This window comes from Hyperoodon ampullatus (genome assembly GCF_949752795.1).
Source record: "Hyperoodon ampullatus genome assembly, chromosome: 12".
Lineage (NCBI taxonomy): Eukaryota > Metazoa > Chordata > Mammalia > Artiodactyla > Ziphiidae > Hyperoodon > Hyperoodon ampullatus.
Genome location: NC_136925.1, coordinates 46,186,151 through 46,330,329, shown reverse-complemented (window position 1 = coordinate 46,330,329; position 144,179 = coordinate 46,186,151). Strand labels below are relative to the sequence as shown.

The following is a 144,179-nucleotide window of genomic DNA, read 5'->3' as shown; positions in this document are numbered from 1 at the left end:
GATCAAAATAATGATTGTAGTAAGGAAATATTCTTAAATCAGTGATTGATATCTTTTATTTATATGATGTTTTAACCATTGACATTATATAATTTGAAATAAAGGCAAAGTGGTCTCCCAGGCTTGGTTCAAGAATCACAAATAAAAGCTTGACTCAACCATATAATATAATAGGACTTAAGACAGAAAGTGAATATTTAATGGAAATATATTGAGAGGAAAAAATACTGATTTAGATTCATGTGTTATCCTAAAATAAATTCCATGTGAGTTAAGTTAAATATTTTAAGACTCCAATCAGAAAAATCTAGCCAATAAATAAAATAATTTTCATCAAATCTCTGTGAGGACAATGACTTTATAAACTTCGAAGGAATAGAATATTAGGCTGAACCATTTATTAATTATAAAAGAACACGGTTTGGGGCTTCCCTGGTGGCGCAGTGGTTCAGAGTCCGCCTGCCGATGCGGGGGACACGGGTTCGTGCCCCGGTCTGGGGGGATCCCGCACGCTGCCGAGTGGCTGGGCCTGTGAGCCATGGCCGCTGAGCCTGCGCGTCCGGAGCCTGTGCTCCGCAACGGGAGAGGCCACAGCAGTGAGAGGCCCGCGTACCGAAAAAAAAAAAAAAAAAAGGTAAAAAGGATGGGAGAAAAGCTGTATTAAAATAAAATTAATTCAAATTTTTACCAAAAAAAAGACAAGTTGGTAACTGGACAAAGTATAATAAAGATGTAATTGAGATAAGGAAATACACTAACACATAGAAAATACACACCACTTTCTACATGAAATGAAACAAGAAACACATAAAAGCAACTTGGTGGTACCATTTTACATTGGCTAAATTAGCAAAATCAACAAAACAAGTAAGAGGCAGTGACACTGCCGAGTAACATGCCTTCAGAAAGCAAAATGAGAAAACATATGAAAAACTTAAAAAGAAGTTTGTGCCCAAGCTCAGCAATAATATTCCTGAAATTTTATCCCCAAATATTAACTCAACAGAAGAAAAATATTAATAAATATTATATTTTGTATTATTTGTATATTATTATTTTGTATATTTGTATATTATAAATATTAAAATATATTAATAATATAATTTTAATAAAAATTTTAAAATAAGCATCAGAAAGATGTTTATTTTGGCATATGTAAAGTACATAACGAACTGGAAACAAACTAATGGTCAACTACAAGAGTGTGGCTAAAACCCCACTTAATATGGCTAAAACAGCATGCAACATTCTCTTTTTATAACATTATGTGGCTATTGCAAATCACAGAAAATTATGCAAATCATAGAAATTATGTATTGTTTGGAGAAAATGTAAAATTTCTCCAAAATGTTAAAAGTAGAACACCAAACTATACATGGACTGCAGTTATATCAATGTAAACTAATTCTGCATAAGGACCATGTAAAAAGGATGGTAAATAATAAAAAGAAATTGTTAGGATAATAGAATTAAGGGTAACTGTGAAAAAAAGATATCAAAAATATTATACTGCTTTTACACAAAATATTTTTATAGAATTAGAGGGGGGAAATGCCTATGGTAGATAATTAAGAACTAACTCTCAACAAAGTGGGTATATAGTGAATGTACCTTAACATAATAAAGGCCATATATGACAAGCCCACAGGTAACATCATACTCAACAGTGGAAAAGCTGAAAGCTTTTCCTCGAAGATCAGGAACAAGACAAGATTGTCCATTCTCATCACTTTTATTCAACATAGTAATGGAAGTCCTAGCCAGAGCAATTAGGCAATAAAAAGAAATAAAAGTCATTCAATTCAGAAATGAAGAAGTAAAACTGTCACCATTTGCAGATGGCATATTATATACAGAAAATTGTAGACCCCACCAAAAAACTGTTATAACTAATCAATGAATTCAGTAAAGCCACAAGATATAAAATCAATATACAAAAATCTGTTGCATTTCTATACCCTAATAACAAACTATCAGAAAGAGAAATAAGGAAAACAATCCCATTTACAATTCCATCAAAAAGAATAAAATGCCTTGGAATAAACTTAACCAAGGAGGTTCATGAAAGACCTGTACGATGAAAACTATGATGAAAGAAACTGAAGAAGACACACATAAACAGAAAGACATTCTGTGCTCATGGATTAGAAGAATTAATACTGTTAAAATGTTCATACTATCCAAAGCAATCTACAGATCCAATACAATCTCCATCAAAATTCCAACAGCATTTTTCACAGAAATATAACAATTAATCTTAAATTTGTATAGAACCACAAAAGAACCTAAATAGCCAAAGAAATCTTGAAAAAGAAGAACACAGCTGGAGGCATCATGCTCCCTGATTTACACACTATATTATAAAGCTATAATAACCAAAACAGTGTAGTATTGGCATATAAACAGATCAGTGGAACAGAATAGAGAGCCCAGAAATAAACCCACACATATATAGTCAATTAATTTATGACAAAGGAGCCAAGAATATGCAATGGGGGGAAAGGACAGTCTTTTCAATAAGTGGTGCTGTGAAAATGATAGCTACATGCAAAAGAATGAAACTGGACCACTATCTTACACCATACTCAAAAGCTAACTCCAAATGGATTAAAGACTTGAATGTAACATGTGAAACCATAAAACTCCTAGAAGAAAATATAGGCGATAAGCTCCTCGACATTGGTCTTGGCGATGGTTTTTTGAATTTTGGAGTTGATGCCAAAAGAAAAGACCACAAGAGCAAAGATAAACAAGTGGGACCACATCACACTAAAAAGCTTCTGCACAGCAAAGGAAAACATCAACAATATGAAAAGACAACCTATGAAATGAGAGAAAGTATTTGCAAATCATATACCTGGTAGGGGATTAATATCCAAAATATATAAAGAATTCATACAACTCAATAGCATAAAACCAAACTATCCAATTAAAAAATGGGCAGAAGATCTGAATGGGCATTTTTCCAAAGGAGATACACAGATGGCCAACAGGTACATGAAAAGATGCTCAACATCATTAATCATCAGGGAAATGCAAATCAAAACCACAAGAAGATATCACCTTACACCTGTTAGAATAACTATTATGAAAAAGACAAGATAACAAGTGTTGGCAAGGATGTGGAGAAAGGGAACCCTTGTGCAGTGTTGGTGGGAATGTAAACTGATGCAACCACTATGGAAAACAGTACAGAGGCTCCTCAAAAAATTAAAAATATAAGTGTTGTATAATCCAGCAATTCTACTTCTGGGCATTTATCTGAAGAAAATGAAAACACTAACTCAAAAAATATATGAACCCTCATGTTCACTTCAGCATTATTTGCAATAGCCCAGACATGGGAGCAATCTAAGAATCCATCAAAGAATGAATGGATAAGAAAATGTATATGTATATATATATATATATATATATACATTCATTCCACACACAGTGGAATATTATTCAGCCATAGAAAAAAGAAGGAAATCTTGCCATTTGCAACAACCTGGATGGACCCTGAGGGTGTTACAGTCAGTGAAACAAGTCATAGGATAAAGACAAATACTGTATAATCTCACTTATATGTAGAATCTAAAAAAACAAACAAACAAACAAAAAACAAGCTCACAGGCACAGACAGATTGGCGGTTGCCAGAGGCAGCAGGTGGGGGGTGAATTATATGGGTGAAAGGGGCTGCCAAAAGGCACAAACTTCTAGTTTGTACAAGCTTTGGGGAAGTAATGTACAGCAATGGGGACTATAGTTAATAATACTGTATTGTATGTTTGAAAGCTTCTAAGAGAGTAAATCTGAAGAGTTCTCATTACAAGAAAAAAATTTTTAACTATGTTTCATGACATGAACTAAAATTATTATGCTCATTTTGCAGTATATACAAATATTGAATCACTATGTTATATACATGAAACCAATGTAATATATCACTTGTGTCTCAATAAAAAAGTTGATAGTAATTATAAATTTTTGACTGCTTACCATATGCTTCTTCAATGAGGGCACAGTATGGATTAATGCCTATTCCATTCTGCTTACATTCTTGTTCTCCAAGACGTAAAATATTTTCAAGTCCATTTAAAGCCACTTGCACTATTTTAGAGTCCATAACAGTCAACAGGTCACAAAGTGGTTTAATGCAGCCTAAGGCTACCAAATACCTTCAGAGTAATTAAAAAAAGAAAAGTGCAGAAAAAACATTTTAAAAGATTTAAATAAATATTATTTATAGCAATGACATGAAAATATTCTTCAGCGAAATGCTACATAAACAATTAAGTATTCCTATACAATCTCAAACATCAAAAAAATTTAAATCTTCACTTACATAGGAACCTGAAAATTCTTACTCTCCTAGTTTCATAATTTAACATAATTAGCAATAAATGGTATTACAAATATTACAGAAAAATACATGCAAGCAAACTTGTACTTACACCTGTTTTTGCATAGCATATGCGCACTAAGAATAATGGGCTCAAGGTTTATTTTTGATTTTGATTTTTATGGTTAGTTAGCCCATGAAACACATGGAGTCATATGGGGGTAGGTAGAAATGAAGATGGAGAAGAGACATCTAAATCAAACTTCAGGAAATTTCCCACAAAAACAATTGTAGTTAATGTTCTAAAACATCTGCTATGTTTCAGAAGCATAGAAGGCTTCTAGGAGCAAAACAGGCCATGTTGTGAATAATTTTAATAAATAATGATCACAAAAACTATTCTACTCATTTCCTAATGCTTTTTTCCTTTTCTAGTTGTTATTAGCTCCTTAAAGTAACTGATTTGTTCACTTGGCAAAAAGTCCACATTAAGCATGTCCTGAAGTCCATATTAAATATGCTCTAAAGCCAGGCTGCATGGCTTCAAGTCCTAATTCCACTCCTTATTAGTTGTTTGATTTTTGAGTAACTTCTCTGTGCCTCAGTTTGCACATCTTAAGTGGGAATAATAATAGTACCAAACTCAGAAGGTTGATGTGAGAATACTGCAAGTATTCAGTAACAGTTTCCATCCCCCCACCCCCTGGTTTTTTTAAATGTGCATACCTTCACTGGAGCACTCACTTGCCATATACTATTATTACTGTGACTGATCAAATATAATTGCTGAATGAATAACTATCTCACAGAGTTATAAAGTTAAAGTAAATAAAATACTTGAAAGTATTTGATGCACGGCTGATGCTCAATAATTGAAACGACTTAGCACAACAACTGGCACTCAGTAAATATTAGTGATATGCATGCTGAACCTTATCTGAGATCAAGACTTCTTCCCATATATGTAGAGTTAATGAAATGGTGAAAACTGGCTAGAAAAATAATGATCTCAGTTTGGACACCTGATTCATACTAATACATTTTAAGGAATAATATACAGAACAGACACAAAGACGAAAATAAATTGAAAAAAATACAACTGTTTATAGGTGGACAAACTTTGGGCCCCTAAGCAGATAAAAGTAACACCAGCATTTAAAAAAATACAAGTTAGAACAAATGAAAGACCTTGTTTTATTACTGCTTGTATTCATGACACAAATGAAATGGAAATAATACTAATTAAATCAAAGAAGAGGAATGGAAAATAAAAAGCAGAGACAGATGTTATCAACATGTAGAGATATGAATCTGAGAAAAGAAGATAACAGTACAAATGAAGGCAATAATAGACAATGATCTCCCAATAAGTAGATTTCAAAATCCTCTACGTGATTTGTAAAATGGTATAGCAGCCTGACTTCTTGTTTTTTGTTTTTTTTTTGTTTTTTGTTTTTTGTGGTACGCGGGCCTCTCACTGTTGTGGCCTCTCCCGTTGCGGAGCACAGGCTCCGGACGCGCAGGCTCAGCGGCCATGGCTCACGGGCCCAGTCGCTCCGCGGCATGTGGGATCTTCCCGCACCGGGGCACGAACCCGTGTCCCCTGCATCGGCAGGCGGACTCTCAACCACTGCGCCACCAGGGAAGCCCTGACTTCTTGTTTTATAAATTAAGAAATAAATCAAATATGCATTAGAAAATATTTCCTAAATAGTCACTTCAAGAAACCTAAAAAGTCCCGAGTTTCATGAAGGGATCCTCAGAACAAGAAGATTCTGTAGGAAGTCAGGCTTTTATAGAATTGCAAAGTAGAATTTTGCTATCAAGGAAAAAAGAGTGAAAGCAGAGAATTCCCTGGTGATCCAATGATTAGGATTCTGTGCTTCCACTGCAGAGGGCATGGGTTCCACCCCTGGTTGGGGAACTAAGATCCCGAAAGCTACAAGGTGCAGCCAAAAAAAAAAAGAGTGAACGCAGAAGATGAAAAGAGATTTAGGAATTGATAACAAAAATTATAATAAATTATACTAATGATAATAGCTAATCTTAGTACAGACCTTAATGCTTAGGCACCATGCTAAAGCACTTTAAATGTATGAATTACATTTAATTGTCAACATACTACCACAAGGTACTATCCATTATTGAATCCATTTAAAAAATGAAGAAAACTGGATTAGAGAGACTAAATGACTTTGTAAAGGTCACACATCTTTTACTGAAGGAACAGGATTTGAAAGCAGGCTGACTTCAAAGCCTATATAGCTATTATTTATATTGTTAGTAAAAGAAACAAATAAACAATAAAAGGCTAGAATCAAAAAGCTATCCTAAAAAAAAAAGCATAATTTATGGAAAAATACAAGTGAGATACTATCCATAGGTAAAGCTAACAACCAATTAGGAATGTCTATTTCAATTTTATTTTAAATAAGTGGATATTTAAATTTATTAGCCATTTTATAAAGTTACATGCATGTGATTTTAATGGCCTAAAAAATACTTAATGCCCATGATAGTATATTTTTCAAATTAACACAGGCTTCTTCTTCAGATTTTTTTAACCTCTGATTTTTCATAAGTAGTCTGCCAAGGAGAATGATGTTAATTATACTTTAAATGAAAAAAATAAACCACTGTGAATGAATAACTGATATAACAAATGCTGTCATTTCATATTAGAAATGCTTATGAAACTAACTTAGAAATAATGTTTTAGTTTCATCAACAAATAAAAAATATGTATTATTTGAAATTTTGTCCTATTTACATTTGTAAAACAGTTTAAAAAATCTGTTTCACACCTTATCTGTTCTGGAGTGCCTCCTGATGTCGCATTAGTTATTGCCCAAGCTGCTTCTTTCCTGGTGCGAAACTCTGCTTTCTGAAGAATATCGATTAATATAGGAAAAATATTTGCATCTATAACAGCCTGAGGAGAAAAAAATAATCATAATCAATACAAATACTATTTTAAAAATATTAGGAAGTAGATGAATTTTGAAACTTGTTGGCTTTAAAATGTCAGAATTTTTGGAAACACCTTTGGAAATATTTTTACTTCCAATCTTCCAACAAACTTTCACATACTTTCTTTTTAAGACTGTAGAATATATTAGCAGAATATAAATTTTAAAGATGATAAAGCACCAGCATATGATTGATCAAAATGCATTAGTAATCACTGACTCAAGGAGCTTGATGGGGCACTAATAAATCATTATTTAAAAACTTTGAGAGGAAGATCATTGCCTAACTTATATTTAAGCCTAATGAAATTCAATCCCTTTTTAAAGACTAAATGTTATGTGTCAGGCACTGTACTAGAATGCCTAGTATAAGTAAATGTTATTATTTTAAAGGAGGAAAGTCCAGTTCTTTAAAACACTTTTCAAGAATCTTTTAAAAACCTTTTTTTAGTAACTCACTAAAAAAAATCACCGATAAAATGCTGACTTTCGTCCAAAATGACTCCTGAGATCTTCCTGTTTTTTTCAGATCTGAAAGGTATTTACCTGAATCTGAACTCTATTTCCAGCAGTGATGTTTGAAACAGTCCAGCAGGCTTCTTTTCTGATTGACTCCTTTGAGCTATACAATAAGTGTAAGAGATAGGGTAATGCAAAGCAATTCAAAATTACCTAAAACAAACAACAACAAAAATGGAAATAGAAAGTTTTATTGGAGAAAAACTACACAAAAATATACTAATTATTTGGTACAGATGAACCGGTTTTGCAGGGCAGAAATAGAGACACAGATGTATAGAACAAAGGTATGGACACCAAGGAGGGAAAGCGGGGGTGGTAGTGGTGGTGGGATGAACTGGGAGATTGGGATTGACATAGATACACTAATATGTATATAATAGATAACTAATAAGAAACTGCTGTATAAAAAATAAAATTCAAAACTTCAAAAAAAATACTATTTAGAAACACAAAAATCATTCTGCATTAAAAATCATTAACTGCATTGAGAAAAAAGAAAAAAGCAATTCCTCTCAAAGTAAAACTTAAGCACTTGCTGTCTTCTACCCTCCCAATTTGCCAAAAGTTGTTCAATGTTGGTGTAGTGAAGTGCCCTGTTCTCAATCCACTCATCTGCAAATAAAAGCAGCGTATTCAGAGGTGTGTCCTTCAAGTTTACAAATACATTCAGAGTTCGACTGATACAACTATTTGAAGAGAGATTTAGTGATTGGTCAACAACCATCCTCTAAGTTTTGCCAAATGAAAAAAATGTACAGGGAAAAATATATCTGTCTATCAACATATCTCAAACAGTCTGAAAGTATCTAATTCCATAACTGTTACGAAACCTTAATGTGTATAAGTCTGTTTGTTTCATTAAAATTTTTACTGTTCCATTTTCCATTTTCCTTTTCTAAGTAAGTATAGTCTGCTTTGTCTCTTTACATTCGTTATTCCATGGCAAGGTTAACTATGTTCCATTTTCATAGTACCCACAATGATTTACATTAAGTTTACTTGGTGAAAAACATATGAAGCAGTGCACCAAAATTCTGCTGAAAACAGTGTATGTTTAGAAGTGCATTTTATTTTAAAGAGCTATTTTAAATTAATAACTATCAATTTCTAAAGATCTACTGTTTGATAACTAAAGTACCTAAATAAGTACCTAAATATGACTTTAAAATATTAAAACTGAAAGAATGTAGATTAGAATAAAAAGGTTACTTTATGATGGCAAACAAAGGAGGATTTAATGTTTCAGAGTTTAAGCTTCTGTCTTCAAGAAAGACCACCCCACATCTGAAGTCAATCTGACAACACACCTTTTGTTTTTGACACCTCACCATCCTCCAAGACAGGCAGACAAAGGCAGACAAAGACACACACACACACACACACACACACACACACACACACACACAGAGTGAGTTACTAATCTGGAAATGTTTCCTTGCTATCCTTCCTTCCATTCTCATAATCAGTCTACAATTTACTATAAAAGGCCCTTCCATTTCCAACCCCACTTTTAACCTATTTATAATCAATCACCATCTCACTAGCAGTTTCTTTACCAGTCAAGTTTAACGCTTCTTAAACATAACTCACACGTCTGTCTCTGTACCTACAGTCACATGAATTTCTTCTAGTCTGCTGAAATTCTTCTCCACTTATAAGATTTAGCTTTAGTTCCAACTCCTTTATGGAATCTACAAAGATTTCTCAGCACACTGATCTCTTTTTAAAATTTTTATACTATTTACTGACAAATCAGTTCTCAGCAAACATACTATCTCAGGTAATTTGCTTTGTTTCAATATATATTTTCTCCTCAATTGAACTGTAAACCCCTGAAGAGCCGAACTCCTATCTTGTACTTCTTTACATCGATATAGGTCTAGGATAGTGCTTTCAGATAGAGGTATCTGAGATGGATTGCTTACTATCAAAAATATGCTTACTGTCACACTGTAGATGCCTGCATAATTATGGTAATGGTAACATCTTGATTAATATGTAATCAAGTGGTGTGAAACATGATAAACTTCTTAAAGTTCATTATGTCACCAGTTCATCACATTAAAGTCTGAACTCACCTGTGTTTGTATATCATCACCAGTCACAATATTACCAACTGCTCTTAATGCAGGTGATACAACTTTATAATCATTGTGCCTAAAAGTAATAAAAATATGAACTTACATACTATACTAAAAGTTACAGAAAATTTGCAAAAATTGTACAGAAAATTCTTGCATACTCTCTACCCAGAGATCCCATTCAAGTTTCACTAATTATCTCAGTAATATTCCTATAACAAAGAATCTAACCCAGAATCATGTGTTGCACCCATGTCTCTCTAGTCTCTTTCAACTCAAAACAGTTCCTTAGTTTTCCCTTTGACAATCACAAGCTAGTTATTTGTTTTTTTTGTTGTTGTTCAGTGATTAAGACCAAGTTATATGCTTTTGGCTGAGATGTCACAAATGCTATATAGTCTTTTCATTACATAGTATTGGATGGCATATGGTATCTATTTTGTCCATTATAGTGGCACTGGCCTCTGGTCACTTAAGATGGTGTCTCCCAGATTTCTTCACTTTAACATTACTGTTTTTCCCTTTATAATTGTTTTGTGAAGAAATACTACTTTTAGACCATGTAAAATCCCATTCCTTAATCTGCTTTCACCACGAGTTTTAGCATATCTTGATATTTATTGTCTGAATTATTAATAATTATTAGTATTGTTGCCCATGATGATTTTCTAATACTATCACTTCAACTATGTGTCTTTTCTATCTATTGATCTATCTACTTATTTTAGTGTGGACTCATGGATTCCTATTTTATTCAATAAGTTATGTTACTACAATTTATTTCAATGCTCAAATCATCCCAGGTTTAAGCAATAGGAGTCCCTTCAAGTGGACTTCTGTGTCCTTTTGACATTTCTCTATTCTTTGAGCACTCATTACTTTCTGGGTTCATCTTATTTTTTTCTCAGTCCCAGCCCTGGAATTAGTCATTTCTTCAAGAACCTGTTAACTCTACGTGGTGGACAATAGTGTTTAAAAACCAAGATTTATGCATTTGGTGTGCTCATCTTGTTAGTACAGATGTGTCACTGCTCTCAGGCCCCTAAGAGGACACATAACATACATACACATATATTTACATATACATTTTTTTCTATATCTATCTCTTTATGATGAAAGCCATGAGTTCACATTGATACCTCTACTTCAGATCTAATACCACAAGATTATTCTGGCTTTTCTCCTTTTCATATGTATATCTCCATTTTCTAAGAATAAGAAGCTGGCTTCTGTTACCATAATCTCTCTATATATGACCAGTCTTCTGATCCAGCTAAGCTGCTATCCTATCCCATAGTGTGTTGGCTCCAACCCCTGCTCCAGCCTGCTTATCTGCTCTGCTCTAGTGGGTGCCATCCTTAACCTAGATCCTGATCTGATCACCCTGTTGGATCTGCCTTCCCATCCTCCTCAGATGTTGTCCTCAAGCTAGGGCTACAACCCCTTATCGAACCTCTCTTTTTCTACCATCTACCTTGTTTGGGCCTACCTAATGGTTTTCTGACAAAAGAAGAAAGGATGAAATATAATACATTTTTTTAAAAGAAGAGGATGAGGAAACTACAATATCTTTCTAAAACAAGTTTTCTTACAACTTTTTAACTTCTTTGTAAAGCAAATCTGTTCTTTTTAAAGAAGGTAGCAATAATAGCCCAGCAAAGAGAAACATGATCTTTAATACAGGTGAAATACTAAAGTTTTTCACTGCATGGACTTATACACAAATTAATTACTGTAATGAACAATTAACTAGATTATTGGTCCTGTGAGAGCAGAAACTGTATTCCATACATCATTAATACATTGCACAACAGTAGCAGGTAATAGGCATTCCATAAATACTTGTTGAATTAAGTCCCGCCCATTCCTGAAGAGATTAAAACTAGTAAAAGATTAAAACTAGTAAAATTCATTAACAAACTGATTAGTTCCAAACAGTTTAAGGGTCAAATTCTCAGTATTATAGCTATTCTGTGGAGTGGACTTGGTAGCTTTTCAATCCTTCCTGAAGATAGTGAATCTTGAGATGTTTAGAAGGCCACTACTCTAATTGCTAAACTTAAAACACAATCATACACTTATTAACAATAAATTATAGTTACATCAAAAGTTCCACCAATCTTCGACAGACTCCAGAATCAATGACAGCTTGAATTTTATCATTGGATCCATCTGAGAGATAAGAAAGGGCCCAACACACATCTGCTAATATATCTGGGTCACTGCTAAACAACAATCGTGACAGGACATTTAAGCAAGGTGAAACCTGGAAGGGAAGAAAGAGCCAGTATTTAAAATTTTTCTCTATCTGAAACAAAGTTTCTTTAGGAAAATTGTTTCTACTCTGTTTAAAGTGAAAATTTAATGCTACAAAAATACCAGAGAAATTAAGACATTCTATTATTTTAAATTATGATCATGAAAACTATATATAAATATGAAACTGATTATGATTCCAATTTATCTTATATTGAATAAGATATGTGGTAATTTAAAGTTCTTAAAAATAATTAAGTACGTATTTGGGATGCCCTGTCTATGTCCAAATCATACACACACACCCTCAATGATTTAAAAAACAAAGTCCTACAGAGTTCTAGTTTTAAGAGAGTAAAATAAAAACATTTCTGTTTCTGGCTTCTCAGAAACAAGGAAAAGAAGAAATAGCAATACAAATCTCATCTTTGAGGAGTCCAGTAGACATTTATACCTGACCACAACTGGTGAACTACAGAAACTGAACTTTGGGGTATCAAGCATAGAGGAGGTTGAAATTAAACACTGGATTGGAAACTATAGAGATTAAGTAAAAGTTACATACTGATTGAATTGAAAACTTCCAGCCCTCTTGCAATTCCCAGCTCCCAGATCTCCAGTGGTATTACCTAGTCAACCCAATTTACCCACCTTCCAACAGGAGAGTGGAAAATCTGTCTCTAGAGAAACAAAACAGTCTTAGAAAACATACTGAAATTTTGAGTTCCTCAAAGAAAATATGGTTTTGCTGCCCAATTATTCTACAATGAAGCCCATAAGATAACAAGCCTGTACACCCATCTTCCAATCAGCTTTTTAGTGCCTGCCTCCTGAGTATTTCCAGCGTGTCAAGGATCACCAGATATATGAGGAGAGCCTCCAGTACGAAAGAGATCAAGACAAACAAACCATAAACAAAACAAAAATGTAGAAAGAGAGACATAGAAAAAAGAAAACTTCAAAAATTATAAATCCACAGGTAAGAAAATTTGCTGAAACAATAAAAGAACAAAATTCTACAGAAAGATAAGCAATCAAAGAACAAACAAAATTATTGTTGAGAATATAAAATATGTGGAAATAAAATTTCAAAAAAATTTGAAAGATAAAGGAATCTCAGAAAATCACAAAAAATTTACTTAACAAAAGTCTTAAGCCCTATTACTGTGATATTACACTGTAAGTTTGGAATACATAAGTAAACAAAAAAGACCAAGATTCCTAACTCTAAAGAGTTTACACTTTAGAGGAAGATTTTTTTAAGTTAATATAAATAATAAACACATATTATGTTAAAAGGTGTTAAGAAAAAATGAGAGTAAAATGTGGGGGTCCGTGGCTGGAGGATAGTGATAGATTATACTAAATACAGTAGCTAAGGTAGAGCTCATGGAACAGGTAACTTCTAAGCAAAGACTTAAAGATGAGGGAATTAATCAGGTAGATATTAAGCAATGTCATAGGGCAGTGGCTCTCAAAGTGTGGTCCATGGACCCCCTTGAAAACTTTAGGGGGTCTTTAATGCCAAAACTATTTTCATAATTATACTAACACATAATTGGCCTTTTTCATTTTGTTGACATTTGCATGAAAAGTATAAAAGAAATGGTGGGTGTCATACAGAGTGAAGTAAGTCAGAAAGAGAAAAACAAATACCGTATGCTAACACATATATATGGAATCTAAAAAAAAAAAAAAAATGGTTCTGATGAACCTAGGGGCAGGACAGGAATAAACATGCAGACGTAGAGAATGGACTTGAGGACAAGGGGAGGGGGAAGGGTAAGCTGGGACGAAGTGAAAAAGTAGCACTGACATATATACACTACCAAATGTAAAATAGATAGCTAGTGGGAAGCAGCTGCATAGCACAGGGAGATCAGCTTGGTGCTTTGTGACCACCTAGAGGGGTGGGATAGGGAAGGTGGGAGGGAGGCACAAGAAAGAGGGGATATGGGGATATATGTATACACATAACTGGTTCACTTTGTTATACAGCAGAAACTAACACAACATTGTAAAGCAATTATACTCCAATAAAGACATTAAAAAAAAAAAAAGGTGGGTAAAACTATCAGCACATTTGCACAAATCAAAGCAGTGATACCAAATGTACCACAGATCTTTGTATTCTTCATGTCCACACACTTGTAGTTAAAAGTGGGGAGGAAGAATAACCTTGAAGAAGCAGTAAAAATTACTAATTTTATTAAATCTCAACCCTTGAATACATGTCTTCTGAATATATTGTGAGATAAAATGGGAAATACACATAGTGCACTTCTGCATTATCAAAAAAGTAAGATGGTGATCCCCAGGAAAAACACTCATTTGAATTACAAGCTGAATTAGCAATTTTTTCCCATGGGAATACCATTTTTACTTAAAAGACTGTTAATCATTATTCAGTCTTAGATATTTGGCAGACATTTTTTTTTTGGAAAATAAAGTGAGCCTTTCCATTGTATATCTTTTGATTTTATGTATGTGCAAATATTGTCTAGTCAATAAAAAAAATAATTACTAAAAAAAGAGTAAAGTCCCTTTAATCTCTAAAAATCTATAATAAGGAGACTTAAAAGTTTATGTAGACAGATTCCTTAATTTGTATATTTTACAAATACCTTACTAAAGTTTGGAGGAGGATTTTTGCCTCTACATAAATTTGAGAGGGCCCATACTGCATTTCTGGTTGTTGTAAGTCTGTTTGAATTTGTTAATAACCTGCCAAGAAAAAGAAAAAAGGAATTGTCACTTCACATTCATTTTTCCTCTTTAGCTATTTTCTACTATCATAACATAAAAATTCTTTATATACTTTATAAGGAATTCAAACTGACCTGGTAAAATAGGAAAAGGGATTTTTAAAAATTCAAAAACAAATATATCACAGCTCTGTTTTGAAATTTAAAAAATATGACTTGAATGGATTCTTATAAGACATAAAACATGTTCAAAATAAAGAGTGCCATGGTAAACTGACATTAATTTCTATTTATTTTAAAAAGAATATATTATTAGATTACTTTTTTAACCGTGAAAATAATACACTATACAAATTCATGAAGTAAGGACTACAGAGCCAAACTGAATGAAGATCAGCTGTTGAGAAGAGATAGTTTGTTTTCTTTTGTTTTGTTTTAAACAGATTGCCTATCTTAGTATTTTCATCTGCAATCTGCTATCAACCTGCTAGAAGTACAGAGAACCTAGCTTTAAAAAAAATTCTTGTTCTGGAGTGACTTCAGCAAAAATGGTAGAGAAGGGAACTCTGGGGGCCTATCCTTCCCCGAAACACCAAAAAATTTTTGCAAACTCTGTCAGAATCAACTTTATCAGAACTCTCCAAGAAAGTAAAAGTTCACAATAAGCAAGTAAACTTTTAATCAGGGGCTGAAATGTGGTAGGAGAGCTTTCTGGCAATATAACTTGCCTTTGCCCAATCCCCTCCCCGGCCTGGAAGCAGCCTTGAAGACAAAAGCTGGAGTTCCCACTGTGAGTTCTGGTTCCAAAAGGGGCTATGGAGACTTTGTTTCCAAGGAATTGTGTTGCTCGGTTTTGACCTGTCTGGGTACTCCCTGAAGGACCAATGAAGGGCTTGCCTTTGTTTTGCCTAACTGGGAACTCGCTCATTAAGATCAATATCTGATTTGTCATCAAAAACCATGGAGGACAGAAGGCAATAATATATTTAAAGGGCTGAAAGAAAACTGTCAAAGAAGAATTCTATATCCAGCAAAATTACACTTCAAAAATGAAGGAACAACAAAAGCTGAGGAAATTCCATCACTAGTAGATCCGCTTTATAAGTATAACTATAATAACTAAAATGTCCTGAAATAAAAGGACAATAAATAATGACTCAAGACCATATGAAGAAATAACACCACTAAAAATAACTACACAGGTAAATGTAAAAGGCATTATTATTTTATTTTTGGTTTATAATTTCTCTTTTTTCTATGATTTAAAAGATACATACATAGAGCAATAATTACAAATCTATGTTAACAGGCACACAATGTTTAATAATGTAATTTGTGACAACAGTAACTTATTGTAGGACAGAGATGTAAAGGAACATGCTAAAACCTACAGAATGCAGTGAAAGCTCAGAGGGAAAATTGTAGCTGAAAACACCTACATTAAAAAAGATCTCAAAAAAATATAACATAAACCTTCATCTTAATTAAGAAACTAAAAAAATTAGAGCAAACAAAACCCCAAGCTATCAGAAGGAAGGCAATAATAAACAGCAGAAATAAATGAAATAGAGAAGAGAAAAACGCTAAAGAAAATGAACTAAATCAAAAGTTGATTCTTTGAAAGAAAAATCAACAAAATAAACAAACCTTTACCTAGACTGACAAAGAAAAAAAGACTTAAATTAGGAATGAAAGTGGGGATATTACTACTTATCTTTCAGAAATACAAATAATTATAAGAGAATACTATGAACAATTGTAAGCCAACAAACTGGGTAACCCAGAAGAAATGAACAATTTCTAAGAAACACATAAACTACCAAACTGACTCAAGATGAAACAGAAAATCTAAATAGATATATAACAATAAAAGATACTGAACCAGTAATCAAAAACTTTCCAATAAAGAAAAGTCCAGCACGAGACAGCTTCACTGGTAAATTCTACATTAAAGAAGAATTAAATCCTTCTCAAACTCTTCCAGGAAATAGAAGAGAACATTCCTACCTATCAGCATTACCCTGATATCAAAGCCAAAGACATCACAAGTATGTATGTATATTCCTAGTAGATACGAAAAAACTTTAACACAATTCTAGGAAACTGAATCTAGCAACATATTAGAAGGATTATACACTACGAACTAATGGGATTTATCCCAGGAATGTGAAGATGATTCAGTGAACAATAGCAAACAATATAATACACCACAGTAATAGCATGAAGGAAAAAAACATGTGATCATGTCAGTTGACACAGAAAAAGCATTTAACAGATCCCAACACCTTTTCATGATAAAAACATGCAACAACCTGGGAATATAAGGAAACCACCTCAATATGATAAAGGATATTTATGAAAAACCCACAGCTAACATCATTCTCAATGGTGAAAGAGTGATAAAAGGCAAGACAAAGATACCTGCTTTTGCCGCTTTTATGCAACGCTGTACTGGAAGCTCTAGCCAGAGCAATCAGGCAATAAAAAGAAATAGAAGGCATCCAAATTGGAAAGGAAGAACTATCACTATGCACAGGTGACATGACCTTATATATAGAAATCCAAAAAAATCCACACAAAAAACTAATAGTGCTAATAAATGAATTCAACAATGGTGCAGGATACAAGATCAACACACAAAAATCAACTGTATTTCTATACATTGGGTACTGAACAAGTCAAAAAATCCAAGAAATAACTGCATTTAAAATTGCATCAAAGAGGATAAAATACTTAAAGATGAAATTTAACCAAGACCTGTACAGTAAAAACTATGAAATATTGTTGAAGAAATTAATGAATACTTAATTATATTAAAAGATATCACATGTTCACAGATGGAAGACTTGATTTTGTTAAAACAGAAATACTCCACAAAGTGATAAGTGATATACAGTTTCAATGCAATCGCTATCAAAATGCCAATGGTATTTTTTAGAAATGGAAAAGGGAGGCATCAAATTTGCATGGAATTACAAGGAACCTTGAATAGCTAAAACAACATGGAAAAAAAAATTGAAGGCAAACTGAAGGACTCACACCTCCTGATTTCAAAACTTACCATGAAAGCTACAGTAATCAAAACAGTTACTGGCATAAAGACAGATGTACAGATCAATGGAACAGAATGTAAGAATCCAGAAATAAACTCACACATGGATGGTCAACTCATATTCACCAAGGGTGTCAAGACCATTCAATGAGGAAAGAACAGTCTCTTCAACCAATCATGCTGGAACAAGTGGATGTCCACATATACCTCATGTCATATAAAAAAAAATAGCTCAAGATGGATCAAAAATGCAAATATAAGAGATAAAACTATAAAACTCTTAGAAGAAAACAAAAGGGTTTCATGACCCTAGATTTGGCAATGGTTTCTTACAAATGACACAGAAAACATAAGCAACAAAGGAAAAAAATAGATAAATTGGACTTCATCAAAATCAAAAACTTTGTGAATCAAGGAAATTATCAAGAGTGAAAAGACAACCCAGAGAATGCAAAAAATATTTAAAAATCACATATCTGACAAGAATCTATCCAGAATATATGAAGAATTCTTATAACTCAACAACAAAAAGACAAATAACTGAATTTAAAAATATGCAAAGGACTTAGATATTTCTCCAAAGAAGATACACAAATAGCCAACAAATGTATGAAAAGATGTTCAGTGTCATTAGGAAATGCAAATCAAAGCAAAATGAGATACCACCTCACATCCACTAGGATGGCCTAAATCAGAATAACAGACAAATGTTGGTGACAAAGTGGAGAAACTGGAACCCTCACACACTGCTGGTGGAAATGTAGAATGGTGCAGCTACTGTGGAGAAAGTTTGGTGGTTCCTAAAAAGTTAAAGATAGCGTTACTACATTACCCAGCAATTCCACCGGTAGGTAATACATAAAAAGAATTGAAAACTGGTGTTCAAACAAAAACTTGTACACAAACGTTCATAGGAGTACTATTCACAGTAGTCAAAAGGTGGGAATAATCCAAATGACCATCAACTGACGAATGTACCACAAAATGTGGTACATCCATACAATGGAATATTATTTAGCTATAAGAAGAACAAAGTATTGATACATGCTACCATATGAATGAACCCTGAAAACCATATGGTAAGTGAAAGAAGCCAGACACAAAAGGTCACACACTATAATGATTTCATATATATGAAATATCCAGAATAGGTAAATACATAAAGACAGAAAGCAGATTAGCGGTTTCCAAGGACTGAGGCACTGGAAAAAGGGGATGTGACTGCTTAATGGGTATTGAGGTTTCTGTCTGGAGTGATAAAAAGTTCTAGAACTAGATAGAGATTATGATTGCAAAACACTATGAATGTACTTAATGGCAGTAAATTGTACACTTTAAAATGGCAAATTTTATACTGTGTATATTTTATCACACACACAAAAAAATGTTCTAAATGTTTTCCTATAAACAGTCTTTGAAGCCTCCTAAAACCATAACTCATTTAGAAATAAATTAGTTACACTGATTTTCTATATCAGGGGTTGACAGACATTTTCAGTAAATACTTTTGGCTTCACAGGCCTTTCGCTGTTGCAACTATGAACTCTGCTGACGTAGCATGAAAGCAACCGTAGACATTAAGTAAGCAAATTGATGTGACTGTGTTTAATAAAATTTAATTTTCAAAAACAGGGGACAGGCCAAATTTGGCCTGAAGACTGTAGTTGGCCAAGCTGTGATGTATACTATTTTCTTCACTTGTATTAATGGGATTATTATGAGAAATTGCAAATCTTTTCTTGTCCAGATTTGCTGTATTATAAATTAAAGTTGAATTAAATTAAAACAACAAAGCTGTATCAGTATAGAAAGTCCATAGTAGCAAAAGGCTTATATTTACTGAGAATAAAACAAGTTGAAACTCCCCAAGGCAGAATTGATAAAACCATATTATATTAATAGAAATTTTATGTATACTTAAGCATTAGCTAAATGTGAATTTCAATGTGAACTACAGATTATCCATAATCTTTTTTAAGTTAATACCATTTTTCCTTTTGACCAACTACAGTGAGAACACCTGGCAGCTAACTTGACATAACTTCCTTTTTACGACGTTTCTCAATTTTTTAATGAACCTTTGAAACTTTCTAAACCTACTCTTTTTCTGAAATTTATTATGTTTATAACCAGGACTACATAGCTGGGTACTATTTGTTTGTCATTAGTTTTATTTTTTAGTTTGGTTTCTTTAGTCATAATTAAAAGCTCCTTAGAACATTTAAAGGGATTAGAACTAATAAATACATACTTACTATTTCATAAACCATTACCAACTTGAGATATTAACAAATAATAAAATGAGCTAGAGACAGAGAGCAAAAGTGAAAAGAGAAACAAAGTGCTCACAGTTAATCTACAAACCATATAATCAGGCCAAAAAAGTCTCAAATTGAAAATTTAAGAGATGTTTTTAATAGTATGAACTCCAAAATAACTCCGATATTGAACCCTGAATCAGTGTTTTCCTTCATGGCTTAACTAAATTCTCAAATACCATAAAGCTTAACTCTGGATAAGCCCAAAGTAAATGAAATCACAAGTGGTTCAGTGGCATCCACATAGTAGGTACTCAATGTTAGTTGAGTGAAATGATGCTGAGAAATCCATTTTGTCCATGGAAAGTTATGCTCTCTAAAATAATAAAATATCTTTTGCAAAATCGTATCTAAAAAGTTATTCTTCCTATCCAATTTCTCAGCTTGGAAAGGATGGAGAATGGCCTAGAAATGATAAGAGTAAAATTTTCCCTTTCAATCATCTCCTCAATTAGTTTTTCCTTTTTCACTATTGACCACTGGCATTTAGCCTAAATAAAAATCCTCTTAGTAAATGATAACCAACATAGATAAAGAAACCTATCTTTCAAATAATTTTATGTCATTTCTGTAAAGAACCTTACATTATAGGGTAATTTCTTTTTTAAAAAAAGTATAAGGTATTTGAAAAAGAAACGATAGCTAAGTCATTTTAAGTAAAATTCTAATTCTGAAAGAAAACTCTTTGTTCTCTGAACATTTCAAAATCAAATATGAAAACCTGACATCCTCAATACATCATCTGTTCATGTAGTAAATACTCCCTGCTTTAGCAACTTTTAAATTTTTATTGTATTAAAAACTATTACTTATCCTTGTTTTGTAGAATAATTATTTTAGCACAGTAAGCATCAAGTAAGCAAGGACCACTGTGAAGTGTGGCTTAAGAGAACATAAAAGACAGATATGATACAACTGGAAAAATTTTTTTGTTGTTAGTTTTACATACTTTCAAGCTATTTCAGGCTTGGATAAACATAAGCGAAATTTAAAAGTATCACTGAAGAACTTAATTGTGTATGTAGTAATATAGTGTAGAAAACAGTTTGCTTTTCCCAAAGTAGTATTTAATCATGATAAACTTAAAAGTACTTACTCTAAAAGAGGAGGAAGTATTTCACAATTCAAAACAAAATCTCTGCATTCTGCATTGTCACCAGCAATATTACCAAGTGCCCAAACAGCCTTAGAAAAATAAGAAAAAAAGATTCTTTTATGGCAAGATCTTAAATAAGATGCTCTCCCTTAAGAATGAGATTTTAGTGTAAAAGGAAAAAAGTGATAGTTTTCAAGATGTTAAAACAAACATGCTAGTAGGAAACAAGAAAGGAAAACTTTAAAAGTACCTTTAATAATATTTTTAGTCAAACTGAAGCATAGGGCATTTAAAAACTTTTTCTTACATGCTAGTGAAATGTTTATTCTGTTCAACAAAGAGATAGTTTGTCTACTCTGAATCTACATGGAGAGACAAAATAGAGTTGACCCTTGAACAATGACCAGGTGAGGGGCACTAAGCCCTGCACAGTCGAGAATCCATGTATAACTTTACAGTTGGCCCTCCTTATCCAAGGTTCTGCATTTTCAGATTCAACCAACCTCAGACTGCACAGTACTGTAGTACGTATTTATTACAAAAAATCCATGTGTAAGTGAACCGCGCAGTTCAAACCTGTTGTTGTTCAAGGGTCAACTGTATATCTATATTTAGTGAATCTTCCAATTCCCTATGCTAGAGGTTTGCTCCTATGCCAAGGAATCCACTCACTGGGAAGGGACTGACTTGTAAAAGAAAAAAGGAAGGACAGACAAAGCATAGAAAAGGAAGGCAAAGCTAATGTGAGAATTGGCTTGAATTGATGCTTGAAAATAAGTTTAGAGTTAGTCCAGCTTAAATAAATGATAGTAAAAGATTATTCAAATATTAAATTTCAATTAGATGAGAAATTACACAAATGCAAATGATCATTATATTCTCATTTCAAGCTTTTCATATAAGCATGAAAGTAGACATTAAGTTACTTTTTCAATTGGGAAAATTTTATTTTAACATCTAAAATATGCGTTAATATTTTTAACATCTACTCTAGACCTACACTTATTGTCTATTTTTTTAAGAAAAAAAATTTTTTTTTTTTTTTTTTGCGGTAAGCGGGCCTATCACTGCTGTAGCCTCTCCCGTTGCGGAGCACAGGCTCCGGACGCGCAGGCCCAGCGGCCATGGCTCACAGGCCCAGCCGCTCCGCAGCATGTGGGATCCTCCCAGACCGGGGCACGAACCCGCGTCCTCTGCATCGGCAGGCGGACTCTCAACCACTGTGCCACCAGGGAAGCCCAGAAAATTTTTTTTAAGTGATGACATTTTGCAACCTGTGAAGTATTTTGTTGGTGGGGATATAAATTCGTTAACATTTTTGGAAGTCTACTTTGAAATATATAATAAGAACTTAACAATTTTTTCTTTGACTGAGTAAAGTCATTTTTCCCTAATGAAATAATCGAGGTACATATATATGTCAAGACATATTAATATCAAGACCGATATATAATGATGTTCATCACAATATTATTAACACTAATAAGCTAGAAATAACTCAAATGTACAACTATTGAGGAACAGATAAATTATGGTACCTACCTGAATGGATAATGAGTAATCAGTAAAATTTTCTTGGAAGAATAATTAATGCCATATGCAAAGGCTCTCAATACTAGTGTTAAGTGGGAAAAAAATATACACATAAAAATAAAAATATAGGGCCTCCCTGGTGGCGCAGTGGTTGAGAGTCCGCCTGCCGATGCAGGGGATACGGGTTCGTGCCCCGGTCTGGGAGGATCCCATATGCCGCGGAGCGGCTGGGCCCGTGAGCCATGGCTGCTGAGCCTGTGCATCCGGAGCCTGTGCTCCGCAACGGGAGAGGCCACAACAGTGAGAGGCCCGCGTACCACAAAAAAAAAAATAAAAAAAAAATAAAAAAAAAATAAAAATAAAAATATAAACAAACAGATGGAATGGTAGAGAGATCTACAGATCAATTTGCATGAAAATGATCCAAAACGAAAATATAAAAACATTTGACTTTCTCTGGATGGAACAAATTATATGTGATTAAATTTTCCCTGTTACAACAACTATGAGAAAGTTTAATCTAAAATGGTTCATTCAAAATAATGTGATATATTAAAAAGAAACAATGAAATAATCTACATACATGCAAAGAACAAGGAATCAGACTGGCCCAGGTTTAAAACCTGGTTCAGCCACTCACTGTGACTTTGGGTAAATTACTAACTTTTCTGGGTCTCAGTATGCTCTTTTATAAATGGGAATAGTAATTCCCAATAGCTGAGATGCCATCTTTACAAAACCCAGGATTATGCCTAAGACAGTTCATTCTTCCTTCCTTCTAATTTGACAGTAAATAGAAATTATTGTATTCTAATAAATGTAATGCACAGGCGACTTGGTAAAACTGAATTTCAAACCATAATCGCAAATGGTACTTTCAAGAGAAAGTTAAAATCTAGTAGATATAATAGGTCAAATTAGAAACTTACCTGTTCTTGAACATCTTCATGCTCTGAATTAAGAAGTTTGATAAAAATTGGAACAGCCCCAGTTTCAATCACTACTTTGGTATGTAGAAAAGTTCCAGATGCTATATTAGTTAATGCCCATGCAGCTTCAAACTAAGGAAAAATAAAAGTAGAATAAATGAAAGCACCCAAAAAATGTCAGAAAGGAGAAGAAAGGAAGAAGAGAGGGAGTAAAGACTTAGCTGAACAAGTCGGAGAGAAAGACTGACTTACGATTAATAAGATTTAATGTGAAATCAGATTTGATAGGTAAAAATGCTTTATTTTAAAAAAAGGACTCTTCAATCTGGAAAAATAAGAACTGAGAAGAATATAATAAAAATTTACAAAAAAAAAAAAAAAAAAAAAAAATTTACAAATCATGAGCAATAAATGAACACATCTGAATTTATAATTCATAAAACTCCTAATGTTTACAATTAGGGAGCCAGGTATTCTAAAGCAAGCAGTGTAAAAATAAATGAGACACTACTTAATAGAGTAATAGTATATCTATGGAACTTAGACTCATAAAAGGTATTTTTGTTTCCCTAGGCATCATCTAGTCCTACCCTCCTCACTTAAGAAATAAGAAAATTATAAGTCCAGACATTTAGGTGATTTGTTCAAGGTCAAAGAGTTCATTATTAGCAGATATCTTTTAAAACATGTGCAGGCCAAACAAAATTTGTTTGTGGGTCAATCTGGCATGTAGGCCCCCAGTTTGAGGCCTCTCTATTAGATCAATGTTTCGAACTAGCATATTTCATATGAACTTGGATAATATGGCACAGCATATAGCTGCCCCAAGAGCATACTGCTGAATTTCATTAGGTTTCAAGTATAATGATTAATAAACACTCAAATCCCCAATATTCTTCTTGAATACTGTATGCTCTCTGCACATGTTATTCTCACAACCTGAAATTAATTTTCCTTTTTTCAGCCTGTTAAACTCTCATTCACCCTCAAGACTAGCCATGCGACACTACTAAACCAAAAAAAACCCAGATAAGTTGCCATGTTCTCTGTGCTCCCAAAGCACTCTGTATATTGTTTTGTTAGCACTAACTGTACTATGGTATCACAGGTCTGTTTATGCGTTTGTCTCCCCCAACAGAGTGAAGAATTTCTGCAAAAAGGGACAATATCTTACTCAATTTTTTAACTACAATGCCTTATACAATGTATTGCTTAAACTAACACTCAATTTTATTCATTCATATTCACACACTTCTTCTTTCAATCACTTAGAATTAAAGAGCCAAATAATAAACTAGTTATCAGGAGGCTTAGGTTTTAGTCTGGACTCAGAGCTTATGAATAAGGCAAATGGACTAGATCATGATCTCCAGTCCTTTCAGCACTATCACCTAAAGACTCTGAACACTAATTGACAATAAGACTATACTATGGATAAAAGGGTCTTTTCCTCAGACACCCTTGTTGTAAACATTCTCAACAATTTTTCAGCATAAAGCTCATGATGGTTAATAGTCACAGGTTCAACACATTCCTTTGCTTATACCTAGATGTGAGGACCTTTCCCAAATTACTCAGATAAGTGGAACACAATTCTAAGTTGTAATTTCAACAACTATTACTCAAATACTAGTAAAAGTCCTCCATGACCAACAAGAGCATTGAGAAATTAGATGTAGGTCTTGTGCAATTCCTGATAGATATAATTCCACCCTGTACACTTACTTAAGAATATTTATAGCAATGAAAGTCAGGAAGAACAATCTTAAACAGTAAAATACCTGCAAACTTCGGTAATTTACTATTAGTAGCCAATTATTTGGAAGACATCTTAAAATTTTCACTATAGTATAACTGAGAAGCAATGCTCTTTAGGACAAACTTAACTTTGGTCACATTTTAAGTAGATTATAATGATTCATTCTTTTTTCAAAAAGAGAACTAATCCATCAGATAAAAATGTTTTAAGAGGTACATGAGTTTATACTAAAAAGTTACAACTTTAGTTAGCTAAGAGCCAAAAAAAATTTAACCATTAAATTAACATTTTGGTTTATGGTTTTCTAAAACAAAAGTTATTAAAGGTTGACAACTACAAAATTTTTCTTAACATTAGGAATGATTTTATATATTTTTCCCAAAATTGTTTAATTAAATAACAGTTCCTAGAAAAAATTAGCATTGCAACCTTGACCAAGGCAAGACAGGTAGCACCACCTTTAATTGCCAAGTATTTACTGAATGCTTACAATATACTCAGTACTGTAGAAGCTGCTTTCACTAGACACATTAATCCTATGTCATTTCTGGAAAAAGATTAAGAAAGTAAACTACAGAACTCACTTGTAATGTACAATTTTCATTTCTTTCAAGAAATTTCACAAATCTCTGCACAACTCCTGGTTTCTGTAAAACTTGATCAATTGGTGGATTAGGTTCTGAAAATTAAAAAATAATTAAGTTATTACATAGACACAAAAACACAATGATCTGGCCCCTATGCCAATTAACAGGGCACATAAAATAACTCTTTCCTAGGTTTCACTGATCCAGTTTAAAACCCTTAGCTGGATGTAGCTGAAGAAAATAAACGTTCTCATAATTGCAATGTTTACTGCAAAAAAAAAACAAAAGCAAATTGTTTTTCATTACCATAATGATAAGAAAATTTTAAAATATTTCCTATACAAATATTTATAATTCATAAATTGAATGCTATTTAGGAGGTCACCTTCACAATATGGGAATATTTCAGTCCAATACTCAAAATACCAATAGAAGGATAATGTGTCTTCTAATTCTTCATAACCATACTCCAATTTCCAGGGATGTCTCTTTCACTATTAACCATGAATTGCCTAATGTCTTTCAGCTAGATAGGTTCTATTTTGTCAGGGTATTATTTATTATTTACAAAAATGCTATTGAACTACCTAGAATTCTTTTTTTTTTTTTTTTTGCGGTACGCGGGCCTCTCACTGTTGTGGCCTCTCCCGTTGCAGAGCACAGGCTCCAGACGCGCAGGCTCAGCGGCCATGGCTCACGGGCCCAGCCGCTCTGCGGCATGTGGGATCCTCCCGGACCGGGGCACGAACCCGTGTCCCCTGCATTGGCAGGCGGACTCTCAACCAATGCGCCACCAGAAAAGCCCCTACCTAGAATTCTTGATAAATTCTCATGAAATGCTGAGGACTTTTGAGAATCATAAAATCTCTAAGAAATTTTAAAACAAAGACATGTAAATTGAAAACAAAGATATGTTAATTGAAAACAAAGATATTTCTGGGACTTCCCTGGCAGTCCAGAGGTTAAGACTCTGTGCTTCCAATGCAGGGGGCACATGTTCGATCCCTGGTCGGGGAACTAAGATCCCACATGCCGCGGGGCACAGCCAAAACAAAACAAAGATATTTCAGCTCCCAATAATATAAGTACCAAGAATTCTTTCTCCTCCCTTGGCTTCAGCAACAAGTACACTCTCGTGGTTCTCCAGGAACTTCTTCACTGTTGTTCCTTTGGGTTAGTTTTCTCCGTTATCTATTCTCCTCCTAGAAAATTTATTTTTAGGAAATCCCCTCCTAGAAAATCTATTTCTATTTTATTTCTATTTTGCTAATTCAGTTATCACTTATCATTCACAAATCTAACCCCCGTAAATTCTTCTTTCCTAGATTCTGTCCCACATTTTTAAGTGCTTATGGTTACATTTTCCCCCCACAGCTTCTTTAAAATGTAGCATAAACAAAACCAAACTCATAACATCACTATGCTTATTCCTTCCCCTTGCCCTGTACCCACCACACAAATTTGTCTGAGCTATCTGTCCGCCTGGTTACATGAGAGAAATCTCATTTCCACTTTTGACTCTTCCTTTTCTTAATTCCTGTTTGAGTATGTTACTGATCATAAATAATGTTTAATCAGTAGAATTAATAAATGAATGATAACCATAAAAGATCTACAAATCCTGCTTGTTTGATATAGAAAAACCTTATTATTAAGTTTTAAGTCAGTTTAAATCTTAGAAATCGTGTTCTAGGGCTTCCCTGGTGGCGCAGTGGTTGAGAGTCCACCTGTCGATGCAGGGGACGTGGGTTCGTGCCCCAGTCCGGGAAGATCCCACATGCCATTGAGCGGCTGGGCCCGTGAGCCATGGCCGCTGAGCCTGTGCGTCCGGAGCCTGTGCTCTGCAACGGGAGAGGCCCCAACAGTGAGAGGCCCGCATACCGCCAAAAAAAAAAAAAGAAATCGTGTTCTCAACTGTTAAGAAAGATTTATTTAGGAATGGACTTCTTGGTAATTCCCTGGCGGTCCAGTGGTTAGGACTCCACGCTTCCGCTGCAGTGCACATGGGTTCCATTCCTGGTTCCATTCCATTCCATTTCAGGGAACTAAGATCCCACAAGCTGCATGGTGTGGCAAAAAAAAAAAAAAAAGAATGGACTTTTTTCTTCCTTTTCTTCTTTTTTCTACAAATCTGCTTTCTAACTTGCTCAAAAATTGGGAGATTTCTGCAAAATTAGTAAAGTTAAAACTATAAAGTTTTGTTTGGGTGTTCTAAATGAAAAGTCTGGATGCTTCAAAATGTAAATTCCAGACCATAGCTTAAACTGTTCTTATAGTTATAAAACATCAACAAGATAAAATAATATATATTATTAATGCCTTTATTCCCATCTTAAAAAAAAAAATCAAAACAAAATAATTAGATTGTGGGGGCTTCCCTGGTGGCGCAGTGGTTGAGAGTCCGCCTGCCGATGCAGGGGACACGGGTTCGTGCCCCGGTCTGGGAAGATCTCACGTGCCGTGGAGCGGCTGGGCCCGTGAGCCATGGCCGTTGAGCCTGCGCGTCCGGAGCCTGTGCTCCGCAACGGGGAGAGGCCACAACAGTGAGAGGCCCGCGTACCGCAAAAAAAAAAAAAAAAAAAAAAAAAAAAATAATTAGATTGTGGTTACCATCTTTACCTTCCAGTTTTTTCTCTTTTCCCAAAAGAAAATTCTAAATCTACTTTCCCCTTATTTTTGTACAGGACAAAATTTTGTCTTGCTCTTTTTGAGCAGAGAAGAAAGGGGAGGTTGAGAAACGGAAGTAAGCATAGAAAATTGGTTTTCTAGTTAGAGGGTTGGGAGAAGTGGGTATTGAGACTGTCGGTATTGAGACTACCTGAATATGTAGATAAAGAAATATAGACATAGATACATATATAGATTTAAGAACCCAAATATGACCTCTTCCTGGGGAATTACTTTACAGTTACTTTCATCTAAAAGAAAGCAATTAAAGTATGCTTGGATCATCAAGTAATCTAACAAGTATCATGAACTTTTAACTTTTACATTGATATTATACTGACAGAATAGCCTACCTTATCTTATAAAGGTGACGAACTATTACAGAGAAGACTTAGTCAATATGGCAATGTAAAACATAAGTAAAATAGAGGAATATCTGCTTCAGCACTGAAGACTAATCAAGAGTCATCCACAACAAAAAAGCCTTGGAGAAACAAAACTGGGATTGAACAAAAGAACAATTTGTGATTTACATCTATAAGAGTGGCCATGATAGGGAAGTAAATAACAGGTTCTAGCAAAAGGTCATTATCATGACTTAAACCAGAGGAGTTCTATTTCTATTTCAAGCTCCAGTTCTAGTTCTAGCTCCTTCCCCATATTTCCTACAGTGATGGACCAAGGAAAGTTATAGTAAATCTAATATTCTTCTAGACCTAAAATATTTGGCAGGAACTCACATCAATCAGCAAAAGAAAGTATCTATAATTCCTGACATATGCCCAACCTGGGCAAACATAATCCCACTACAAGAAACAGAAAAATCATTGAATCTATGAAAAAGATACTATATTTTAAAAGATACAGAACACCCTGAGGAATTAGGAATGAAGATAAAATCTTATGACTAAAGAATTCAATAATGGGGAAGTTGTGGTATAAAAACTGGTGGCAAACTCTAATATTCTTAAATACAATTAAATCTAAATTAATTGTTAATTGGTTATAACATAATACATATGCCAAAAAGAAATCTTAAAAGAGAATGTGGTAATGTAAAAATTATTGATGTGTTACTATGAATACATTTAACTTATTTTTTTAAATTAATGTTTTAATTTAAAAATATTAATCTGACTAAAAAAAAAATCCAAATTAAAAAAACAAAAGCTGTGGAATATGGTGAGGAAGAGGAAGCTACTCTTGATTTTATAGGGTCTCCTAACATTGCTAAGCTACTTTTGCTTGGAAGATAAGGGATGGAAAAGGAAAATTAAAGGTACTTATGAAAAAGAACTACAATAAGAAAGCAAAGGTAATAGCCTGTAATCTGTGCTGAACTGAACACAAGATTTCTTTTATTCCTCGTACGTTACTAAATTTTGTCTTTCAGGAAGATACGGCAGCTAGCCAAGGGCAATTTCAAAATCTTATCAGTTCATGTATACAGCTCAATATAATTAGAATTACTAATCCTATAAATTCCATGTATGAAAGACGAGATAGACTAAGGGTTAAATTTTTATTTAATAAGGAATTTTTATAAACTCAATATAAAATTGGATAAATAACATAAATAGGCAAATTATAAAGGTCAATAATAAAAAATATTCAACTTAGGTGCTCAAAAACTGCCACACTATAAGCACTATTATATAACCATCTTTTTCTTTTTAAAAGATAGTTGTGTTGGTAAGAATATAGTGAAATGAATATCTGCACAAACTAAAGATGGGAATGTAAATTAATACACTGTTTATTCCCTTTGACCCACAATTTCACTTTTACAAATTCATATTAAGGAAGCTTTAGGTATACAAGGATTTATGTAGCTTTGCTTATGAAAATCAAAAATTGGTGAATCACTTTGCTATATACCTGAAATTAACACAACATTGTAAATCAACTATACACCAATATAAAATACAAATTAAATTTTTAAAAGTTTGGAAAAAAATCTGATTGATTGATTATTCATTTTACAGTCATGCTCTGATGTTTTGCTGCCATTTTAAAAAGATGTCTGAGGGCTTCCCTGGTGGCACAGTGGTTAAGAATCCACCTGCCAATGCAGGGGACACGGGTTCAAGCCCTGGTCCAGGAAAATTCCACATGCCACGGAGTAACTAAGCCCACGCGCCACAACTACTGAAGCCCACTAACCAACAGCCTGTGCTCCACAATAAGAGAAGCCACCTCAGAGAGAAGCCCACACACCACAACGAAGAGTAGCCCCCTGCTCGCTGCAACCCAACACAGCCGAAAATAAATAAATAAAATTAAAAAAATTTGACCACAGATGTATGGGTTTATTTCTAGACTTTCAATTTAAAAAAATAAATAAAATAAAAAAATTTTAAAGTCTGAAAAATATTTCTACAAGAATTTAAAAATATGTTATTTCTAACTTTCTTTCTTGGCAATGGGACCAATTTGGGACTATATTTGCTTCTTTAGATCCTTTTATATTTGCAGATATTCTACAATCAACATACGTTACTTTGATAATGTTTAAAAAAGAGATGTTATTTAAAAATATATTTTAGAGAAAAATTAAGACCTACTGGCAAAGAAAGTGCCTTAAAATTAAAAAAATATAATAAATAAAACTGTACTACAAATTCTTGTAACATCAAATAAGCATACTGAAAATAATTCTTGCCTTTAGAAAGCAGCTTTCTAAATTTCTGTGTTGCTGTTAGTTGTTGATCAGCATTATTAGAAAAAATCATCTGAACCATATCTGTGGTAATAACTTCTTCCTAAAACACAGAAAATACAATTGTTATTTAAATATTCTGCATTAGCAATGCTGCTGTATCAGCTCTGTAATACTGTTGAAATATAATTTGAAATACGTTTTTGTAATATCTACCTCTGGAATGGGTACAGTGGAACTGATATCCGGATCCTGGATAGGATTTTCTAACATAGATTCATCATTTCTGGGCAAAGAGACATTTCGGCGTTTGAATAACTGTAATAAAGAGAAATAACTTAATATATTGAGCTTTCCATAAAATACTAAATTCCCATAGAATTATATTTTTCCTTTACTGAACAAAACAATAATTTTATTCAAAATTCTGAATATTTTAATATTTCTTAATCATCATACCATAACAAATTTATGAGAAGTTTTGGGGCTAAATTAGCTCTTGTCCTATAGACTGCTGCTTAATCTCAGGTCCAATGTCTAGTAGCATAAGCAGAGTACACATTTATATTTTACAGCACTTGGAAAACCACATATGCCTATACTAAATTATGAGATGTCTAAGAAGAAAATCTTAGTTGAAAAGCAAATCTGTTATATGAGTGAGATAATGTGGTATATTAACAGAGTTGGTATATTAGATTAACAAAGAATAGAGAGCAGCTCTCAGGAAAGAGGACCCTATGCTTATTAACTCAGGAGTGAATATAAAGAAAAAAAACAGAGGAGGAAAGAGACATGGTCAGGTCACTGAGAAAGATTTATAGGTACATCTCATAAATCAAAATTGATGAAAAAAATCTGGTATCACATACTTTTTGATAGCTAAATAAATTCTGCTGTTCCTCAGTCTGTACACAGTTCTCTTTCTATTTATTTATTCAAGAGATTTTTTTTTTTGAGTACCTACTGTAATATAGTAGAGACTATGTTAGCTACTACAAATAGGGGAACGACAAATAGTCATATTTCTATAACAGGCCTTTTTCTACTTTCTTCATTGCTAGTCCCTTTTACACATTAGTTTTAATTCATGTATGTGAGGACCATACCCTCCTAATTATTTATGAATACTTCTAAATTTAGGTATATCCTGGAATGAAAAATGTTGAGATGCATTCTTTTAATTTTTCTATTCCTTATGTCACATATGTAAAGTTCAAACAGAGAAGGCTAAGAGGTCTGCCTGATAGACTATAGGAGGAACAGTATGAATAGCATACGAAAACGATTATAATTAATTTAGGGGCAAGAGCTATGAAAATCATAAAGCAACAAATGAATACAATTAATGTTTTTTTAGGGGGCAAATTTTACAGTGACAAGTAGAAGTGATCTAAATAGGCTCAAGAGTAAAAATTTCTTAGCACTGGAGCAGAAATATTAATGTAAAAGGTTTATCAATGGAACAGAAAAGCCATTCTTGTCGGTGATTAAAAATAGCACAGGATTCTGATTCGTGAATTTGCTAATATTATTACTGGAGCCTAATAAATTAAAAAATATATTTACCCATAATCACTTTCCTAAAACATTTTTTTCATTTAAAATTATCTAAAGATCAGCAGCAATAATACTACTTCTAAACTCTTTATATAATGTTTTTATGTTAACACAATTAAATATTTTAAAACACCTACCTGTTCTTCCCTTTTTTGTTTTCGAAGCTGTATTCCTTCTTCTTCTCTTCGTCTACGCATCTCTTGGGGATTTAGGGCTTTATTCTTATAACTTTTCATTCTATAGTTATCTTTCCCTGGACTAGCCATGGCATCTTAAGATTAGGAGAGAAGAAAACAGATAGTGATAACTCTCAAAACAACACAAGATGTTTACTCTAGGGCAATTAAATTCAGGCTCATGGATTAAATAGACCAACAAAACCCATTCTGAAAATTATGTACAAAGAATACATTTCCTCACTGCCATATCAAAATTGGAGCAAAATGACCAAATATTTTAGAACTTAACTATCAAATAATAGATTTTGGTCTAAACACAAAGTCATTACCCTAATTTCACTGATTCTGAGATGCACTCCCCCATCCCTGGTATTTTAAAGTTTCTGTAAGTGAGATGCATCTTAAAATTACTGTCAGCCAGGAACTAATCATGAAATAGTTGGGTAAAAAACTTCTAAATTACAGCTTATGGAAAGATCAAGAAATAACCAGCAATGAATTGTCTTATTTTCAATAAAATATGGTATCAGGCTTCAGTAAGCACACCTCACATATTTATTGGGGTCTGTCTTCTTTCATTTACTTAAGGCACTGCCTAAAGAACTAAAGCCACACAGGTCATGACCTGAGTTATGACTGCCTTACCAGTTTTCAGTACTAGAGTATAATTAGTTCTTTTAAAATACTGAAATACTTCTATTTTATTTTTAAGTAGTTTTATTATAAATGTTTTTTAAAAATTAACATTTATATAAACATTTTTATAAGTATATTTAAAATATATATTTTATATAAATATAAAACTGTATATTTGAATATATATAATAGTTTTAGAAAAAGAATTATAAACACTTCTTAGTATTACATTAATATTTTGGTATTATTGGAAACAAATACAAAATTACTAATACTATAACCTATCCTGCATTTACACATTTAAAAAAAATCAGTCTAAAGCAGGGTTTCAATTTGAATTTAATATGAGAGATAATTAATGCCTATCTAGAATGTTATTCTGATAAATTCTGATGACATACCCATGTATAGCCAGAGAGAATGCTGTAATCAATTAGCACTTATGAAGTAAACAGTAGAGAAGGAGAGATGAGCATTTATATGCCATCCCTGATATAGAAGAGCTAGATTAATGAAATGGCAAATTACATTTTAAGTAGTAAAGTACACTAAAACATAAGCATTAAATCCTGCGAGAGCACAGAAGACACAGAAACTAACTGTGCCTTAGGGAGTTCTGAAAGATTTCCCAGTTATCCTGTCTTAAAGGATGAGCAAGAATTTGCCAGGGAAGAGGATGAAAGGGGAAAAGGAAGGGAACAAGTATTTCAGACAGAGGGAATATATGTAAACACAGAATTCATGAAGAAGCCTGGCATAAACATGGAACAGTAAGAAATCAAGTGTACCTGAACAAGAGGATGCATGGGAGAAGGGGCAGGAGATAAAGCTGGAAAAGTAGGTAAGAAAACATATGCTTCCTGCAATCGGGTTGAGAAATCTGGACTTGATCCCAAGGAATAGAATTAAAGAGATTAAAGTGAAGGTTGTTTCAAGCTTTGATGATAAAGACCTAAACTAAATTAGTAGCTGCGATGAAAAATATAGAAGACAGATTGATTCCAGAAACATTTCAGAAATTGATTCAATAAGAATTAGAGGCCAAATGAATGTAAGGAATATGCGGTAAGGAAGAAAAAGGAGTTGAGGATGACTCCATGGTTTTTAGTGTGAGCCATTTCAGTATAAGGACAAAATAACCCAAAATATGGAATACCGATAGAGGAACAGAGTGGTAGTTTTGTTTTCTTGCCTCCATGTTTTTGAGATGAAAATAATGAATTCAATTGTTTTACTTTTCATTTACATACAGCAAAAATCACTCTTTCAGAACTATGAATTTGACAAAATGCACAGGCATATAACCAACACAGTAAGATACAGAACAGCTTCATAACTCCCCCCAAAACTTCCTCACGCTGCTCCTATTAGTCCTTCTCCCACTCTTAAAACCTGACAACCACTGATTTGTTTTCTACTTCCATAGATCTGCCTTTTCCTATTTCCACATACATGAAATAATAACAGTATGTAGTCTTAATTGGCTTCTTTCATTTATCATAGTGCATCTATAAGTCATCCATGTTGTTGGCATGTATCAATAGATTATTCCTCCTTATAGTTGAGTAATATTCTATTGTACAGATATACCACAGTTTATCCATTCATTAACTGAAGGACATTTAGGTTGTTTCTAGTTTAGGGCAGTTACGAATAAATCTGTTATAAACATTCATGTACAGGTTTTTGTGTAAAAGTAAGTTTTCATTTCTCTCGGGTAAATACCTAGGAGTAGGATTGATGAATAATACGACAAGCGTATGCTTCCCATTTTATAAGAAACTGCCAAACTACAAAGTAACTATAACATTTTGCATTCCCATTAGCAACATATAAGAGTTCCTGTTACTCTGTATCCTGGCTATACACTTGGTATTGTTAGAATTTTGTTATTGTTAATTGTAGCCATTCTAATGGTATACAGTGACTTTTAATTTTAAATGTGTTAAATTTACAGTACATAGGGCACAAACAGAAGGTTTTTATTTATGGATGGTTAAAAATATGAGTCAAAACTCAGGAAAAGAGTGCTGAATGATAATCCAAGAGCATTAGAGCTATAAAAGAAAGATGCCCAAAGGAGAAATCTTAAGGATATTAACATTTCAGTGGAAAATGGAAAGAGCAAAGGAAACCAAAAATAAATAGGAGGATCAGAAGAAAATAAGAGTAATGAAAAAGAAGGGAATTCAAAAGATAAAGGAGTATTTCAGTTGTAGTAGCACTAAAAACAGGTCACCCAATTTGTTCATTCATTGATTTATCCAGCAAATTTAAGTGCCTACAATAAGCCAAGTACCATAGGAAGGAAGCAGTAGATTTGATAATTAGGTCACTGGTAAAGATATTGAGAGAAATTTCATTAGTGGTGGAGCTAAAGGTTGAATGGAATGGGCTGAGGACTTCACAAGGATTTAAAACTTTGTGCCTCTGAACTTTTATTATTAACTTTCTTAATAATAACAATGTTTAGCATTATTCTCTACTTCATATATAAAAATTCTGTCACAGTAATAAAAGCTTAGGCTCTTGGAAGGGAAAAACAGAGATAAGAGTTCATGACAGAGCAAACTGGGCTTCAACATTAGTTGCTGAATTATGTTCAACAGTATAAAATATCTTAGCAAAATGAAATGTTTGCAGCAATAAACCTCTTTAATATGCTTACCACCTATACATTAGGCATCTTCTAGGCCACTGGCCTCTTAACTTTTTGATCACATATCCTATGTACACAAAATACGTTTGGGAATTCCATGTACACAAAATACATTTGGGAATTCATCCTCAATATGTTTATTTATATACATGTATTACTAGCTTAATAAACTATCCCATTATAAATTCACAGATAGAAAATTTTTTTAAAAAACAGAGTAGTTTTAAAAGGTAAACAGACAGAAGTTCTAATATTTTGTCTCCACATCTGATTGAATCACCTTGTGCCTCCCAACACGCAGCAGACACTACTCCTTAATACCATCAGTCTAGGCAATGACATTAAAACCTTTCAATATAAATGTTAACCAAATAAAATCTAGCCCCAACAACTCATACATCATTTGTTCCTTTTTCTTCTGTAGTACTAACTTCTTTTTTTAATTTTTTATTTATTTATTTTTATTAGTTTCTGCTTTATAACAAAGTGAATCAGTCATACATATACATCTGTTCCCACACTTCTTGTCTCTTATTTAACATCCGCATCCTCACTGCAGTTGCTTCAAAGGGGATGTAAAGTTCAAGGAAAATGATCTTTAAAGGGGCCTCACCCAACGGGATTGTTTCTTTCTCTGGATTATAGCTTAAAAGACTACTGTACTTCAAAGGTTGCTGTCTCATACAAGTTATTTTAAATATAAGAAATGCTATTCAAACACTGTAAACACTGTAAAGTTGCCAGAGGAATTTTTTTTCAGTCATAAGTATATTTTTTCACTCTGCTCTTTGAAAAACTGCTTACGTTGGGCAACAACTGGAATCCGAACTTTTTCTAATATATATTAACGGAATTTCTTGTCTCCATAAAGCCTCCATTTCCAGGGGCTGGGGTGGCTGTTAGTAAGATTACAAGATCAGTACAAATGGGAAAGTGCACCAACCAGAAGATCTAAAGGACAAGAGGGAAAGTCACTTTATTACCAAGAGAGAAAGTCACTTTATTACAAAATAAATCACTGAATGTTGTAATTAAGAGACCTCAAATCAGAAGGCTTTAAAAAAATGTGTTAAAAAAGCCGAAGAGTTAATGCCCATGTCATATTCTTTTGAAGTATCACTATCCCGTTTAACAGCTTTCAACTCCTTTCATCTCTTATGCATTATCGAGGAGACACGATTAAATTTTCATCTTGGAAGTGAGCTGGCCGACTACTAGAGAGAAGCATCTAAGCCACGCTCGCCCGCGTCAGGACTGAGCCCTACCTGGCACCTGCATCCAGGTGGAGGGCAGCTCGTGGAGGTAGAGGGTGCGACCTAACATGTGTAGGCCCCTGGGACCGAACTTGCCTTATTCTGGACACGGTGAAACTTCTAATAAGCTGAGCCGCGGGACAGACTGCTGAGCCCCAGAAGTGACAGGCAACGTTTGACAAGACCATGTACCAAAAAAAGGAACTACCGAGAAACAGTGGAGCAGACTGGCGAGAGGATGAGATCCTCTGCCTGAAGCTCCTTCAGAGGACCAGCCCGGCTCTCGGAGAGGCTCAGTGCTCCCCGCGACTTCGCCTCCTCAAGAGAAAGGTCCGGCTGCCACGCCCCCGCCACCGCTCTCTCCCTCTGGGGAAGCTGAGAAAATCCCGGCTTGGCCTGGTACTGAACCCTTTGTAGGGGAAGGGGTAGATCAAAACAGTGGCCTCAGGAACTAGTAGCTCCCAAAGGGACCAAACCCGAGGCTCACCCAACCTGTCCAGTGTCACTCCTACTTACCTATTAATGTGGCACTATCCGGCGCTCTGACTTTCCAGTCCCCAGCTGCGGCGTCTGCTGCGGTAACAGCGGGGTCACCACTCCGCCCCTAGCGATGAGTCTAGAGACCAGGCTCGCAACTCAAGATGGCGGCTTCCTGCGCCCCTCACCCGAGACCCCAAGGCTCGCCTCCCAGAAGCCCTTGCACGCGGCGGCGGCGGCGGCGGTGGCGGCACTGACCAGCAGAGGGGGCGGAGAGAAACGGACGCCCCAGCGGCACCCACCGGTGGGGGAGCCGGCTTCTGCCCGGGCTCCGGGATTTTAACCCGGCGCGGTTGCTGTTGCAGGAGTGTGTCCTACTGCCCTAGTCCTCCGTGCCAGCTCTCAGTCTTTCATTCACTCATTCGTTGGTTTGCTCACCCATCCATCCATCCACCCATTCATTTGTTCATTTTACAACGTGGTATATTGATGGAGGGCATAATCTGTGCCAGGCATTGTTTGATATTGGAGGTACAACAGTGTACACAACGGATAAAAATCTTAACCTCATGGAGCTTTATTTCCTTCCTTCCTACATTCTCTGCTCATTTGTTTCAAGCGTTTCAGTTAGCTATTTATTTAAATTTTTGGATTCTGTAACATCTGTGGATTTTTTGACAAAAAAGTAGTCAGTGATATATGAAATAAATAACTCCAGATAAAGTACTCTAAATTATTATAACATATATATAGCCTTGTAATCCACAGCAGTATTGAAAACAGACTGTTTTCTACATGTAGTGTTAGGCACAGAATATGCAAGATAAATAACACGATTCCTTCCCCGAAGAAACTCCTGTTTTCCATCTCTTGTTCTTTTTGTTCTCTTTTCTGAGAAATTTTTTGGGTTATCCTACAGCTCTCCATTGATGTCTTTTTTAAAATTCTGCTATTGTATTTTTTAAATCCCAAGAGCTGTTTCATAATTTTAATTCAGGGATCAAGATAGCGTTATCTTGTAACCTTGAGGCAAGAACGTGTCTTTGTCATCCTCCATAGTTCTGAGTTTGGCACGCTGTAGCATTATAAACCCTTTATTGATAACGTAATAGAGTGCTACTCAGTCAGGCCCTGGATAGTGGGTATTGTGGATTCGTGTAATACCCTAGGACCTGCCCTCTCCTCGTAAATTAGGCATTGGAACCTTGTCGGGAAGGTGCAAAAAGACTACGACTCCCAGAATGCACTACAACCCAGATTAGCGTGGGGCGGTGCATGCTGGGAGTCCTTCCCTTCCGGGGAGTAGAAGAAGAGCTTTTTTGAATTCGTTCCTGGAGGCTGAAGCTTTTCGGAGTCCCTGGTTCTCTTCTCGGTTCACCGTGAGTCTCTGGTGAGTCTCTGGCCCTCTAGAAAGAGGGCCTGCCTCAGTCTTTTAGGCCGGGAAAGGTAATCGACGCCGCGCACGCACTCCTCTGCCCGCAAGCCAGACGGCGTTAGCCGCGGGATCTGAAGAGGAAGCCAAGCACAGGGCAGTGTGGCCGGCCTGTGGCCGGCTGTCCAGGCCGGTAGGAAGTGACCGTCCAGCCCTGGTTCTCTGGGCCCAACGCTTTGACCCAGTTAGTATCGGGTCTGGTTTCCTGTCCTGGCCCGGGACGCTGGCATGGACCCTTGCGTAGGCTCCGGCACCTCTCGCCGGCCTCCGTAAGTCTCATCCCCTTGTGATCTAAGTGCTGGGGAGTTGAAGCGCATCCTTCTGCGTCCAGCTGTGTCCCAGCCCGGGGAACGTAGAATTTCTCTGCGTGTGACGTTCTTTCCACTAGGAGTTTGGGTGAATTTTCATCTAAAATCAGAGACTATTTTCACTTATCTGAAGGGAAATGGAAAAAAGAACAAAGTTGGGAGTTCTTAGAAAGCTACATTTATTTAAATGATGGGAATAGTTTCCTTATTTTTCATTTCCTGTTTGTTTTCTGAGTAGTTTTTAGCTGAACGATAGTCTGTAGTAGAAAGGTTGTGACGGTGATTGCTTTTTGAAAATTACTTCTTAGCAAAATCCCCTTTGTGTCAGTAGCCAGTACTTTATTTGTCCGTAAAATCCAGAAATGACTGCTGATTTAGTACAACTCTTTTTGTAGACCGAACCTCAAAGAGGTGAGATGTCTCACCTAAAATTATGAAACCTGAGATTATAATCCAGTTCTCTTTGACTCTGGAAGCAGTGCTGTTTTCTATTATGCTCACTCTGCCTTTATTTGTTTGGGTGGAGAGTACAGCCTCTGGAGCGTGACTGGGTTAGCATTTTGGCTAACCATTTTGTGGCGCTGGTGACATAACGGAGCTAGGGTTTCCTCCATATAGAATGATAATAATGGCGCTTGAATTGGTTTGATACATGTAAAGCTCTTTAACTGTTAACTGCTATTATAAAGATTTGTTTATTTACCCAATTCATTGTTAATAATTTTAAAGTTTTTTATTTAGATATATCCGTTGATAAGGTTTCTTCTCTTTGTTTTCTCTTACTTGACTTATTTTACCTGGGCAAGTTTATAAACGTTATTTTTTCTCTACCTCAGTCCAGAGACACACTTTTTGAAATTTTTGAAAAATTATTTACTTTAATTTGCATTATTATCGCCTTTGTTTTATCGAAACCATAAACTTGAAATACAGTAGTGAAATTTTGGTTGAGATTTATAAATAAATTTGTGTATTTGAGGAACAGTAAGTACATTGAAAATTTCTTCATCTAAATAATCCAGTTATAAATAACAAATATAATTGCTCGAAATCATTTTACAAAATGTATTTTCTTCAACTCCTACTTTCTAACTTAAAATAATATTGTATTCTTTTCTAGTTAGCTGCTGTACCATGCTATCTTGCAATATATGTGGTGAAACAGTAACCTCAGAACCAGACATGAAGGCTCACCTAATTGTTCACATGGAAAATGAAGTTACATGTCCATTTTGCAAGTTGTCATGTGTGAATTACGATGAAATGTGTTTTCATATTGAAACTGCTCATTTTGAGCAAAATGAACTAGAAAAAAACTTTGAGAGGATTAATACAGTACAGTATGGAACTTCCGATAGCAGGAAGGACAGCACCCTACAGTGTAGAATGGAAGTTAATTCAAGTATTCATTCAGCTTGTGCATCTAATCATCCGAAAATTTCAGCTCAAGGCCCGCCTAACAATGGTATTTTAAAACATAAAGGCTTTTATTCAGATAACTTAACTGAATCTAGAAAATTCCTGAAAAGTAAGGAAAAACAGTCTGACCGAACCAAAATTAAAGGATCAATTTATGAAGCAATGTATAGTCCTCCTGAATGTCCATTCTGTGGAAAAATAGAAGGTTGTAGTCAAGATATGGAAACTCATGTGAAAACAGAGCATGCCGATCTTTTAGACACTCCATTAGAAGGTAAAGTATTCGTTTTATATAATAAGTAAGTAGCAGTAGTCTCAGTTTAATATGTGGTGTCCCAAAAGTTGGTTTGTAAATGAGATCACTACAAATGTGTTTTCAATTTGTTTATAACATTGTTCATTTGCCATTATTGCAATATGAAAATACAATAATGGAAAAGAGTTTTGATGCAAATAATAAATGTTTCAGCTACATTGAAAATAGTTTTAGAAACTTACTGAGGAGAAATACACTCAGAGTACAGTTTGCAGAGGCCATTCTTTTTTTTTTTTTTTTTTTTTTTTTTGGTACGTGGGCCTCTCACTGTTGTGGCCTCTCCCCTTGCGCAGCACAGGCTCCGGACGCGCAGGCTCAGCGTCCATGGCTCACGGGCCCAGCCACTCCGCGGCATGTGGGATCTTCCTGGACAGGGGCACAAACCCGTGTCCCCTGCATCAGCAGGCGGACTCTCAACCACTGCGCCACCAGGGAAGCCCTGCAGAGGCCATTCTTTTATTTACCACCAGCCCAGTGGCATCTGAACTGTCTGGGACTCTGATTTTGTTACCAAGTTCTAGTTTGATTCTGTTATGATCAGAGAACAAACTTTATGGTTTAAGTTCTTTTGAATTTCTTGAAACTTGTTTTATGGCCTAAGGTATGGTATATGGTCTATCTCAGCACATGTTCCATAGACACTTGGGGAAAAAATGTGTGTTCTGCGGTTGTTGGGGAGAGTGTTCTATATTTGTCAATTAGGGTGTGTTGTTTGATTGTGTTCAGATCTTCCATGTCCTTGCTGATTTCCTGTCTAGCAGTTCTACCAGTTTTTGAAAGGGAGTTGAAGTCCCTAATTATAATTGTATATTTGTCTGTTTTTCCTTTCAGCTCTATTAGGATTTGTTTCTTGTATTTTGAGGCTCTTTTATTGGTGCATACACATTTAGAATCATGTATTTCTTTGATACCATTGAGTTTTTAAGAGTAATTTATATATTTTGGATGCAAGTCCTTTATCAGATAATGTGTTATACAAATATTTTATCCTGGTCTGAGGCTTGTCTTTTCATTCTCTTAACAGTGTCTTTCACAGCACAGAAGTTTTTACTTTTTTTTTTGGTATGCGGGCCTCTCACCGCTGTGGCCTCTCTCGCTGCGGAGCGCAGGCTCCGGACCCGCAGGCTCAGCGGCCATGGCTCACGGGCCCAGCCGCTCCGCGGCATGTGGGATCCTCCCGGACCGGGGCACGAACCCATGTCCCCTGCATTGGCAGGCGGACTCTCAACCACTGCGCCACCAGGGAAGCCCAGAAATTTTTACTTTTAATGAAGTTCAACTTACTTGATTTCTTCTTTCATGGGTTGTGCTTTTGGTGTTGTATCAAAACTCTTTGCCAGGCCCAAGGTCACCTTTCCCACGTTATCTTCTAGAACTTTTATAGTTTTGAATTTTACATTTAAGTCTGATTCATTTGAGTTAATTTCTATAAAAGGTTAAAGAGAGTACATAGATTCATTTTTTGAAATTTAATAAATGCTATTTTTTTTTATTTCTGAACCAGTGTTCATGTTTATTAATTATTGGGAAATAGCCAAAATTATAGCCAGATAAACACTAGAGTCATTAATATGCAGGACCCAACAACATCTCAGGGGTTGGGACAACACTCTCTTGGGATGTAAAATGGGACTAATGGATTATTCCCTTACAGTATAAGTTATAAAGGTTTGATGATGGCTTGGAAGCAGGATAATCAATAGTAACTAAAAAGTGAGCTGACAAGAATGGGATAGTATATGTGCAACATCTTCTTTATCCACTCCTCTGTGGATGGACATTTAGGATGCTTCCATGTCTTGGCAATTGTAAATAGTGCTGCAAAGCATTGAAAAAATAATGATGAGATTTCAAATTTTTGGATTCTTCATCCACTTCTCCTTTCACAGCTGGCTCTCTTCACCTTGGTTAAGAAGGAAAAAAATCTGCTTACTTTTTGGATTGAAAGTCAGTCTTCTTTGAATGTCGTTCACCAGCTGAGTGGGACGGACTGAATGCTGGCAGAAGACCTTAGACTTCCCAAAAGCCATGTGGCTGACAGGGTCTTGGGGCTCCATCTGGCTGTCAGACCTGAACCTCTCCTAGAGAAATGGAAATAAAAACAAAAATAAACACATGGGACCTAATGAAACTTAAAAGCCTTTGCACAGCAAAGGAAACCATAAACAAGACAAAAAGACAACCCTCAGAATGGGAGAAAATATTTGCTAATGAAGCAACTGACAAAGGATTAATCTCCAAAATATACAAGCAGCTCATGGAGTTCAGTATCAAAGAAACTAACAATCCAATCCAAAAATGGGCAGAAGAATAAATGCTATTTTTTAGGGAAATTTCAGGTTCACAGCAAAATTGAGTAGAAAGTACAGAGATTACCCATATACCCCCTGTCCCCTTATCCTCACAACCTTCTCCATTATTCAACAACCCATACCAAGTGATATGTTTGTTAAAATCAGTGAACCTACCTTGACACATCAATATCACTCAAAGTCCATAGTTTACATTAGGGTTCATTCTTGGTGTTGTATATTCTACAGGTTTTGATGAATGTATAATTACATGAACCCACCATTTAGTATTTAGTATCATACAGAATAGTCACACTGCCCTAAAAACCCTCTGTGCTCCACCTATTCATCCTTCCCTCCCCCTGGCCACTGGCAACCACTCACCTTTTTACTATCCATATTTTTGCCTTTTTCAGAATGTCATATAATTGGAATCATACAGTATGTAGCTTTTTCACATTGGTTTATTTCACTAAGTAATGTACATTTAAGATTCCTCCATGTCTTTTTATGGCCTGATAGCTCATTCTTTTTTTTTTTTAGCATTGAATAATATTCCTTTGGATGTGCCACAGTTTATTTATCTGTTCACCTACTGAAGGACATCTTGGTTGCTTCCAGGTTTTGGCAGTTATGAATAAAGCTGCTATAAATGTCCATGTACCGGTTTTTGTGTGGACAGAAATTTTCAATTCATTTGGGTAAATACAAGGGAATTCATGATTCTGGATCATATGGTAACAATGTGTTTATTTTTATAAGAAACTGTCAAACCCTTCCAAAGTGGTTGTACCATTTTGCATTCCCACCAGCAGTGAATGAGAGTTCCTCTTGCTCACATCCTTGCCAGCATTTTGTGTTGTCAGTGGTCCAGATTTTGGTCATTCTAATATATGTGTAGTGTTATCTTGTTTTAATTTGCAGTTCCCTAATAACATAATAACATTTTCTGTACCCAGTATCAGCCAGGTCTTGGTCTTGTAGAGGTACCATTTCTTCTGTCTTGGGCATGCTCCCAACTAGGGCATTTGATCCCAGTGTCCTGCTTTTATGCTGAATGCTTGAATTCTGCACGTCACCACGCAGTTTGGAGGGTACTGAGAATCCAGCCCCCGAAGTCCATATCTGAACTGGCCTCTACTTACCATTTGATTTTCCTTTTTACTTTTCTTGTTTTGACTACGGAACTAAATGTTTATTATTAATATTTTCTTTTATTGTAAGAGGTTTGTGCTTATGCTCAGGCTTTCATGTTGACCCTAGAAGTAGAAAAATTGCTTTAAATCCAACTACAAAGAGCTTTTACTTATTTAATAAAGTTAGTGGGTAGTAGAGTCTTTGACTTGGGGTGAAAAATTTAAAGGTTTTAAAAATCAAACCAACTAAATTATATCTCTAATACAGATTGTAATCAACCACTCTATGACTGCCCTATGTGTGGGCTCATCTGTACAAATTACCATATTCTCCAAGAACATGTTGACTTGCATTTGGAAGAAAGCAGCTTTGGACAAGGTATGCCTATATGTTTAAAGATAAGAATGTCATGATTTAATTTCTACTTCCTAGGATACTATCTACTTTTTAGATTAGTGTTATAGAGGGAAAAAAAAACCCACACTGGTTAAAAATAAATCTGTCCCTTAAAAAATTCTAATACCGCTTCAACTTTTTTTAAGAAGTTTTTTCACAGAAAAGTTATAAAGGATGAACTACTGTGACCAACAACTGAACTAGGGGTGTGAATCCAGGGTTTTGACCTAGAACATCAGTATTTAGAAGATAGTGAAATATTGTTCAATTTAAAAAATCTTTTTGATTTATAAGTTGAGGCCATTCTTTCAGCAACTGGAAATAGTTGAATTTAGCATCTTGTCAGTAAAAATTGTTTATGAACTAGGAAGCTGCCATATGGCACATATAATTTTAAAAGGAATATGAACTATGAGACTTGAAAGTTTTTCAAGTGCATTTTCAGATACTCTTCTAGCTTCTTTATTAACCACCTGCTAGTTTTATAAGAGATTCTAAAGTTTTCCTCTGTCCCCTATTTTTTTTAATAGTGTCATTGATTAAGTAATCATGAGGGTGCCTTAGAAGTGGAAAGGTCCTATATGATTTTCACAATTCCATTGAAACAAAATGTAATGTAGACCTAAAGAGAAACCAATTGTGTTCTACTGGATTTCAGTTTCTTAAGGCACATAGATATCTCCTGTTCATGCAGGGAGATATCTTTTAGTGTTTGATTCATTATCAGTATCTTTTAGGATCATTGATAATGAACACTATCTTTTTAGTGTTCATTATCAATGATCCTAGTACCACTTAGTGATGTCCAGGGACAGCATTACCTGCTCACTCAGCCTAATACGAAGATGAGAATTACTGGAGTAAAGATGGAACAGTTCTCTACTGTGGTGGTTCTTTACTAATTACTGTGGAAGAATAAATCTCTGAAGTTGAGAGTCTAATAGTTCTTACTTTGTTTATGATAAGCTTTGTATGGGTACATAAATTTTTCTGTAAGCCTGTAGTGGGTAATGAGAGAAAGATATGGTCTGAGTGAATCACTGTTGATAGCTTCAGAAGTATGCTAAGAATCAGTTTTGAATTGCATATTTCTACCAGTGGAAGTAGGGACGAATTAGGAAGATGTAGCAGAGGCTGAGAGATTTGAAAGGAAAGAAAGAATATTCAGATACATAAGTAAACCATCAAATTGGGAGGTCAAGGAGATGCTGGCCAGAAGACACTCACTAATGGATCTGTGGGACACTGGGTAGAGAGGAAAAAGGGCAAGATGTTCCATAGTTGTACTATTTGCTTGGGGGTCAGACTGTAATTAAGTTACAATCTAATATCTGTACTTTGCAAACTTATATTTTTACCCTCTTTATTATTTCCTTTTCCCCCCCCTAGTATTTCTTTTAAAAACCAATCTGCCTTATTTTTGTTAATGAGGGGCACTACTCAAGGGTGCTACTTAATTTCTCTAAGTTCTGGTTTCCTTAGTAGATAATAATACCTAACTTCCTAAGGTTGTTATGAGGATCCAAATGAGATAATTAATGAGAAGTGCCTGTCACAGCCTAAACACTCAGTGAGTATTAGCGATTTAAGTGGAGGTTATACCCTTACAGAAGCAGTTCAAGTTCTGCTAGATTTGTTCTCAGTGCTTCTGTGACAATATAGTCATGAATAAATGGCAAAATAATAGCATTTACTCCTTTTAAAAAATATGTATTAACATATAAGTGAGACTTTATTTTAGTAGTTATTTTATTCTAAACATTAAAAATGTATAATAGGTATGGATGGAGTCCAGTGTTCTAGAGATCTGGAATTGGCCCAACAGCTTCAACAAGAAGAAGACAGAAAGAGGAGATCTGAAGATTCAAGACAAGAAATGGAAGAATTTCAGAACCTGCAGGTACAAAGATTAATAGCAATTATATTATTTTGGTTTGGTTAGAGTTCTTATTTTTCAAACATGCTATCAAGCCTTCAGTCTATTACTTTTGTCTTTATTATACAAAATATTTTTTTACATATATGTTTTATAGTTCATAACAGCCACCATTTATAAGTACTCATTCTGGTCATGTACTAGGGTGAACACTTCGTATAAAGTATCTTAAAATCTTCACTGCTCCATGAAGTTATTTTAGACTTTTTTTTTTAACAGCAGATGAAGAAATGGAGACACAAAGTACTTAAGTAGCTTAACTTGCTCAGGGTTTGGCAGTATTAAATGGTAAAGCCTGAATATAAACCTATGTCGATGGGGAAAATTAGGAAATTGAGACTCAGAATTTTAAGTGTTTGTATAGGTACTTAAAACAGAAACTTAGAATTAATGTCTCCTGAGTCTTAAATTCTTTTAGTGATTGTAATTCAGGCATTTAGAAAGAACCATTTTTAATGGAAAATGCTTTTTGATGATGTTTGAGACTTCATTTTTTTTAGGTGAGTGGTGGTATCTGTTGAACTAAACTGGTAGCATCTATTATATTTTTAATGCATTAAAAATTTTAACAGCTTTTTCTACTTTTTTCAGAGCTAATTTGCTGTAGACTATGATGTCCTCTGTGCTAATAATGCTCATAGAGTTTTTAAGTGTTCTTTTTCTATGTGCTAATAGGGTAATGTATGAGTAAAAAGTGTTTATGATTGAATAGGTTCGAAAGTGTCCAGTTAAACAGGTTTGTGTACTTGGGGTCTTCTCAAAGCCTTTAACATACCAATATGCATTGTACATATCATAATCTTCCTGAACTTATTTGACCTCTGACTTTTTTTTCTCCAGTATCTTAGACATAGCTATTCTTCCTTTGGAATATCTAATTTAGGCTATTTTTCTCATTCATGATTCATTTATTTGCAAAATTATTTTCCCACCAGGATTCAGAGGAGAAAAGAAAGTTGGCTTTTCCTAAGTCTTCTTTGCCTTATATAATTTTGAAACGTTTATCAATACAAAAAGTTTTCAGTGTTTAAGGGAGTTTATTATGTAAGTTTGCAGGTTACTTGTTTAGATCTCAGAAATGTTTTCCATAGGGGCTGTTTTAACATATTATTGTCAGTGTGCAAAAACATAGTTCATGCACTACATAGAATGAATACCTGAACGAATTATGGATTAAGTAGGCCTTTGTAGGCTAGCCTAGGAACCAAATAACAAGTACGGACAGGTTGTCTTGAAAAAATCAGCAGTATGGTCAGAACTCATCTGCCTTTCACAGTACCATTAGTAGGAAGACAGGATTCTATACTTTCCCTACTACAAGGAAAACAAGTCTCTTGCCATGATGGTTGTTTGTAGAGAAAGGCTATTATTAACTTAGGGATGTTTGTGTGTGTGATTTATTTTTCATAAAAATCTTTTAAGTTGACTTGTATAAAAGTCTATAAACCAGAATGTTTCAAAATATATTTCCAGATATAAAAAATAGTGGGAAGTTTCCATCCTCATTAATGTAAAGGGACATAAAAATTAAGTCATTTGTTTTTATGTTCAATAGAGACAATATGGTTTAAATAATTCTGGAGGGTACAAACAACAGCAGCTACGAAATATGGAGATAGAAGTAAATAGGGGAAGAATGCATCCATCTGAATTTCATAGAAGAAAAGCTGATATGATGGAATCACTAGCTATTGGTATTGATGATGGAAAAACAAAAACTTCTGGTGAGTATTTAAACATCCAAATTATGGTTTTAATATTCCATATATCACTGAAGTAATAATCAGAATTATTTGAATTTTGCTTAATTTTCAAAACCCATAGTTTGTATAGTTTTAGGTGAGACTGTGTGTTAAAGTAATTTTTTGTTTGTTGTTTTAAAACTCCTGAACTTTTATTTTTACAGTAAATAATTCACTTAAAAATAATTCACTTTTATATTGTGTCAATTTATTTGACATTTAAAAACAAACCTTTTAGAAAAGTTTTTAAGTGCTTACTATGTTCTAGACAATTGCTGTCTAGTAGAATGTGAGCCACATAAATAATTTTAAATTTCCAGTAGTCACATTAGAAAAAGTAAAAAGGACTAGGTGAAATTAATTTTAATATTTTTCCAGCATGTCCATAATATGTCAACATGTAATAGGTATTAAAAACTATTAATGGGGGCTTCCTTGGTGGCTCAGTGGTTGAGAGTCCACCTGCCGATGCAGGGGACGCGGGTTCGTGCCCCGGTCCGGGAAGATCCCACATGCCGCGGAGCGGCTGGGCCCGTGAGCTATGGCCGCTAAGCCTGCGCGTCCGGAGCCTGTGCTCCAAAATGGGAGAGGCCACAACAGAGAGAGGCCCACGTACCGCAAAAAAAAAAAAAACTATTAATGGGATATTTTGCAATTCTTCAAAATCCAATGTGTATTTTACTTTGCAGGGCATCTCAGTTTGGACAAGCCACACTTCAGGTATTCAAATAGCCACCTGTAAATAGTTTCTACTATATTGTTCAGTACAGTTTTAGATACTTTATATATATCGTATCATGTAACTCTCAAAAGAAAAATCTTGTGTACTGTTAGATTTTTCTGGACGAGGTCATTGTGACTTAGGTTAAATTACTTTCCCAAGGTAAGGTTACACAGCTAGTTATTGGCCCAGCTGGTATTCACAATCAGATCTGCCTTGTTCCAAAGAATGCCATTTTTCCTGATGTTTTTAACATTTTTTTTAACATATCTATTAGTATGGTTTTAAAAAAAAACCAAATTATATGGAAACAGCTTTGTTCCCACCACCCAGTTTTTATGAAATTTAATGTTTTAAAGCTGTAAACCCTTTCATATGTATTTTAATCTCCTTGCGTACCCCTCATTCATTTTGATTTCTGTCCTCCACAAAGGGAATCATTATCCTGAATTTGGTATTTATCAGTCTCATATATGTTTTAATAATTTTATCTTATATGTAGGTTTCCATAATAATACATAATCTTTTATATTTTAAACTACATGTAAATTGGTATACAATATGTATGCTTTAATTGGATTTGCTTAAATATATTGATTCTTACAACTGTACTTCATTCATTTTGATTTCTGTATAGAATTTCCTTGTATTACTTAGGTTGTTTCCAGTGTTTTATTCTTAAAAATTGTGAACAGGTTTCTCCCTCAAGAGTTTCTCTAACATCCAGACTGGAAATACTAGATTAAAGGGTATTTGCATAATTAACTTTGTTAAGGGTATTATGGAGTTGTTTTCTAAAATGGTTGTAATCTACATTAGCATCAGTGTGTTCTGACTTATACTTTGTATCGTGACACTTTTTAATTTTTGCCATTTAATAGGGCATGAGAGGAGGATACATCTCTTAATTGTATTTCTCCGATTACTCCTGAGTTAGTTTCTTCTGTAAATAACCTAGTCCCTTCCTTTTTCCCTTCTCTCTTGGGTTGTTTGTCCTTTTCTTATTGATTTTTGGAAGTCCATTAAGTATTCAGGATACTAATTCTTCATTGATTATATGAGGAGCAAATATCTTCTTCAAATCTATAATTTGCCTTTAAATTTTGTACATGGTGTCTTCAATTAGACAGAATTTTAAATTTGAATATAATCGAATTTCTCAATCTTTCCCTTTATTTGTATTCTAAGTGTCTTGTTTAAGAAACTCCCCCATCTTTGAGATCATAAACATATCCCTTTATATTGTCTTTAAATATTTATACCCTTAAAATGGATAACCAACAAGGACCTACTGTATAGCACCGAGAACTCTGCTCAATATTATGTGACAACCTAAATGGGAAAAGAATTTGAAAAAGAATAGATACATGTATATGTATAACTGAATCACTTTGCTGTACACCTGAAACTAACACAACATTGTTAATCAGCTATACTCCAATATAAAATAAAAAGTTTTTTAAAAAAGTATATATTTTTTAAAAAAGATAGTTCCTTCACATAGATCATGGTATTTTTTTATGCCAACTGGAAGTGATTATAGCACGTAAAAATCAACTCACTGTGATAAACCATAATATGAAAAAGAATATTATATGTATAACTGAGTCACTTTGCTGTACAGTAGAAATTAACACATTGTAAATCAACTGTACTTCAATAAAATAAACTAAAATTTAAAAAAACAGAACAAAAGAAAAATTTATGCCTGCTTTTCATATTCAGGAATTCCCTGGTGGTCCAGTGGTTAGGACTCCGCACTTCCACTGCAGGCACAAGTTTGATCCCTGGTTGGGGAACTAAGATCCCGCAAGCGGCGCTGCCAAAAATATAAAATAAAATAAAGTAGCCATTACTTAAAAAAAAAAATTATACCTTGCTTTTCATATTTTGACTTTTAATCAACTTGGAATTTATTTGTGCATATGTCTGTGTGAGAGAGAGGGAAGGAGGGAAAAAGTTGAGTGAGAGAAAGAGAAGGTATGGATTTAATTTTTCCCCTTATTTATAGTGATACTTACGATACTAAGTTGTTATTGCTTGTTTATCTCAGTACCACTTATCAAATCTGTACTGTCTCCATGTATTTGTAACACATATGTCATATTTTCATATATCCATAGGTCTGTTTCTGAAGGCTGTCTTTATACTTCAAGGGTCTCCCTGCAGAAGGTTTCCATACGGGATAGGACTTCCCAGCAGATGTGTAATATGATGCATTAGGGTATATAGGAAGAAAATATTAGAACTTCTACTTGTCTTTAATTGATGGTATCTTTTAATTTCTGTTTATGCATATGTTTTAGAGTTACTGGAGAATATAGTAGTGTATGTATAATTTAAAATAAATGTATCTGTAAAAGATTGAAGAACACTGCCCTGTAACATACTGTGTCCTTTTTATAAGCTACCTTGAAATTTAGATGTAATCGATTTTGTGCTAAAGATTTTTTTTACTCCCTTCACTCATTTCTCCCATCCCCCCATATCCTGCCTCCGGCAAAGACCAGTCTGTTCCCTGTATCCATGAGCTTGTTTTTGTTGTGGTGGTGGTGGTTGTTTTGTTGTTGTGTTTTTAGATTCCACATGTAAGAGAGATCATGCAGTATCAGTCTTTCCCTGTCTGACTTACTTCACTTAGCATAATGCCCTTAAGGTCCCTCCACTGTTACAAATGGCAAGATTTCATTCTGTTCTGTGGCTAAATAATCCATTGTATGTATGTATGTGTGTGTGTGTGTGTTATCTCTTCTCATTTTGTTTTTTTTGTTACATTAATTTTTTTTTATTGGGGTATAGTTGATTTACAATATTATGTTAGTTTCAGGTATACGACATAGTGATTCAATACTTTTTAGATTATACTCTATTTAAAGTTATTATAAAATATTGGCTATATTCCTTGTGCTGTATAATATATCCTTGTAGCTTATTTATTTTATACGTAGTACTTTGTACTTCTTAACCCCCTACCCCTATCTTGCCCCTTTTTCCTTCTCTCTCCCCACTGGTTAACCACTGATTTGTTCTCTATATATGTGAGTCTGTTTCTGCTTTGTTATATTCATTTGTTTTATTTTTTAGATTCCCCATATAAGTGATAACATACAGTATTTGTCTTTCTCTGTCTGACTTATTTTACTAAGCGTTATTATCCTTCAGGTCCATCCATGTTGTTGCAGATGGTGAAATTTCATTCTCTTTTATGGCTGAGTAACATTTCTTTGCATGTATGTATGTGTACCACAATTTCTTTATCCATTCATCCTTCAGTGGACACTTAGGGTCTATATCTTGCCTATTATAAGCCATTATGCAGTGAACATAGGGGTGCATATATCTTTTCAAGTTATTGTTTTTGTTTTCTTCTGATAACAGATTGGCTTGCTGTGTCATATGGCAGTGAAATTGCTGGATCACATGGTAGTTCTAGTTTTATTTTTTTGAGGAACCTCCATACTGTTTTCAATAGTGGCTGCAACAGCTTTCAAAAGTATGCAAATATATACAGTCCTATTGGACTGCTAGTATAAGGCCTGCTGACCAGGTGATATGGCAGTGTCCCCTGGGTGACAATCGCAAAAATCAGGGTTGCATACAACTGTTTGGGCTCTTTTCTGGAAGTCACTGGTAAGCTGGAGTAAGGCAGAGGGAGAATGCCAAGGTGGCATCCACAGCCTTCGTTCCTTGAGAGCAGCTCCCTAGTCCACTAGATATGTGCCAATCCTGAAGCTTGCCCCCCAGGCTGAAGCTCTAAGAGAAAGAAAGAGGCTGCCTTCAGAGAAGGACTTGGGGATATGCCTCAGTTTTTTGTGCAGTGCCCTGGAGGTGACGGCCTTCTAAGAATCGTCTTCCCGATTGCCATAGTCCTGTGAGACCCAGGAATGCAAGCCCTCCTGGCCACCAGAATCAGGCCGTCAGCGTGGCAGCTGTGAAAGCTGGGGTACCAGGCGTAAAAACCAGGACACCAGCCGTGTGTAAGGCTCCCCTCCAGGAGACACTGGCTTTCTGAAAACTTCCCTAACCTTGGGAAGGAAAAAGAAATCCAGATCCAGGAAATCCAGACTTCCAAATAAAATTGTTATTTTTTGTTAGTTATGCAGATGTTAATAGAAGCTGCTCTCATTTGAAGAGTCTCATTATGTTAACATTCTATATTCTATATAGAATAGAATATAACAGAAGGTAGATTCATCTTGGAAAATATCTAAAGACATTTAGGTGCTAAGAAATAAAAAACTTTAATTATGAGGAAATTTTCCTTTAAATTTATATATTTATTCTTGTCTGTGTTGGGTCTTCATTTCTGTGTGAGGGCTTTCTCTAGTTGTGGCAAGCGGAGGCCACTCTTCATCGCGGTGCGCGGGCCTCTCACTATTGCGGCCTCTCTTGTTGCGGAGCACAGGCTCCAGATGCGCAGGCTCAGTAGTTGTGGCTCACGGGCCCAGTTGCTCCGCGGCATGTGGGATCTTCCCATACCAGGGCTCAAACCTGTGTCCCCTGCATTAGCAGGCAGATTCTCAACCACTGCGCCACCAGGGAAGCCCGGAAATTTTCCTTTAAAAGCAAGTGCTATGATGTGGTTACTAGGACAGTATTACCTATGCAATGAGGCACCATTGAGTTAGTAATAACTATGCCAAAGTATATTAGAATGTACATTACTTTATTTTTCTATTTTTCTATTATTCCACCTCACTCTTAAATGTCTCTCAAATCTTGATCTCTTTATCAAAGTCTGTGATACTGAATCTCACATTAATTTCTCTGAATTCCTAGAGTACCCATTCCATGCTACAACATTTAGTACTCAGTTATATAGCGTTTTAATTGTTCTTTTTCTTGACCGTGTGTCTCATTTTTTTAAGTGCCCTGAAAATGGTTATAATGGTCTATATTTCTGTCCTTCATAGTGTAGGCACAGCTACAACTCTTGGTTCCTTTAATTGTTTTGATTTATTGACTCTGCCTTCTTAAAGACAAAAACCCATTTTCCTATAGGATAATCTTTATTCAAGTAAAGCATTTAGTGATTGCCTTTTTGGTGCCATGTTCTATGTGAGAAAGTATGGGCTATCCAAATAAGATTTTCCTGCCAATAAGCTTCCCAGAGTCTGTAAAGTATACACAAAGAACTGTAGTATTCTGCCATGAAATATGACCAGTACCTAGGAGGCACAACAAGTAAAATGTAGTGATTGTTCAGAAAAAGAGGACCTTTTTGTTTGGGGTTATGGAATCAGGAAAAGTGTTTACGAAGACTGTAGCATTTGCTTCTGAAGGTATCAGTAAGATTTTGAAATATAGGGAGAATTACTAGAAGGAGGAAAGGGATAGAATCAGATGTACCCTGTCCTAACACCTTGTTATTCATGCTGTAGCACTTATTATAATCTGGGTCCAGGAGATTTTAAGGAATATTGTCATAATATATTGTATCCTCAATGCTTAGCATAGTGCTAAGTATATTAAAAGTGCTTAGTAAATATTGTAATTGAATGAAAACTCCATGGTCAAAATCATGTTTAATGTGTTCAGTTAGGCCACAGCCAAAATTGTGGCAAGAAGAGTGGTTTGAAATAAAGGTAAGTTAGAGGATAGCCTGCTGTGGGCTTCATATACCATGGATTAAAACTATTCCATGGGTAATAGGAAGCTATTGAAGTTTTTAAATTGAGAGCAAATTGACTAGGACTGAGGTTCAGAAAGAATGATGTCTAGCAGAATGTATAATAAAATGGGGGGTCAAGAACATTCATTCAGCAGTGTACTTTTATGTGCTGGCCCTGCAGATGCAGAAGTGAAGGAAACAAACAGTTTCAATTCAGCATAATAAGTAATATGCTAGTATTAGGAAACTCGCATAGTAGTGAATAAGCAGGACAATAACCAAGATTATATCAGTAAAAAGATAAAGAAGATGGAATCGACAGGATTTAGATGTGGCTCTTGAGAAAGAGGTTGATATTAGAAATATATGAGACAGCCATAGAAAGATGATATCCCTCTAAACTTTCTAAATCTCTTTTTCACTTTAGGAATTATGGAAGCACTTTATAGGTATTATCAGAATGCTGCCACAGATGTGAGGCATGTGTGGCTTTCTACAGTAGTGGATCACTTTCATTCATCTTTTGGTGACAAAGGTTGGGGTTGTGGTTACAGAAATTTCCAAATGCTGCTTTCATCATTATTGCAAAATGATGCTTATGATGATTGCTTGAAAGGTATGTGAAATAAGATACACTCAACTTATCATCTGATAAAGTACATTTGATGTGGAATGAATTAATATATAGTAGGCACAATTAATAGCTTTAATAAAGATGTATTTTAGTGGATATTTACATTAAAAACCTGAATTCTGGTTGAAGGAAGAGAAAATGATACAGTAGAAGATGTCAGAAATAATTGCTTAAAAACTGTAGGTTCCTGTAGAATGTATGGTGTACTGCTAAATGATATTATTCAGTACTTTAATGTCATATTACATATTTGCTTTGTATAATTTTAGGTATGTCAGTTCCTTGCATTCCAAAAATTCAGTCTATGATTGAAGATGCATGGAAGGAAGGTTTTGATCCCCAGGGTGCCTCTCAACTTAATAACAGGTTACAGGGAACAAAGGCCTGGATTGGAGCATGTGAAGTATATACACTTCTGACCTCCCTAAGGATAAAGTATGTAGCTAAAAAACCAAGTTAATGTTATTGTCATATCTGGGAAATTTTTGTTATTGTGTTTTTTTTAATCAAAGGGATAGTTAAAAAATAAAATTTAAGTAGCATTAAAATGAAAGACTTAAAATGAAAACCAGTAACTCATTCCCCATTTCATGCTCTTCTCTATTCTCAAGTCCTGTCTCTCAGAGGCAGCTGTCACTTCCATTGTTTTTAAATAATATGCTTTCATGGCTTTTTCTTGGTTTGTCACTTTTAGACATGGTCTGTTGCATTCTCCTTATATCTCCCATCTGTTTCCCCTCAATTTTTGTAATATGGTTAAATCTCAGTTTTTATTAAGTTAAAGTCAGAGTTTACATCATGACTGTGTAAATATTATTCATTGCTGATTTTATATCTTTCCTGAAAAGCTTTTTTAAATTTTCTTTGAGTTAAGAATTGCCTTTCCTTTTCCGTTTTACAGTTTGGCTGCATCATGGTCAAATTTTTCCAAAAACTACACTTATCTTGAAATCTGAGGTGCTCCTTATTCCTGGACACCTTTTTCTTGAAGCTGTCTTTCCTCTACTCTAGCCTGGATTATTTGCCGTCTAGATCCCTTCCACAGCTCTAATCATATTGTATTTCTTCACTGTTTTCTTGAATTGGGTCCTGGATTTTTCCTGGATTCCATGTCTTTCTCTTTTTTGGATTACTCTCTTTTGCTTGAACACTTCCTTTATTAGCCTTCTAAGAAAGGGTACCTAGTCTTATTACTAAGTGATAGTTTGTGTGGCTGTATTATTCTTAACTCAAAATCATTTTCAAATCAGATCAAGTTGTTACTCTGTTGACTTCTAGCAATCAGTATTACTAAAGAGAAAGTAAGCTGCCATCTGATTTTTGTTCCTTTGTGTATAACCTATTTATTTTCTCTGGAAGTTTTTTTGCATCTTTTCTTAGCCCTGATACTGTGAAATTTCACCATTGGATATGGGGCTTTGATTCATTGTGTTGGGCATTTGTTTTTCCTTTTGAATCTGGAATCGTAGGCTATAAGATCTCAGTATAGTGGTTAAGAGCTTAGACTTTTTGAAGTAAGATTGCCTACAATTGATTCTAGCTTTCTGCCTACTAGCTCTATGACTTAACTTGTTGTCCTAGTCCCACCATTGATAAAAGAACATGTAAATAGTTACTGCTTCATAGAGTTGTAGTGATAATTAAATGAGATAATAATGTCCTTAGGACTATGACTGGCATGTAGTAAGAGCTTAGAGGTTAACTGTTGTTTGATAATTATGATCCCTCCATTTTCTTTATTTTTCTTTCTGGAACTCCTGTTGGTTGGCCACTGAACTTCTTTGACTTTCTTTGATTTTGTTTTACTATCTAAATTTACTCAACGTTATCTCCCAACTACTCTATTGAAATTTTCATTTTAACAATCATGTTTTTAATTTTAAGGGGTAATTTCATAGCATCATATTCTTTTATGGTTGTAAATTTTTTTCCCAACATTTTCTTTTTTTCTATTCCTTGCATTTTTGTGTATCCTCCATGTTAAATTGTTTTCATGTCTATTTATTTTAGTCTTTTCCATTTGGAAGGCTTTCTTCTAACTTTTAAAAATCCTTAGCTGTCTGTTCCTAAAGTGAAGAATGAGGCAGTAAAAAGCTGATTGGCAGACCTCGGCTTTCAAGAGGCATCGGAGATAGATGCTTATGATCATCTTTAATGGAAAGTTTGCCTTAAGCTTCATGACTCTATTTTTCCTTTTATGTTTGTTTCTAAGTAATTTAACCAGTGTTTTACATCATTTCTATCATGTTAATTGATTCAGAAGTAAAAATATTTCTTAAATTTTAAATAGAAAAATGAATGTATATATAATAACTTTCTTGAATTATTAAATTGAAAGGACTATTTTAATGCCCTCTAAATTTATTTTTTCTTTTCCTTTTTGCCAGTCTGTTCACACCTTCAGATTATATATACTATATCATGTTTTGAGCTTTTAAGTAATTTTTAAGGAAAGGAAAAAAATTTTTTTAAGTACCTGATGTATCCAGCTGTTTTCTTGGCACCTGAAAAAGTTTAGTTTTTTGTAAAGCCTTTTTATTACTATACCCTGAATTTGCTTACTAGTTATTTAAATGTCTTTCTTTTGCTCTCTGTGAATTATAGTCTGTAGGATACTATTCACATTCTAAATCTAAGCCTGCAGTCAACTGCTAACTCAAAAGCACTGTTCTTTTTGATAGTTTTTCCAGAAGTTCATTTCAACATTTAAAGCTCAGTAGTAATCAGTTGAAAGTTACCAACATTAAACTTGGTGTATTTGGAAACTTTATGGCCAAGAGAGACAAGGATAGGATATCTGTGCTCTATTTTAAAGTGAAAATAAAGCTTTTAATTGCTTTTACTTATATTCGACCTTTTTTAAAATAGTTGTTGAGAAGTGTAAATAGTGCTCCTGGTTAAAATAGTTTGGTTTATTCATGGTTGACTTCCTCTTGAGGAAGCAATACCACCATGATCTGTTGCCAAATAAGAGATAGATAGATATATAGATGGGGGTACATACAGGTTTTTTATGATCTTTACAGGTATTCTTTTCTTGTCTATTATTGAAATTTGAGAGAACTGACAGGAAAAAGATTTAGGATATTTTTGATAGCTTCAAATGGCTGTTGAGGAATTATAATTAGAGGTCGGCTTCTAATTGATCATCGGGTTTAGAGACTTTGGAGTAAAAGTCCCTATGTCTCAGGTTATATGTAGACTTTTAAAAATCAAGTATGATCCTCATTTACTACTAATGGAAGTTTTATATGTCAGAAAATTTTTGTAACTTTTATATCTGTCATTAACCTTAGAAGTTATTTAAATAATTTCCTCATAACAGTTTTCAGATAAATAATATAATTTTTATTTCTTCTTAAGAAAATGATGATGAAATTAATTCTAAATTAAGAATTTTTGGTATTTTATAACTCCATTGATGAAAAAAAATTTTTTAATAATTTCTAAATAATCAATTTTGTCAATTTTTTTTATAGGTGTCGTATTGTTGACTTTCACAAGTCAACTGGCCCTTTGGGTACACACCCTCGCTTATTCGAATGGATATTGAGCTACTATTCTTCAGAGAGAGAAGGGAGTCCAAAAGTACTGTGTACATCTAAACCTCCTATCTATCTTCAGCATCAAGGTTAGTATAACTTACAGATACTAAGTATAACTTATAAGACAATTTATTTTTATAAGACAGGTAATTGGCTTTTGCTTTAGGATATGTTAAGATTCTGATAATGGGAGGAGAGGAGTATTGTGACATTACTCTGATTTTTAGAGCTATATTGTCATCATAATACATTCCAGTAATGGATGATATCCTTGGTATCTTCAGGGCCACCTGGTTCACTCTCCCTTTATTGTTCATCCTTTACATTTTCCAAGGCTTTACCTCACTTCAGTGAGGCCTTCCCTGACCATCTTTTTAAAAATTTCATCTTGTTATTCTACCCCCCTCCAACAATGGCATTTCCTATCCCTCTTCCCTGCTTTATTTTTCTTTATCTAACATGATATATATAAACTTTACCTATTTACCTTGTTTATGAAGAATTACTTCCTATTAGAATATAAGCTCTGTGAGGGCAGAAGTGTTTGTTTTGTTTGCTTTTGTATCGCTAACTGCATGGAATAGTGCCTGGCATATGGATATTTCATAAAATTTGTTGAATGGATAATTTGGATTGACAGGAGGAAGGAGAAGTAAATATTAGGAATTTCATTGTTTAGGATACAAGCTAGAAAGTTTAAGCCCTTCCCATTGAAGTTCTAGTATATATAAATTGACTTTTGTTTACCTTTTGGAACCATGAGAGTTTTTGTTCTTCAGTAGGTAAATTTCAAATCCATTCATCTGAGGTAATTTGAATAAGAAGGACTATGGGATTAGGAAAGAAAAACTAAAATATATGGCATAGTGAAAGTAGAATTTTTTGCCATGAAGCCTTTAGAAAACTAAAATTGAACAAAGAAAACTGAAAGTGTCTTAGAACTGAAAGAACTCAGATAACCTATATGTCAGAGGGACTGACTGTATTTATATTCTAAACACACATGTGCACACACTATATATAGAAAGTGTATATAGCGTGTCTTTATATATATGTGCGTGTGTATATATAGTAACTTATATCTGTATATAGCTGTACATATAGGTAGATATCACACATGCACACACACACACACACACATACACATATATATATATATATATATAGCTCTTACTTGATTTTTTGATAGGTCATAGTCAAACAGTTGTTGGAATTGAAGAGAGAAAAAACCGAACATTATGTTTACTAGTATTTGATCCTGGATGTCCTTCTCGAGAAATGCAGAAACTCTTAAAACAAGACATGGAAGCTAGCAGTGTCAAGCAACTTCGGAAATTTGTGGGGAATTTAAAACATAAGCAGTACCAGATAGTGGCAGTAGAGGGTGTTCTTTCTTCAGAGGAGAAAATTGTAAGTATCTAAATATTTATTATGTGAAGCTTGGACAGGTTGAACTTCAGAGTATAAAATTTTTAGCTAACTCCTAACACCTCATTCTGTAACATTAGGTTGGCAAAGATATTTTGAATGTCATTTAATTTCTGGAATGGACATCTTTAAATTTCAAATGGTACCTAACTTTGTCAAATATTTTACTTGGAGCTTCACAAAAATATTTAATTTTATAATACATAATTTAATTTTTAATGTCAGGGGAGTAATGAAAAATGGCAACATATATGGTAAGAAAAAGGTAATTTAATCCGAGGAGTTCTAACTCATATTGGTTTCATAATTACTGTTTATTAAATGTGATTCTAGTGATTCCTGAGGCTCTATGTTAGGCACTTGGATATGTTGGATGAACTATTGGAGATATATATATCACACTATTGAGAGAGTGAAGTACTCTAATAGGGCACATACACTTATTTATTGGATATATACAATTCCAGAAATTAACTTCAGTACAGTTACCTCTTTATCCCTTGCATTTAAGTGATGAGTAGTACATTATAGAAGAATTCCTAGGAATTGGAAACCCTCCACTTGTATAAACTGAAGCTATGTGGTAGCATATCAAGTCTAGAAAATACACAGTTCTCGAATCTTAAAGAAAAAAAAAATGTCCCTATTAGAGTACTTCACATTTGTTTCCCTCTAAAGAGAAGAGATAGAGCTGTAGAAAGGAGTGTTTATGAAGAACAATAGGATCATGAGGGAAATGACTAAAATTGTTTGAAATGAGAGATAGAGCTAGAGTAATCTTTTCAGCATCACAACTTGGGATATAAAGGCAAGGACTGTTGAAGAGGTTCTTCAGTTTAATTATGATACATTAGAGGTTTCTTTGCAATGACTTAAATACCAAAACTACATTCATTTTTTTCACCCTACCATTAATTTGGCTGAATAAAGTTAGAGGTTAATTTTAACTGTTATAAAATACCAAGACGCTTGTTCACCAATATACAGATAACTTTTGACATCATAGTTGGGGTTAAGATGTTATGGAAAAGCCCAAGTGAACTTTTTTGGCTGACCCAATATCATGGAGTAGCTGCACATTTTATTTAGCTGTTAGCTTTCTGGTCTTGGAAAGTGAGACCTTGGTGGTGTTTCTCTGCTTGTAGCCCCATCTCTATCTCTCCTTCTCTCTGTTTTTACCTCTCTCTGACTTTGAGCCAGGATTTTTCATTTTGATTCATTATTCCATTAAAAAGGTGATATTTTCTTTTTAATTCTTTGTGTTTTGTCTTTATCTGGAATTTTCTTTAATTTTTTAATGGCTTGGCTTTAAAAATGTTTTTCCTAATTTCCTAAATTTGAAGTTGTAATATTCCTTAAGGAATTTTCATTATCTTGAAAAAAATTCCAGATTTTTTTAATAAAATTAATACATATTTTAATTAATTGACTTCTCCCTTACTATTAATATTTTTTAAAATTTCTTTTCAAGGCCAGGAGACAAGCTTCTCAAGTCTTTACAGCCGAGAAGATCCCTTGAAGAAGTAAGCATTTCAGTGATTGTGGAATTTTACTTTATTTTCCAAATTCAGATATTAAACTTCTAATACAACATACGAATTATCTAAATACTCCATTTATAATTTAATTTCTAAAATTCTAAATTCTACCTTTAGTACTCCATTGTTTAGTAGTTATTCCAATAAAATATCTTGTTTGCATTGTGGGTTTTATATTTCTTATCCATGTTTCAGAAACTGGTTTTGTATTATAGTCATATGACTATTTATTGGGTTCTTACTTGTGTTAGGTATTCTCAGTATTTTGTGTGTATTAATTAGTTTAATCTCCAAAATAGTTCTGTGAGACAAATACTGTTATTAGCCTGTGAGGAAGCTGAAACTCTGAGAGATTAGTAATTTGCCCAAGAAAGTGGTCATCATCCAGAGTGTGAACCCAGACTGCTCACCGCCAGGCTCTTACCATTATAGCATTCTGCTTTCTTCTATTATTATATATGTAATGAAATTCCCTCCTCACTACTTAGAAGTAACCTTAATATTTAATAGGCATAGCTCTAAAAAGAGGGATTTGCTTTTGTTAAATATTTACATTCGTACTTATACAACTGTGATGTAGAGTGTTGTGTTTATTGTGTCCTGTAGGAAAGAAACTTTCAGATTCATGTTGGATTTGCCATGTAAGGTTGCAAGCTAGAATCCTACTCTGGCCAATTTAAGTAGAAGAGAATTCATTCAAATTATCAGAAGCTCTCAGAATCCATAGGTAACTAGGGAACTCTGCCAGAACAAAGGCAACAGTAGGGGCTAGAATATGGCATAATTTACAGCAGGGTCAATCAGGTTAGGAGCAGAGGTAGAATGTCTGCTCAAATTTCAGATTCCAGAGAGGGCACATCTAATTAGCATGTGACCGTATGCCATGGGACAGAGGCAATTTCTCAAAAGGAAATCCGGGTAGATGAAGAAATGGATATTAAATAACAAAAAAGAAAAGCAGTAAGTGTCTACTGCCCCGTGAAAAAATGAACAAGGGCTTCCCTGGTGGCGCAGTAGTTGAGAGTCCGCTTGCCGATGCATGGGACACAGGTTCGTGCCCTGGTCCGGGAATATCCCACATGCCGCAGAGTGGCTGGGCCCGTGAGCCATGGCCGCTGAGCCTGCGCGTCTGGAGCCTGTGCTTCGCAACGGGAGAGGCCACAACAGTGAGAGGCCCACATATCGCAAAAAAAAAAAAAAGAACAACTTATTTGAAAGAAGTTCTATAAATATTATTTATGGCATCAAATACAGAAAGTTGCACTCCAAGAATGAATAATATGTATAGCTGATTCACTTTGTTATAAAGCAGAAACTAACACACCATTGTAAAGCAATTATACTCCAATAAAGATGTTAAAAAAAAAGTTAGTGTGTATTAACAGCAAGAACTGACAAAACCATAAACTTCATATTCTTAAAAAATAATAATAGTATTGCCAGCTGGAAAATTCTGGAAACCATCGTTTCTAATATTCTGTCATCCAGACTGGTAAACAGGTTTCTACTCTATATCCCCATGCAGTTACGCTCCTTCTTGCCATCATTATCTCTTACCTAGACAATGTAATAACCTCCTAAATGGTCTCCCTGTCTTGATCCTCTGTCAGTCCATCTTCCACACGGAAGCCAAACCATTCTAAAATACAAATGCAATTTTGTGACTTCTAGTTCAGTCCTCTTCATTGCTCATGGTTAAAATCCAAACATCCCACACAATCTGGGCCCTGCATACCTCTCCAGTTTCACCTCTCACCACTCTCAAAGTTTCACTCCTTTCAGCCTAAAGACCTTCGCCGAAACACAGCTGGTGCTGCCTAGGGCCCTTACCCCCTTAGTTCTCCTCTTAGAAGAGCTTCCACTTAGAAATGCTTCCTGAACTGCTCAAGTTTGGGTTAAATGCACCTTCTAAGTGTTTGATAAGCAACGTTTCTCAAAGTATAGATTGCTGAGCTGCAAACCGCCAGTCTGTGACAAGATAATTATAGAAGTTACAATTGCTGACATACTTTTATTCTATTTTACACAGATAATAGCCGTGGATTAGCAGGTTTTTTTTAAAATTGGTTCTTCACCACAGAGTTTGACAGACACTGTCCTATGGTATAATATTTGTATCACAATACCTGCTATTCTAATTATCTACCTTTATATGTTTCCCTCCTTGAATGTAAGTGCTAAGTTTTCAGGAGCAATGTCTAGTTTTTAACAGTAGCCCCACAGTGCATGGCACATCACATATAGAACTTAAAAATACTATTTTGGTGAATGGAAATAACTAATTTTAGAAAAGCAGTGGTAGAAAATATCAGTTTGAAGTCTTTGGATGTCCCAGCTAGCCATCTCTGTGCAAATTGTTTTCCCTGAAATCAGATAAAACCAATTTCTGTAGGATGAAAGAAGAGTTACATTGAGACATTTCTTTAAGAAGCAACAAGTAAAAGAGTTAAAAAATTTGAATGTTCCCACAGCCTTTGAGCAGGTGGTGGAGTTACATACTCTCTCCCCACAGTGGGGGCATATATATATAGATGTATATACATACACACAGTATTTGCATACAATATCACAGATTGCTTAAGAACACATGCTCTAATTTAGTTATTATCAATATTTTTGGTCTCAGTATTCCTTGATGCTCAAAAAATATTTAAGTTCCCAAGGAGCTTTTTTTTTTTTTTTTTTTTTTGCGTTATGTGGGCCTCTCACTGCTGTGGCCTCTCCCGTTGCGGAGCACAGGCTCCGGACGCACAGGCCCAGCGGCCACGGCTCACGGGCCCAGCCGCTCCGCGGCATGTGGGATCCTCCCAGACCGGGGCACGAACCCGCGTCCCCTGCATCGGCAGGCGGACTCTCAACCACTGCGCCACCAGGGAAGCCCCCAAGGAGCTTTTGTGGGTTATGTATTTCCATGTTTGCCATATTAGAAATTCAACCTGAGACTTAAAAAGAAAAAAATATAGAGGCACATATTCCATTAGCTGCAGCCATCAGAACAGTAATGTAAGAAAATGTCATTTAGCCTCTGAAAGATCCATTGAGTATCTTTCTAAAAGTACATATTAATAGTTCTACATACAAAATTCCAAATTTTATATTTTCAAGGAATGATATTTTGCACATCAATAGTTGCCTATATATATATATATATATAGGCAACTATATATATATATATATATATATATATATATATATATATCAGTCCCAAATAAGGAGTATGTGTGTATCAGTCTCATAAGACTGGGCTAATTTTATTTTTATTAGTCATAGTCATCTTCCTCATCTCCATCTTCCTCAGTTTCTTCATTTTCCTCTGTTGAATTTACAGCTGCTTCTTGTGCAGCCCTGAAAGCCTGCTCCTCTTCCACACTAGGGTCATCCATTTCTGTAATTTCTGGTCCACTGGGGTACTCTTGATAAACTGGTGGTGGAACTGGAGGTGTATAGCTGTCTGGACTATATTTATGACCCCAGCCTATGTAGAAATTTTCAAACTTTCTGTAAGTTAAAAAAAAATGTAGATCATTATATAATTTTTCAGTAAGAAAAATTGATCCTTTTCTGTAAGGATAAGGTGCTTAGAGTATCATAGTCCCATAATGTTAAAACAGTACAGTATATTTTAAATGCATTAGAGATGAAATATCCCTAAATGATTCTTTTACCACAGGGAATTACTATGATCCAAACTGCTTAAGCTGGTTAAGAAAACATAGGGCCAGACCCTGTCAAAATGTACCCTACACCTGGACCAGAGCCTTTCATCTTTTAATTATTTTCAGAAAAAACAAAGCAACGAAGTTAAACATTACATACTTTCCTTAAAGTTAGAAAGAATTAAGAAGTTGCCAACCTTGAAAACTCTTGGCTGGGTGAGAAGTCGGACTTGTGGTTAACAACCTATGTGTGATTTTTCAGGTCCATCCTTGAGCAATTACAAAAGCTTTACCTAGTTAGGCCTCACTGGGGGAAAACTGCCCTCTCCACCTCAGACTTGGTGCATAGCAAGTGCACTGCAATCTCTAAGAGAGCGTTGTGGTCAAGGATTCTGGCCCCTCTGGCCTGTCATGCTTTTAACACAATTGTGTTCCTGGCCCAGGTGCCTTCATTCCCAGGCCTCTTCATCTGAGGCCTTCAGCAGAGGTCTTCTTCAGGCCCCTTTGCCAAGGCTTCCTAATGAGGGTTGGGTGAGAGAAGGGGAGACCTTATAGACACACTCCCCTACTCTTGACTCAGTAGCCAGTACTTTTCCCTAGCCCTCCCCACCTTTCTCTGGTCACAGGTCCTTAAAACTGCAGGAGCCTTATGTGGGGACTTCCTTGTCATTGAGATGACCCCACAACTCTGCTGACCCATCTGACCTTCCACCAGTGTGCCATTCCATGGGGGCAAATGGAACGGGGTGGGGGAAGGGGGGGAATCAGTTCTTCAACTTGGTTATATCATCACAGTAAGTGATTTTATAAAGGCTTAACATTTTCATTCCTGGCTTGTTGCTTTAATGGCTACTCTGACATTTGACCGCTCAGATCTCCAGCTCAGCCGAGCTTCTGACACTAGGTTATTAAGTACGAAATGGAAGCATAAGACAAATGAAAGTGTATGCTCTGGGTGAGGAATTAAAGGACGTTTACTATCCTCTTATCCTAATTCTTTTGAAAGTGGTAGCCTAAATCATACATATTTTAAATTATCTTTTATCAAGATATCCAACAAAAATGAAGAGATTTAAACTAAATACTGCTTAGAATTACCTCCATGAAATGAATATCAATTACTCAAATAATCACAGAAGAAAAAACATTTTAGCCCCATTAATTGGATAATTCAGATGAAAAGGCAGAAGTCTGAATTACTCTAATGTTCTAAATTTGATGCTTTGTTGTATAAGATGGATGTTGTTTGAATTAATCTTATGCCATACACACTTGACATTCCAGTGATAACTTATAATTTCCAGAAGTTAAATAATCAAAATAATAGCCTTGTAAGTTGTTACATACTTACTTGCCATTGGAAAAGGCATATGCTCCAGTCCAAAGGTTGGATCTAAGGACTGCAATAGCATATTGAGGAATGAGATTTGAGGATAACCGTGTTGTCCAAGGTGGTATATTCTGGATCTCTGTAAACCAAAGAGAAATTCAAAATAGACTTAACTCCTAAATAGACAAGGATATACTGTGTAACAGAAAAGCTGTATTTATAAATCTTAAAGTACACACGACATAAAGTTAAAACATTAGCAGCTTAATATAAGATCAGGAGGGTATTATATGAACGTTGTGGAAAAATGAAATTTGAAAAGAAAAGTGTGTATACATTTGTATATATATATTTGTGTGTGTTTATATGTGTGTGTACATTTGTAAAGCAGAGAAAATAAGTTTTACAAGAGGAGGCCTATGTGGCGGAGGGAAAAATACGTGATGACCAAATCATTATTATGAAAGAGAGCTGGGGTTATAAGCACGAATGCTCCAAAACTGAATAGGAAGAAAAAAAGAATATGAAAGCAATAGTAGATTAGAAAAAAAACAAAAACAGTACCTCATATTTTAACTGTGTCTCGTGTTTATGATCTGTAGAATGCAAAACAAGAATGATAACAAAGATAACTATCAGCATTTCCACTAAGAGGTAGAGCCACCTTATACTTCCTCTGCAGTGCACTCCCGCAACCTCTGTCCTAGACAGTTCTTGGTGGGGCCAGCTACATTACATTCTTTATTCCCACCATGTACTCTGTGTGTGTGTGTGTGTGTGTGTGTGTGTACAGGTTTCCCCCGCTATCCAAAAGTAGAGCATTCCTGTGAAACCTTTTGTAAGCTGAAATGACATAGAGCGAAGAAGCAATTACTTTAGGACACATCTTGCTAATGGATTGACAAGATTAACTGAGATAAAGCATAGAAGCTCACAAGCACAGTTCAAAGCTATGGCAACTTGATGCTGAGATGCTGAGTGTAGTTCCTGGAGAAGGAGCTTGGAGGTGCCCCTCTGACAGATTGAAGTGTGTGCTGCTTCTATAACTGCTCACTGCAAAACAAGTGCTGAACGCTATTTTTGCCTTTTTTTTTTCTTCGTAAAAGAGAACATCTTCTGGATTTCTATCAGTGAAAATAGGTACTAATGTAGTTGTCTCATAAAAGCAAAGTGGTGTAAGGCTATCTTTTGAAAGCAGGAAATACCTGTGTATATATACATGCGTAGTATCAATATAGAGAGAGTATTTGGTATATATATAAAAATATATGTTACATTGTATACATACATAGTATGGCATACCTTGTTTTGTAGTGCTTAACAGGTATGGAGTTTTTTACAAATGGAAATTTTGTGGCAACCCTGCATCAAGCAAGTCTGTTGACACCATTTTTTCCAACAGCATTTGCTCACCTCGTGTCTCTGTAACATTTTGGTAATTCTCTCAGTATTTCAGACTTTTCATTATTATTGTATTTGTTATGGTGATCTGTGATCTTTAATCTTACTATTGTAATTGTTTTGGGGTACCACTAACCATGCCCATGTAAAACAGAACTTAATTCTATAAATATTGTGTGTGTTCTGACTGCTCCAACAATGGTGAATTGTGTTGTGCACCAGGAACTAATATTGTGCTGTAGGTCAATTATACTTCAAAAACAAACCAAAAAGCTCATAAAAGAAGAGATCAGGTTTGTGATTACCGGAGATGGTGGGTTGTTGGAGGGGGAATTGAAATTGAAGGAAGGTGGTCAAAAGGTACAAACATCCTAATAAATAGGTACTAGGGATGTCATGTACAACATGATTAATATAATTAACACTGATGTGTGTTATATATGAAAGGTGTGAATAGAGTAAATCCTGAGAGTTCTTGTCACATCACAAGGAAAATTTTTTTCTTTTTTCTTTTTTAACTATATGAGATAATGGGTGGTGACTAAACTTATTGTGGTTATCATTTTGTGATGTAATTTAGTCAAATCATTATGTCTTACACCTTAAACTTATACAGTGCTGTATGTCAATTATATCACTACAACTGGAAGGAAAAAATAAATAAATGGGAGAATGTAACAAATAAAATTTTTAAAAACCTGTAAAGGATTCACCTTTCTAGATGCCATTAAGAACATATATGATTCATGGGAAGTGGTCAAAATGTCAACATTAACAGGAGTTTGGAAGACATTGATTCCAACCCTCTTGGATGACTTTGAGGGGATCAAGACTTCAGTTGGAGGAAGTAATTGCAGATGTGGTGGAAATAGCAAGAGAACTGTAATTAGAAGTGGTGCCTGAAGATGTGACTGAATTGCTGCAATCTCATGATAAAACTTGATAAGGAGTTGCTTCTTATGGATGAACAAAGACAGTGGTTTCTTGACGTGGACATGGAATCTACTCCTGGTGAAGATGCTGTGAAGATTGTTGAAACGAATACAAAGGATTTACAATATGATATAAACTTAGTTGATAAAGCAGTGGCAGAGTTTGAGAAGATTGACTTCAATTTTCTACTGTGAGTAAAATGCTATCAAACAGCTTTGCATGCTACTGAGAAATCGTTTGTGAAAGGAAGAGTCAATGTGGTAAACTTCCTTGTCGTCTTATTTTAAGACCCAAACCTTCACCAACCACCACCCTGATTAGTCAACAGCCATCAACATCAAGGCAAGACTCTCCACCAGTAAAAAGATTATGAGTCGCTGAAGGCTCAGATGATGGTTAGCATTTTTTAGCAATACAATATTTTTTTCTTCCAGTTTGATCTCTTTTTCTTTGAGTTTGCATGTATATTTGTTTTTTTGAACTATAATTGACCTACAACACTACGTTAGTTCCTGTTACACAACATAGTGATTTTTTTTTTGTGTGTGTGTGTGCTGTACACGGGCCTCTCAATGTTGTGGCCTCTCCCATTGCAGAGCACAGGCTCTGGACACGCAGGCTCAGCGGCCATGGCTCACGGGCCCAGCCGCTCCACGGCATGTGGGATCCTCCTGGACCGGGGCATGAACCCGTGTTCCCTGCATCGGCAGGCAGACTCTCAACCACTGCACCACCAGGGGAGCCCCAACATAGTGATTTTTTTCTATACATTTCAAAATGATCACCACGACAAGTTTAGCCACTTTATATGTCACCATACAAAGACCTTTTTATTTGGACTATATTCCCCACACTGTACATTTCATACCCTTGACTCATTTATTTTGTAACTGGAAGTTTGTACCTCTTAATCTCCCTCACCTAATTCTCTCATCCCCCCCCACAATACAGTATTTTTTAATTAAGGTATGTACATGTTTGGGGAAATAATGTTATTGCACACTTAATAGACTACAGTAGAGTGTAAACAAAACTTTTATATGCACTGGGAAACCAAAAAATTATTGACTCACTTTATTGCAGTGGTCTGGAATTTATCCCGCAATACCTCCAAAGTTTGCTTGTATGTACATGTGTACATACTTATGTATGCCTATACACACACACACCCACACCCACATATAGTGTGTAAAATTACCTAAATCTTCAGAGATTGGTGTCAAGAGAGGAGGCCCTACTTCCTGTTCTATGTAGTCAGGCTCTTCTCTTTCTTCTTCTTCTTCTTCTTCTTCTGCTTCTGCTTCTGCTTCTTCTTCCTCCTCACTTTTTTGCATGGGGTTGAACCAATTACAGCGACCCTGGGTATAAATATTGGAAGATTTAGTAGTCTAACAAGGACCTTAAAGTATCAAAATATTCTTTTGGATTGAAGTAATTATCTGCATGACATCCCATTATGTGGCATATTGATCATTCATTCAACATATATTTACCAAAAGCTGTTTTGATCAATGTTATTTTAAGCAAAGACTGTACTATTTCAAGAATCTGCCCACTTCTTGAAGTTACAGAACATTTATATATTAAAATCATTAGAACCTTTGTGAAGAAGGTATCATTTTACTGATTTATGTGAAGGTAAGGTACTATTATTATTATTAATAACAAAAATGTGATAATAAGATTAGGTATGGAGTTTGGGGCTTATAATTTCTCATTTAATTAACTCATCTAGAGGTATTTAAGAATATCTCATGTACATCAAAGTATATTGAAGATTTTTTACCTACAGATGAGACAGTTTAACAGATTGATTAAGAGTATGGACTCTGGATCCATTCTGCCCATTCACATCTGACCCTGTTGTTTATTAGCTGTATTCCCCCTGTGACATTTCTTAAACCCTCTGCCTTAATTTCCTCATCTGTAAAATAAGGATATTAGTCTTTCATACAGTTGTGAGTTTTAAATGAGATAATACATATAGAGTGCTATTAAGAACAACTGGCAGAATAGGTTCTATATAACTGTTACAGAACACTGTTTACTTGTTTTTGTTAGAATCTTTTATCATTCTTGGCAAAAAAAGTTCCTTGTATTATAAAAATAGAATAAAAGAACTCCTACCAAAATTAATGTACCATCTATATTTAACATATAAAAAATAATTTCACAACACACCTAAATCTAAATCCTTATGTAACTTGTCAAATACTCCATAGAAATATTTATTTTATTTACATTTGAATCACAGATCTATACTACTTGGCAATTACACAGTACTCTGTGTTTTCACTAGGTTTTTTAATTGTCTCTGTCTGGAGTCTGAAGGCCTTTGTCTTGTATATATTGTATGCATTGTAGACAGAATTTAATAAATATTTGCTGACTAGATGATAGATTGAGAATTGCAAAGCCCCTACCTGAGGGAGTATATGTTGTACATGATGAACCCAATTGGATAGGGATTCCACTAGATCAATCACTTGGATGCCTTCAAAATCGGGGTTTTCTTCAAAGCTATCTCGCCTGCCTTCTGTTTCTTCCTCCTCTTCTCCTTCTTCTTCACCAAAATGATAGAATCCTAGAGGGCTAACCTGAGTCCCTGCTGAAATTCTGGCAATTTGTGCTCGTAAGTAATTACTCTCATTTCCTGGGAAGGGTGGGTAGCTTATGATGGGGGTATCCAATCGCCCGGTGAAAAATTTCTTGATTTTTCTTGCAATAACAATTTGTGCAGGTGTAACTGCTGGTAACTTCACCCATGGTCTTCCTGGTTCATTGCAAACAAAGTAGACATATTTGTTGGCACCTGTTCTGCTTTCTTCCTTTGGAATAGCCTGTGGGGCCTTGTAAAAGGACCTTGGTAATTCATCTTCATCAGCTTCATTGTCTCCATTGTCCCTCTCTTCAGGTACCTCTTCCTCTTCCACCTCTTCATCTTCTCCCTCACGGAATTCCACTTCAGCTACAATATAATTCATTTCCAGACCTAAGATCTTACCCCAGAAACGACATTTTTGGATTGGGTGGGTGTCAGTAAGCTGCTTGAGGGCAAGAAATATGCGATAAGTCTCATCTGTGCCCAAACCAACTCCAGCTTGTTCAAAATAAAAAGCTGACTCCATTACATTTGGAAGAGAGTGTTCTGCCTGGGAATACAATTGCTGTGATTAATATTTTATCCATAAGAGAACTGCTTGCAGTCTACATTAATGTGATCCCTATTTTTAAAAACCATGACATTTTTCACAGAACTAGAACAATTAATTCTAAAATTTATATGGAACTACAGAAGACCCAGAATTGCCAGAGCAATCCTGAGGAAAAAACAAAGCTGGAGGTATAACCCTCCCAGACTTCAGACAATACTACAATGCTATAGTAATCAAATCAACATGGTTTTGGCATGAGAATAGAGAGCCCAGAAATAAACCCACACACCCATGGCCAATTAATCCACGACAAAGGAGATAAGAATATACAATGGAGAAAAGACAGTCTCTTCAGCAAGTGGTATTGGGAAAGCTGGACAGCTACATATAAATCAATGAAATTAGTACACTCCCTCAAACCATATACAAAAATAAACTGAAAATGGCTTAAAGACCTGAATATAAGTCACAACACCATAAAACTCCTAGAAGAGAACATAGGCAAAACATTCTTGGACATAAATCATAGCAATATTTTCTTAGATCAGTCTCCCAAGGCAAAAGAAATAAAAGCAAAAATAAACAAATGGGACCTAATCAAACTTACAAGCTTTTGCATAGCAAAAGAAAATATTAACAAAACATAAAGACAACCTAGGGAATGGGAGAAAGTATTTGCAAATGATGCTGCTGACAAGGGGTCAATATCCAAAACATACAAACAGTTCATACAACTCAATATCAAAAAACAAACAACCCAATCAGAAAATGGACAGAAGACCTAAATAGACATTTCTCCAAAGAAGACATACAGATGGCCAACAGGCACATGAAAAGACGCTTAAAATCTCTAATTATTAGAGACTACAAATCAAAACCACAATAGGTATCACCTCACGCTGGTCAGAATAGCTATCATCAAAAAATTTACAAGGAGAAAAGGAACTCTCCTACACTGTTGATGGGAATGTAGCCACTATGGAAAACAGTATGGAGGTTCCTTTAAAAATTTAAAATAGAGCCACCATATGATCCAGCAGTTCCATGCCTGGGTATGTATCTGAAGAAAACAAAGACACTAACTGCAAAAGATACGTGCACCCTGATGTTTATAGCAGCACTATTTACAATAGCCAAGACATGGAAACAACCCAAGTTCCCATCAACAGACGACTGGTTTAAGAAGATGTGGTATGTGTATACAATGGAATACTGCTCAGCCATAAGAATGAACTATTGCCATTTGCAGCAACATGGATGGACCTAGAGAATATCATACTAAGTGAAGTAAGACAGGAGAAGACAAATATTATATATCACATGTAGAATCTAAAAACTAATGTAAATGAATCTATATACAAAACAGAAACAGACTCACAGACACAGAAAACAAATTTATGGTTACCAAAGGGGAAAGGGAGGGGAGGGATAAATTAAGAGTATGGGATTAACAGATACAAACTATTATGCATAAAATAGACAAGCAACAAGGATTTACTGTATAACACAGGGAACTATATTCAATATCTTGTAATAACCTATCATGGAAAAAAAAAGTCCAACATCCTCTCCTTATAAGAAATATTTAAGTGGCCCCTTTACTATCTTGAAATAATAAAATATAGTATACAGTAATATGTATAAAATAGATAACCAATAAGAACCTGTAGTAAAAAAAATAAAATTCAAAAAACATTTAAAAATAAAAAGCCATATTTGCCAGGTAAATAAATAAATATAGCAAAACCTACCTACAGATATTTAGAAAAAAATTTTTATAAATATATGTTTATGCTTGTTTTTATATATTATCATACATTTACTTAATAAATATTTATAATATGGATATGGTAAGATATAGGGTAAATAAAAATCAATATGGGTGTAATATACAGGATAAATAAAAGGAATGTATGATAAGATAAATGCTCAGGCATGACTACATTTGAAGACATAATTTAGTTATATGCTTGTTTCTACTTATGATAAATAATTTTGGGTTTAAAATGAGAAAAGCAGAAATAATTCCAAAAAAGAAGTACAGGAAAATAAAAACAGAGTCTCAAGTGAACTCTAGAAAAACATTTTTGAGAAAGTAGAAAATAACCTTAACTGAGCTAGGGATAACTTGGCAAGACAACCTTTAGAACCTGAGAAATTAAGAGCACTTTGCTATTCTTACAAATGATCTGCTCTTATTTGTATTATAACTTGAGTTAAAAAATAGAGTGTCAAAATAATCATAATGACTTTTTTCAATCCTAATCTCATCTGGTTGTAAGACTTTCTTTGGGATCTATTGCACCATGCGCTCTGATCCTACTCTTCTATAACTATTTCTTCTTAGTCTTTTTAATTAATTGAGGCCTAAATATCGGTGTCCTCAAAATTTCAGTCATCTCATCACTCAGTACTTTATGCTTAGAAGATTTCTCCCACACCAACCCAAGTGATATGTGGTTTTTAAAATCTACTTCTCTCACTCTGACTTTTCTCCTACATTTCACAACCTTATTCCTAGCCAACTACGAGAACTTTCAATCTGAACATTTTCCAAAGATATCACCATCACTCAGTTTCCAGAACTAGAAAGTTCAGTCATCCTTGCTCCCTCTGACTCCCTTGATTCTCATATTTAGTTAAAGTCCTATTGATTCCACCACCTAAAAAGCTGTTGGCATTATCCCCTCCTCTTTAACATGCTAGTCTCCACCCAGACTACTTGTCCTGTCACGGAAGTCTTCTAATACTGTCTTCCTTGTCCCCATTCAAACCCTTCTTCTTTCATTCTGCTCCACATTACTACCAAAGTTATGTTCCTAAACCATAAGTCAGACCATGCTTTCTCTACTAAAAACCTCTATTAATTTCCCACTGTATGCAAGAGATCAATTTCTTATCAATACACGGTGAGCAGTCTAGCTTTAAAGCACCTTGCTTGCTTCATTTCCTTCACTCAAAATCCCTCAAATCTGAAGTCAGTTTCCCAAATGCTAAATAGTCTTTCCTGACATTTTATTGTGCTTTTGTCCCAGAATTTTATGCCTTATAGTCTTCACCTGGTGAACTTCTACTTATCCTTCATGATCCAAATGAAATATCACTGCCATTACACAGCATTGCCCAGATCCTAATAGCAGAGTTCGTTGCTTATAGCTTTTCAGAACAACACAGTAGTAACTGCTACTATTCATTAAGTTTCTAGGATGTGCCAGATCCTTTATGTATAGGACCTCTACCCCTCAAGTTGTTGCCATGTGATTATCCCTGAGGCTTGGAAATGTTTAGTCATTTAGAGTCACACAGGGAATAAGTGATTGAACTAGGATTCAAATTCAGATCTAATTCAAAAGCCCCTGTTTTTTCCACCATATCTCTATTACTGCAGTAGTCAAATAACTTTAATCTTTTTTACCTCTTTCACTAGACTGTGACCAACGTAAAGTTAGAAAAGTCTTTTCTATGTGTATATCTCAGTACCTAGCATGCAGTAGGTATGTTTGCAAATCAATGGGTGAAGGAATAAATGACTGCTGAAGACTAAGAACAGGAATTCTGGTGTGGTCAAAGACATGAATAGAAATATTAATACTCTAAACATATCAGTCTGGGACAGAGTTCCAAGAGCTACCTGTCTTCCTGTTCCTGAATCTTTCTACTCTCTGAGGTAGAACTTTTTATCTTCATCTGATGATTTGGTTCATCCTTTCTCTAAAACCAATCCTACTCTTTATTAGGAGGAATTGAGGGAGTCTGGTTAAGAGGCTCAGGTTCCAGGATCAAAACAGCTTATCTGTATTCTCATCCCAAAACCCAGTTCAGAACACAGATCCCTGCCTTGTAATACTGTGCCTATAGATAGTGCAGTGCCCTATTCTCATACTGGAGTCTAACCTTCTTTGATAAACTCCTGCATGAGAGTGCCTGCCTTCTGTTGGATCCCCACATGCTGTTTGCTGCCAGACTTGTCAATACTATATGTGGCTACATAATCAAGTGTTTGGAGTAAGATATTTTTAGAAAAGGTCAGCCAATATCAAATCCTTGACACCTATCGCTTGTTCCTTCTGAGTATTCTATATCTCACTGTGTCAATTTGTGTCTCCCTATAACAGCTAAGGCGCTCTAGAGGGTAAAGCTACTGTGCATATCCCTACTCCTCCTCCTTTCTTTGACTGAAATCCATGTCCTTTTCTGAACATATGTTACTCCAAACATCAAATTTGCAAGTATGAGGACAGTTTTAAATAGTCTAGTAGTAACAGAACATAGAAGCTCAGTAGATGTACAGTAAAAATTACTCAGTAGAATAAACTGCAAATATGCAGGCATTTAGGAAACAGTAGTGTATACTGATTTGAAATATTTGGAGGTAAAATTTCAGTAATACAGCTGATTTTATTCTCGAATGATACCTTTTTATCTCTGTCACCAACTTTGTAAATATTTTCAACAATTTATCTATGGGGATTAAAAGAAATATTTTATTTCTCTCCTCTTCTATTATGTCTCATTGACATAATATATATACTGTCAAGACACAATATGAAGAAGTAGCCTTGGAAGAGAATGCAAATGACATTAGAAGTTCTTTTAATTTTTCCAGTAAATTAAAGGAGAAAATATGCAACTTGATTTAAAGCCTAATTTTAAATTATGTGACATTTATTCATTCATTCAGCAAATATTTAATAAGAAACAGCTACACACTCAGATCTGTACCAGGTACTTTGGAGAATTTAAAGGTGAAGAAAACTTTTTTTCTGATATCAAGCAGTTTAACCCTACAAACATATAAAACAGCTAAGCCTCTGAAATACTAAAACACTGTGTGAAAACATAAGAAACTCTAACCAAGGAAATGAGTGGTGTGAAATGAGGCTGCAATACTATTTAGTAAGCTATAAAAGGCAGTGGATATGAATTTAAAGCCACACCCCACTCACCTCAAAACCCTAAGGTTGACCTATTCAAATTTACAGGAGTGACTTACTATTTCATCTTCCATTTCTTGGTCAGCTCCTTCTAAATTTCCCTGGAGAAAAAGAGCTTTTTGCTTCTCTGCTATTTCATAGGTTGGAAGCATCTCATTCTCATTTTGGAGTGTATCCAGTTTTATACTAAAATGTTCCATCTTCACCTCTTGGCTAACATTTTCAATGATGTCCACAGCATTTTCAGGACGCTTATCTAAGACCTTGGTCAGCATTTCAGAAAGATGATCATATCTACCCAAAAAGAGAAAATTCCAGATAATAACCCTGTCAAAAGCATTTGAAAAACATTTCATGCATTCTCGGTGGGTTTTTAGGAAACTTCAAGAACTCGAAGACTTCAGAGATTTTTAGTGGGAAAATCACAGTAACTTCTACCACTGCCAAGAAAAACTTTGAGCATAAGATAAATCAAAGCAAGTTCTCTATTTTTTTTTTTTTTTTTGGCAGTGCTGAATGGCTTATGGGATCTTAGCTTCCTGACCAGAGATTGAACCCGCACACCCTGCATTGGAAGGCGAAGTCTTAACCACTAGACCGCCAGGTTAGTTATTTTATTTTTTCTTTAATATCTGTATCTATCTAACGGATCTTAAGAATGTCAGAGAAAAATATGTAGATTATATGGGCAACCAATGTGAAGGCCAGTTTACAAATATTATATATGAAGAATATCATATTCTTTCTCAAAATATTGCTATTTTTATAAATGAACAGAAATATTATGACTGGCAAAAAAGAAGCAAGCAATTATTTTCTGTAGACTTTTTATTCAACATGTGAAATATTATATTTTAGGCAAATATTGTTTTAATTGCAACAACAACAAAAAAACAGCTTTCATGGCTGTCAAATAAGGTCTGCATATAGGAGATGGAGTTAAAGTTGTCCTTTACTAAAAGCCATTTTTAACTACAGGCTCTAAAGCACTTAGAAGATAATAGTGAATATTATGGAAGGTATTCATTTGTTACCTCAGAGACTTAATATTTGGAAATTAAATTAAATTTAGCTATTTAAGTAATGTCAGTTACAAAATCATTCAGTAAATGAAATTTTCCCGTTTTTTGTTTAGTATTCAGTTTTAAATTGTGAACTTTCAAGTGTTTATAATGAGCTCTTTTGGCATTTTATCAAAGTTTGTAAATTCATGCTTGTTATTTAACCCAGGGAATTGTGACAAGAAGTTTATATCAGTAATTCAAATAGAATCCACTGCTAAGCAGCAAATCACATCCCTGAAATGTAAGTAAATTGTAGTTCAAAACAGTAATTTATAAATAATATTTTAATTTGGGTTTTGTGAAGATTTCTCGCATCAAACATTCATTGGTTTCTTATTCTTCAAACTTTAAAATTATACCTCATATTTTTAAAAGCCAAGTAATAGCTACAAACATTTGCCACATACTGTATATTGAGTGGGCATTCATTTAATGTTTGCTGATTAATCAGGAGGCATCTCAGCAAATTACGTGGTGGATTAACTAGATTCAAAAGGTCCAGGCTGTGTTTCCTGTACTTCCATTCATTAATTCATTCTTTATTCAGTAAATAGCTGATAGCACTGTGCTAGGCATTAAGTATATAGTGGTGTACAAAACTCACATGGTCCCTGCACTCTGAAGGCCTGCACTTTAGTGAGAGAGTCAGACATTAAATATAAGTCTATAAGTCTATGTACAATTATAAATGTCCTTACGTGCTATGAAGGAAAGAACAGGCAGTTATAATAGAGTTCTGTGGAAGCTGACTTCTAAAAGATGAGAAGCCAGCCAGGAAAAGACTTAGAAAGACTTAGGGCAGAAGCCTTTCAGGCAGAGGGAGCAGCATGGGAACTGAAGAGGCCATGTGGCTAAAGCATAGTGAGGGAAAGGTAAGAGTCAGTGAGTGCTGTAAGCCAGAGAAATCTTGAGCAAATTAATTTTTCCATGACTTGGTCCCCTCACTTAAAAAACAAGTGGATTGTATTAGATGTTTTCTCAAGTCCCTTCTAGCCCTAAAATTCTGTTGACTCTATTGTTATGTAACCCTGGCAACAAGAATCTCTAGAAATCTATACTCAACCATAAGATCTGAATTTTAGCTATAATGGGATGGTCAGAACATTCCTGGGCCATTGATCACCACATTTTAAGAGATCTGGATAAAATGGCATGTATTTTTGGGTGGCCTGTGTAGCGACCAATTCTCCTGGTTTGCCTAGGACTGAGAGGTTTCTCAGGATGCAGAACTTTCAGTGCTCAATCAGGACAGTTCCAGGTTAACGCAGGTAATTTATCACCCTAGCACTGGCCTGGGTGGGGACTCAAAACCAAGCCATATAAGCACTTAGAATGCTTAGATTTTGGTAGACAGTCCTTTTTTACAAGCATCTTGGAGAGATGCTTGGACTTCACTGTCTTTATGGCTTCTTTCAAACACCAGACTCCATAATTCCTAGATTTTATTTCTGTGCACCTAGGGTCTTTAAAGAAGCTAGAAGAATCTCCACCAGTGACCTATTTTGAGTCCTATGATACAAAGAATTATTAAGTCACTCTCTCACTCATACAGACTTTTCAGATATATTTCCATTCACCCACAGAAACACATCCCCACACAGAGATACTCATACCCCCTTTCCTTTGCCAAATTTCTCCCCCAGCCCCCTTCCTCCAAGACTTACAGATTTAAGCCCGACTTGCTACTGGACTTTAGTAGGTAAGCCTTAGCATTCTGAATGGCGATCTCAAGCATGCTGGGGGCCACTTCAGAAGCCCCAGACTCAGGCTGATCCAGATCATAGTTACTGTTTGAGTCTTCTTGAAAAATGTCAAATCTCAGCTCTTTCCGTTTAGAGTTGTTGTAGCTCACATCCCTCGGTCCATACAGGTGACATTTGGTTTGCTGAGATTGATGAAAAAAAGTGTTTCCCTCTGATTGGCATGTTTGATGAGGAGTTGATTCTTCTTTATCAGATGATTGTTCCAAATGGTCAAAGTGAGCTGTCCCAGCTTCAGAAATCACACTAGTGGTGTTGTCTGACTGCCATGGTGCCATAAGGTCCTGCGCGGCCAGAGCCAGGGGAGAAGGAGTAGAGGAGGGCTCCTGAGATGGGGAAGGTGGAGATGACACACCTGGTCCTACGAGGTCATCCACAGGCGTGCTGGCTCCAGATTGGGGGATCCCAGGAGGGCTGCTCTTGGACTGAGGTCCAGTTTCCAGCCCCTGCTCCGACTCTGAGGCCTCGGATAACCCAGGTTCAGGATCTTGGGAGGTTGTTTCCATTTCTTCCCACGGCCGCCTTGTTTCCCCAAGTTCTTGGTGTTCTATTTTTTGTTTCAGGGGGGTCGAGTCTTCCATGGAAGGAGTCAAGAGAAAAAAAGTTCTGGATGAAGGGGGCGTGCAGGTATGGAAGGAGGCAACGCAAGGCAGTGGCTTTGCTTAGGTCTGCTAGGCGATTTCTGGGTCCTAGTTGCTCTGCAAGTCGCAGCGTCCTATCTCCATAGCAACACCAGGCAGGGTTCCCCTAAGAGAAATAACACACATCTGTTGCCAGGATTCTAGGGAGGGGACCAAGAAAGATGAAAATCCTAGATGTGTGATTTGGTGGAGCCTCTGCTCCTCTACCTGGCTCAGCCAATCCAATCTGCAGTCCATCAGTCGCGGTTGGAAACCTGAGAACTGGTCGGACGCAGAGAGGAGGAGCCGCGACCCGGCGGGATGATTTTCAGGGTCTGATAGTTTGATTCAAGTTGCACGTTGAGGAGTGAGTCCTGCATTAGTGGAGGGACAATACATTTACAGAGCTTGTATATGTGTGTGTGTGTGTGTGTGTGTGTGTGTGTGTGTGTGTGTGTGTGTGAGAGAGAGAGAGAGAGAGAGAGAGGGAGGGAGGGAGAGAGAAAGGAGGGATGAAGGGACGGAGGGAGGGGGAGACCTTGGTAATGTTGAGGTGCAGGTGACAATGAGACTCTAGTGTGCAGAACATCAGAGTCCAAGATTCACTTAGATGGCAAAGGTGTCTCATCTGTGCCAACCAAACTTGGGCAACTTTTGAACAATAAACAAGGAAGTCCTTATTTTTGCCCTTCTCCCTCATGTGGAATCTGCCAGATGAGTAGGCAGAAAATTACCTTCAAGGAGACGGCAGTGCAGAAGCTTACCCTATATAAATAGACAATTCATGGGTTACCTGTTTCCTAATAGTTGAAATTCAAATTAACCCTAAAGCTATATTAGTATAGTGTAATCTTTATTTGATAATATGAATGTGAATTCATAATTTTGCAATATTTAAGATCATGACTATTCATTCATATTATTCCATCTCCAACATAAAGAAGGTATAGCGGATGGAACCATATCTGGCCTTGACTAAAAACTGTAAATTAAAGTCTTTTTTTTTAAGATTACAATTAAAAAAAATTTTTTTTGGCCACGTGGCTTGTGGGATTTTTAGTTCCCTGACCATGGGCAGTGAGAGTAGAAGAGTCCTAACCACTGGACCACCAGGGAATTCCCTAATTAAAGTCTTTAATGTTAATTTATTCTGTATCTCTCTCTCTTTTAAAATAAACCAATTAATACTTGATATAACTTCCAATTAGCAACATGTTGGTCATAAATTCTAATTTCATGAAAGAGCATCATACTTACCTCCCACCCCCAATTTGGTGGGAGAAGCACAGAACTCTTCAATCATTTGTTCAAAGCTGTGGATATTTACCCTTCCCAAAATACACATGGGTGTGCACACACCAAATGTTGCATGTAATTTCTTCTGGTTCAGGGACTCCTTGAAGTCAGAGTCCCAGATTAGAACTCTTGGAATAAGACTCGGAAAAACAAAATGAAAGGTAAACTGGAATTATAAATTGGAGATTTTTTGTAATTGATACAAGGGTTGAAGGGGGGATAGCATTTTTTCCCCATCATAGTTCTATTTTCTCCACCCTTGAAGCTGACAAGATATGATGGAGGCTTTTTTCTTGGACTGACAAGCCAGAGCAGGGTGGTAGGACCAGAAGAAAGGCATGATAAGGAACAGTTTTTTGCATCTATATTCATGAGAGATCTTAGTCAGTAGTTTTCTTTTCTGCAATGTCTTTGTCTGGTTCTGTTATTAGAGTAATTCTGGCTTCATAGAATGAATTAGGAAGTATTTCCCCTGCTTTTATTTTCTAGAAGAAATTATAGAGAATTGATCAAATTCACCTGTGAACCCATCTGGGCCTGTTTTCAAAGATTATTAATTATTGATTCAATTTCCTCATATATATGCCTATATATGTGTGTGTGTGTTTTGGCAGAGTGTGTTTTTCAAGGAATTGGTCCATTTTATCTAGGTTATCAAATTTACAAGCATAGACTTGTTCATAGTATCTTGTATTATCCTTTTAATGTCCATGGGATCTCTAGTGATGATACATCTTTAATTTTCGATTTAGTAATTGCATCTTCTCTCCTTTTTTTCTTTTTCTTAGCCTGGCTAGAGGCTTATTAATTGACTGACTTTTTCATAGAACCAGTTTTTGGTTTTGGTGATTTTCTGTTTTCAATTTCATTCGTTTCTGCTCTAATTTATACTATTTCCTTCTTTTGCTTACTTTGGATTTAATTTGCTCTTTTTTTTCTAGTGCCCTGAGGTGGAAGCTTAGACAATTGAAGCTTAGGTGATTTAGATCTTTCTTCTTTTCTGATATATGAATTCAATTCTGTAAATTTTCCTATAAGTATTGATTTTGCTGTATCCCACAAATTTTAATGTTACAATTTCATTTTCATTTATTTCAAAATATTTTGAGATTTTTTCAGCTATTTTTCTGTTATTGATTTATAGTGTAATTCCATTGTGGTCTGAGAGCAGGCATTGTATGATTTTAATGTTTATTTTCTTTATCCTTTAAATTTGTTGAAGTGCTTTTATGGCCCAGAATGTGGTCTATCTTGGTGAATGTTCCATATGAGCAGAAAGTGTATTCTGTTATTGTTGGAAGAAGTAGTCTATAGATGTCAATTACAGCCAGTTGATTGATGGTATTGTTGAATTCAACTATGTACTTATTGATTTTCTCCTTGCTGGATCTGTCCATTCTGATAGAGATGTGTTGAAGTCTCCAACTACAATAATGGATTCATTTATTTATCCCTGCAGCTTTATCAGTGTTTGCCTCATGTATTTTGACCCTCTGTTTTTAGGTGTGTAGCCATTAATGATTGTTATGTCTTCTTGGAGAACTGATCCCTTATCATTATGTAATGACCTTCTTTATCTCCGGTAACTTTCCTTGTTCTGAAGTTGCCTTTGTCTGAAATTAATATAGCCACCCCTAGTTTCTTTTAATGAGTGTTAGCATGGTGTATTTTTGCCCATCCATTTACTTTATTCTATATGTGTCTTTATATTTAAAGTGGGTTTCTTGTAGATAACATGCTTCAAGACCCCACAGTTGTATAGGCCCCTTCCCATGCCCTCTACTTAATTTTGAATTCATAAATTTGCAGTCTTTTTCTTAAGAGACCCCTCCAAATTATATAAGCTTTAGGCACCACAAAGCCTGGATCTGCCCTATTCCTGTATAGGAATCAAGAGGAAGCTCATACAAATAAAAAGTAACCCTGTGTCCTGATTTAAATTGATAACTTTACAGATTAACAGTCTAGTTCTCTTGGGTGACCAGCTCTCTTATGTTAGCTTGAGGTGAATAGATGTAATTCATTTATGACTTAGTTAATTTTATGTGCAGTCTTCTATAGAACCCTATTTTACAGTGAGAAATTAACACTTTTGAAAACACATATGTGCTATGTTGTTGATATAGAATATTTCATTTGACCCCTACTGGAACCCCAAACTGTAGGAATTACGGTCCCCAACTCTATCTCAGAGTATTAAAGTAATTTGTCCAAGGTTATACAGCTGGAAAGTTTGCATCTGGGATTTTAAATGAGTTCTGACTGACTCTAGAGCTCGTGGGGCCTCCATACAACACAGCTGTAGTGTTCTTTTTATTTTTCCTAAATTGATATTTGATTTTACCAAGATCATCCATAGAATCAAAGCTAGAGATAAGTGTGAGGGATAAGATACTCAGAAACTTTTCAAATAAATTACTTGGTAATAAGAAATTTAACATAATGCACTGCATTTTTCCATTTTCCACAATATAAAATTATCGATGAGGACTATTTAAAAGAATTGTTCAGCTCTAAATAGGTGGTGGCAACAACATTTTCTTCTGCATAGTAACTTTTCACTTCCTCATACAATTAACATTGCTATTCCTCCTCATACATATCCAAGTGGAAAAATTTGTCATGGGCTTGTGCAAGGGCCAGAAAAATAAAAATAGAGCATGTCCTCTCCTAACTTCCTGTTTGGCTAATTGTAAACTCAGTTAACATTTTGGGGATGGATTTATAAAATCCATGCAAAAATGCATAGTTTGCAACTATGCAAAAATGCATAGTTTTGCCAAGCATTTGCAAAACAGCAGAATTCCTTAATCCTTAGGCATCAATTTCTACAGCATCTTCCAAATGCCTTAAACTCTGCTCACCCCCATCTGTGACTCTTCTGGCTGCGGCGGGGCCCAGTCATCACAGTCCGGAAAAGCACCGTAGGAGTAGCCCTGACAGCCTTGGTATACTCTGTATACGATGATCGGGTGGTAAAATCTGGGGAGAAACAGCAGGATGCCAACAGTCAGAACTGGAAAGGCTCGGTTGGTGCCAACTTTGCTGATGTAGCCTGCCAGCAGGAGGCAACCCATAATAATGGGAAAAACACCAGTCAAAAACTGTAAGGAGGCGCAGGCAGTGGCCTTATAAGGAATGTTAGTAGGGCTTTTCTTGAACTTGGAGATCTCAGGACACCTGGACATTTTTTCGATTGAAGCTCGCTTCGGCAGGTGAAGTTTCCTCTGACAGTTAATGTGTCCATCATCAGTGCTGGAGAGCTTTGAGTATTTCACTTTGCTGCTGGGGATCCCAGCAGACACGTTGGTGAGAGTGGGCACCATAACCAGCAGAGTGGGTGGGGAGCTTGCTCGCTGCCACACAGGGCGGAGGCGTCGAGGCCAGGGCGCCCACCCAACGGCCGCCTGGCCACGCAGTGGGTTGCCTCAGCCTCTCTCCTTCATCTGCCTCCCCCTAACTAACTGTTTCTGGGAGACTGCCCTGTTTTTTATGGAATCTGTCTTTTATCGTACAAGGTTGACATTACTTTGATAATCTGTTGTTATATTGGCTCTATTTGTTTATTTTCTTAAGCCAGTTCTAGTAAACTCCCAAATTCCTTTGTGATCGAAAATCTGCATTTTAACAATCCAAACATTCACACTAAAAATTCAGAATCAAAAAAATAAGTGATAAAGCACTGTCTTGGTTTCCATGAATGTTTTATCTCAACCTCCAGAGAAGGCTTCATGGGATGTTATTTGACTCCCAGTTAAAAGATCCAATTAAGCCCTACTAACCTGCCAGAGTTTCCTCACTCAAGCTGAAATCCAGGCAATTTCTACTAATGAGAACTGAGTTAGAACAGACTGGCTGATAAGCCATCAAGTACCGTTTCAATAGAGGTAGGTGGAGAGTGATTATGACACTAGTACACAAATTTTCCAGGAAAAGCCTTGGAGAAACTAGTCTGTGGAATGTGGTAGGGAAGGATTTATACTGAAGAACATGGACAATGCAAAAGTCATAAGTTGGGAGTATAGTTGAAGAGAAAAGCAAAGATGAAAATGTGAGTCACTATCACATTCCTCCTGACACCCCACAATACCACACACACACACACACACACACACACACACACACAGGCTTTAAAAACCAATTCCAGAAAATCTGGATGCTGAGAAAAGAGAAAAGAGTGTCAGCCAGCCCACACAAACACTCTGAACATCATTCTATTTTTGCTGTTTATTATGTTTAGTCTGTCTTGCACTGTTTCAGGAGAGAGAGAATTATAAGTGTTGGTGTATCGTAGAAACAAGAGAAAAAGAGTGGGATATGGGGTAGATTCATGTGGGATGTGGGTACTGGCAAAATATATATTGTTTGCACCTCCTTGATTAATATGGAGGAAGTGATTGTGTAAAGGACATCTTTTGTATCTCTCTTATTCTTGCACTGAAGTTCAAAAAAGCGAAGGAAAAATATAAAACTGATGAAAAAGTAAATTCATTTGTATGCTAAAGAGGGGGTGAGATTTGAAAGAGCTCTAAGTCTACCCTTTTACTACTCACTGTTACAGGTTCACTGAAGAAGCAAAATCCACTTCTGATATAACTTTAAGGATGATAGGGATCAATTTGTTGTTGAGAAAGAAATATCCCCTGCAGAGTTTGTCTTGGCCAATGAGTATTGTTCTAGGGTGTAAGAAGGTAACTCAGTTTGGATAAATAAATTGGGTAAGATTTTGCTGACATTAGGAAAACGAGATCCAGTTATTCCAGAAACAGCAAGAGTCAAAACTGTTGGGTACACTAAAGAGAACTGCATGTAACCAGTAGTCATACTTACTTAACTTTGGCAACTCTCCAACACACAACAAGATGTATTTGAAAGCTACAGCAGTGACTTCCTTGGGCATGAAATAAGGTTAGTGAGATCTTTTATACCTATCTCACAGGGCTGATATTTATTTTTCATGTCTTTATTTGCACCATCCTATGTAAAAGTGGCTATGGCCCTGGAATGTACCAAGGGTCTTATAAAATCACTGATATTTAAATTATTTGTTCAAAAACACCCAGGGTTGTCGATCCTAAGTGATGCCCTTCCAATTTGTTTATCTTTTTTTTAAAGTAGACATTACAGAAGCTTTATCATCAGGAATGAGACTAGAATGCCCACTCTTGGTACTTTTACTCAACACAGTATTGGAAGTCCTAGCCATACAAATTAGGCAAGTAAAATAAATAAAAGTCATTCAAATTGGAAGGGAAAAAGTAAAACTTTCACTTTTTTCAGAGGATATTATATTATACATAGAAAACTCCAAAGACTCCAAAAATCTATTAGACTAATAAATAAATTCAGTAATGTTGCAGAATACAAAATTAATATACAGAAAGCTGTTGTATTTTATACACTAATAATGAATAATCAAGAAAAGTGAAGAAGAACAATCTCATTTACAATTTCATCAAAAATAATAAAATACCTAGGAATAAATTTAATGAAGAAGGTGAAAAAACTGTACTCTGAAAACTATAAGACATTAAGGGAAGAAATTGAAGACAGATAAAAGGGAGCAATAGACTGTGCTCATGGGTTGGAAGAATCAGTATCTTTAAAATGTCCATACTACCCGAAGCAATCTACAGTTGCAATGCAATCCCTATCAAATTACCAAAGCCATTTTTCACAAAACTAGAACACATAATCTTAAGATTTGCATGAAACAGCAAAAGACCTCAAATAGCCAAAGCAATATTGAGAAATAAAAACATAGTTGGAATTATCACACTCCCAGCCCATTTTTTCTGAATTCAGCAATAACTGAAATTTGTCTCAGATCTGTCCTAACATCTCTTTTGGACATTTCCTCATTCCTCAGTCATCATGCTTACATAAGCTTCTCTTTGATAATGATTTTCAGGTTTCCACTAAACACAGAATTTGATTCCAGGGGAGATCTTTAATCCCTTCAATGTCCAAATCAGCACTGATAAGGAAATAGGGTTTAATCTCAGGGTAATTTATGCTTGGAAATGTTCATCTTATCTCTTGTTTTACCTAATGTTCGTGAATTAAGGCACTAATATATTTTGTGAGAATGGCAACCCTAAAAGTAGAAATCAAAGAGATTAGAACACTTACAAAGGTGAATAGCTCACCCAATAATTTCTGATTTCATAGCAGGAATTTTCATTGAATTGAATGCTTTAGGGGCCTTTAGAGATGCTTGAGATCTCTCTTTAGACAAGTCTGTAATAACATGAGAGTGAAAAAGACAGTGCCACATCTACAATTAAAGGAATTGTCTTTGTTTCCTCATTTCTATACCAAAAAAAAAAAAGATACGGTACATCTGCAACTAAGAATGCTACTAACTTTTTGTTTCCTTGGAACTTTTTTTTTTTTTGCGGTACTCGGGCCTCTCACTGCCATGGCCTCTCCCGTTGCGGAGCGCAGGCTCCGGAAGCGCAGGCTCAGCGGCCATGGCTCACGGGCACAGCCACTCCGCGGCATGTGGGATCTTCCCTGACCAGGGAACGAACCCGTGTCCCCTGCATTGGCAGGCGGACTCTCAACCACTGCGCCACCAGGGAAGCCGCCCTTGGAACTTTTTAATGATCAGTGAAGTTTTAGTTTCCTAAGCTGTTGGAGGGGATGCCCTATTCCAATAATGGTCTGCCCAAAATTTTAACTAAAGGTGAAATGGAGAAACGTTTTAGAAAGACCTGTATAATCGTGATGTCGTAATTTGTTCCTCTTCTTCACTCCAAGTAATCAATTCATTTTTTTCATTTTGGATCTCAAAGAATTTAAGTAATTGGGAGCACATCATAACATCACATGAAATTGTACCATGTTATATTACCTAGGTCTGTCTGCTGAGGGACCTGGAAGCAATAAGAAGTCAGAGCAATGAGCATACCTAAAGCATACCTAAATCAGTCACAATCAATGACTGATTGCAGTGGAGGGGCAAGGAAAGTACAAATGAGCCTAGAACATCTTCCTATATCAGAAAGAACTGAAAGAATACCGGAAACATGTCAAAAGCACACCAGAGCCAACTTGGACTTATTGCAACTGACAAATTCTGGGACATTTTAAATATTAAAATAAATAAAGTTAGTACAGATTGTACTGTTTAAATAAAAAAGAATACATGAACCTAATACGAGGCATAGGCAAACTTTTCGGTAATAGGCCAGTAATTGTTTTAGTTTTGTGGCCCAAATATTATGTGTTTATATAACAAGAAAGAAAAAAGTTTCCACAGTTTTTCTATTATAATTTATTCAAACTAGATTATAATTTATAATAATTCTTTGTAATATATGTCCACTAAAGACAAGGGTAGACTCACAGATGTTGGGAGACAGTTTACAGTCTTAGGTATGTTTATTTTCTATAGACATGTTTCTTTAGATGCTTTACTCAAACTCTAATCAACCCAACATCAATAAATAACTTATTTTGCTTGGCTAACAAATGAATCACTGCATATTTATTTTGATTGCAGCCTCATTTTTTACTTTTATTTTTGTGAAGCGATTTTGTTGAGATGAAATATTCTGTTTAAAATTTCATATTTTTTCTGTCCATTTCTTTCCTCTGAGTTGGGAGTATTGCGATTACTGCTTAGTGTGGTTATATTAATGCATATCCTATTCTTTTAGCTTAGCTATAGTGTCATTGTGTAATAAACATGATGCTTTACCTATTCTTCAATAAAAGTAATCCATTCTCCACTGTGCCTTAAAAGCATGACATTTGAATCTACTTTTCTTTTCTTGTTTCTTCATAATGAGCATGTACTGGTAATAAAAAGTAAACTATTGAAGTATGGCCATACATACTCTAAAAGGCTGTTTATTTATAATGACATCATTGTAATTATGTTTATGACTTATTTCACCAGTTTTATTAATATATGACAAAATACATTGAAAATCACTAATCACATGCACAGTAGCCTGATAAATATTCACAAAGTGACCACACCTATGGAACCAGCACTAAGATGAACAAACAGAGTATTACCAAGACCACAGGAATTCTGTTATTTGCCTTACCAGTTACTATACCACTCCTATAGGTAACTTCTCTTTTTCTAAACCCATAGATTATTTTAACCTATTTTTTTATCTTATGTAATGTTTCATGCAGTAAGCGTCTAGCCTTTTTTCCACTCAATAGTACGTTTCGGAGATTCGTGTATGTTTTCAATGTGGTTGTAATTCATGCATCCTTAGTAATGTACACTGTACATAAACATTGAGTTCTTTCCTTTGTTGATTGCTGTGGATAGTGGTGACTTGAAATGTTGATGATTGTAAGTTTACTAATTTTTTCCTTTAAGTTTCTTCCATTGATTTATGCTTCACAAGTTTTTTCCCATTTGGGAATTATGATCAGATTCACTTATATTTTTCTAGTTATTCAAAATGATTTTATCTTAAATTATTTAACCAGTAAATACATATGGAATTAGTTTAGTGACTGAGATGTTATGGATAAAAGTATTTTTTCAACCAATAGTTAAATGATAGAACCATTAGATGATTATTTCACCTTTGAACCTCTGCTCTTTCATGTAAACATTGTGATCTGGTAAATTATTAAATAGATGCATGTGTTTCATGTGAGTTCTCTATTTTGACATTCACATTGGTTAAAACCAAAGAATAAAGTTCACTTAGAAGATGAAAGGATTTTTACTTTTTAATCCCAAATTTATTTGTAGATAAAGGAAAAGTACACACTACAGAAAACTCTCTCAAGGGATTTACAATTCATGCTGCATGCTTTCTGTTTTTCCCTTTATCTTACAGGCTACTAATGCAGAGAATCTCCCAAATCATTTTAATGTTTGAAATTTCAAAGTGTTTACAAAACTCATGGCAATGAATGTAAGCACTGCTCACTAATTTTGTTTAATAATAAAGTTTTATAATCAACATTAGCATGAGAAGTATGTATTAAAATATGCCCACAAATTTAGTAGATTTTTATGATTCTTTTGCATTGATTCTATGCCTCATTTATGTCCCAGATGAAATTCAAGGGAAAATATTTCATCTTCCTTTGGAATACTCTGTCAAATGTTTCATTTTGCTCCACGTTCAAGTGATGTTTCCAGTCTCCGATGGTACCTAGTAGGACAAGCACACCAACAACAACTGGGTAAGAAATAGCACTATGAGGGCAAAAAGTTCCTCCAACCCACTTTAATCTCTTCTCCAACTTACTTCAGTCTGTTCTCAAGCCAGCTAAATGTCTGTTGGTTCTCCATAGGCTTTGATACTTCACTTTCCTTTTACAGTTATCAGCTAAGAAAAAAATTTAGGATGTAGTAAGACTGAAAATAGGGTTATAGTCCACTACATTATCAGTTAGATTTCCAACAACCACTACCATTAAATTATAACATTTCTTAAGGGAAAAAAACCTTAAAATATATGAAGAGATTTGAAAACTTAAATATGTTTTACTAAATGCCAGGCACCATACTTGGCAAACTACATCTATCATGTAATATTAATTCTTAATACAACCCTTAAAACAAACCAGCAACATATTAAAAGGATTATGCACCATGATCAAGTAGAATTTACTTCCGGGATACAAAGATGGGTCAACATGTATCAATTAATTAATGTCATACCACATTTACAGAACAAAGGGAAGAAAACCTCATGATCATCTCAATAGAGAAAAAGCATTTTATAATATCCAACACCTTTTCATGATTTAAAAAAAACTCAAAAAATAAAGAATAGGGAGAAACTACATACAAAAAGTCATATATGAAATAGCTACTGCTAACATCATAATCAATGTTTGAAGACGGAAAGATTTTCCACTAAGATCATGAATAAAGCAAGGATGCCTATTCATGCCATTTCTATCTAACATAGTACTGGAAGTCCTAGCCAGAAAAATTAAGCTAGAAAAAGAAATAAAAGGCATCAGTTGGAAAGGAATAAGTAAAATTGTCTCTGGTCACAGACAACATGACTTTATACATAGTAAAACCTAAAGATTCCACACAAATATTATTAGAAGCAGTAAACAAATTCACAAAATTGCATGATGCAAAACCAACAAACAAAAATCAGTTGCATTTCTATACACGAGCAAGGAACAATCCAAAGAAAAAAATCCACAGTTCGATTTAACATTGCATTAAAAAGAATAAAATATTTAGGAATAAACTTAGCCAAGGTGGTTAAAGACTTGTATACTGAAAACTACAAAATAGTGCTAAACAAAACTAAAGAACACAAATAACTAGACAATATCCCTTGTACATAAATTGGAAGATATAATAATGTCAAGATGTGAATACTACCCAAAGTGATCCACAGATTCAATGCAATCTTATGCAGTAGTCCACTAATATTTTTTGCACATAGAATAATTTACTATAAAATTCATATAAAAATCTCAAAAGACTCTGAATAGCCAAAACATTCTTGAAAAAGAACAAAGTTGGAGGCGTTAGATCTCTTGATTTCAAAACTTACCACCAAATCAGTTATCAAAATATTGTAGTATTGACATTAAGACAGACAAATAGATCAATGGAACAGAATACAGAGCCCAGAAAGAAACTTTCACAATATCAAGCAAAATGAATTTTGACAAAGGAATCAAGACCATACGATGGGGAAAAGACAGCCTTTTCAATAAATGCTGTTGAGTAAACTGGATATCGACATGGAAAAGTGTATAAAGTTGGGCTCCTACTTACACCATATCGAAAAATTAACTCAAAAAAGGAATATGTTTAAACATAGATATTTTACCAAAGAAAATATGCAGTAAATCAAAAAGCACATGAAAAGATACTCAACGTCACTAATCATTAGGTAAATACATGTCAAAAACCACAATGAGCTACCACTTCACACCCATTAGGATGGCTAGTTACAAAAAAATTAAAATTAAAAATTAAAAAAATAACAAGTGTTGGTAAGAATGTTGAGAAATTGGAACCATCGTGCACTGTTTAGTGGGACTACAAAATGATGCAGTCACTATGGAGAGTAGTTTGAATAGTATGGTGGTTCCTCAAAACATTAAAAATACAGTTACCATGTAATACAATAATTCTGTGTGAGGGTAGGTACTCAAAAGAACAGAAAACAGGGACTCAAACAGATAGTTGCACTCTTATGTTCATAACACCATTATTCACAATTGTCAAAAAGTGGAAGCAATCCATGTGTCCATCCATGGACAAACGGATAAATAAAATGTGGTATATAAATACAATGGAATATTTTTCACCACTCAAAATGTAGGCAATTTCACAACATGGATGAATCGGGATGGTGTTATGCTAACTGAATTAAGCCAGTCAAAAACGTTTAAATACTCACTCACATGAGATCTTAGTATAGTAAAATTTATAGTGACATAAAATAAAATGGTGGTTGCCAGGGGGTAGGAGGATGGGAAAATGGGTAGTTACTGATTTGGAGTACGAGTTTCAGTTTTGCAAGATGAAAAAAAAAATCTGGAGATGGGTGGTGGTAATGGTTGCACAACAATGTGTAGTTAATGGCATGGAACTGTATGCTAAAAATGATTAAAACAGTAAATTTTATGTTGTATTCTGATGCAATCTTTAATAAAACTATCGAGGGGGGAAACTGGAAAGAGAAACACCATGAACAATGGAAGTTCACAGGAAAGAGAGATTTAATTTATCTTGGAAAAGAGAGCAATTTTCAAGGAAAAAAGAACATTTCTTCCACTTCAAGTGGAAAGATAAGAAATGTCCCTGAAAAAGCTGGAAAATTCCTTTGAAAATGTGAAAGTAAGTCCCAAACCACAGAAACTTGAAATATTTTCCATATTCAACAAAAATTAAACTTCACTGTCCTTGGTACTTGATAGACTCACAAGAAATTTGCCTGGAGATGCAGGTTGAAGACAAGATGAATTGTCTTCTATGCCTGATGAGTACCTTAGTATTTATATTTTAAGTAGATTGTATTTCCCTTGTTGTCAGTGGAAAAGGTTGAGTGTGATGGGCTGAGTAAAATAACCCTAAAAAATAAAAAATAAAAGGACCCTCATTATCAAATTACTTCTTCAAATAATGTTTGTATACAGTAACTAACATACAATCAAGACATGCAAGTATTTGAAGATATAAGAAAATTTAGCCAAAAACAGCAGAAACTAAGACAATAGAAATGAATGAAGATATTACACATACTGCAATCATCTGAAATAATTCAATTACTATGCTATGATATTCAAGGTATCAAAGACAAAATTTAAATTAAAATTTGACAGAACTGGAAACTATAAAAAATAATATAGCAGATTTACAAGAGATCCCAATGCATGAATAGAAATGAAGAACTCGGTGAGATTTACATTCTAGCCAAAAATATTGGGTTGAATATTACTATATAAAGTAAATCTTATTATCTGAACAGTAAAAATGTATACAGTTTTAAAACAAAAATCGAAGTGACTGCCTAGATGAACTAAATCAAAATTGCATACCCTGAATGCTATTTTTTTTTCACTTCAACGATGGTTGCATTGATGTTCACTTTGTAGATTCATTATTATGTACACATATGGTCATGAACTTGGATAATTTATTTTACTTGATAATTTAAGCCAAGTTTTTTTTTTTTTTTAAAAAAGAGAGCTAGCATAGGAAACCACAGAAAGACTGGATTATTCACAAATATGAGTTTCAGCAGTAAAATCCTGAGGATTCCTGCTAAATATTGCCAGAGATCTCTGACATGTGCCTGCCGGGCTTTCTGCCTGCATTTTAGGAAAAGTAGAAACTCCATGACCCACTGTAAGGAGTTCTTCAAGCATTGCTTGTGTTCTAGAGAGAATCTGATGGGAAATTACGTTGTTTTAAATAAGGATCCAGATAATTTAACAGTGACCAGAATAATGCTTATAAATTAGCAATAATAAACAAAAGATTCAATTATCTGCTTATTCAAGAGCAGATCATCTGAGGATATGGTGGTAACTGGCCAATTAGCCATGACTGCCACAAGATTTTTCCTCGACTTTTACCAAGAGTTAATAAATAACACTCTCCTTTGTTATTTTTTACAGTGCTATATCTTCTCTCTCAACAACTTTCTCTTCATATCATTAAAAAATTAAAGTGATACTAGTTTATGTTAATATTTACTTCTTTAAGTAAATTAATCATTTGAGAGTGCTTTACAGCTACATAGTATTTGTTGGCCCAAGCAATACATCTTCCCATTGTGGTCTGTCTTATTTGTATTTAAATCCATAACTGTTTTGTTATATGGTCAGTGGCAATTAAGCTTTCTGATGAATTTTTGAAATTAAGCTTTCCGATGAATTTTAAAGGCCAAAATTCTTGTAATGATCTTTTCAGTAAATTAGCATCCATGTAATCCTTAGATTGCAAAAATAAAAACAGGTTTATTCATGGGGATTATCCCAATAAAATTTAAAATCTTGATATCAGTTTAGTAAATAAGGCAGCTCCAATTATACTTTGTGCTTTAAAAGGAAAGTTTCTCAGACTCACAGGCATAAAGAACAGACTTGTGGCTGCCAAGGGGATAGAGTGGGAGGTTGAGGTGAGCAGATGTAGGCTATTATATATAGGATGGATAAACAACAAGGTCCTACTGTATAGCACAAAGACCTATATTCAATATCCTATGATAAACAATAATGGAAAAGAATATTAAAAAAATGTCTATATACATGTATAACCGAATCACTTGTTTTACAGCAGAAATTAACACAACATTGTAAATCAACTCTACTTCAATACAAAATTATAAATAAGGCTGTGATACACGTGAAAAAATTAAGTTTCTGATCTTTCTATTACTATTTTGTGACTAGTTCAAGATGAAAATGGCTATTATACTTCAGAATATAGCTAATTAAAACATGTTTTTTGGTGAAACTGTTATTTATTTGCCATCATTGTATCCAAGTCTTGTTTTTTCCCTCCATTTGAGGCCTAGGAGTGGAAGAAATAATAAAAGGAGAATTTATTAATGAGACAAACAATATGTGATTGAACTGAGGGCTATCATGTTAAAATTTTAGAGTAAATGACAACCTTAGGCTAAATGACAGAAAGCTCTTACTTCCTTATACTACACTTACTTTGGTGTGGAAGGCAAGGGGGAAAGTAATTTACCTCTAAATTTAGAATTTATATAAGGACCACATAAGTGTAAAATGGTTGTTGTATTCTGAATTGTATATCACATGAACTTTCTCTGGGCTCTTTTTTAACAGCTTTATTGGGAGAATATTTAATTTAAAAAAAATTTTTAATTGAAGTATAGTTAATTTACAGTGTGTTAGTTTCTGGTGTACAGCAAAGTGATATATATATTCTTTTTCATATTATTATCAATTATAGGTGATTATAAAATATTGAATATTGTGTTATACAGTAAGGCCCTGTTGTTTATCTCTTTAATATATAGTAGTTTGTATCTCTTTTATATATAGTAGTTCATACCTAACCCCAAACTCCTAATTTATTCCTCCCCTATCCTCTTTCCCCTTTGGTAACCATAAATTTGTTTTCTAAGTCTGTGAGTCTGTTTCTGTTTTGTAAATAAGTTTATTTGTATCATATTTTAGATTCCATATATAAGTGATATCATATTATAGTTGTTTTTCTCTTTCTGGCTTACTTCAGTTAGTATGATAATCTTTACTGTAAATGGCATTATTTCATTCTTTTTTATGGCTGAGCAGTATTCCATTGTGTATAAATGCCACATCTCCTTTATCCATTCATCTGTTGATAGACACTTAGGTTGCTTCCATGTCTTGGCTATTGTAAGTGCTGCTATGAATGTTGAGGTGCATGTATCTTTTCAAATTAGAGTTTTCTCTGGATATATGCCCAGGAGTGGATTGCTGTATCATACGGTAATTCTATTTTTAGTTTTTTAAGGAAATTCCATACTGTTTTCCATAGTGGCTGCACCAATTTACATTCCTTTCAACAGTGAAGGAAGCTTCCCATTTCTTGGGGGAATATTAATATACCATAAAATTCATCCCTTTTATGTGTATGATTCAATGATACTTAGTTATTTACAGAGTTGTGCAACCATCACCACAATTCAATTTTGGTACAATTCCATCAACTCCCCAAAGTCTACATGTCCTGTGATAGTTAATCCCCATTCTCATGCCCCAGACCAGGCACATACTCAACTACTTCTGCACCTATTGATTTGTCTTTTTCTGGACATTGAAGTTCATTCATGCTGTAGCATGTATCAATATTTTGTTCATTTTTATTCCTGAAGTGTATACCAAGGTATGGATATACCACATTTTGTCTATCCGCTAGTTGATAGACATTTGAATTGTTTCCACTTTTTGCTACAGTGAATAATGTTGCTGTGAACATTCATGGGCAAGTCTTTGAGAGGACATATGTTTTCCTTCCTTTTGGGTAGACATCTAGAAGTAGAAATGCCAAACTGTTTTCTAAAGAGACTGTCCATTTACATCCCCACCATATGTGCGGATTCCCATTTCCTTATATCTTTGCTGATGCTTGTTATTATCAGTTTTTTTTGTTGTAGACATTATGGGGGTATGAAATGGAATGTCTTTGTGCTGAAGAAGATTCAAGAATATTGTAAAGGATTATCAAATCAAAATATTAAGTAATAGTGCTGTGCAGAACCACACTGAGGCAAGAAAGAAAGTCAGTACTTATTTAAAATTTGGATATTTGTTTACCATCAATTTTACATTAATTTTTATTTTTTTTAAGTATTGCATTAAAATATTATTTATCTGGATTGCTGAGTTTTTGGTGCCTCTTTAAATCTTCACCTAAGGTAAGTGCCTCAGTCACCTCCCTGTACTCCATGGTAGTTCAAAAAGGCTCTCAGGGTTACCTGGCGTGCATCACCAAGAACATTAGGTAGAAAGGCCTGGAGGTGGAATCACATGGAGCTTTCAGGTAAGGAAACGTTTTCGCATAAATGAAGGTGCTCAATGGACAAGTAAAATGAAGCCATATTATTGACAGCCTCAACCAGATACTTAATATAAATAATTAGAAACCTGAAAATTATTGGAATGTGAGCTGCTACCACATGCCCAAGATGTTAAAAAATAGGTAATTGGCTTTGACCATAGCAGTGTAAACATATTTAATGTGGTATAATCATTAAATGAATATGAAGTATACTCCAAATTTGGTGGTATCTTTTTTTATTTTAAGCATTTTATTTGGTTGTATCTTTAATATATCGATTCTTGTGGAACTCCGACTATTTTGAAAATATGGATCCAGAACATTTACCACCTATAACTTTTGAATATATATTTTTAAAACTTCTTAATATTAATTTGGATGTGTCTTCTGACATTAAAATTTCGTCCTTATAGCATGTGATGAATTCATGCCTATTTATCTAAAGGCCCTTAAGAAATTAGGACCTGTTACCAAATGTATTTGCTTTAAAAGGTAAAGATTAGTGCTAAGGTCTTTAAAACTGTCACAAAAGGAAAGGGTTAGGCACATTCTCAAAGATATGTATTTAATGTCTTGTCTTTTTTTTTTTTTTTTTTTTGCTATTATCAACTAGTTTTATGGGATTCTACTTGAGATAGGAAGTGTCTCTGTGTACACGTAATTTTTTACATTGGGAGGTTGGGATTTCTCTCTTTCTGACATTGGTGCTCAATTCATAATGAATCAACACAATTTGAGGCTGCCAGAGGGAGCTTGAGCAGAAGGGGGGAAATTTGAAGATTTAATATTTAATCCTGAATATTTTAGTCCACCACAAAATTTAACACATTTCTCAGTACGAAAATGTATGAGGTGGCTCTGATGAAACAGAGGTGAAAATTAGAATAATAGGTTCTTCTACTAATGGTGGGAGCTTGAAAAAAATTCACATAACCTCTGATCCTCAGTTTTCTCACCCGGAAGATGAAAGCCCTGTATATGAAAAATATATTTAAAAAGGAAAATTAATAAACAAATTCAAAACTGGTCACTTAACAGTGAACTTCTTCACAGGGCTTTGTCTACAAATCCAGCCCACCTTTCCCACTTGCACCTTATTCCACCTGCCCTACACAGCCAAATTACAGTAAAGAAGTCTACTGCTATGGACTGAACGTTTGTGTCCCCCCCAAATTTATATATTAAATTATAACCCCCATGGTGATGATGTTAGGTGTTAGGGCCTTTGGGAAGTGATGAATGGGATTAGAATCCTTACAAAAGAAGGCCTTGGAATCTCCCTTGCCTCTTCTGTCATGTGAAGTACAGAGAGAAGACAGCCAAAAAAGCAGATTCTCACCAGACATGTATCTGCCCTTGTCATAACCTAATAAAGTTAGTTTTACAACATGCTTATAGGTTCCTGATTGAACTTTTAAAAAATAAACTATGTTAACTGTTTTCACAGAAAGTTTAGGAGACATACACACACACACACACACACACACACACACACACACACACACATCAGATAGCTCTTCTGATCAATACAAAGAAGCCATAGATCAATGTCACAAAGTGTGGCTGAAGACCCCCCCACAAATCTCAGTCTTCGGGACCTCACCCAAAACCTGAGAAATTAGAATCTCTGTGGGGTGGAGCCTTGAAATCTGTCTTTTCACACACTCACCCGGACATTTCTATACACTTAAATTTCAAAAAACTGCTGTTACAGTACACGTGTATTTAGTTTGGAAGAGAACTTTGTCTCACTAACAAAGGGTCATTTGGGGAAGGTAAAGTCTCAGATGATTTGTGTAAAAAATGGTAAGAAATATGTTTTTCATATTGACAGGAGCATCTACATATATATATTGTGAAACAACTAAACCAGTTAATCAACTGGAATATAATAAAATATTGTTCAGGGTTACATATCAGAAATCTTGGTTTTTCCACAGATGAATTTAGGTTCATCAGTTTACCTCTCTTCTTGGAATACATGATAGTTCAATAAAATTACACATAAAAGTGCTTTCTATGTTAACAGGACAACAGGAGAGCACTTAAGGAACATGTTCAGACAAATGATTTTATATGACAAAGTGTGTCACATTTTGGAAATAATTAGGTAAAATACTTGTGCTATTTAGGGTCATGCACTTGGACTAGCTAATTTAATTATATAGGTTGTGACTCACTCTCTCACTTAAGACCCATGATTTCCTGCAAATGTATTTGAGGGTTAAAAATAGCAAGAGTGAACTTCCAACTCCAAAGTGTCAGTTGGCATTTAAGGCTACAGTTGAAAGATAGACAAGCGAACTCTTCAGAGTTGGAGGGTGGTCACCATAATTGGTCAATTACGGCAGCTAAGAGGGTAGCTATGGTAATACACTTTAATACAAATCATCCTTTAAAATTGGGTTAACAACTTTCTTTCCTGAATAAGAAGGATATATTAGGTTATGAGAGGCCAATGCTCCCATGGTGAAAACCAGTAAAAAACAGGTAAAGTACAAAAATTAAATTTAAAAAACCCTTAGATCTCTGGAAACTATAATTACTAGATTAACTAAAGGTCTAGAGAGGAAGAGCCCTTTTGTAGGTGAGGCATCATTAGTTGTCTTTTCAGGGTGCATGTGCCAATTCTGGGCTTTTGGGCCAGAATTTGAAACTTTAGGGCAGCAGGAGATTATGAAGAACTAAAATCTGCACTTCTAAAAAGGAGAACTAAGTACTCCCATTTTTAAGGGCTCACGAAAGATACTTACTGGGCAGTCAGTGGAAGGAGGATAAACCAAATGTAGACTTGAATTATATTAAAATAGCAACTCAGTCCCCAAGCAACTTAATCCTTAAAAGTGAACTAAAAGGCAAGACAAGAATATCAAAGAGTTTTCAGTTCTACAGTCAGACCAGGTTTTGCATCATAATGCTAATGCTTACTAAATATTTGCCCTTGGGAAATTTAGTTCACCTCCCTACACCTCTTGTTTTCTTATTTATGAAGTGGCACTTACCTCATTCATTTTTTGTTAATAATAAAGGAGATAATTCATGTGAAAATCTAACTCCATTCTGGTATGCAGAAGGTGCCAATATTTATTTTTTTATTTTTTTTTTTTTTACATCTTTATTGGGGTATAATTGCTTTACAATGGTGTGTTCGTTTCTGCTTTATAACAAAGTGAGTCAGTTATACATATACATATGTTCCCATATCTCTTCCGTCTTGCGTCTCCCTCCCTCCCACCCTCCCTATCCCACCCCTCTAGGTGGTCACAAATCACCGAGCTGATCTCCCTGTGCTATGCGGCTGCTTCCCAGTGGCTGCTTCCCACTAGCTATCTATTTTACGTTTGGTAGTGTATATATGTCCATGCCACTCTCTCACTCTGAGTCATGTACCAAAATGTTCATTGCAGCTCTATTTACAATAGCCAGGAGATGGAAACAACCTAAGTGTCCATCATCGGATGAATGGATAAAGAAGATGTGGCACATATATACAATGGAATATTACTCAGCCATAAAAAGAAATGAAATTGAGCTATTTGTAATGAGGTGGATGGACCTAGAGTCTGTCATACAGAGTGAAGTAAGTCAGAAAGAGAAAGACAAATACCGTATGCTAACACATACATATGGAATTTAAGAAACAACATTTATTTTTTTAAGCACAAGATTTCATTTCCATTGCTAATCCAAACACTGTTTGAGAAGAAAAAAGGAGAAAGGAGGAGAAAAGGAACGTTTCTCTCCAGACATATAACATTCCTAAGCCAACACTTGTGGAAGTTATGAGCACTTCAATCAAAGGAGTTCAGAAAGACGGGAGGTGGAGAACCAGGGGTGGGACACAAGGGATGAGAAATTCTTTTCTATGCAAGAATCAGAGCGCTTTATATCCTAATTTAAAGCAGCACCTATGAAAATCACTGTTTTTCTTAGGAAAGATAAACAGAGTGATGAGCAATTGAAATGAAAGCAAGTGAAGCAGCCAGCCTTCCTACGTTGGCCATGAATCAGCAGAGTGATACAAGTGAGTGCAGAATCTGATGGTTGGAGCTGGTGGCATCCACTCCACTGCTGGCCTCAGACTAAATGCATTGCTTCTCCTTCAACCAGACTTAATACCAGAAACCCAGATTATAGAGGAGCAGGCAAAAATCCAGGAGCAGAAGTAAGCAGTTAGAAACGTAACTGAAAAAATATCCTATTCACAATAGCTAGAAATACTATCTATACATGCTTCAGAATAAACTTAAGAAATGAGCAAGGCTTTTATAAGAACTAAGTTCTTTATCAAATGATCTGAAAGAAAATACAAATAAATTATGAGCATACAATATTTCTGGTTGGGAAGACTCATTTGTAATGATGTCAGATTTTTAAATTACTTTTTAAGTGTAAAACAGTATTTTAAAAATTCCAACATTATTCCTTATGAGAGTTTAATAATTTATTTTAAATTAAAATGTCAATTCCTTGGAAAGAAAAGTATATCAGCAGAATAATGTGTCATTATACATGAGTCAATTATGTACATATAAATATTTATAAATGATAATGTCTCTTTTTATCAGTAAGTTAATGATGGACCATTCAATAAATGATGTTGGGTCAGTTTGTTATCTATATCAAAAAATTGTTTTCTCACAACATAAGAATAATATCCAGAGTAAATAAACATGTGATTTGTAAATACATGAAAATATTTGAATAGTGATCCTTCTAATTAAATCTCAAAAGCTAAAGGCCATAAAATAAAAGATCGATTCATTTGACTATATGAAAATTAAAATCTTAAATATGAAAAAGATCACAACCAGTGTTTTTTTAATTGACATGAATTCTATTTCAGGATAATGAATTCATCAGATTTTATGATCTCTTTTGCTCAAGAACTCAGGAATTACTAAAAGTAAAGTAAAAGTATTCCATAATTATATGCCAAAACAGTAAGAGGAATACACTTTTAATCTGAAACTGAGGAATCCCTGGAAATGAACAGGCTACAGATGCCAAAGATGTAAATACACTATATTAATATTTATTATTCACTGAGGTTTTTCAGAAATGATCCAAGGACAGTTAAAGATTAAAGTCTGTAATTAAATGTATTTTTTTTCTGAAAGTGCTATATAGGAATTTTTTTGTGCTGAGCTTAGAATTCTATTCTTAATTTATATCCCAGGTGAACTTAAGGGAAATCTTTCATCTTCCTGTGGAAAAGCTTGTGAAATTTGGATTCTGCTCCAGATTCATGTGATCTTAAAGTCTCCAATTGAATATGAGAAGAAAAACAAGGAGATGGCTTCAGTGAAGTTTTGGGGGAACAGGAACATGATAACTTAGTGTTGGATAAAACATTATTTTCCCACTTTTATTTTTATTTCCACTAAGTTCCCAGTTACTCTTCCACATAGCCATGGCTCTGCCAGCTTATGGCAATAAGGCAAACTTATCATTGGAGTTATACTATTGTTAGATTTAATTAGCCTCCCTACTCAGCTGTCAGCCACCTGGGAAAAAGCAAAATTAATAAAACAGGATCACAAATTTTTTCCAGGCTAACATTAGTTATTGTATCTTACAGTCCTTTAAAAATTCCATAGGATCATATATCATTGAGCTAACATTTACTGATGAGGGCAAGCAAGGGACAAGACCAGATATCTTTGAGCTAATATCTACTGATGAGGACATGGGTGGTCAGAGAGGTTATTAAAAGCAGCCCACATTTACAGAGTTTATAATGGCAGACTTGAATTCACTCCATCTTTTCCTTATTTAAGTATGAGACAGACTTAAACTAAACTTACAGAGATACAAAATTGCCATGACAAATAGAAGCTGATAGGAGAGGCCAGAAAAGAAGCACTGATTTTAGAAACACACTGAATTGAGAATAAACAACTAAAATAAACTGAAACACTGAACAAATGGAAAACACAAACAAAAACCTAGTGCAGGAGTGGAAAAGCCATTGCAAATTATGTTCAGCCAGGTAACCCCCAAGAGAGAAGTGTTTGTGTATCTGCAAAGTAAACATGGGTATATGCTTCACTTCCACAAAGATAGTTTGCTCCTACTATCAATATTTTTCTTCTTAGCCATTTCAGTCTCTAATTTTCAGGTTTTGTTAAAGTCATAGAAACACAGAAAGTTTTCTTTTTTCAAAAACCAAAACATGCAAAGCAGTTGACAATCGCCTTAGAATCCTGAACACAGTAGAATGTGCTGGGACAAACAGGAAAGAATATGTGCTCTCATCAGGTAGGCTGCATTGTTACCAGTGCTTCATATTTTCAAGAAGAGGGAAAGAGACAACCTGAGAGGAAAGGAAAGAAATACTAACTTAGAGAGGTCAAAGTCAACATTTATTGCTATTTGACAAAAAGGCATATTACCCTGTAATTGCAATATCAATGTCTATAATTCTATTATTACACATTTTCTATGTACTAAGTTAGAAGATCACAGAATATAATTTAGAATGATTGTATAAAATAATAAAAATATTTTAACATGTTCATATTTATCAGTTTTACAAAGAATTTATTCTAAACACTCAATTACCAAGTAAATGAGCTGTTACTATAAATTTCTATGATACGAGATTCTGGTGTAATGAAAAACATGTAATAGTCCCTTCCACTAAGAAAAGAAGTACAAATTTTGCTGTTAATTCTCCCCAGGCGGAGGTTCAGGACACACCACTGAGGTGGTATAAGAGCAGCCAGTGATGGCCAAAAGATCCTGTGGCCAATGTCAGTGAGGCAACAAGGTAAACAGGAAATGAACAACAGTTTTGCCTCCAGCACCGCTCTAAGCATTGGTAGATTTTCAGGAGCCATGCAGTAGACCAGGTGATTTTAGGTTACTGATCAGATACCTTCAGGAAGCAAATAATGTAGTCTCATGAAGACCACCAGGCAGAAATATTGGAAAATAAACTGTCTAGAGAAGGGAAGGGGACCATGAGGGCTCCACTTTTTGGAAACTGGCAAGAAACCCAGCACTTTGCACTTTGGTTCGTTTGTACCACAGACCAAGACAACCATACACTGCTGAATTTCACCTTTGGGAAGGAAATGGCCTCTTCTTTTTATCCCAAGCTGGCTTTTCAGAATATTTTTGTAATTTGCTCTTTGGGCATGTTCTGAAATGTGGCCTGTCTCACAGCATCATCCATCGTCTCCTCACTCAGTTCTTTTCCCTGAAGTTTGCAGACTTCAACACAGAACTTCTGAGATCCCCAAATAAATCAGAGTATGATAAATTATGAAAATTATAAGAAGAAAGACATACAAATGGCACAGTGAAATGTCATCATCGGAGTAAAAAATGTAGGTGCTGGCTTAAAATACAGAGGTACACAGTTAGAAGTGACTTTCTTATCCTGTCAAGGTATAATTCATTTGTCTACAGTTACAGTGTTCATTTGGGTATATTTTAAAGGTGCTTATATATCACTTTATCTGTGCTCACTGCAGAAACATTTTGGGAGTAGTTGCTATTTGTCAGACACCACCCTGAGTAATGGCGCAAGTGAACTAAGGAATGACAATGACAGAACTGCTGGAAGTTGTGTTCAAGGACCTATGGAGGACCTATGGGGAATTTCAGAGAATTTCCAACATGAAGATAAATGTGTTCTGGGTCTTAAAGGAAAAACAGGGGTTCTCTAGCTAGGCAAAACTGGAGAACATAGTCTAGAGAAATGAAGTAGTATATGCAATCTGTCTTTGCATGGAAAGTGTGAGATGCCTGGTCACAGAAAAGGTAGAAGTTGAGGATCCCTGGAGCTTGATGGGGACAGGAGTGGGATGGGAAACTTGGGAGATGTGGCTGGAGGAACTGGAGGGGGCCATATTGTGAGAGCGTTGCAAAGCCAGCCAGATACTTGAATTTTTTTTTTGGTGAGTGATTTGGACTCAAAAGGAGAGTCTAGGGCAGACTTTAACCAAAGCTAGCTAAAAATATTCAGCAGCAGGGCTACCCTGGTGGCGCAGTGGTTGAGAGTCTGCCTGCCGATGCAGGGGACACGGGTTTGTGCTCCAGTCTGGGAAGATCCCACATGCCGCGGAGCGGCTGGGCCCGTGAGCCATGGCCGCTGAGCCTGCGCGTCCAGAGCCTGTGCTCCGCAACGGGAGAGGCCACAACAGTGAGAGGCCCGCGTACCGCAAAAAAAAAAAAAAAAAAAAAAAAAAAAAAAAAAAAAAATTCAGCAGGTGGAAGCCAACAGTTCTTGTCTTCATTGCCATCTTTCTTTTCTTTCCTACTGAGAGATCTCTGGTGGTGTTCTGGCAATAGTGTCTAGCTCAATAATGGAATAATCCTGATTGATCCAAGAGATCCCCATGCCAATTCCATTCTCCTTTACAACAGAGTGGTCTATGTCAGTCATTTGACTGAATTTTGTAGTTGAATGGAAACTGAAAGTCAAATAGAAGCTTCTGACCAATTTTCCATCACCATTTATTGAATAGACTGCCATTTCCCCATTGTATATTCTTGGCTTCTTTGTCATAAATTAATTGACCATATATGTCTGGGTTTATCTCTGACCTCTGTGTTCTGTTCCACTGATCATTGTGTCAGTTTTTATACCAATACCATAATTTTTTATTATTAGAGGTTTGTAATATAGTTTGAATACAGGAAGTGTGATGCTTCCAGCTTTGCTCTTTTTTCTCAAGATTGCTTTGGCAATTGCGGGCTATTGTGGTTTCATACCAAAAAAGTTTTTTTTAATAAATTTATTTATTTATTTAATAAATTTATTTATTTATTTACTTATTCTTTTGGCTGTGTTGGGTCTTCATTTCTGTGTGAGGGCTTTCTCTAGTTGCGTCGAGCGGGGACCACTCTTCCTCACAGTGCGCGGGCTTCTCACTGCCGCAGCCTCTCTTGCTGCGGAGCACAGGCTCCCGACACGCAGGCTCAGTTGCTGTGGCTCACGGGCCCAGTTGCTACGTGGCATGTGGGACCTTCCCAGAGCAGGGCTCGAACCCGTGTCCCCTGCATTGGCAGGCAGATTCTCAACCACTGCGCCACCAGGGAAGCCCTCATACAAATTTTAGAAATGTTATTCTATTTCTGAAAAAAGTAAGTAAAGTTTTCAATTGTATTGAATTGGTAGATTGTATTGGTAGCATGGACTTTTTGAAACTATTAATTCTTTCAGTCCATTAGCATGCAATATCTTTTTATTGTGTCATTTTTTATTTCTTTTAGCAATGTCTTATAGTTTTCAATGTATAGGTGCTCACCTCCTTGGTTTGATTTATTCTTAGGTATTTTATTCTTTTTTTAAATTCTTTTTGATACAATTGTAAATGAGATTCTTTTTTAACTTCTCTTTCTGTTAATTTGTTTGTTGTGTGAAGAAATGCAACATAATTTTTATATTGATTTTTTATTCAATGCCTCTACTGAATCACCAAAGCAACACTTATCAACACACTCTGTAAAGTGTTTCCACGATTTCAGTTCTATTACAATGTCCCCCATATAAACCAAGCTTAATATCTGCTAAGTCCAGATGGTACCTGTAAAACTAATTTTTTTTCCAAACCCGAACTAATTTTTAATAAATAATTCAGGGCTTCCCTGGTGGCGCAGTGGTTGAGAGTCCGCCTGCCGATGCAGGGGACGCGGGTTCGTGCCCCGGTCCGGGAAGATCCCACATGTCGTGGAGCAGCTGGGCCCATGAGCCATGGCTGCTGAGCCTGTGTGTCCGGAGCCTATGCTCTGCAACGGGAGAGGCCACAGCAGTGAGAGGCCCGCGTACCACAAAAAAATAAATAAATAAATAAATAATTCAATAGTAATGCATTCCATCTCAAAATTCTTTGGAGCTTATTTCTTTTAACCACTCTAAGGATGCCAGTGAACTTCCCCAAGATGTTTGTTTGTTTATATTTTCACCTTAAAACAAGTAAAGATAAAATCAGGGCTCTTAGTTCCTTTGTCACACCGAAGGGCTGTGTTTTTTTCTGATTTCATGATAGTAGTGATTCAAATTAATCCTGCAGCTCCTTTTCTGTTAACTGTAATTCAAGTAAGATTTCATTTTACGATTTTGTGTGACTCCTCTGCTTCTCCTTCCTTAGCCTGCTCTCATAGAGCTTTACCTTTACAAGTATAGACAAATTAAGAGCTCAAGGCCCCTTTCACTTCTTTTTTTTCCCTTATTGTATAGCATAGGTCTTCCTACAGATGTTGAGTAAAAGTAGTGATAGCTGGCATCCTTGTCCTGTTCCTCACTATAAATGTCTATTGCATTTGATATTTGTGGTAGTTTTGGTAGGCTCTGTTATCAGGTTAAAGAAGTTCCCTTGTCTCCCTAGTTTATTAGTAGTTTTTATTATGAATTGCTGCTGAATTTTATTGGATGCTTGTTCTGCAGTAATGGGATGATAATTCAGGCTTTCTCTTATATTCTAGTAATAAGAGTGAACTACACTAGTAAATGTTGAAAACAGTCTTTATGCTTGAAATAAACCCACCTTGGTCATGGTGTATTTTTTAACATTGCTGGATTTGTTTTGCTTATAATTGGTTTAGGATTTTTTCATTAATATGCCATCAACGTTCTGAAAGATGTGTGATGTCAACAATCTTACAAATGTCACTACTCAACTGATTTACATCCATGATAGATTTGATACCGTTTATAGTGAATCCAGGGGAGACTCACTAATCTCCCCTCCAAGATGAGTAAGAACCCAGCAGGCTGGACTGAGAACTGGTATGCAATGTCTCAAACACCTGGGCAGTTTTAAAGGTAAAGAAAAGATTTAAGATTTTATGGTTGCAATGCTTGACCTAAAACTAAGCAAACTGAGATGTCACCAACTTCTAGGCAGAAAAAAAACAACGATAGATGTGCTAAGAAATTTACAGAGTAAAAGACTCCAGGGATAAAGCAATGTGTTACTACTTTGGGGAAAGTAAACAAGGTCATAATTTTCAAACTAGGTGGTAAAAATAGGGGCTGCAACATATTCATGAAAATCAGGAATAATCTTTTTTTTGTGTGTGTGTTGACTTAAACCCCAGTGTACCTTTGAGCAACATTAACCACTCAGTACAACATTGCTTCAATGGCACTAATCAACCCATGTTCTAAAAAGCACAATTTAAAAATAAGGTTTTTTTTTTTTTGCAGTGTAAGATTTGAGGATAATTTATTTTAATTTAAAATTATTTAATTATTATAGAGAAATATAAAGCAATTAGAGTAATTGAAAGACATATTAGGAATTAGTTCTGACTGAGATAATCTGATAATAAAAATCTTGCTGGGTTTTCAAACATATTTTGTTCCATCTCCTACTAAACATTTATGAAATATCAGCTGTTGGCTCAGTATTTAGCTTCTTCATATGTGCCAGCAGAAATGACACCATATGCATTTCAAATGGCCTTATATCATAGAAATTCAAGATATATTTAACTCTTTTCTGACCCTCAAAGTTTCTATAAATGTGGGTAGGCTACTGTCAATGTCTAGAACAGGCACGTCTGTACATGTGTATTACCAAACCAGAGTGAAGACTGAAATAGGTGTCCCACTCTTCAAACTTGCCAGATTTTAGACATGTTATAGTAAAGACATTATCATTTCTAATTTCAAAATCATCTAGATTTGTTAATCCCTTTGAATTTTCTACATAGACTATCATATCATTTGCAAATGATGATTTTCCAATCTATATACCTTTTCTTGCCTTTTCTTGCTTTATGGTCCTAGCTAGGCTTTTCCAGGACTATGCTGAATAGGAGTGTTGAGAATGGACTTAAATATCCAATTACTATTACAGTTTTGCTGACATATGTTTGGATATTTATCTCATGCATCAAAGCTACTGAGCAGTATGCTACCTTACTGACTCCTTTGGTTTTGTTCCAGAACCTGCCCTAATGGCTGTGGTTTAGACTAGCAATTATTTAATTGAGTTGAGGTATTGTATTAGTTTCCCAGGGCTGCTGTAACAAAATACTGATGTACAGATGGCTTAAAGCAAGAGGAATTTATTGCCTCACAATCTGGATCTAGAAGTCCAAAATCAAAATGTCAGTAGGGACATACTCTCTTTAAAACCTGTAGGAGAGAATCCTTCCTTGCCTCTTCTAGGTTCTGGTGTTTGCCGGCCATTTGTTTGCATCCTTTGGCTTATAGATGCATCATGCCAAACTTAGCCTCTGTCATCACATGACTGTCTTTAACCCAGTGTCTTTCCTCTTCTCATGAGCACATCAGTATTATTGGATTAGATGCCCTTCCTACTCCAGTATTTGAAAAAAAACTAATTACATCTACAATGACCTTATTTCGAATAATGTCACATTTGAGGTAAGGGAGTTTAGGACTTACACATACCCTTTGAGGATAATTCAGCCATAATAAGTATAGGAGATTTTTTCCCCTGTCCATCTCATCCTCTCTAGGACATTACAGCTTTCTATATGCTGTGTTTGTACTCCATGGCTATTTTGCTTGGACCATAAGTTGACTGCTTAGGGAAGCCTGGTGACCTACCCTACACCATTCAGTTTCTCTTCCTGAATTTGAATTCAACAACAGCTATCTTTTTTTGTTGTTTGAACTGAGAAAATTTGTGTTGCAGAGTCCAAGCTCATACCGCTCAACATAACAAGCCAATAAATGGAGAGGAGGTGTTGGGACAAGGAATAGCAACTATATTCAGAAAGCCAGAAGACTGAGAAGTTGGCATACTAGTGTCCCAAAGAACCATCTTACCCAAGTTAGAATTCAGGCTCCTTTTATACTAAAAGGGGAGGAAGAGCAGCTGGTTATTGCAGACTTCTTGGTGCTCACCCGACCCCAGAGAGGACGTGATAATCCTTTGCTCTTGCAGCTGTCCATAGATGTCTGGTCACATGTTCCTATAAACCTTTAACAAGACAAATGTTATTTTCTGTTCTGCATCTTTTTATCTCTATATGAATGAAAAGTGTTTTGTGTTTAAATGTCAAGCCTGGGATGCAGAGCCTTGAGAAAGGCTGTTATGTATACTCAGGCTATAGGCAACATTCTTTTAGACAAAGGTGCAGAGCCAGCATGACTAAGCATGGGCAACAGAGCACAAAGTTTAGAGGTAAAAGAATGTCTCCCATGTGGAGTCAAGTTTGTTCTTCTCTGCTACTTTTGGACATAGTATATGACTGCCACCATGCTGAAGCAAAGCCAGTCTTCAGAAAGAGAGGGAGAGAAGAATGTGTCCTTCACATGCAGAACAGAGATGAGAGACCATGAAGTTCTAAGACAAGAGAGAGAGAGAAAAAATGTCAAAAAGATATGAATCCCTGACAGCTTCATACTTCTTGGTTCTAGATCTTCAAGAAGTTCAAGAAAATTCTTATTCTGTGAATCATTTTAATGAACTACCCTATTTTGAATAAGCTGCTTAGAAGTAGCTTGACCGAGATGCAAGGAGAAAGTTTCGAAAATGAGAGAAAATCTCAGATTTAGTGTTCTTCACAAAGATGTAAATAGATGTTTTACCTGTGCAATAAAAATAAGCTAGTTGCATGCACATGGAAAAGTAGTTAGTTGAAAAAAAGAAATGTAGTGAAAGTAAAATTTAAACTGCAGAAAATTGACTTAACAGATAGGAGTTTGGAAGTTTCCTAGAAAAGAAATTACAGGATTATAGAATGTGACCATTCTTAAGACTTTTGATCCTGTTTCAAAATTGCTATAAAGAACACTTGAACTAGTTTTGTCACAATTTATATGAGACAACATTCATTTTGCCTTACTCTAACATTGAGCATTCCTAGGGTTTTAAACTTTTGCCAGTTATGAATCCCAATGTTTTATCTTTTCTCCAAACTGCAAGGGTTTTGTTCATCTGGTAGTCCAGAAAATTTTCATGCCTGTGAATTATTTCACAAATTTTATTAATATATGGAAAAGGGCTTCCCTGGTGGCGCAGTGGTTGAGAGTCCGCCTGCCGATGCAGGGGACACGGGTTCGTGCCCCGGTCTGGGAAGATCCCACATGCCGCGGAGCGGCTAGGCCCGTGAGCCATGGCTGCTGGGCCTGCGCGTCCAGAGCCTGTGCTCCGCAACGGGAGAGGCCACAGCAGTGAGAAGCCCACGTAATGCAAAAAAAAAAAAAAAAAAAAAAAAAAAAAAAAAATAATATATGGAAAAATACAGAAAAATTCACAAATTATACATGCATAGCACGATGTATAGTCACAGTGTCTACACCTATGGAGCCAGCAGTAAGATCAAGAAGCAGAATATTACCAACACCCTAGGAATGCTCTCATTTGCCTAGCCAGTTATACCATCTCCCAAAGAAAGCCAACTCTCCTTCTAAACCCATAAATTAATTTTACCTATTTTTAAATCTTATATAATGAAGTATGAAATCAGTGTCTGGTTTTTTACACTGAGTAGTATGTTTCTGAGATTCATGAATGTTTTCAAGTAGTGTAATTCACTCATCCTTACTGTTTCTACTTTTATGAAATGTCACAATTTACTTATTCATTTTACTGTCACGAACATTGGATTCTTTCCATTTGTTGGCTATTATGGACGATGGTGCCTTCAAGTATCAATGATTGTGAATTTACTAAATTTTTTCTTTTCAGTATCTTCCAATTTTTTTAAAGGTTTAAAGTTTCATTAGAAAAATCATATGCAAAATAAAAAATATATTTATCAAGAACAATAATGGCAATATTTCATTCAGCAAATTCATTTAATACATGGGTTACAGTATAGAAAGAGAAATGACAACATAAAGTCTCACACAACTAACTGATCTGGAAAACCAGTCCCTTAAAAGGCAACGGTAGTTCCATTTTCCAAGCACTCTTTTTTTTTTGTGGTACGCGGGCCTCTCACCGCCGCGGCCTCTCCCGTTGTGGAGCACAGGCTCCGGATGCGCAGGCCCAGCGGCCATGGCTCACGGGCCCAGCCGCTCCACGGCACGCGGGATCCTCCCAGACCGGGGCACGAACCCGCGTCCTCTGCATCGGCAGGCGGACTCTCAACCACTGCGCCACCAGGGAAGCCCTCCAAGCACTCTTCTTAAGTTGAGGATCTGTAATTTGTTTTACATTGTTTTCTCCATAACAAGTTTAAAGATGCATGTCATTTCCTCATCACCAAGTACTTTATTCCCCAAAATGTTTAAACCAAGTACCTGATAACCAGGTGTCTCTGTTGCCTCCAATTCTTTTATTTTGTTAAGGAATATGAAACTGTTTTGAAAGTCAATCCAAGATCAAGTCCGTACGAAAGTTCTAGCACTTGGATATTTGTCCTTGTTCGCTTTTTAGGAAGTATGATTAACAGTCATCAGTAGCTGCACAACTGAGATTATAATGAGTATTTTTTTTCTCTTTGTAAAGTCTGCCTACTAGGTTCTACCTCTTCCCTGCCCACCCCTGGGAGCTCCACCTCCCCAGTTAGATTTAGATTTGGGAGGAGGTGATTTTGTTCCAAGTCTCTCAGTTTCTTCTGTGGTCAAATTATATGAGTTATTTAAGATTTTTCAAAAAGGAAGAAAAAAGCAGTCTCTTTTTATTGTTTCAACAAGAAAATATTAAAAGCCTAAGAGAGGGGCTTCCCTGGTGGCACAGTGGTTGAGAGTCCGCCTGCCCATGCAGGGGACACGGGTTCGTGCCCCAGTCTGGGAAGATCCCACATGCCGTGGAGCGGCTAGGCCCGTGAGCCATGGCCGCTGAGCCTGCGCGTCCGGAGCCTGTGCTCCACAACGGGAGATGACACAGCAATGAAAGGCCCGCGTACCGCAAAAATGTTCAATTATATGAAAAGTTTCTACGGGCTTTTCTATATTGCCAATTTCAGGTTCTTCTGTGATAATCAAGTCAATGTCAACATTAGCATGAATGAAGTCCTGTCTGTACTACGCTTAACAGTTCCTTTGATCCCCATAAGGCAGTGTTCCTTTGTTCTCTGGAAGACGGCCTTTGGATCTAAAGTCTTAGTCTTCCCAGGATTGTTTTTATTGGTTTTAATCCAACAAGTATCTTCACATCTGTATGTTTACTTGCATAAACACACTCTTCCAAGGTCCAATCCCTCCCCAGAACCACACCAGAGAAAAATAAATAATCGAGGTGCTGCAATCTCATCAATTTCTAACGTCATGATATCACCCCAAGTCCAGCATTTTTCATTAGCAGTGATGCCAGTCTCTCTGTAATATTCTTCTAAAGGGGGGTTCAAGAAGAATCACATCAAATTTGGGTGTTAGGTCTCTGATGTCAAAGAGTTCTATATCTGCTTGTAAGTACATAGGAGGAGTGTTAAATTTATCTATTAACTCATCCTTCAGCCTGATGAGCTCCCTCAGTTTAGGGTATTCTTCAAATCTGTCAGCCAAACCTACATCTCTGACGAAATTTTGAGGTCTATGTTCAGTGTCTACAAAATGTTGGCAGTAATCATTATGGGGATTTAAACTCTGTGTTCCCTTAAGAAGAGTACTAGAATCTTTGTAAATCTCTTCTTCATATGGCAAATTCTCTTCCTCCTATTGCTTTTTTTTTTTTTTTTTTTTGCGCTACACGGGCCTCTCACTGTTGTGGCCTCTCCCGTTGCAGAGAACAGGCTCCGGACACGCAGGCTCAGCGGTCATGGCTCACAGGCCTAGCCGCTCCGCGGCGTGTGGGATCTTCCCGGACCAGAGCACGAACCCATGTCCCCTGCATCGGCAGGCGGACTCTCATCCACTGCGCCACCAGGGAAGCCCCTCCTGTTGCATTTCTAATTCATCCTTATATTCTTCCATTTTGTCTTCATCTGTCTCTCCTTCATCCTGATACTTAACATTTTGCATTTGGAGCAGAAGTATCATAGGAAGCCCTGCAAGTTTCTCTTGTTTCAGCAATTTCTCTCTGCTCGTCTTTGCATCAATACTGGCAGCACTTTCAGCTCCCAACTGCTGCACGAGAAGCTGTCGCGGTAACTTCTGCCGCTTCCGGATCTCCTGCATGTCCCAACCCTTGTTTTCCACTACCTCGAAAATGTGACAATTAGCGGATGAATACCCGCCCAATTTTTCTTCGGAGACTGTGGAACACAAAATTCTCCAGGAGCTTCAGGCGACGGGTACCCAGTATTTTTTCAATAGGTGTTTCCTCTTCCAATGTATTTATGCTTCACAGGTTTTTCTCCATTTGGGAATTACAAACTCATTCAGCTATATTTTTCTAGTTCTTCAAAATGATTTTGTCTTAAATATTTAACTATTATATACACTTTGAATTAGTTTATTGAGTGATATGTTATGAATACATCTATTTTTAATCCAAATAGTTAAATCATTGCACCATAACATGAAGTAATCCACCTTTGAAACTTCGATCTTTAGTGCAGATTTCGTGACCTCATAAATTATTAACAGATGCATATGTTTACATGTGTTTTCTTTATTTCAACACTCATACTGATTTTAAACCAAAGAATTAATGTTTAATTAGAAGAAATAAAGGACTTTTAATGTTGATTAATTCTAAATGTAATTATAGATAAAGAAAAAAATACACTCAACAGAAATCTCAATCATTTGAGAAATCTCAATCTCAAATCAAAAGACATGCAGAATTCATTTTGCATGCTATTTTTCCTTTTGTCATATTGGCTACCAATGCCGAATATTACTCAAATCATTTTAATTTAAAATGTTCAAAATGTCCATCAAACTCATGGCAACTAATGTAAGTACAGCTTACTCATTTTGTTTATTAATAAAGTCATATAATTAACATTTATGTGAGCAGCACAAATTAGTATGTATATTTAAAATATGCTTTCTGGCTAGTAGATTTTTTATGTGATTGTTTTACACTGATTCTACTCCTCATTTATATCCCAGATGAACTTCAAGGGAAAATCTTTCATCTTCATTTGGAATATTCTGTCAAATCTTTCATTTTGCTCCACGGTCAAGTGATGTTTCCAGTCTCCGATGGTACCTAGTGGGATAAGCACATGGACAGCACTTGGTGAGGAGATAGCACTATCAGGACAAAAGTTTCCTGCAACCCACTCTAATCTGTTCTCCAAGGCAAGCTAAATGTCTATCTGTTAGTTCCCTATGGGGCTTGATACCTTACTTTTTTCTTATACAGGGATGAGCTAAGAAAAAATCTTAGGATGCAGTAACACAGAAAATAGAGTTATCGTCCACTTCCTTATGTATTAGACTTCCACCAGCCACTGCATTAAATTATAGCCTTTCCTTAGAAGGAAAAATAAAGCTAAAATACATGAAGAGATTAGAATATTTAAAAATATTTCAGTAAGTGCCAGGCACCACACTTGGCAAACTACATCTATAATGAATATAATTCTTAACCAACACTTCAAGGTAAATACTACTTCATTAAAAAAATTGGACCCAAATGTTTTCAAGTAATGAAATCAAAGTCACAGAGGTTGGCCAGAGCTGCCATTGCTGCAGTTTTATATGACAAAAGTTTGAAACCATCATTATTCAGACAATTTTACAATGAAGACTAATAATTTGGCATTTTTAAGGTATCAGATTTTCTTATGTAAAGGTTATTGTTGGAATGTGGAATAGTAAGCAAGCTTTTATGGGCATGAAAAATGCTTTATATGTAATCTGATTGAGCAATGAGAAGTGAAAGCTGATAATACCTGGGACAAAAGAAGAAACAATAACTTTTAAAAATATCAATATCTACATCAATTTCAATAAGATCTTTAGATAATTAAGATCAATCAATGCCCATCACATAATGCTAACTTATGAATATTTTAGGGAATAAAATATGAATAAATTAGAGAAGTACCCATTATGTTTTAGAATGATGTACATTAAAAGATTAAATTTAAAAAATTTTGAGCTTAAGGAGTATCAGAAGGAAAATATTTTCTTTCTTAACAACTCCTGGCATATTATAGGAGCACAATAAAAATGTATCACACATTATTGAATAATTGAATAGCAGATTAGGTTAATGAGGTATCAGTCTACTTTTGACAATGAAGGAAATCTAACACATGAGGAAATTACAATAGTTCAAACCCCATCTCTCAAAACAAAATACATGTTAACTTTACTTCTAGGGTGTTCTAGGAAAAATGAAACAAAGACTTGCAGCTATTCTGGTCACATATATCCTTTGCCTCCAGATAAGACTTGTTAACAAATTTTCAAGAGTAGGGTCACTTGTACTAGAAGGAAAGAACCTAATATTTATAAGTCAGAATGGTTCTGTTTCCAGGGATACTTTTAGAGGCTATTTTCAGTTAGAATCTTTGGTCCTCTCTAGGCCCCAGATGGCAGTGCTCAGAAAGAAATGTTGGAAGCACTCCTTACTTAATCTAGGGGCCAAGGAGTCAAGAAAACATTCAACATTTTGCTCCTCTTAACCACTGAGCATCACCTTTGCGCAGGAAATCTCCTTCATTTGTTCTTGTCAAGTTTACAGATTTTAGAATATCATCGTAATTTGCTTGTGGATCAAGCTTCATGTTCTGAAATGTAGCCTGGTTCACAACAGCATCCAAGTCCTCTTCACTCAGTTCTTTTTCAAGAAAATTGCTGATTTTAAGCACAGAACTTCTGAGATCCTGAAAAAATTGTGTGTATAAGAGGCTATTAAACCTATAAGGAATACATGAGTTACAGACCAACATCTTTATCACATATTGGAAAACTGAAAGTGCTTGGGGTTATTCTAAGTCTAAAGTTTGACAAGAATATATTCCTACCTTATTTGTTCTTTGAAAATGAGTGCTCTGGTTGTCAGCTGTTAGAGCATCCTACTGTTTGATTTTATAAGGAGAACTCACCTCAATTCATTCAAATAACCAACACTATTAGGATACCTAATAAGTTTAAAAAACTGCAAGATACTGGAGAAGGTTAAGAGAATAAAAACATGCTATCTGGGTTCATTAAGAATCCACAGGGCTTCCCTGGTGGCGCAGTGGTTGCGGGTCCGCCTGCCGATGCAGGGGACACGGGTTCGTGCCCCGGTCTGGGAGGATCCCACGTGCCGCGGAGCGGCTGGGCCCGTGAGCCATGGCCGCTGGGCCTGCGCGTCCGGAGCCTGTGCTCCGCAACGGGAGAGGCCACAGCAGTGAGAGGCCCGCGTACCGAAAAAAAAAAAAAAAAAAAAAAAAAAAAAGAATCCACAGTATCATGAGGAGTAGAGTCAAGCAAGTAATTAAATACTATGGGCACAACAAAGAAAAGCCCAGGTCTGGATGGCTTCTTTGGTGACTTCTACAAAGCATTTAAAGAATTAACACCAACACTCATCAAGCTCTTCCAAAAAATTGAAAAAAAGGGAATACTTTCAAACTCATTCAATAAGGAGCACTATCCTGATATCACAGCCAGAAAAACACTATGGGAAAAGAAAATCAAAGACCAGTATCATGAAAGATAAAAATGCAAAAATCCTCAACAAATTAATAGCAAAATAAACCAACAACACATTAAGAGAATTATATACCATGATCAAGTGGGATTTACTCCTGTGATGCAAGCAAGGTTAAACATATGATAATCAATAACGTAATACCACATTTACAGAAAAAAGATAAAGAAACGGCATGATTATCTCAACTGATGAAGAAGAAGCATTTGACAATATCCTTCACCTTTTTGTGACAAAACACTGAATGAAGGAAGAATAGAAGGAAACTACCTCCACCTAAAAGGTCATATATGAATTACCTACTACTAAAATTGTACTCAATGGTGACAGACTGGAAGATACTTTGCAAAGATCAAGAACAATGCATTTTTTTTCAGCATAGTACTGGAAGTCCAAGCCAGAGCAATTAGGTAAGAAAAAGAAATAACCAGCATCCAAACTGGAAAAGAAGTAAAATTATTTCTCTTCACAGACAATATGATTTTATACATAGAAGACCCTAAGATTCTGTAAAACAAACTGTTAGGACTAATATACAAATTTTAAAATGTTGCACAGTATAAAACCAACAGGCAAAAGTCAGTTGCTTTTCTATATAATAATAAAGAAAAATCCAAATGGAAATTTTTTTTAAATTCCATTTACAAGTTCAGCAAAGAGAAAAAAATACTTAGGAATAAACTTAACCAAGAGGTGAAAGATTTGTGTACTCAGAACTGCAAGCCAGTGCAAAAGAAATTAAAGAAGACACAAATAACTGGACCAACATCCAATGTTGATGAATTGGAAGACTTAATAATGTCAAGATATCAATACTACCCAAAGTGATCCGCAGATTCAATGCAGTCCTTATCAATATCCCAGTGACATTTTCTTCTAAAATTTATGTGGAATCTCAAGGGACCCTGAAAGTCTAAAGCAATCATGAAAACAGAGAGGAAAGTTGGAGGCATCAGACTCCTGAGTTCAAAACTTACCACAAAACCACAGTTATCAAAACAGTGTGGTGCTGACATAAAGTCAGACAGATAGGTCAATGGAACAGAATGTACAACCCAGAAAGAAACCCTTACATATAAGATCAAATAATTTTGAGAAGGGTACCAAGATCATTCAATGGAGAAAGGACAGCTTTTTCAATAAATAGTTTTGAGAAAATTGAATGTCTACACGCAAAAGAATAACTATGGTATGCTATTTATACCATTTACAAAAATTAACTCAAAATGAATTAGGCTTAAATATATTTCTCCAAGGATAATATATAAAAAATGCATAAGCACATGAAAAGATACTCAACATTATTAATCACTAAGGAAACATAAAACAAAACCAACAATGAGATACTTCACAAGGACTAGAATGGCTATTATTTAAATAAATAAAATAACAAGTGTTGATGAAGATGTGGAGTAATTAGAAATACCTCGTGTACTACTAGTAGGAATAAAATGGTGCAGTCAGTATGGAAAATAGTATGAATAGTATGGTGGTTCCTCAAAAAAATAAGTATATAATTACGATGTCATCCAACAATTCCACTTGGGGGTATAAACCCACAAGGATTCAAAGGGGTACAACAAAGGGGTACTTCCCTTGCTACATTTCTGATAGTATCTTTTCTGTTACCTGCTTTCTCTCCATACCCAAACTGTTTGTCTTAATGTCTCTCAATTACAGACTCTAGTTCTTTTTTTTCTCTCTCCTCTTTCTCCCTTTCTTTCTTACTCCTCTTTTTCTACCTTTCTCCCTTCCCACTCTCAATTTTATGCACATAGTTTCAGTTATAGTCTATACAGTGATACAAGGATAACTAGGAGAATGCAGTTCATTAACCAAGATAAGAAAGGGTCTCAAAGGAATAATTTTAAAAACAAAACACTCCTCCTACCTTCTTCATCTCCTCATACATCATGAACAAAATATTAAAGTCATGTCTGTGTTCATACCAGCCTCTGATGTGATCAAACCAAAGGCTTCCCATCACTGTGGAAAATTAATACATAAGAAGGTAAAAATATTGAACTAATTGAACAGCAAGCTACAGTTTTTCTTTTCTGGATCATCAAGACAAATCAAGCACCAACCACTGGACTAGATCTATGCTACCTTTTTTAAATGGTGTTTGGGCAAACAAGTACATGGTTTTCACAGAAACCTGCCTTTGCAAGGTATTCTGTGTATGTAAGGAATAGGGAATTCAGAAAAAACAATCTCAAAAAATTCATTTTGAAGATTTCTTTAAGGTAAGCCCCTTCATTTTCCTACTTCCTCCACATGAAAACATAAGTCTTTGTTTCCCCTCTTGTTGCCTATTTTAAGATCCGTTCAGAGCAAGTTTAGCTATCTATTTATATTGGGTTGGTCAAAAAGTTCCTTCAGTTTTTGCCATAAGATGTTACAGAAAAACCCGAAGGAACTTTTTGGCCAACCCAGTATTTATCTAACCTGAATATAATTTTTGAAATGAGTGAGAGCCCTGATTCCACATTCCACAAGCCTCTTGCATCAATTAATCCTCCTCAGTGCTGGAATGAACATTTCACAGCTGCCATATAAGGCCTACCCAAGCACCATGACAGAGAACAAAAACTTCACCCAATCTAAACATTAGCTATATTGAAACACCTGGATCTAACTTTGGATCTAACCAGTTTGAATTGCTAGGCCATTTGTAGATCTCTTTTCATTTGGTCAAAATATATCTTTGCAACCTTGACAATGCCCAGAGTGGTCCTGCTGAGGATAGAAAAGCCTTTGGGTGACAGATTAAGTTGACAGACAATAGTGACCGTTTATGTGCAATTCCCCCTTCTATGATTACCCTTCTCCATCTCCCCAAACTTTTTTCCATAGGTTTGAGAATTGTTGACTAAACAGCAACATTGCCTCATAAACATGTTGCCTGAGAAATGAATTAATAGTTACCTTTTCCATCTAGAAACCTTTTCATGAAATGTTCTATGTTCTCTGAAGGTTCAAATGTAAGTAACCAATTTGAAAAATGAAAATATGAAGTCAAAATATCCTTGGGGTTTCTATAGATGTAAACAATCTGCAGGGGGAAGAGTGAAACAATTTTAACAATTATTGGTCATCTTAATAGATTTTTTAATATCTACATAGTATTACATCATATGAATGCATAATAATTTATTTTATCTGGGAAAATCACAATACTGTTTTAGGGAAAGACAACTAATTTCAATAAAAGCATAAGAAAAAGGAAAAATGTTGTGGAATTATGAAGGTAACAGGGTCAGATATACTTATAATGGACTTTAATTAAATCTTCAAAAAATTCTGTTGATTTACATTTATAACTACTTGATAACCTAGCAAAAATACCAAAAGCTTCTAAACTTATTTACAAGACTAGAATAAAAGCAATACTAAAATAAAGATAGAGCAATCGCAAAAAATTAAAGTATATTTTTAAATGATTACAGATAAAAATTTCTGAGTAAAAGAAAACAAAACTCTTCTTGCAGTATGTTAAAACAAGTACTAAACTATGAACAGGTAGGATTTATTCCAGAAATAGAACATTAGTAAATTATTAATGAATTTCATTTCACTATAAATTGAAGGGAGGTTTGGGGAGGAGGGGAGACGTGGTACCGTCACATTTGTCAAAAAAGGCATTTTATGTGAGTAGACCTTTTCTGAACAGCAAAAAGAAAAAAAAAAGTAAAACTCCAAGTAAACTAAGAACAGAAAAAAATTATTTCTCGGCATTATGTGCCTCAAAAATCAATTGCAAAACAAAGCAAAACAAAAAAAGAAAGCCAAGAAAAGATATTAAAAATGCTACAGGGCTTTCCTGGTGGTGCAGTGGTTGAGAGTCCGCCTGCCGATGCAGGGGACACAGGTTCGTGCCCCTGTGTGGGAAGATCCCACATGCCGTGGAGCGGCTGGGCCCGTGAGCCATGGCCGCTGAGCCTGCGCGCCCGGAGCCTGTGCTCCGCAGCGGGAGAGGCCACAGCAGTGAGAGGTCCACGTACCGCAAAAAAAAAAAAAAGAAAATGCTACAAAGACAAGAGAACAACATTCATCATCACCTCCATTATTCTGTTTTTTTCTGAAGATTTTAACTAAGGAAATAGAAGTGCAAATATTGGAAAATAAAGGAATATAAAATGTATTATTATTTTAAGAAGAAATATATTCCAGAGAATATAGGGAAAATTAATAAAACTAATAAGAGAAATTAAGGAAGCCAAATATAATAGTGTACCAAAATCAGTGCCATTTACTTTATAACTAAACAGAAAAAATAATTGTGAAAAAATTACCTGTTCATAATATCCATAAAATAGGAATAAAAAACTGCAACTTCAGAAAAAAAAATGTGTAAAAAACATGCAGAGAAAAACATAGCACATGAGGTGGGTTTGAAAGTAAACCTGATAAACAGAGCATCAGAATAATGAAGGATGAAATGTTGGAGTACTGCAATGCTAATGATTGTCCTAGAATTAATCTATATAATTGATCAATTCTAATCAATATCTAAATATTATTGAGGGAATAAACATATTAAAAATAAAGTTGATAGCAATTTGCCTTATCAGTTATAATATGAAGAACTATCACATATTAAACAGATCGTACCAATTTTGGTATGAAGAATGCAGGGTCAGAGGGAGGAACTATGGAAACGTAGTATATCAAAGTGCAGACTTCAAATTAGTAGGAAAGACTAAATACTTAACAACTCATAGATGGTCAACTGGCCAACCCCCTAGCAAATATCATGCAATAGTCGTATTTCAAATCACATGTATTGCCAGATATAATTTACAGTGAAATGTAAAAAAATAAATACATAAAGTTAATTAGAAAAAATTTGAAGTGTATTTGCATATATTTCCTTTTTTTGGTGGGGAAGTGTTTTCTTGGCAAGACACAAGATCCAGAAGCTATGAAAGAAAGATTGATAGGTTGATTCTATAATATTAGAATCATTCAACAATTTGTAAAGGTAAATTGTTAATTGGGAAAATATTTCCCCCATATAAAGGCTTCTGCAAAACAGTAAATAAAAGACAAGCTAGAGAAAAATGGGCAAAGAATATAATGGATATTTCAAGATCTCAAAATATACAAAAAGATGCTCAAACTTATTAAAAACAAAAAGGTTGCAGTTACTTAAGAATGAGATTGCTTTTACCTAGCACACAATCTCTGGTGAGTGTGTGAGGAAAAAGTCATTCTTGCTATTTGAGAAGTGTGAATTGATACATTATAGAAGGCAAATAGATAATAAGTACCAACACAAAACTTTTGGACACTTTAACCTGAAAATTCTGCTTTTAGGAAAGCATTTCATCAGAACAAAAAAGTGCAAAGATCTATGAGAATGTTTATTGCTATATGATATGTTCATTGGCTGCCACCTACCTGTCCATCAACACACATTCAATATTGTGTAGTCATACAACAAAATCCTACTAAACCATTAAAAAATAGAACTATACATGCTGACATAAAATTATTTTTACTATATGTTACATAATTATACTGCAAACAATGATGTATGGTGACCCAATTTATATATATTCTTATAATTTTGTATATATTTTTATTATGTAAAACGAGATTATAAAGACTATAGTAATCACATTTGAAAAGATGTGGATGAATGGGGCTGGAAAACAATACCTGAATAAAGTAATTTTTTCTGTGAAAAATGTCTATAAGCTATTTCTGTGACTTACTTTAGCTTTTTGTTTCTTGAGACCTTTCGGTGCTAAATAATATGGGATGTGGGAAGTGAAGAGACGAGGGGATGGTCTGTTGCCATGGTCTATTTTCTCTATACTGTGTTCCAGGAAGGGGACCCTATCACATGTGTTCACCAGTTCACTTCTGTTACGATGTCCTTCAAAATAAATCAAGCTTAATATCTGCTGAGTCCAGATTGTACCTGTGAAAACAGATCATCTTGCTTTCAACAATGAGTTAATTTTTAATTATAAATGTCAACAGTAAGGCTGTCCTCAAAATTATTTGGAACTTTTATTTTTTTTAATCACTCTAAGGATGCCAATAATTTGCCCAATTTTTTGTTTGTCTGCATTTACATTAAAATTAATGAAGATAAAATCAAGGACTCAGTTTCTTTTTCACTCTGAAGAGCTGTGATCGTTCTGACTCCATGATAGCAGTGATTCAGATTAATCTTTCACCTCCTCTCTTTCCTGTACTTCAAGTAAAGTCTGTTTCCACGATTTTCTCTGACTACCTTTGTTTCTCTTTCCTTAGTCTCCTTTCTTAGAGTGTTATATTTTAGAAGACAAGTTAAGAACTCAAGTCCTCTTTTACTTTTTTTGTTTACTTATTGTGTAGCATAAGTCTTCCCACACAATATTGAATAACAGTAGTGACAGCAGGCATTCTTTTCTTGTTCCTGATTTTAAATGTAATATTTATTTGTATCACTGTTGCACATGATATTGTGGAAATTTTGGTAAATTCTCTTTATCAAGTTGAAGAAGTTCCCTTTTCTCCTTAGTTTGCTAATGGCCTTCATTATGAATGACTGCTGAATTTTTTGAATGCTTTATTGAGACGATAATTCAGGCTTTCTCTTATACTTCAGTAATGTGGGTGAACTACATTAATAATTTTTTAAACCAATCTTGACTCTTGAAATAAACCCACTTTTGTCATAGTGTATTTATGTTTTAACATTGCTAAATGTGTTTTGCTTATATTGTGTTTAGGATTTTTGCATTTTTGTCCATGAATATACCATCAATGTTCTAAAAGGATGTGAGATGCTAAAAGTCTCACAATGTCACTACACAACCGATGTACCTACGTGATAGATTTGATGCAATTTATAGTGAATCCTGGGGAGACTCACTAATCTCCCCTCCAAGATGAGCAAGAATCCAGCAAGCTGCACTGGGGACTGGTGTGTTGTGTCCCAAACACTAGACTAGGATTAATGGGAAAGAAAAGACTCTTTTATGGACTGCATTGCTTGACCTAAAACTAAGCAAACTGAGATACCCCTAACATCTAATGCAGGAAAAAAATAGCTCAATCAGATGTGCTCATAAGTTCTGAGAGTGGAAGAATTCAGGGGTAAAGCAATGTGTTACTAATTTGAGGAAAGTAAACAAGGTCATGAGTTTCAAAGTAGGTTAAAAGGGAGGGACTGGAGCATTTTCATGAAAATCAGGAATACTTTTTTTTATTGCCTTAGACTCCAGTATATCTTTGAACCACATTAAATACTCTGTACAACATTGCTTCAATGGCACCAGTCATCTTATCATCCTATGTTCTGAAAAGTTCAATATAAAAAATAAGGTTGGGTTTTTGTCTTCTTTTTTTTTTGGAATGTAAGGTTAAGAGCAATTCACTTTAGTTTAAAATTATTGCATTATTCTAGGGAAATAAAAAGCAATTAGAGTAATTGAAAAGAATACTATGAATTAGTTCTGACTGAGACATGATGGTAACAAAAATCTTCCTAGGTTTTTAAATATATTTTCTTCCATTCTCAGACCAAGCCAACAGGTCAGTATTTACCAAGTACCTCCTCTTAGTTCAATATTTGGTTTCTTCATATATTCCATCAGAAATGACAATATATGCATTTCAAATGCATAGAGATTTGAGATTTATTTAACTTTTTGTGATCCTAAACAGTTCTGTAAATGTAGATGGGTTACCGTCAATGTCTGGAAAAGGGCACATTTGTCCACATGAATTACCAAACCATGGTGAGGACTAAAACAGGTGGCCACTCCTCAAACTTACCAGATTTTGGATATGTAATTAAAAACACATCATCATCTCTAATTTCAAAATCATCTAAATGTTCTATAAGGTCAAGATCAAGTAAAGAACGTTGAAAATAATAGCCTTTAAAGTTCAATAAATATGAGTCTGTGTTGTCCATAATTATTCACCTACAAGTAAAAACAGATACAATTATTTCAAAGTTCTGAGTATTTCATAATAACGACTAACACTTCCTGAGTGTTCAGTATGTGCAAAATGTCCCATGTGTATCAACTCATTTAGCATACAAACCACCTTCTCTATATTAAATCATTTACTCTTCACAGCAATCCAAAGTTGCTAAAGGTATTGTTATTACAACTACTTCAAGGATTAAGAAACTAAGATACTAAAAGGTTAAACATCTTTTCCTAAAACCCCATGAATGAGTTATAATCATGATTCCAAATATACAGATGAGAAAATTAAGGCACAAGAGGTTCTGTAAACTGTTCAAGGTGGCCCAGCTGCAAGAGTGATGCCAGACAATTTAGCCAGAGTCCATGCTTTTAATCACTTTATCATATTTTCTTAATACTTTATATTTTTATTCTTTTTTTTTTTCTTTTGCGGTACGCGGGCCTCTCAATGTTGTGGCCTCTCCCATTGAGGAGCACAGGCTCCGGACACGCAGGCTCAGCGGCCATGGCTCACGGGCCCAGCCACTCCGCGGCATGTGGGATCCTCCCAGACCGGAACACGAACCCGTGTCCCCTGCATCGGCAGGCGGACTCTCAACCACTGCGCCACCAAGGAAGCCCTATATTTTTATTCTTACATTTTTTTCATTGTTCCAGAAATATAAAATTCTTTAATTAATACAATTTATATTTCTTTTTTTTTTCTGGAGCATAAATAATCTGCTGTCTGTGAAAGAAGCTTCTGAGGCTTTGAGATCTGATACACTGTTTGAAATGAATTGTGGGAAATGTTTTGCATGAGAAATACTAATTGCATTTACTTTGTAAATGTTCCCTCATATAGTTGCAAGATGTTTTATGGTAATCGTCATATTTTCCAAAAGGAGTTTTTTATCAGAATTCTGAAATAAATCTAAAAATGAAAGCCAAAAATCAGAAACAAACTGTCTAAAGATACACCTGTTCAAAAATTGGACCAGAGACTTCCCTGGTGGCTCAGTGGTTAAGAATCTGCCTGCCAATGCTGGGGACATGGGTTTAATCCCTGGTTGGGGAAGATCCTACATGTCGCAGAGCAGCTAAGCCTGTGCGCCACAACTACTGAGCCCACGTGCCACAACTACTGAAGACCATGCACCTAGAGCCCATGCTCCACAATAAGAGAAGCCACCGCAATGAGAAGCCCGCGTACCACAATGAAGAGTAGCCCCCCACTCACCACAACTAGAGAAAGCCTCTGCGCAATAACGAAGACCCAACACAGCCTAAATAAATAAGTAAATAAATAATTTTTTTAAGTTTAAATTTGGACCAGGCAAATATTTCTTTATTAGCCATGCCTGAGAAATGTTGAATGTGAAATAGGTGAGGGATCCCAGAAGTTCTAATAACGTTAGATTTAGAGCAAGCATATATTTTCATTATGCACTTTAAAAAATTTCTGTGAACACCAAGAAAATGAATTTGTTGAAAAGCTGTACATATGGTTTTGTCTAAATTGCATGTCAAGAAACAATTAATCCCTTTACAAACAATCAAACTTGAAGTGAAAGCCAAGGATGACAGTGTGAGTCACTGTCACATACCTCCTGATGCCCCACAAAGCCACCCCAAACAGGCCCTAAAAAACACCAATTTCAGAAATTCAGAATGCTGAGAAGAGAGGAAAGAGTGCCAGGCAGCCCACAGAAACATTCTGAACATCACTCTTTTTTGTTATTTGTAAGCTTAATCTCTCTTGCACTGTCTCAGAAGAGAGAAAATTAGAGAGCTTTGTGTCACATAAACAAGAGAAAAAGAGTTTAGATTCATATAGGATCTCAGTATTGGCAAATCATATATTGTTTGTATCTCCTTGATGAATATAGAAGAAAGTGCTTGGATAAAGAGGTAGGACATCTAATGTCTCCCTCTTATTCATTCACTGAAGTCTGAAAGAATAGAAAGAAAAACAGAAAATTGAGGAGAAAAAAATAAATACATTTGTATGCTGAAGAGAGGGTGAGACTTGAAAAGGCTCTAAATCTACCCTTTTTCTACTCACTGTTACAGAAAAACTGAGGAAGCAAAATCCACTTCTGATATAACTTTAAGGATGATAGTGACCCACTTGTGGTTGAGAAAGAAATATTCCCTGCAGAGTTTGTCTTGGCCAATGAGTAGTGTTCCAGGGTGTAAACAGCTAGCTCAATTTGGATAAATAAATTGGGTAAGATTTAGTTGGCATTAAGATTATCTGGTTACTCCAGAAAAAGCAAAGGAGTCAAATACTAGAGAACTTCAGGTACACAGTAGTCCTGTTTACTTAATTTTGGCATTCCGTACAAAACACAAATCAATCTGTGTGATACACCACATCAACAGATTGAAGGATAAAAACTATATGATCATCTCAATAGATGCAGAAAAAGTTTCTGAAAAAATTCAAAAACACCCATTTATGATTAAAAAAACTTTCCAGAAACTAGTTTGCCTAGTTCTCCACATTGGGGGGGAATCAGATATCATGAAGTGGCTCAGAGGTATGCTAATGGGGAAATGCTGTGTGGGCTATACATTTTATCACTTGTACTTAATTGTCACACAAGCATTGTACATGTGCTTTTAGCAATGCACTTAAAACAAGCAGTGATACATGTCATGGATAGTTATACTCTGTGACAACTTCACTAGAGAATTTCTTTTCATCCTGAACATTGGGGTCAAAAGTATTGTTAGAAGTAAAACAATAAATTTCCATTTTGATAGGAAGACAAACACTTGGTAACAGTGCAATTGAATTAGTTGGATGGTTCTTACAGGTCTGGTCCAGATTTTTATGTCAGCTTTCTTCCACTGCTATTGTCTTCTTCTCATCCTGGTGTGAGTGTCATTTGGGGTCAGCAGTCTTTTCTATAGACAGTCCAATGCAGAGACCCTTCTTAAATGGAAATACGAATTCAGGAGTCAATTCCCTTCAGTTCTGTTGTACATGTGCTAGTTAAGAGTACCTGATAACAGTCCTTTTATTTAGTTTGGAGATAGTCCTTTAAATGATGTCTTTTCCAGTATGCATATCCTCTTAGATGTAGGTCACAGGGCATCTGATCTTCAACCAAAGATAGATTACTGTGATCTGCTTTAGAAACAAGCTTAGAATATTCTTTTACTAATTCAATTAAACTTTATAATAATGTAACATAGCAACAAGGAGACATCTTGGACATAGATAATAAATGCAAAGCCTCAGTAAATACAAAACTTCAATATCCACAAACATATACTATTGAAACATAATTTTTCTCTCTGGATTATCCTCATTTTTACTAAATCCAGCTAAATTAGGGCTGATTTGTTCAAAATAAGTCTGGTTTCAATAAACATGGCCTGATTATTCATATAAATGTAATTGCTCATATAGGCTCTTTTCAATTGGCTGCACTGGAACTTTTCATTAGGAATCTCAGATTGGACTTTTAAAAGGCCTTTCAAGGCCAGGAAAGCCATGCCAATGGCTTGCTTTCAGATTCTGCCTGTGATATATATATATATATATTGGGCAAATTTGTCTCTTTTCCAGGTCACCAGAATATCTAGATTTCTGCACATGTCAAGAGACAGTTTTTTCCATTCACCTGATAAGGTTGCTCAGAACCCAAGAGTCTCCAATTTCTGGAGGAACCAGGCAGCAAGAAAAGAAAAATATTTTAATTTTAAACACAAGTGTAAATTACCAAACTGTTGTAAATCATGAGTAGCTTGAGGAAAAGGGCTTTTTTATATCTGAAAAACAAAGATTAGAAGCCAGTAGTATGTCAGACGAGTCATAAAAATTAGTCATATTTAGTAGTTCATTTAATCCCATGTAATTAATCTTTGTTCTGTTTGAGCCCAGTTTTTCCATTAGTTTCATTGACCTTGGCTGATGATTGAGGATGATAGTGACAGTGATAATTTCAAGAAGTTCATGAAGTTTTTGTTAAGGCTTGTATGATTTGTCCAGTGAAGTGGATGTCTTGATCACTGGAGATTGTAGAAGGTACACTCCAAGTGGGAAACACATTTTCTAACCTTTTCCTTTTCATTGTGAGGGCATCAGCCCTGCAGCCAGGGAAAACTTTAACCCACTGAATAGAAAATGAGGTTTGTCAGGGAGCCAGGAAAAGTCAAGTAGCCATCTTGGACTTCCCATAGCCCTGATTTTTAAAAATATACAGCTATTGTTTATTCATTTTAAATTTCCTGATTTAGGAGTAGACCATTTCCATGCTATAAGGTCACCAGAATGGCAGAAGTCTGACAATGAGGAGCTCAGTCTTAATGATGTACAAAATTCTTTTCTCAAAGTGCCTTTTTCACAACCCTTTTATCACTTTCTGGATTCATATTAATTTGACCCTTATTTTTTCCATCCAAAAACAGCCAACTGTAGGACAAAATTATTGGCATCATTATTTTCCTCAACAAAAATATTTCCAGTCTTTATATCTTCTCTCGCTGGCAATGTATCTCCTACTTGCATTACACATTGAAATGTTTCCTATATAATTTTAGTAGTTTTCATTACATATTATAATTTTTAACCCTTAAAAAAAAACCCTTGTTCTCTAGTGAGAACTAAGAAGAAAGCAATTGTGAACTGCTTGTCATATTGGCATTCTCTGATTAGCAAATTTAAGAACATATTCTATAACCTCTAAAAACATGCATTTTCCCAAAGCACAATTTCTTTTCTCAAAGTGGCACAAGACATGTGTCTAATAAACACAAACATCTTTAGTTTCCCTCTTGCAAGAAGATAAAAGTAGGTAAATTTAGATTTGTTTCATTTGTAAGCACTTACCTTTCTTTAAGCCAATTAAATAAAGCTCATTTTCAAATTAACCTCAGCAATATTATCCAAAGACAAAGACACATACTGAGACATACATACATCCAAACGAACAGAGATCTCTTTGTTTCATCTTTTTATATTTCATGAATCAGGCATTGCAATTAAACTTACCAGTTTATGAATAACAGTCAGAATAGTCAAATTTACACATTTGATTTTAAAAGGCTTCTTTTTCTTCCCTTTTTTCCTCCCTTGGCTGAAGTTCTACTAATTAACCCAAGGCTGAAGTCCCAGGCAAAGTGGGCTGTGTTTGTACTTCAAGGACATGATGAGAGTTAACTTCAAGTTTTCTCCTAAGAATATTTTTGTTCTCTCAGGGTCAGTGTTCTGAAAAAAGTATTTTATCAAGCCAGCTTTCTATAACTGCACATGGGTAAAGGACCAGTTTTGGAATTTCAAAAGAGTTTCATCTCAACAAATTTTCTCCAGAGTCTGAAGAATATTGTGACCACACAGTGTTAAATTATTTTTTCCTTATTTATAGGTTTATAATTATAGGTTGACCAGTCTGCCAAAATATTCCCTAGAGGGTTGTCAGTTGGAATTGAAGAAGCACTTCCCATGTTGAGTCAAATTAAACACTGCCATACTCCCTCTGAAGACTGTAGGTGAGAATCCTTCCTTGTAGCTTCTAGATTATGGTATTTGCTGAAAATCTTTGCCATTCCTTGGCTTACATCACTCCAAACTCAGCCTCTGTCATCACATGGCCATTTCACTCCATATCTTTCTTCTTCTTAAAAGGACACCAGTTTTATTAGATTAAGGCCACACGCCACTCCAGTGTCTGAATATAATTAATTATATGTACAATGACCCTATTTCCAAAAAAATGTTACATTTTGAAGTAATGGGGGTTAAGACATTAACATGCCTTTTAGGGATAATTCAAGCTATAGCAAGTTTAATAGATTTTTTTTTTCATATCTATCTCATCCTTTCAAGGATGCTACAAGGTTTTATGTGCTGTGCTTATACTCCATGACCATTTTCCCTTGACCGTAAGTTGACTGCTCACAGAAGCTAAATGACCTAACCTATACCATTCAGTTTCTCTCCCTGGAGTTTTCATGTGAATTCAACAACACCAGCCTATCTCTGTTTGTTAATTGAACTAATTTCATTTGGACTTAGTGTCTGACTACAATCATGCTGAAGCACAGCTAGTCTTCAGAGACACAAAAAAGAATGTCTTCTTCACATAAAGAACACAGAAATGAGAGACCACGAAACTCCAAGATGAGAGAGAGAAAAAAATTGAAAAAATATATGAATCCCTAATGGCTTCATACCCTTTGGTTCTAGTTCTTCAGGAAGGTAAGACAATTTCTTCTGATTCCTTGAGTCATATCAATCATAATCATATTATGCATAACTGGTCAGAAATAGATTATTCTTATTTGCAACAATGTGCTTGACCAAATGCCAGGGAAATCATTTTTAAAATGAGAGAAAACCTCAGATTCATATTCCCACAGATATGTAAATAGATGTTTTATCTGTGTAAAAAAATAATCCAATTGTATGGACATGGAAAAAAAAATGTTAGTTTAAAAAAACTGGAGTGAAGGTAAAATTTAAATTACAGAAAACTGAGTTAATTGAAAGGAGGTGAGAGGCTTCCTAGAAATGAAATTACAGGATAATAGGACATAATGATTTTTAAGACTATTGATCCTGTATCAATATTACTATAAAGAAGATTGGAAATGATTTCCATTTCCACAAAACTATATGAGAATGTTTTTTTCATCCTAGTCTTTCTAACATTGAGCATTCTGCATTTTTAAACTTTTGCTAATTATGACTAAATGTTTTGCATTTTCTATAAATGGCAAGCTTTTAGTTGTCTGGTCTCACAAAATGTTTGCATGTTCAGGAATTATTTCACAATTTTTATTAATTATGACATAAATAAAGAAAAATTCACAAATTGTACATGCACGTCCCAATGAAAATTTTCAGTAACAACACCTAGGGAACCAGCACTAAGACTCAAGAAAAGAATATTACCAACACCCTGGGAATTCCTTCATTTACCTGTCCAGATACTACACCATTCCCCAAAGCTAACAACTATGCTTCTAACCCATAGAGTAACTTTGCTGTTTTTTAAATCTTACATAGCAAATCATTCAACAAGTGCCCGGTTTTTCTCACTGAATATTATGTTTCTGAGGTTCATGTATGTTTTCCATGTAGTCGTAATGCATGCATCCTTACTGTGTTTCCTTATTTGAAATGCCATAATTGACTTGTTTTTTTAACTGTACGTGGACATTGAGTTGTTTCCATTTGTTGACTATTAAGGACAGTGGCACTTGAACTGTTTATGACTGTAAATTTCCTAAATTTTTTCTTTTAAGTTTCTTCCACTGCTTTTATGCTTCACGAGTTTTTCTCTATTTGGGAATTATAAACAGATTCACCTATATTTTTCTAGTTACCAAAATAATTTATCTTAAATATTCAAATATGAAATGTGAAAATTAAATTCCATGTGGTGGAATTAGTTTAGTGAGTAATATGCTTTGGGTACAGTTATAGGTACAGCTGAAATGGAGCAGCACCCTATGGTCCTTGCCCGTGTCCTCCATCTGCCTTTTGTCTGTGGAAAAACTTTAAGTTTTTACTTCTCTGATAAGTTTAATCAGAGAAGTGAGAAAATGCAAAAACAAAGGAAAACAGTCAAATGAGACCACATAATAATGTAGTCATTAAGCAAAGTCAAGGCCCCTTAGCTCCCCCTCAAGGGCTGTAGATAATATTCTGAGCCATGTCCTCTGAGCTGTCTTATAGATACTGAAACCCTACCAGGTGGAAGAAGTTAACTACATGATAACCAGGCTGTAGCCATGACACAAGCTGCCACAGTTCCGAGAATTGGCCTCAAAGAAATGGAAACAAACCAACCTTGGAACTGAAGGTTAACTGTACTTAAAACAATCAAGATGACACTGGTCAGACCACCAATGACCGATTTCAAGATGACATCAGAGCTGACTGTGCTGTTTCTGCATGTAGCCACCTCGCGCCGTCTCTAAAAGAAAGGTCTTGCCCCCTGATTGTCAGTGGGGGGCAGTTGGCCTTGCACAAACATTCCCCCTGCCCCGGTTGCAGGCCTCGGAAATAAAGCAAACTTTCCTTTCCACCAACCTTACCTCTTTATTGGCTTTTGAGCGGCGAGCAGCCAGACCCCACTTTTGGTTACACAACTACTATTTTCAAACAAATAGTTAAATAATTGAACCATTAAATAATTAATCCATTTTTGAACCTTTGATCGCCTTTCAAACTTTGTGATCTGGTAAATTATTAATAGATGCATTGTGTTTACATGAGATTTCTCTATTTTGACATTCACAATGATTTCAAACCAAAGACTTAAGGTTTAAATAAAAGAATAAAAGGATTTTTAATGTTTGATTGATCCTAAATTTAATCGCATATAAAGAAAATATACACACTACAGAAAACTCTCTCCATACATTTACAATTCATGTTGCATGCTTTTTGTCTATCCCTTTATCATATAGGTTACAAATGCAAACTATCTCTCAAATCATTTTAATTTTCAAAATTTCAAAGTATTCATCAAACTCATGACAACTAATCTAAGCACAGTCTATTCACTTTGTTTTGTAATAAAATTGTATAATTAACATTTGTATGAGCAGCACAAATTAATATGTGTATTAAAATATGCTCCCTGGTTAGCAGATTTTTTTATATGATTCTTTCACATTGATTCTACTCCTCGTTTATATCCTAGATGAACTTCAAGGGAAAATCTTTCATCTTCCTTTGGAAAATTCTGTCAAATCTTTCATTTTGCTCCATGGTCAAGTGATGTTTCCAGTGTCCAATGGTACCTAGTGGGATAAGCACATGGACAGCACCTGGGTGAGGAGGTAGCACTCTCAGGACAAAACTTCCTACAACCCACTTTAATCTCTTCTCCAACCCAAGCCAAATATCTGTTAGTTCTCTGTGGGGTTTGGTACTTCAGTTTTTCTTACAGGGTGATGAGCTAAGAAACAAACATTGGATGCAGTAACACAGACAGTAGAGTTATAGTCCAGTTTCTTATCTGTTAGACTCCACCAACCACTACACACTATCTGGTTTGGAACGTAACTCAAGCTCTTCCTAACACACTTCCCCTCACTCCTGTCCCGTAGCCACTGCTCCAGGCAAAGCCACATTGTATTTCTCACTTAGAACAACCCTTAGTAGCTTTGGAGTTCATAGTTTCATCTTTTCTATTGTCACCTTTCATTAAATAAAAACTTGATCCAAGGAAGGCTTCAATCCCTCTTTACCGAAGAAATCATTACTGCTAAGAAAATAAGAGTTTGATGTGACAGACACTTGACCTTATAATTATTCCGACTGCCTTTTTCCACAACGATTTCTAAATGTTAAAAAATAAGCCATTTCTAGAAGACGAAGTATGTTAATAGAAGAGAATAATTATGAGAGTCCAACTAAAGTGAATAAATTAAGGCAAGTAAACTGAATCTTATGGTTGGTGAACTTTCTAATTCATTTCCAGTCTTATAAGGGTGAAAAGGTAAAAAACTTACTAGCTTAAATTATTTAAGCACAAACTCTGACTTATTATTGACTGACCACTAAGCTATGCTGCTATGCAGGCCCATATGTAAATATAAAACTACAACTTTTAATTTTTTTTAATGAGTGGAGACATCAAAGTTTGCAGCCTGCTGGGGAAACAGCTTCCATAGAGTTAATTTTATTCTTGAGTTCATTAAATTGCCTTTCTGAGTTATCTTGTACCTCATTGAGTTTCTTCAAAACAGCCATCTGAATTCTTTTTCAGTTAGATTGCAACATTCTGTGTCTTTCGATTGCTTTGCTGAAGAATTGTTTTCTTCTTGTGATGCTGTATTACTGGGCAATTTCATAGTGTGTGATAATGTTACAATGCACCTTTGCCATCTCATTTGAAATGGCAAACACCTTTCTTATTTAGGGAAGGCTTTGTTTACCTTGATTCAACAGTTCAACAGATTGACAATTAGAAATCTTTCTTTTGTTTTCCAGAAGCTGGTTCTTAGCACAAATTTTTGGTTTCTTTTAGTGGAGCTGACTTGAAACTAAAGTTGGGAGTGACCCTAAAAAATATGGCATAAAAAGAAGCTGGTGGCAGCGTGGGAGAGATATATGCATAGCACCTGGGGCTTTGGCTGTGTCTAGAGCCCAGTAGGGAGTCCTAGGGGACTGTGGGTTGTCCTCTTACTGAAATCATGGGGTGGACAGCAGGAAATGTGATCATTTATTCTCTTTGTCTGCCTTCTTCCCTTTCCTTTTCCTCCTCAGGGTCACAGAGGTTTCTTCACAGATCCAGGCGCTGCTGGAGAGCAACAGGTCTCTCCAGCTGCACCCAGGGAAGCCAGACAGATTTTCACTAAACATCTTTCCACCTCCTTGGCTAGAGAGGCCACCACTGCCACCTTTGCCTCTATAGCAGCCGAGACACCCTCAGCTCCACAGTCTCCTTCGAGGTCCAACCCACCCACTTTCAGAGGCACAAAATGGATGTACCTCAGGTGTCCTGGTGTGCTGTGCAGAGTCACTTTTGTTTGGTTATGGATGTCCAATTAGTTATAAATCAAAGGAGAAGAGAAAGGGAATATCTTATGCCACCAAGATGCTGATGTCATTCTCTACTTCTCTTATGTCAATGGGTGTGATTGAGACTTGGAAAAAAGAAATCTCTTCTCTCTGAATTTTTTCTAAGTGGGCATTGATTTAAGGTTTAAATGCAGTACAATTGTTTCCTGGGAAAAACAGGGATGCAGGAAATTTTAGGCAGGGAACCTAAGACAGGCCACATTCCAAGGAACAACGACAGGTGCCTATTTTTCTGTATAAAAATCTTACTCATACTAGAAGAGAGAGAGAATCTTGTCTGGGAGTCAGAATTTTCTCTGAGATCAATCTAATCTAGAGGAGTTTAAAGCCCAACATGGTCATCCAAAGCTCCATAAGATTCTAGAATCAAAACCCTATCACTCGGGGCTTCCCTGGTGGCGCAGTGGTTGAGAGTCCGCCTGCCGATGCAGGGGACACGGGTTCGTGCCCCAGTCCGGGAAGGTCCCACATGCCGCGGAGTGGCTGGGCCCGTGAGTCATGGCCGCTGAGCCTGCGCATCCGGAGCCTGTGCTCTGCAGTGGGAGAGGCCACAGCAGTGAGAGGCCCGCGTACCTCAAAAGAAAAAGGAAAAAAAAAACAAACCCTATCACTCAAGTTCTTGTTCCGGGATGGTGGCATAACTCCTTTCAGCCCATCTTTCAAATATCTATAAACTCTCTGGACAAGTGACCTAATGAAGATATAGATGAAGATACCAAAGAGTAAACGACTAGATGAAGATACCAAAGAGTAAACGAAGGCAGACATTGTGTGGAGGGGATGCAAAACTTGAATAATTGGTCACGACGGGGATGGTCTCCTATTTTTTGTTTGTTCAGTTTTGGTTTTTGCCCTCTTTGTCCCTGGAGCCAGCCACTGCTATCCAAAAATACTAGCGGTTAAAAACGCAATAGATTCCTTAACCACTAGATGACACTTGCGAACCCAGCATTTTCAAGATGATTTACTCATTTTGGTTGATAGATGGCGATACAGTCCTCTTCAAGATCAAAAGAGATATTTAACATCATTTACAGAGTGAACAGGCAGTCTCAGGAATACACTCTGTGCTTAACAAAAAGAACTCTACTATGAACAAAGAGTTTCTTCTGAAATGGTAATAATGTATTGTATCAGGTGTAATACAGAATAAAACTGACTTCCCCATTCACAACCATGCTTGGGCATGTGCTTATCTTTGCTTATTTTTTCATCATAAAAATTATGAATAATTAAAGAAACTCATCTCACTTGCTACAATACAAGCAGTACTGTCTTTCTGATATAGCTAGAACCTAACATTCTTGAAGCATAACTGCAGGACCTGCATGATTTTCATACCCACAGGGATTTTCAATAGATTATACTCTGTGCTTATTTATTAACTAAGCTATTTGCTACCTTGAAGCTGCCTCCTGGCACTGAGTCAAATTCAAGACAAGGCTCTAATTATATTATCTCAATTTAATTCTCCTATAACAAACTTAATGATTTATACTCCATGACTAAGCACTGTGTGAAAAAGTATACATTTTCTATTTTCTATACCAATTCATCTTATCCACAAATCCTCCTTCCCACTAACAAAATAAATAAATAATAAAACGATAGATTAAGATTATATGTCTCCTCCAGTGTTGAACATGGACTTGAGGTAAATTTAATTAAGACACTTTAAACTCCCTGTCAGGCTGTTTCACTCCTCCTAACTTATCTTTCCTCCTACTTCTCCTTCTCAAAAGGGTCTGCATACTGGTGGGGGGATTCTCGTCTAGACTGGCCTATGTTCTGTCTTCTCAAGCTTTGCAGACCTCCAGGGAGATGTCTCTCCTTCCACCGGGGCCTCTGGCACAGGTGTGTGTTGCATGAAACTGGCAGCTACTGCTGGTGACCGTGGACCTGCTTTGCCTGAGGTCTCAAGTTCCTCCTACTCAGGAGCCTCTTATCCCCCCTCTCAGGTTTCTTCTTGTCCGATTCTATTATTACTTCTTCATCCTTTATAGAGCTTGGTGGAACTTATGTCCTAGAAAAATAGTTCTCAGCCCTATCACATCCCCACATCTTTGGGGGGGTTTCCTTCTTTTTTTTATAACACTCTTTGTTTAAATTGAGGTTTGATTTACATCCTATAAAATTCATGAATGTTAAGTGCGTGGTTGATGAATTTTGTAAAATATATACATTTCCCTCAACCCAGGAAGTTCTCATGTGACCTTTTCCAGTTAATCTCCCATAACTCAGAGGAAACCATTGTTTTGATTTTCTTAATCAACATTGATTGGATTTCCCTGTCCTAAAACTTTACATAAAACGCATCAATTACCTTTTGCTAAACAGAATATTGTTGATAGTCATCCATGTTTGAATGTGTACCAGTAGTTTGTTCCTTTTTATTGCTGAGTAGAATTATATTGCATAAATATAACACAATTTGTTCATTTACCTATCAAGAGATATTTAGGTTGTTTCCATTTTAGGACAATTATGAATAAAGCTGCTATGTATATTCTTGTACAACACTTTTTGGACATACATTTTACATCTCTTGTACAAATACCTAATGAGAAAATTACTGGGTTGTAGAATAGATGTACTGTTTACTTTGTAAGAAACATCCAGTTTTCCAAAGCGCTCGTGCCATTTTCACCCCAACATCAGTGTGAACAAATTGCAGCTGCTGCGCATCTGCACCAACATTCAGATTGTTCTTTTTTTTTAAATTTTAGACGTTCTAGTGAGTGAAGGTATATTATTGTGATTTTTTCATTGTAATTCCTTTACTTTCCTAAGATAAAATCCATAGATAACATGATCTAACTACATATGCAATTTGAAAAATAAATCAATATAATACCCTGATTATAAAGAAATACAAAGAAAGTTACAAATAAAAAATAACGTGTATTTACATATGAAATACTCAAGTATTCCTGCAGTATAAGATGTCATAAAGTAGACCAGTCATTTCACCTACAAGCAGAATCACCATAGAGGCAACAACTCTAATGAATGCAATATATACATCGCCTTGGTAATTCATGTTGAATATGAGGAGTTGTTACCTGCAATGTTATTTTTTTGATGTTGAAAATTTTTTTAATATATTTCTGGAAACAAAATACAATCTTTTCTTAATTTGCATGGTAACAACATTCTGAAGTTCTTACAATTATGCAAAATAAACTTTGAGTTCACACACAACTGGAATTAGTTCAACGCTAAGGTAGTTAGACAGGTTTTTCACAGCCATGAATGTCCAGAGGAAGGTGAGAAATCTGTGCAAGATTCAGAACAGTTTTTCTTGTTGTGAGAACGTCCTCCCACCAGAAAATGTCTATTATCTCTGGCTTCTAGCCACCCTGATATATTGTGACAGCCAAAAACGCTCCCACACTTTAACCCTGACCCAGAATCACTCCCGAGCACCACTTAGGGTCTGTGGGCAGCCAAGGGCACTGACTCAAGGTCCATCCCACCAAACTCCGCCCTCATATGTTCTGATCTATCATTGTTCTGCCATTGGGTCACCGTGCTGCTTTAATTTAAATTATTATTATAAGACATTTATTGTAAAAATTATTGTAAGACATTTTAGGTTGGGTTCCCCCAGGAAACAGAGACGTGCCTGCAGACTGGGAAGAGCTCTCAGGAACAACACCTGTGAGGAATGAAGGAAGCAAGACTGGGCACAGGGAGAAGTTGAACTGCAATGCGGCTTAACAGTATCCACAGCAGGTCACAAACACGGGGCTAAGGAGCTGGGACACCCTTCAGAGCTGTTCTCACTTGAGGCACTTTTGCTGCTACAGATGCAAATGCAGGGCAACAACTGGATCTCAAGGAGGTGCTAACTCCACTGCAAATATATCTTTTGTTCTTTTCCAGAATTAGATTTTTTGATGAAATACTGGCAGAAGGAAGATGGAGGAGCATTTGTCTGAGTGTATTCAGACTGCTCTAACAAAAGACTGTAGACTGGGTGGCTTATAAACAACAGAAATTTATTTCTCACAGTTCTGGAGGCTGGGAAGTCCAACGTTATGACAGCAGCATATTCTTGTCTGGTGAGAGCTGGCTCCCTTGGCTGTCTTCTCACTGTAACTTCACATGGCAGAAGGAGCAGGGAGCTTTCAAGGCCCTCTTTTTACAAGGGCAATTATCCCATTCATCAACTCCCAAAGGCACTACCTCCTAACGTCATCACCATGGGGGTTATAATCTCAACATTTGAATTTCAGGGAACTCAAATCTTCAGTCCATAGCAGTAGACGTCTTCATTATAATTTGATTGTGTAGGGCAGGTGGAATGGGAAAGGTGGGAGAGATTAGTAGACAAAGGCCTGTGAAGAAGTTCCCTGTTAACCGCCCAGTTTTGATGTTTATTAAGTTTCCTTTTTTTAAAACCTTTTTCATGTTAAGGAACTATTATAATCCCCCACTTTACAGATGAGAAAGTTGAGGATCAGAGGTTATGTAAATTTTCTTCAAGTTCCCACAGTTAGTAGACAAGCCCATTATTCCAATTCACACCTCTTTCCAGCAGTACCATCTCAGATATTTTCATATTAAGCAACACATTAAATTTCAGTGGTGAACTGAAATATCAAGCATTAAATCCTTACTTTTTTCCTTTTTTTTTTTTTTTTTTTTTTTTTTGCGGTACGCGGGCCTCTCACTGTTGTGGCCTCTCCCGTTGCAGAGCACAGGGTCCAGATGCGTAGGCTCAGCGGCCATGGCTCACAGGCCTAGACGCTCCGCGGCATGTGGGATCTTCCCGGACCGGAGCACGAACCCGTGTCCCCTGCATCGGCAGGCGGACTCTCAACCACTGCGCCACCAGGGAAGCCCCCTTACTTTTTTCCTTTTGTGCTCAAGCTCCCAGGGGCTGGCTCAAAGTGTACTTGGTTTATTATCAATTGAGCACCAATGTCGGTGAGAAATCTCAGCCTCACTATGTAAAAAAAATATGTATGCACAGAGACACTTCCTATTTCTATTCTATTCTAAATAGAATCCCATAATATCAGCTGATAATAGCACGGAAAACATTAAATGCATACCTTTATTAGCATCAATATTTACCTTTTAAAACAAATACCTTTAGTAACAGACCCTAATGTCTTAAGGGCCTTTAGATCAATAGAGATGGATCACTCCGATACTTTAAAAGCAAAATTTACGTCAGAAGATACATCCAAATTAAAATCAATAAGTTTTTTTAACTTTCTCTCAAATGTACCGGTGGAGAATGTCCTAGATCCATATTTTCAAAACAGAGTTCCACAACAATAAATCTATTAATGATACCACCAAATTTGGAGTATAATTCATTTTCATTTAATAATCAGTGACCTATTTTTTAATGTCTTGGGCATGTGGCAGCAGCCCACACTCCAGTAATTTCATCTTCTTAATTACTTTACCTTAACTATTTGGCTGGTAGTAATATGGCTTCATTTTGTTTGTCCACTGAGCACTTTCATTTATGCAAAGAAGCCCACTTTACCTGAAAAAGTAGTTTCTTTTATGGTCTTTCTACCTAATGTTCTTTGGGATGGAGGCCATAGGACCCTGAGAACATTTTTTTTTTTTTTTTTTTTTTTTTTTTTTTTTGTGGTACACAGGCCTCTCACTGCTGTGGCCTCTCCCGTTGCGAAGCACAGGCTCCGGACGCACAGGCTCAGCGGCCATGGCTCACGGGCCTAAGCCGCTCCGCGGCATGTGGGATCCTCCCGGACCGAGGCATGAACCCGTGTCCCCTGCATTGGCAGGCGGACTCTCAACCACTGCGCCACCAGGGAAGCCCCTGAGAACATTTTTGAAACAGCAAGGATGATGGTCAGGTGAGTGAGGCACTTACCTCGGGTGCAAAATTTAAGGAGATGCATAAAATTCAACAAAGATAAATAATATTTTAATGCAGCATTTAAAAAATAAAAATCAATGTAAAAATCCATGAAAAATGAATTATCCAAATTTTAAATAATTATTGATTTTTCCTTTTAGCTCAGGTGCCATTATGGCTTTGCACAGCACTGTGAAATTTTTGATTCGATAACCCTTTACAATATTCTTGAAACTTCCCCAGCATTTTCCCATCTTTTATTAATGGAGGGGATTTAGTACATTTGGAATCCAACTCACCCCCCTTCTTTCAAGTCCTTTGATGAGTTTGCCCAAGAAAGGTGACATGAAAAAGAAACCTATAAACTTCACAGTACACCTTTTGGCAACATTCTGTCATCTGTTACTCAGACACAGGTCCCAAGGCAGCAAACAAACTAGTGTCATTCACATTTACCTATCTACATGAATTCACACTCCATGTGTCATTTGTGGAAAACTTTCCCCATCACTTTAGACTTCAATGGTCTCTCTAAAATTACTCCCTACAGTTCTTGAACTGTGTGACTCATTTTGACCCATAATCATACAATCCCTATGACTGCTGCCTGTCATGTAT

The 144,179-nt window shown here is 35.6% G+C and overlaps 4 protein-coding genes and 1 pseudogene across 6 annotated transcripts in view; 1 reads left to right on the top strand and 4 right to left on the bottom strand.

The window, feature by feature from the left end:
* The window catches only part of KPNA5 (karyopherin subunit alpha 5), a gene marked incomplete at both ends in the record, with an annotated part of 39,278 nt that extends 1,174 nt beyond the window's left edge, over nt 1–38,104 (bottom strand). Inside the window, 13 exons of one of the 2 annotated variants that reach the window (XM_079716340.1) lie at nt 3,983–4,161; nt 7,130–7,257; nt 7,841–7,966; nt 9,895–9,973; nt 12,000–12,163; nt 14,778–14,877; nt 21,325–21,413; nt 23,787–23,918; nt 26,130–26,224; nt 31,462–31,561; nt 31,675–31,776; nt 33,156–33,289; nt 38,056–38,104. In XM_079716340.1, coding sequence (XP_079572466.1) covers nt 3,983–4,161; nt 7,130–7,257; nt 7,841–7,966; nt 9,895–9,973; nt 12,000–12,163; nt 14,778–14,877; nt 21,325–21,413; nt 23,787–23,918; nt 26,130–26,224; nt 31,462–31,561; nt 31,675–31,776; nt 33,156–33,284 — 1,423 coding nt within the window. Of the gene's footprint in view, nt 1–3,982; nt 4,162–7,129; nt 7,258–7,840; nt 7,967–9,894; nt 9,974–11,999; nt 12,164–14,777; nt 14,878–21,324; nt 21,439–21,959; nt 22,007–23,786; nt 23,919–26,129; nt 26,225–31,461; nt 31,562–31,674; nt 31,777–33,155; nt 33,290–38,055 lie in introns of those variants that run through there. The other variant, XM_079716339.1, reaches the window with a different exon arrangement.
* A 2,992-nt stretch (nt 38,105–41,096) lies between these two features.
* Nucleotides 41,097–62,812, top strand: ZUP1 (zinc finger containing ubiquitin peptidase 1; the record flags this gene model as incomplete). Its single annotated transcript, XM_079716785.1, has 9 exons — nt 41,097–41,655; nt 45,393–45,503; nt 47,300–47,421; nt 49,013–49,181; nt 55,959–56,147; nt 56,435–56,600; nt 59,645–59,796; nt 60,900–61,120; nt 62,610–62,812. The coding sequence occupies 9 exons, from the start codon at nt 41,097–41,099 to the stop codon at nt 62,655–62,657; spliced, it is 1,737 nt and encodes a 578-aa protein (XP_079572911.1). The 3' UTR covers nt 62,658–62,812.
* Nucleotides 62,813–65,936: 3,124 nt separating this feature from the next.
* Nucleotides 65,937–81,490, bottom strand: RSPH4A (radial spoke head component 4A; the record flags this gene model as incomplete). Its single annotated transcript, XM_079716469.1, has 6 exons — nt 65,937–66,174; nt 67,684–67,801; nt 71,195–71,354; nt 72,420–73,148; nt 78,145–78,379; nt 80,814–81,490. The coding sequence occupies 6 exons, from the start codon at nt 81,488–81,490 to the stop codon at nt 65,937–65,939; spliced, it is 2,157 nt and encodes a 718-aa protein (XP_079572595.1).
* Nucleotides 81,491–81,786: 296 nt separating this feature from the next.
* Nucleotides 81,787–115,821, bottom strand: LOC307061544 (N(6)-adenosine-methyltransferase non-catalytic subunit METTL14-like; annotated as a pseudogene). Its single transcript has 5 exons — nt 115,582–115,821; nt 114,612–115,359; nt 91,907–91,965; nt 85,690–86,181; nt 81,787–81,903 (listed from the first exon to the last, which is right to left on the bottom strand). The product of its transcript is annotated as a N(6)-adenosine-methyltransferase non-catalytic subunit METTL14-like (transcript).
* Nucleotides 115,822–116,681: 860 nt separating this feature from the next.
* LOC307061109 (amine sulfotransferase-like) lies at nt 116,682–127,163 on the bottom strand (the record flags this gene model as incomplete). Its single annotated transcript, XM_079716096.1, has 6 exons — nt 116,682–116,803; nt 118,244–118,430; nt 121,137–121,231; nt 122,174–122,300; nt 124,966–125,174; nt 127,022–127,163. 6 exons carry the CDS (start codon nt 127,161–127,163, stop codon nt 116,682–116,684), a joined length of 882 nt encoding a protein of 293 aa, XP_079572222.1.
* Nucleotides 127,164–144,179: the final 17,016 nt, after the last annotated feature.